Source organism: Pithys albifrons, chromosome 16, assembly GCF_047495875.1.
Source record: "Pithys albifrons albifrons isolate INPA30051 chromosome 16, PitAlb_v1, whole genome shotgun sequence".
NCBI lineage: Eukaryota > Metazoa > Chordata > Aves > Passeriformes > Thamnophilidae > Pithys > Pithys albifrons.
The window spans coordinates 79,881-201,776 of NC_092473.1; the positions used below are offsets into that span (position 1 = coordinate 79,881).

Here is a 121,896-nt window from a genome sequence, read left to right on the forward strand (position 1 = left end):
GTGCCACTCAACATCATCCACTCCCAGGGCAGGCCTCCAGCAAGTCTCCTTAGAGAGCCCAGTTCTGACCCTGAACATGGTGTATGCAGTACAGAGGAGACAAAGCAACACTAACAGCACTAAGATTATGCTGTCCCTAACATCAAAAGGAAGATCAATATCTTCCACGATTGTTGTAGCAGAGGTGAAAAGGTGGAAGTGACCATCTCCGCCTGTTTTTCCCTCAGGCTGGGTGCTATTTTTAATGAGGCCCCAGAGGTAACAACCCAAACCAGGACAGGCACACCAGACGGAATATACATTCACAATGAAATTCACTGCTTCTGATGTTATGACAACATAAACATAGTATATTAATAAAGCAATTTTGATCCTTCTCCCTGGTATTAAAGAGAGCATCAATATAGGCAAATGGTTCCCCATGTGTCGAAATATGAACAGGCCCAGATACACCATCCACATGAATACATCAAGCAACATGGTAGTCAGGGAGTTTCTGTATCCAAATACACAAAATGAAATTGTAATTCTGACTTCTCTCTCGTGCCTCACGTTGGGCGCCAAAAGATGTGCTGGTTTAAAGGTGAACCAGCAGGGGAAATGAACTCACCACGAAAGAGATTATAAGTCAGAGGCTAAAATTTAATAATAATATTACAAGAAATACACTGACACAAAGGAAAATTGCTTCCAACTCACAAAACCCAGCAGTACAATCCAGTGTCCTGGGACACAAACTCAAAGGGGTTTGTTTGCCCTTGTGCTGAGACCCCTGTGGTTCCCCCAAGTCCAGAGCAAAAGGAAAAGAAAAACCTGTTGGTGCAGGTGATGGCTGTAGTCTGGTCGAGAGTGACCGTCGTAGTCTGGTCAAGAGTGGTGATCTCCTCCTGTCGAGGTCCTGCTGCTCCTCTGGATCCGACGAGAGGTTCCCGAGGTCTTACCCACCACTTATGTACCCTCAGGGAGCACCCAGTCCCTCCGCGGGGACTCACACAATGGGTGATTAACTCTGGGAGTCATGGGGTATTGTTGAACCGTTGATGGCCCATTAGCAACCACCCCCCACCCCCCCCCCAGGCTGGGTGTCAAGGTGCCAATGACTCCCTGGGCAGCTGCTGCTAATGGTCCACTGTTCTTGGGAAATGAATAGAGAGGGTAGAATACACAGCTTTGATCACCCACACACAGTGTTAACTGGTCCCTCCTGCTGAACTGGGACCAAAAGCACAGCAGGAAAGGGGTTGGCAAGGGAAGACAAGGCAAAGCAAGGGAGCAGGAGGCAAGGCGAGTCATTAGAGGGGCTGGTAAGGCAAGGCAGCACAGGGCAGTTAATGGAAGGGTAGGGAGGAGCATACAAACCAAGGTAGGGCTAGTCAAAGCAAGGTGAGGCAAGGCAGGGGTAGGCAAGGCAAGACAGAGGAGATGATGGCAAGGTAAGGTAAGATACAGGTAGGCTAAGCAAGGAGAGGTAGGTGTAGGCAACACAAGGGCGTCAATGGAGGGGCAAGCAAGGAAAGGCTAGGGAAAGGAAGCTAGGCAAGGCATGGCCAGGAAGTTCTAGGCAAGGCATTGCCAGGAAGTTGTAGTCAAGGCAAGGCAGGTGTAGACAAGTGTCCTATTTTAAAGGAAACCAAAGTGTCCAGCAAAACTAGTTGAGGGGACTCCTCCCAATAACCTCTTCACTCCTTATTAAATTTAAAAGAACTTTAATGAGAAAATGTATAGAAGGATAACTGTTCTTAGCTATTGTATATATATAGATATGATACATAACTACAAACAGACCAGAGCAAACTACCCCAACCACACCACAACAACCCCAGAACAGGAGACAGTTTCTTCCTGGTGCAATTATATTTAGGAATAGCAGGTGGCACTTTCACACCCTGGCTGGCTATGAGGGCAGTTCTCAGTTTTTCCCACCAAAGTAGAAACAACAGGCAGGAAGAGGTGCTGGCCTTATGACTTACGTAGTAATGGCAGTCACAAAGGGCAGGATGGAACCTTTTCCGTGGGGAAGAGTAGACTCTCTCCTTTTCCTTTGTTCAAAGAAGGAAACACTGGGAGTCTGGGGTGTGGATGGTTCCCAGGAATCCTGATGCAGCTGAAGTTGGTCCCCAGGAAAAGCCTGCAGTGCATCCAGAAGCAGCCGTGACCCTCCTCTCTCTCTCTCTGAAGTTCAGGGTGCCCAAATTTGGAGGGAGAAAGGGGGGAGAGCAGAGCCAGAAGGAGCTCCCTCCAAGGTGCACTCACCAGCTCAGCAAATTGTGCCTTCTAGTCACAGCAGCTGCCCAAAACCAAGTGAATTCCAGCAGCAGGAGAAACCTCTCTCTCTCTCCCCTCACCTCCCCCCCACCATTAAGCTGGAATCCAGAGTTATCAGCCACACCTTTGTTCTCAGTCTTGGCCCTTCAGCTCCCAAAAGCTTTGTGTTGGTAGGCAGATAAAAATTCCCTGAAGGACCCCTCCCACCACCACTTTTTTACATTTTGAATATTTAACAAAGTAAGGCATGACAAGACAAAAAAGGGGGAAGGAAATGAAGGCAGAGGATGGGTACACAAATCAAGGGAGTTGTAGGAAGAGAGAGGAAAGAGAAGGGAGGGGCAGGAAAAATAAGACCAGGGAGAGGCAAGCAAGGCAACAGAAGCCAAATGAGGGCAAGTAAAGCAAGGAAAGACCAGGAAACAAAGGGGTAAAGTAAAAAATGTCGATGTTTTTGAGCTCCCAAATGTTCAGCGCGAGAGTCAAAGACGTGACCTTCATAGAAGTATTGTCAGTGCTCTGAACTTTTTTTACCAAAACACACACACTTATCACATACTTCTTGAGTCCACAAATAGTACAGGAATATTATTGGTTAATGGCTATGGTTTGCTTTCTTTACTACACAACTTGATTGGTACCTCTCTCTAAACTATGCCTCACTGTATCACTGTTTCTGCCTGCTTTTTTCAGCAGCTGCTGCATACCTGTATTGTTTACTGCTCTTCTTGAAGCAGGCTCAAGGATGCAGGGCCCCCATTTCCCTTTCCATAGGCTGGGTTGTGCACACAGGCTTCTAATAGCACACTGTGGCCTGTGCTATTAAAATATTCCTCAACAAATCCCCTTTTTTCTTTTTGCACAACCCAGGCCTGGTTATTTGTCTTCAACACTAGCCATTTCATACAACCTAAGGCACAGCTAAGCACAAGCAAGCAGATTAAAATAGTAGCTGAACACACAACACCTTGCTTAAGTATATCTTGTAGCCACCCGGTAATGCTCAACAATTTAAGCCAATCACTGAAGGGAGAAGTTGAAACTGTCAGTTGTTGAAAACTTTCTTGCAGTTCTTTAAAGCTCTTATGTATAGATTGGGAATAATCAGATAGGTTTATACAACATATTTTTTCAAAGTTTTTGCATTCATGGCTTTGAGCTAATAGCAGGAAGTTTATGGCTGCTTTATTTTGCAAAATTGCATTCTCAATGCTATTTACATGAGTGGTCAATTTTGAAAGAGTTTTTGGCGTTACGTTTAGGGGTTTTTGCTGTTTAACAAGCTAATTGATGACTATTTATTAAACATGTTTTAAATGGGTCTTTGGGTGTTGCTACAGAGAGACAGAATAAATTTTCTTTAGTTTTGTTAGCAATTAAAGCAATAGAACTAAAATAACTACAGTGTTTTGAAAACTGGATAACTATTAAATCTTATCTTTTTTAGCTAAAAATTAAATGTAGATGATGTTACTATTAGCTTTTTTATAAAGTCTTTTAGCTATCTTAAATTTGCATGAAAAGGCATTGAATGATCTGACAAATTCATGCAGCACATCTATCAAATTTTTCAAGACTAAGGCCTTGAGCTAAAAGGTGTGCTGAAAGCAAGGAAAATTAAAAGCAGCTCTAATTTGCAATAATGCATACTTAATAGTTTCTACATCAGTGGTAAGACAAGGCATTTAAATTCCTCAGGTAGTTCTTTGGTCTTTAAAGATGCATTTATCAGTCATTTCAGACATCAGAGAATAGATACACACACACTCTGTCATTCTGACAATTTATCTTTCTTTGTAATTGTGCCACAAAAATGACAATAGCACTTCAGCATGGGCCTTTAGGAGAAGGCTACTGCACTTGATAGAGGCAGCCCTTCAGCTTGGGCCTTTACCAGAAAGCTACTGTATCTAAAGTTAACTGCAGCACAACTGTCATCATCACAAAATTCACAAAAAAATTATAGGTCATTTTTAAAGCAATTTGTTTAGCTAACTTCATTTATTTTCTGTTGATCACTTGCTTTTTCACTTGCAGCTCTTTCACTTTTGCAACTTTATTTTTTTCCTGTGGTTAAATTCACTAGTGTTCTCCCCTGATTTTTAAATTTAATTATTTATTTTTTTCCCTTTTTTTTCTTTTATTACTGTTCTTACTGTTGTTTCCGCCTTTTTATTTTCAGAACTAGTAATTGAAATGCTGCTCTATTGGTAATATAGCAAGTTTAACTTTATATAGGAAAAGTACTAGTTAACAATACAGTCAAAGCTATAAATGTAACCTTATTTTAATGACTTAAACTTTTACTAAATTAACATTACTTTGGTAACTTAATTAACACCTTAACTTTTAACTTATTTTGCTTAACTTTTAACTTTTTAACAAACTAAAAACACTATTCTATTGTACTTAAAATCTTACTTTTTAAACAAATTTAAAATATTATTTTATTAGCTTAACAACTTAATTATCTTAAGAAAAGAAAAAACATTATTTTAACTGCTTAACATCATTATTTATAACAAATGAAAAAAATTTTTTGTTGGCATTGTCATTGATGCATCAAGAAAAACTTAAAAACTTTAACAGAAATATAACAACATTACACAACATTACTACTGTAAACTGGTTATGTTGCATTGAGTTTTATAAAAACAGATTTTAACACTCTTAAGTCTTGCAATTTTAGTGTTACTTGTGGTAAATACACATTTTTGTATTTAAAAGAACATATCTTAACTAATTTAATGTTTTATAACTAAAACTATTATCTGTTTTAATTCACTTTGGCACTTTAAAAAGAGCTTTGTTTTGAAAATCCTTAAAATTAACAGATGGAAACACATCAAGTACTATCAGGTGTTATGAATTTTGAATCTGAAGGATCAAATTAAAAGCTTTAATCAGTTAAATGTTCTGGTAACTGATCTTGATTCTGTCAGAGGAAAACTTCTTGTTCCTATCCATCACTGACCCCCACCTGTGGAGACAAAAACAAAAACCCTTCCCCAGACCATCAAATGCTTACAACACTTTATCTGAATTAACAAGGGAATTAGCTTAACAGATCTCCTTTAGGCTTCTGTGTTGCTGTCTGAATTGCTGGAGAAAGATGCTGCATTCTGTCTTGCAGAACTGTGATCTCAGGGCATCAGGTGTCTGTGTTCCGTTGTCTCAAAGGCAAACTTTGCTGATGGGTGTTAAAGTGAGTTCACTCAAGCTGCTTGCTTTCTGGTTAACTGACAGGCTTTCAGTCCTTCAGGGGTATGCTGGGGTAGAAATGTCCACATACAGTGTTCTGGTTCTTCTGTGTGGGAACAATCCCTGGATGTTTTCTGTCTGGGAGGCGAGGATCACATTTCTGCTGAGATGGAGTCATCGTTCCTATCTGGCAAGGAAATCCCTTTGGAATCATACACTGGATGGTTTATAAAGTGTCCTGGTTGTCGGGATAGGCCTTGATTTTATCAAACAGCAGGAGTACTATAAATGGTGGGTTGATAAAGACACCGAGGTCGGGGAGCCTGGACCTATTAATTCTGCAGTTTTACAACAGTTGTATAAAGATTCCAACGTTAATACCTCCTATATGAATGTTTCCCCTGTTTAAAGAATTGTTGTTAATATGGCTTCCCTATGTATCTTTCCTTTAGTCATTCCCTATCCAAGTTTTTCTTCCCATAATCCCTTAGGTTTTTTCCTGCCACTCTTCCCCTGATTGGTTCTGGTTTGCCGCAGGGCACCAGTTTCCCATATATGGTTATGTTTCCATCCCTGTTTCCCATTGGTCCTTTCCTTGTTCCTCCCCCCTCTGTTCGTGCTCAGACCAATGGGATACTTCGCCCTCCCCTTTCTCCTCCCTTTCTTCCAGAATAGTCCACCACTCCCTTTATAAGCTGGCACCTCCAATAAACTTTGCTTCTCCTGTGGACACCTGGTCTCGTGTGTGGTTCTTTGTGGAGCTGCGCCAGACTGGGTGCGGGAGGAGCCTTCCCTTGCTTAGAGAGGTCAGCTAAAAGAGCTGATTATCACTTGGTGGTTGCCAATACTGCGCTTCTCGGAGCAAAGACCGCGCTGCCCATTCCTGGAGCTCCCTCATCCACCGACACCTGGTAAGTTAAACTGCTTTTCCTAGTACAAAAGGCTATCAGTCAGAGCTGTTGAACCACTAGATAGCAAATGTAAAAGCCAAGTTGCTGAGCTTTTGTCCTGGTTCCCTTAGTGTCTGAGCAGTTAGTAGTGGGGTTCAGTTTTGGATACTGGCTCTTTGAAACTGAAAGGATGTGATTCTACATATATGTGGGAAGGAAGGTATGTTGTCTCCTTGTTGGCTGTGCAGTTTCTAGGAAGCAAAAGAGAAGTGAATTTTACCACTTTTTTTCTAGAACCTTTTCTAGTGGACCAGCTGCTGAACATTTTTAGTTTTATAACTTGAGTCGATGAGACCTAAGGTTGTGAGGGGATGTAGAACTGAGCATATAGACCTGTGATTGTTGTGTTGTTTATAAGCTGCAAGGGGAAAGTGAAGGCCAGAGCTGAGAATTTTGTTTCAGTACCTTTGTTTACAGGAGCAATTGCTAGATGTTTGAAGTTTTGAAGCCGGGCTCTGCAAGAGTGAAAGAATATGATGGTACATGCAGCTAAGCAAGAAACCGCCTAACTCCATGGGAGTGGGTTGTTTTTCAAAGAATGAGAGTTAAATGCAGATGCAGCTTGCTGAGCTGGTATCTTTTGTCACCAATATCCAGACCTCACACATTTAGTTTAGGCACAAGATCTCCACAAGTTTGAAAGAATGTGAGACTACATATAGTTTGAAAGGAGAGCTTGTAGTTCCAGTGCGCACGGTGGTGGTGGTGCTATCCTTCAAAGTGACTGTGAAACCAATTACCTGTATTCTACCCTTTTGTTTTCAGATTAAAATTATGGAGCTGGGCTCAGTGAGATTTAAAATGTAAGTGTGCATGCAGCCGAGAAAAGTGCAAAATGTCAATGAGTGTTGTGCAGTTTAAGGCTGCATGGGGAAAGTGATTTCTGGAGTTTTTTGTTGTGAGACTATTTTTTTAAGGCAGAAGAATCTGACTGTCTCTCTGCAAGACTGAAAGTAGAGGATGCAACATCCAGCTGAGAAGAAACTTCCACAGGCTCTTCACCTTCCATTTGAAACTATTACCATCAGAATCAGGGGTAAGATGAATTCCTGTTCCAGTGCAGAAACAATTGCTGAATTACCCCTTTTCTGCGCAGCTTTTCAAATACACACCACAGGATGGGTCTACACACATTCCTTCTCAGCCCTACGCACAATCACAAGTTTTCACTTTGGAAGCCTAGGGACAAAATTGGAAAAGTCCTGCATAAAGTTCATTCACAAACAGTGTCAGCAGAGAACAATCTTGTTTGCTTATCATGTCTGACCATGGCAAGTTACGCAGCCTCCGAAGTGCATCCCACACCCTTTAGCTATGTACTTCCCCCAAGCTCTAGGTACCATCCTAGTCTTTCACAGATCTGTTTCAAACCTTAAAATGTCCAGCAGCTGCTTCCATACAAAAAGTCCTAGAACAAAAATCCAGTGCTGGCCTTCCCCATGAAGCCAGGAAACTGTACCTAACAAACTAGTAGTTTGCACTTTCCTTCTGAATCATCTACACCATCACATTCTTTCAATGTCACACTGAGTCCACAGCTAAGTGAGCAGCTTCTGCCTTCTCTTTGAAGCTATAAATTGGCCAGGAAAAAAGCTTTTGCTGACCTTACCCCTTGCCTGTGAAAACTTGTATTCACAGTGCAATCCCTTTCCAACCCATTCAGTGTCTCAGCGTCAGGACAGAAGGAGTTACTAGGTTACCCCTTCTCCTAGCAGCCATTAAATTACACACAACATGTGGTTGCTATGCACCTTCCTTCTTGGGAATATTCTCATCACATTCTGTCACTCTCAGAGACCTGTTTCAAGCCTTCAAACATCCAGCAGCTGCTCCAATATAAAAGGTATTAGAGAAAAAGCCACTCGTGATACCCCCAGTGTGGACTTGCAAAAGAAGTCAAGACTAAATTAGCTAAACCAGTCAAAGAGCAGATTCCTTCCCATTCCAAATTATACGTATCAATAAGTTTTGTCACTCTTGCAGAATCCAGCTACACAAAAACATTTGGCAAAAAAAGAGCTCATAAAAGTGCCAGATGAGAAAATTCTTGCTGGCTCCACCTTCAACTGTACTCACTGAACTGCACCACATCCCGTGGTCTCTGCACTTCCCTTCTCAGCTCTCTGGACCATAATAATCTTTCAGTGTCACAGAGTCAGGATCCTAAACTGAACCCCACCAGTCACTGCTCAGACACTAAAAGGACTGAGACAAAAAGCTCAATAGCTTGGCTTTTACATTCCCCTTGTAGCGGTTCAGCAGCTCTGACTGATAGCCCTGTATACTAGGAAAAGCAGTCTAACTCACCAGGACACTCCATAAACACCTCAGTGTGTGAATCCATAAGTCCTTCGAACCCTAAATGTAGCTCTAAGACACGCCCTAAAACTCACTCTAACCCTAACGCTAATACTAACCCTAATGCTAAACCTCACCTTAACCCTAACCCTAACACCAACCCTAACCCACTCCAACCCTAAAACTAATCCACTCTAACCCTAACCACAACCTCAACCCCAACTCCAACCCTAACTCTAACCTTAACCATAATCCTAATGGTGCTCACTAACCCTAACCTATTTCTAGCCCTAACCCTAATCCAAACCCTAGCGTCTTTTTTTCATGAGTCTTGGAATAATTGTAATGATCATTTGCCGATTTCATTTTGTATTTGGCATATTTATGGTTTAGATTTATTTAATTCTCTTTGCTGTAGGTGGCATTGTAGTTGTAATAGTGGAATTGGTGTATTTGTTCGCTAGGTGGCACTGTTTTGTGCAATGTTGCTTAATTGTTATTTCAGTTTCCAGTAGATGACGCTGTGGGTGTAAATGTTCAATTGTATTTGTTCGCTATGTTGCAGTGTTGCTTGTAATGTTTTAAGTGTTATTTCATTATTTTTCCTGCAGTGTGGGTGTCATGGTGCAATTGCTGCATTTGATTGTTAGCTGGCAGTGTTGTCCATATTGCTGTTTTAACTGGTATTTCATTGCTTTTCTAGTGGCACTGTGTGTGCAATTGTGCAATTGGTGCATTTGTTCAATAGGTGGCAAGATTATTTGTAATGTTGTTTAATTGTGGTTTCATTGTGCTGTAGGTGGTACTGCTGATGCAAATCAGTTAATGACTTTGTATCTTTAACGTGTTGTTTATTTTCTGTGGATGTGTGGTATCAAATACATGCCCAGTAAGTACAGGTGATTTATTGCTGTATGTAATTAGTTATTTATTAGTGAGTTGATTCTGATATGTGAATGATTGCTGTACTTCATTGGGTATCAAATGGAGGTTGGTGCTGAAATTTTGAGTCCATCCCCCAAAACTGAATATGGATGAAGATTCCTCCCAGACAAAAGGGGCCAGGACAGGAAGGTCTTGCTGCCCATGGAGTGCCCTGGGTGGCCCATCGACTGCACCTGAGACCCTGAGGCTACAGGCTTGCTTTCCTGCCTCTGAGAGGTACCTTTCCTATCTATGAGCCTGTAGCCTCTGTATCTCAGGTGCAGATGAGTGGTTGCCCAAGACACTCCACGGGCAGCAAGACCTTTCTGTCCTGGCTCCTTTTGTCTGGGAGGAATCTTCATCCATATTCTGTTTTGGGAAGCAGACTCACAATTTGAGCACTTGGCTCCTGCAATGAAACAACAGCACTTTCCCCCAGGAAAGAAAGCCTGTAGCCTCGGGCAGGCACTTCTCACCCTCCCGGGCACTTGGGCATCATTGATGCCTCTCACCTTCACCCTCTTGTGCCTCCCCTGTCACAGCCATCAGCCACCTTGAACACCACAATCACCTTTGCATCCATGAGGCAGCACAGGGCATCCCAGGGATCTGATAGGGTGAGAAACAGCACGGCTGCGGCTCAGCCCCTGGCCAGGGCCTGCTTGGGAGCATTTCCCTGGACATGTGAGGAGGGGAGAGACTGGTGCGGCTACAGGGCCATCACTGGTCCCAGGGGGAGCATGGATACCTAACGTGGCTCCTCACTTCTGCTTGGCTCTGCTCAGTTCCAGCTGGCCCCTCTTGTTGGCATTTGGCTGTGTTCAGCTCAGTTTGGGTCAAATTGGTTCAGTTTGACTGGGCCCACCTACATGGTGACGCCCAGGAAGGGGCTCCAGGTCAAGTGCATCCCATCCCATCCCATCCCAATCCCAGCCCCATCCCATCCCAATCTGCATCTCATCCCAATCCCCAAGCCAGGTGTGTTGATATTGTGGTGGACAGAAGGACACAGGGCCACAGGTGTCACACACAAAGCTAATTTATTAATCTACAGGTCACACATAAAAAGGACTTCAATCTACAAGTTAGTCTATATAAAACCCAAATTCCCTCCCCTGGTCACTTCTTGTAGGTCCATGGCTGTGTCCATGCACTCTGCCACAGCTGCTAATTGGATGTCACACGCTCTCCACATAAAAGTTAGTTTCATGAGACATTATCAAAACACATCCCATTCCCACAGCCTGCTTTCTTCTCAGCTTCCCTCTTGTCTCTTATTGTTCCAGATATTCCACCAGTTTTTCTCACAGTTCTTTCTTATCTCTTTCTGCTCCATATTTCATCCAGATTGAAACCACCTGTAGTCTCAATCGCCACACAGGTGTCTGCTCCCTCAAGAAACCTGAGACTAACTGCATAACCCATTGGTAAATGGCTGGGGTTTTGTCTCTTCCACCCCAGGGAACCCCCAAGCCTCACAAACACCCACACTGCTCTAGCAGAAGGGTCTCTGGAAATGTGCTTTGTGCCTTTTCTGGGTGTGGAAACTGTTGTTCTCCAGGAGCAGTGGAGCTGGGGTAGTTCATTATCCTCAGGCAGGTGACTGTGGTGGGCTGAGCTGGGGAGGGTCCCCAAGCACCTTCTTGCCAAGTAACTGCATGAGTCAACAAGCACAGTCACCTCTGGGGCTTTTCTCACCTCCATTGAGAGTTCTGTGTCTATGCAGCACTGAGGGGAAGGGAAACGGTTCCCGCCTGCCTCCGGAGCCAAGGGAGCACTGCGAAAGAGATGTTTGCAGTCCAGAGGACAAGAGGCAAAAGACCTTTATTGCAAAATACGCGAGGCTTTTATGCGGTCCCGGGGGAAAGGTGCTAGAGCTGGGATGGATGGGGTAAGAACTCTGGACGGGGCAAAGAAATAGGTGCTCAGCCAGTGAATAGGAAAACAGAGGGACCAACGCCCAATAGAAATCCATGGTCTGGGGATAGACAGGGGCAGTAGCCAATAGGATTAGGACAGAGGCGGAAGCTGGCGGCAGCCATAGCCATGACGCCCTGACTCCTCAAGGCAGAGGCATCCTGGCACGAATGGTTCGTCCCGGAGCTGCGGGGGCGGCTCAGTGCAAGTTCTGGCTGCTGCCGCCACTCCGACAGTGCAGGGGAGAGGGGGGAGGCAGCCCACGGAGAAACAACGGCTGCCCCGGACTGGCGGGGTCCTGCCCAAGCATGTTCGTGTAGCTCCTGTTGCAGCGTGCAGGGGGCAGGTCTGGGACCGTCCCGGGCCTGGGGGTCCCCGAGGGGGGTCTCGCCCAGCCCGGGAAGAAACAATGCTGTGTTTAACGAGCTCCTGGTAGTGACTCGCTCAAGAGAACAAAAAGCCACCGAGGAACACAAGGAGAACTGGGGACGGGTGGACACAACACAGGGTGTTGAGGGGTTTCTTACAGAAAATGCCCATCTGAGCTACCCAGACTGTATCAGCCCTGTGAGACAGCTACCAGCTAAGAATAAACAAGGCCACAGCTGCTGTTGACTGGTAAAGGAGAAATCACTCCCCGGGAGTTCACAGCAACTCCCCAGAACTTTCCCATGAGAACTCCATGTTTCTCACAGAACTCTGGAGATTCACTTGGGAACAGTCAGGATGTTTTCATCAGAACACTGGATTTGTGAGATATGGACTATAACCAATTAGAATTGTAGTTTAATGGTGCGAGATTCAATTTAGCCAATTAGCACATAGCCTCAACCCTATATAAACCGTTTGCAGTGTGTTAATAAATGGCATTCTGCCATAAACCATAATGGCTTGTTGTGTGATGCCCTTCGATTCTCCGTGAAATTGTTTAACTGGCTGGCAACCCAGCAGCAAAGTGATAACGAGCAGGCAGAGGTGACACAAAGCTTTGTAACTAAAAACCTGATAAAGGTTAAACCACATAGTTTTAAAACTTCAACAAGTCTCTCATATGTATGCAACTTCTGAGGTTCAGGGTGCTTTTCCAGCGCTGTCCTCCTCGAGCTCCACAATCAAAGCCTGTTCTTTCCACACTTCATAGTCTGGTGTGTTTCCCACATGTGTCACCTCTCCAGCTTCCAGAGGGGCTGCAGCCAAATCTGTCCTGTCAGGAACTCCAAAGGTTTGGCTTAGTAAATACATTGGGAAATTTGGGGTTGAAGCACATAAACACGACTAGAAAATGCATGAGGGATGTGTGGCAAAGAAATCATTCAGATGCGTTATTTAACATAAATGAAAAATTGTGAAAACAGGAGATACATCCCCCACTGGGGCTTCTGCACAGTCATTTTGGATGGGAGGGATCTTTAGCTACAGATTATTGGGAAAGAGATGACTCGTGGGACTTTCCAGGTACCAGCTCCTATTGAAAAAAAGCCTTCTAATGTGGGAAATCACATACCTAAAACTCTGCAGAGGAAGAGTTTTTCCTGGGTGCAGCCCTGGGACTGGCAGAGAGCAAGGCTTGAGCTGGAGCAATCCTTGGGAGACATAATGGTCCAGTGTTGTGGCTGGAGGTCCAAATTCCTGCTTGCCCTCATCTTTCCTCCCCAAACACAGTTCACTGGCCATGAGCTCACCCTGACCTCCACCATCACCTCCACCATCAGTCAGCCTGATTTGATGAAGGGAAATATGTGTAATTACAGCTTTAGATGAAGTTTAATTAAAACCATGTGCTAGATAGAAATGCACACAGCCCTCCCATTCCCCTTCCTCGAGGGAAGGTTTTCTAACAGGACTTTCATGTGTTCTCACCACTGACTTCTGCTCACTCTGACCCCTTCCAAACCACCCCAGCACTGGGACATTTGGTCCAAAACCATACCACTAGACACAAAGCAGGCAGCAAACCTCATTATTCTATTTTTTATGGGATGTGCTCCTTCTTTTTCCCAGGCATTGCTGTTCTGCCCTGGGACTCACAGCCAAGTTACTTGCCCTGTGTCTCAGTGCTGCGATCCCACCCTGCCCACCTATCCTCAGGGGTTTCTTTGCTCAGTATCTCAGAATTAAGAGAATTTGCTTAAATGTCAGCAAAACTTTTATAGGGTTTACAAACTGATGTTTTTATAGAACCAAATGCAAAATAATGATTGATACCACCTGCCTGTGTGGAGCTAGAGCGGGGAGATCCCAGTGGTCCCACTGCCAGTGGCTCTGGCTCCTTGGGTGTGGACATGGCAGTCCTTGGTGGGATGGGATACACATCTTTGAAGATAAATTCCTAATTTCAGGAAGCTTCAGCACTGCCAGAAAAATGGCTTTGGAGAAAGGGGAGGTTATTCCTACCCTTTTATTCTGTTCTTTCAGTATACAACTTGAATTTACTCTGGAAATGTTTCCACACATAGCCCAGCAAGGGGCGTAGCTGCTGTGACTCCAGCCTCTTCCATCTGATATCCCCAGCATTCCTGGCTAGTACGGGTGAGCTTGTGGTTTTGCTTCAAGGGAATTCGCAGTAATTTGGATGTTGTTGAGGCTGGTTTTGTGGCTCCTGGAGAAAGTGTCTGTAGCTGCTGAAGTCTCGATGCATGAAGCATCTCACCAGGACAGAGCAGGCTGTCACTTCTGGGGGTCAGAGGGACTGAGGGCAACCACCACGCACTGCTGGTTTTCAGCTGATAACTCACATTGATTTGCATAGTTGTTAGCTCTGTGCTGACAGGAAGAAAGATCAGCAAGACCTACAGTGCAGGAAGGGGTGAGGAGAGAACAGAGAACGGAAAGAGAGAAAAACCACTGGGCAGGAACTGGCAGAGGGTGGTGGGGAACCCAGACTTACCTTCTGCAGTTGCTGCTCTAAGCATTGCCCCAACGACTGGGTACCATCAGTTCCATGTGTACCCCAGAGATCAGCAACTAGAGGGGCTTCCATCTTCTACCTTGAACTTGAGCATTCATCAAGGAGGAAGCAAAGTTCTGGGGATAAAGAGCTGAGCAGGGCATGTAGGGGCTACATCCTTCTGCTGCCATGAGGATACCCTCCTGCTCCCACATGGACCGGGGGAAGGTGGCACAAGGCCAAGGTAAGGTTTTGTGAGGGTTTTGAAGGGGTATGGGGAGAAGGGGAGGTGTCATTTCATTCTCTTGTGTGGGGACAAGAGCTCTCGATGCTAGACTTAGCATCCCTCAGCCCTTCCCCAGCCCACCACAGCAGGTCAGGTCCTTGGGTGAGCTGGTGCTCAAAGTGCCAACCACTGTCCCCTTATGCTGCCAATGAATCTGCTCATGAGCCCCTGCAGAGCTGATGCAGTCCAGGTGTTGTTGGCACCTGCTGTGACAGCTTCGGGCACAGCATGGTCCCGAGTTCTCAGCAGATTCCTAAAGCACAGAATAATGGATTTCTCTGAGGGAAGTGTCTGGAGAAAGATCTGAGAGGCCACTAGAGCAGAGAGGCATTAAATACCTGTTGTTTGCAGACAACTTCCTTCTGTGGCCATCTCAGAACTGTCCCTTCATCTCAGATCCTGTGTTGAGCTGCTTTGGTCATGTTGGACTACCAGGAGAGAAACTGCATGATTATTTAGAGCTAGAGATGAGCCAGGAGTTGCATCTTCTAGGTCTGTATTCTTTAGTGTTGATGTCAGGCAGTTTGAATGCTGGAACAGGATAGCACAGTGAAAAGCATAGCAGCTGTTTGAGAGACGATGGTCTGTGCTGGAGGGCAGGGACCTGCCAGCGTGGTGGTTGTGGCTCCCAAGCATTGATGGGTTTAGGGCAGGGACACTCTGCTAACAGGTGTGGTGGGATGTTGGGATGTGAGTTTGAAGGCTTCTGGAAGAACATACCAGTGTTACTGGATATCCTTAGATGGGGGATTTTGCCCCAGGCTGGGCTTTTGGACCACACCAGGAAAAAAAAAAGTGTTATTGCCAACTTCTTATCAAGAAAATCCCCCGTTTCCCTCCCTGGACCTTGCAGGTGCCATTCATCAATTTGGCTGGGCATCCTCCTCCCCTCCAGCCTCTTATCTTGGTGTCCTTGTGGACACAGGCAAGGCAGGGCAGACAGAAACCAATGCTGGATCACTACTCCTCCAGCTGCTGGTGGCACACTTGTCCCTACTTGATCCTGGCCAAATGGTAGCTACACACACAGGACTGAGGGCCATGAGTGCGGGATTGACATCTCAGGCACAGAGGAGTGTGACACTTCCTGAACATGACTCATGCCAGCACCCTTGGAATGAGATGGGTCACATCGTGTCATAGAGCCCGGTTTTGGTTGGCCCCTGCCCTTCAGACAGCTCTTGTGAGAGCTGATAAGATCCTTCACTCCTGTAGGATGCAGCCTCCGTCATCCCCATGTGGTCCTGGAGCTGGACCTGAAACTTTGCTACTGGAACCAGAAAAAAATGGCAGAACTGGCGTTATTTCTTCTGCTGCTTTGTCTTCAGCTGCTTTATTCTCCTGGTGAGATGCCTCTGCATGAGCTGACCCACGTTTTTGAAGTAGCAGTGGTGGACACCATCAAACATTCTCTGGTGTCAGAGCAGGTTTCCCCATCAAAGGGCTTTTTCTTGCCCACTATGTTTCAGAGAAAGGGCTGCAGGGAATAACCCTGCAGCAAACCCGCTTTCGTTCTGGCTGTGCTCTGGGCTGCATGCCAAAGATGAGAGACTTGGGAACTGCAAAGACTTAATTGAACTTTCCAGGCTGGTTAGGGACAAGAAGACATCAAAGGGTGAACATTTCGCTGTGAATTGCTCACTGAGCTCATTTAATTGATGGTGTCTTAATTGACCAGGCCACTGCATGGGGGCTGAAAAGTAAGAGCAGCTCTCAAAGCCCTGCTGCTCCCTCTGTGGAGAAAAGGGCTTTGCTGTGGGATCACCAACACTGCCAGAAGCATGTGGACCTCTGACACCTCTGACACCATGGCTGGGCAGCCAGGGAAGAGCAGAAGGACTTGGGTTTCATTCCTGGAGGGAAAAGCTATGAGCTCAAACCCAGCTCCAACAGCCCCTCCCACCTCTATGAGGACTTGTCCAGGAACCATCTGGGCAGGTGGGGATGGGCTGCTGCTTTGTCATCCAGCACCAATCTGTCACTTACTCCACTCTGTAGGATGGGCCACAAAGTGGTCTCAATGAAAGATGAGCCAGTGGGTCTGTGAGGTACTTGGGCCTGGGATATGCTGTGTCTGGTCCTCTCCTGAGACATCCACACAGCTGGGCTTGCAATTCTGGTGGGAGAAATAAACCTCAGCATGGATCCCCAGGCAGGAGGATGAACAGATGTTCCAGAAGATGTTCCTGACCTTGCATTATGAAGAGGTTGAATTTGACGAAAGGAAGTGAGCATTATCTGTACCTGTTGTGAAGGCTACACCAAAGCCCCCAGAGTACCCACATCTCCCTCAGGACTGGGTTTGAGAAAGGTAACACTGCCTGGGGGAAAAACCTCCTTGAAATGCCTCTGATCAGTCTGCACAGAGGTGTTCATGTGGATCTAAAGCATCCTAGGAGCTCTAGAATGGAGGGGAGGAAAGGATGCTTTTCCAGGACACAGGCCAGGGCACTGAAATACTGTGTGTGCATGACTGCTGTGATCAGACATCCCCTGGGGCTGGGTTCCTGCCTGGACACGGCCAGCACCTGAAGATGACTTTGGGGCTGGTGGAGAGGCCACAGCACACACCTGCTAAAATAGGTGAAGCTTGGAGCACTCTCAGCCATGGAGGCATTGCCCTCTCCAACTCTGCTGGAAGAACAACAGGACTCTGAGCAGATACAATTCTTAAAAATAAAATGCCAAGCCCTCAGTGTGGTATGGCAGCAGCTGAGGTGGGGGAGCAAGTAAATGGTCCTTCCCCATGTGATGATTCAAGAATGCTGATGAAAGTGGAGCAACTTCAGAGCTCTGCAACAGGATGTGGTGTGGGCCACCCTCAGCAAACCCTGACAGAGGCTGTGAACGTTAGCAAGGTGAGTTTGAAACCAAAACAGGCCCTTCATCACTCTGCCTGCTGCCCCACAATTTCCTCCACAACACAGAGAAGAAGAATGCACAAGCAGTTCAGAGCCCTGCTGTCCCTGTGGTGACAGTGGTGACACTCAGGTGCTCACCAGGTGATCCACAGGGGCATCATCACAGCAATTAATGCATCACTCTGCCCAAGAAAGGTTCTGGCAAAAGTGGTGGTGGTGAGGGCACTAAGTTTGTGTCATACGAGGTCTGGCAGAGATGCTGCAGCGGGACGGCCCCTGCCAGGGACTCTGGTCAGCCAAGTGCTGATGAATGGACCCTTGGTGCAACCACAGTCAGCACCACAATAGCTCCTGATGCTCTTCCTGTTCTTCCACCAGAGACATGGGTAAGGGTTGAGGAGCCCCAGGTGATGCTGTGAGCTGGCCAGCAGATGCAAGGTGGTCTATGGGACAGCCACATTCCTACCAACACAGCATTCCTTGCCTAGGCATCACCCATGTCACAGGAAGCCTCTGATGGAAGGTGAGTGGTGGCTGGGCAGCTGGAGATCCATCATCTCTGGGGAGTTTCAGACTCAAAAATGGGTGAAGGTGGGGTACCCAGATTGTGAGGGTTGACAGCAGTTCCTCATTCAAGGGCTTGGGGACTGCTCTGCTGACACAGGTGGAACAGCTGTCTCTGAAGAGAAATGATCTTGCTCAGACTTTTTTCTCTGTATGGACTTGGTTTCCCAGGAGGAAATGTCATTTCATGACTGTGTTCTTCAGTCTCTAACTCCAATTTCAATGACTGCTGCCTTGACCAAAAAGCTCCTAAGAAAAAAACCTGACATGGCTTTGGGATGGCATCATCCCAAGGAGGACTTGGGTAGGTTGCTCTGGAGGGCTCTAGTTTACCCTCTGCTACCTTCAGAGTCAGAAGGAGTATGCCACTGCTGCCCTTCCCTGTCCCCCCTCAGCAACATGCCCAGGGCTTGCCCAAGACCCAACTGTCCCACTCTCCTTTCCCTCAGAGGTTTGGATCAAGCGGTACCACAAGCAACTGGTGAGGTCCATCTAACTGCAGTTCCTGGAAGAGATCATCTTCCACCTGGAGAGGCTGGAGCTCCTGACAGTGGAGGAGGCTGGCCAGGTGCAGGAGCAGAGCTCCCTGCCCGAGCAGGTGAGGGCCATGGTGGACATCCTGACTGGCAAGGGCAGCTATGCCTCCAAGTCCCTGCAGACCTTCATTGAGACCACCAATTCTCAACTCCACCTCCACATCACCGTCTATGGTAGGAAGCCCACTGGGGACCCAGCAAGGTGATCTGCACACGTGGTCTGGCTGTGGGCACTGGCTGGAGCACCCCAAGATGTGCACAGAGCTGGGAAGCATTGGTGGCTCTGCTGGGAGCGTCCATGGAAGTGATGGTGCCATCACAGGGTCTTTGCTGGGGAAGGACACAGCTGAGGGTTAGAAGAGCTCTCTGCCAGGTCTGAGGGACCTTCCTCCAGGCCTCTCACTGCACTCAGCACACATCTCTGGGTAGCCCAAGGAGCCTTAAATGTCCCCAATGTCCAGATCATACCAGTCAGTCCCAACAGTTGGATTGGGAACAGGAGGTTGGCAGAGGATGGCTGGGCATCCCTAACCTTATCCACTACTGGCTGTCCTAACTTCAGGCTCTCTTTGCAACCCTCTTGCTAGGAGAGGTTTCCCTCACTTCTCTCCTGCTTGGAAGGCTCCAGCCTTGCCTGGTGTCCACTCTGAATCTCTTGCAGCACCATCTCCTGCTTGTCCAGTCTTTGCTGGAGGGTTTCATTCCACTGTACTGGAGCTGTGATACCTGAGCCAAGTCAGCAGGACAGGTCCAGAGGTGGTCACCAGCTTCAGCCAGTTCATGGTGGTAAGGCAGGACAGAGGTCAAGCCAGGAAGTCAGTCTAGAGGTCAGGAACAGGCCCCACGAGGGCAACCAGGTTCAGACAGGCCAGTGATCACCAGGCAAGGGCAGAGTGATGAGTGATCAAGGTCCAGATCAGAAAGGTCCACCACAGGCAAAGGCATAATGGTGCTGTGGCCAAGTGCTCCTACAACATAGCTTAGAGAGCAGCTGAAGACCCAGGTCTCAGTTTAAATGGACTCCTGGACTAATGGGTGAGTCTGATTAGGGCCATTTAAGCCTTTTAGTGCCCTCTGAGCGTTGGTGTTTACCTTCTTGCCCAGATGCAAGGGCTCCATGATGTTTCCCCTCTGCATGGGCATGGCAAATATGTGAAGCAGCTTCTCTCATTTGCTTTTGTGGTTATCATCCTCCTTCTCACCCCACTCTTTCCCTTCTCTGTGCAGAGCCCATGGTGCAGAAGCACCTGGAGAGTCTCCAAAGCTACTATGGGAATGGCTTGGAGACAGGTGTCCTGCAGCGACTCATCAACCTGCTACTGGTGGAAGGTTTGACTGATATCCAGCAGAAGGAGCATGACATCCTGCAGACTGAAACCACAAAAGGCCTACCAAATGCATCCAAAAGCATCCCTTTGGAGAAGCTCTTCCTGCCTCTCTCCAAGGTCAGCATCCCACCACGGAACTCTGTCACCATTGGAGTGGCTGGGATTGGCAAAAGCACACTGGTGAAGCTGTTTATCTACATGTGGGCAAAGGGGGAGATCAACCGGGACATTGTGTTTGTGCTGCCCCTCACCTTCCGGGAGCTCAACACCTACGAGAAGCTCTCTGCCGAGAGGCTCATCTGCTCAGCATTCCCTCACATCACTGAGCCAAATTGCATCTTGGCAGGAGCCGCCAGGACCCTGCTCATCCTCGATGGCTTGGATGAATTCAAGACTCCTTTGGATTTTTCCAATGCAGTGGTATGCACTGATCCCAAAAAGGAGATCCAAGTGGACAGCCTGATCACCAACATTATACGGGGCAACCTGCTGCAGGAGGCATCTGTCTGGGTCACATCGCGGCCAATGGCAGCCAGACAAATCCCCGCAGGGCTGGTTGACAGGATGACGGAAATACGAGGGTTTGGAGCTGCAGAGATGAAGGACTTCTTGGACCAGATGTTCTTTGACAACAGAGACCTGTCCAGCCAAGTCCTGCAGCACATCAGGGCTAACAGGTCATTATATGTCCTGTGCACTGTTCCTGGCTTCTGCCAGATATCTGGCTCCTCAATCGCTTATTACTTAAAAACCAGTGTGGATCAACCCCAAGAAACAATCATTGTCCCCAGGACCCTATCAGAAATCTATTCCTATTATTTTAAAATGGCTCTGGGTGGTAACTGTCTGGAAAAGCCAAGAGAAACCCTCAGGATTGAGCAGGCTGTGAACAACAGCAAGAAGATGGTGGGCAGCCTGGGCAGACTGGCCTTCTATGGGCTGCTCAGAAAGAAACACGTGTTTTATGAGCAAGACATGAAGGCATATGGCATCGACCTCTCCTTGCTGCAGAGCAGCCTGTGCACTCGATTGCTACTCAAGGAGGAGATGAAGACCTTTACAGCCTATTACTTCTCCCACTTAACCGTACAGGAGTTCTTGGCAGCTCTTTATTACTACACAGTGGCAAAGCGGGCAATATTTGACCTCTTCACAGAGAGTGGGATGTCCTGGCCCAAGCTGGGCTTCCTCAGCCACTTCAAGAGCACTGTGCAGAGGTCACTGCAGGCAGAGGACAGGCAGCTGGACATCTTCGTTCGTTTCCTCTCTGGACTCCTCTCCCCGCAAGTGAACAAGCTGCTCTCTGGGTGGCTCCTGGTTAAGGATGAGCACAACAGCTTCAGAAGCCAAGCAGCCACCTTCCTCCAGGGCTGCCTGAACACCGACTATGCCATCTCCTCACGCACAGTGAACATCATGCACTGCCTGTATGAAATCCAGCACATGGAGATCGCCAAGACTGTGGAAGAAGCAATGAAGAATGAGAGCTTGGCTGGGATGCTTACCCCTGTGAACTGCTCTGCCTTGGCTTATCTCCTGCAGGTCTCTGATGTCTGCGTGGAGGAGACAAACCTCTCCAACTGCCTCACCTACAACGTCTGCAAGAGTCTGCTCTCCCAGCTCCTCTTCTTACACAACCTCAGGTGAGTCCTGATGGGATTGCACTGGGAAACACAAGCCGGGTTGCCGGGCTGTAACTCATAGTCACAGAATGGTTGGGGTTGGATGGGGCCTTAAAGACCAGCTCATTCCAATCCCCCACCAACATTGTCCACCTGCAGAGAGCTGCCTTGGGGCTGACAGTGCATCAGCTCTGAGGTCCTTGAGTTTCTCCACCTGTGATGGGTAGATGTCATGGGAGAGTCGTCCTTTCTCCACTTTTTTCTCCAAACACTTGCTCTTTCCTTGTGTCTTCTCTAGGTTGGACAATAACCAGTTTAAGGACAATGTGATGGAGCTGCTGGGCAGTGTGCTGAGTGTGAAGGACTGCCAGATCCAGAAGCTCAGGTGGGACCTGGCCCAGGGCAAACAGAATGTCCTGGGAATGCAGCATGGGCCTGGAGGCACCTCAAAACCAGAGTGAGGGTCCTCCAGGAGTGTCTCTCCCACTGGCTCCCCAGGTGCCTGCTAACAAGGACAGCCCCACATGACCTCCTGCACACAGGCACAGCGACCTTCCCCCATTACCTCATGGTGGCTGGGCAGGTTGTTTTGCTCAGCCTTCCTGGAACTGCTGTCTCCTCACTGTTGCTAAAAAAATGAACAGAAATCCATGGGTTATCCCAACAAATTGCTTCCCGAGGTCACGGCAGTTTGCTGGACACCTGAGGCTCTGCATGGAGGATCTGATGTAGGGAGGGGACAGGCTCCTGACCCCCATGCAGGGAGATGCCTTGTCCCAGACAGATGGGTCCCCACTTTCCTCACCTTCCTGCCCTTGCTCTTGGCTACACAGAGTCCCCTGTGCTGCAATCTGAGCTCTATTTTCATGACACAGTTTAAGTCTAAAAAATCCCTTTCCACCCTGTCCTTGCAGTCCTCTGCCTCCACCTCAGAGAGCAGACCTTGGAGCACTCACCAAACGTTCCCCATAGCTTTCCTCTGCTCACACATCCCAGTTGCACCCTGGGATATGCCAAGGGCTGTCAAAATCTTTTTCTCCCACAGAAAAACACCCATTTTTTCTTTTTCTGGGCAGCTTGGCAGAAAATCAGATCAGCAACAAAGGAGCCAAAGCACTGGCCAGGTCACTGCTGGTGAACAGAAGCCTGACGGCACTGGAGTAAGTGTTCCCCCTGTACCAGCTCCTGCCATGCACGTGTTCCCCACTGGAAACTATTCCCACAGCCACAGTGGGGCTGGATCCCACCTGGCCTGACTGAGCTGGGAGAGTGTCCAGCCCCTAAAGCCACCACCACTCAGAGATCAACATAACTCTTGTGAGCTGCTGGCCTGATGTCCCACTGCAGCAGTGCCATGTGAAGACATCTGGCTTAAATGGCACATTCCACTGCTTTGTTAACCTTGGCTTTTCTGCCTGTCCTGCCCCAGCCTGCGGAGCAACTCCATCGGCCCCGCCGGAGCAAAAGCACTGGCTGATGCACTGAAAAAAAATCAAATCCTGCTCTCCCTGAAGTAAGTTGCAATTTCTGTAGCACCTCCAGGAGCAGATCCCCAGGACAAGCCTCCTTCCATCTCTCTCCTGTTCCACTGAGGTTTTCCCAACCTCCAAGGGCCAGCATGTGGGGAGACCCTGGTCATAACCTGGTTCTGTTACTGGGCAGTAGCACGAATGCAGGTGACTGAGAGGGTGACAAGGGCAAGCCCTGGGCCAGAGATGCTGGGATTCTCTTGCCTCTCAGCTTCAGTGGGTCCAGGTTAAGGTTGAGCCTGAGGCTGAAGCTGAGGTCCAGGTTGAGGTCCACCCCTCACATGGGAGCTCATGGAATGGTGTTGCATGGACAGAGGCATCTCCTGGGGGAGAGGAGCAATAGAGACTCTTGAACAGGGATGACTGGGGACCAGACCCTCTTCTCATGCCAGGGATGAGGGCAAGCAAATGCCAGGGCAGGTGGCCACTGCCTCACAGCCCTGCATAGCTTCTCACCCCACTGCAGAAGCATCTGTCCCCACCTTCACTCCTGACTTCCTGCAGCCTTCAGCACAACACTATCAAGGAGGATGGTGCCACCTTCCTGGCCGAGGCCCTGCTGACCAACAACAGGCTGGTGACCCTGCAGTGAGTGAAAAGGACCTGATGTCCCTCCTTCAACCACCCAGCATACCAAGGTGCCACCGATGGGGGCTTGGCACTTGACACTCACGGGTGTCTTCCTCACCTTTGCAGCCTGCAGAAAAATGCCATCGGAGCCCAGGGTGCCAGGAAAATCGCAGAGGCGCTGAAGCAGAACTGCAGCCTCAAGGAGCTGATGTAAGCACAGCACAAGGTCGAGGGGTGGTGATGCCAGCACCACATTTCCCAGGATCTGCAGGCAGGGGTGGCAGGAAGGGGGCTGGGCCATGAGACAAGCAGGATGGACACTGGTGGCTTTACCCAAGGCAGTTGGTGTGGATGGAGGAGGCAGGGCCTGCAGGACTGCCTTCAGAGTGACCCTGTGGAGATGCTCTCTGTATCTCCAGGGATGCAGGGAGACATTTAAAGAACAGAGAAGCTGTCTTCCCTCTTGCAGAGGCAAGCAGCAGGGCTCCAGGCCCTGTGGGAACATTAAAAGCTATTTCAGAGATATAACAGAGGTTGTGAATGAGATAGCAGCGAGTTCTTGCTCACTGCTGGAGCAGGAAGAGCCTGGGGGAGGTGATTCCATTGCTGGCAGCATGGTAACACCAGCTCTTTCTCTTCTCTTAGACTCTCCAGCAACTCGGTGGGAGACAACGGCTCTGTTGCCTTGGCCGAAGCCCTGAGGGTGAACCACAGTCTGCAAAGCCTTGAGTAAGTTCCCCCGCCATGCTTGGACTCCTGCTTGCCAGCAGAGCTCATCCTCCTCCCTCCAGCTATACCTCTCACCCCTCAGCCCCTGAGACTGCCCCAGACTCTCCTCATGTCTCTCCCAGTCCATGTGCCCTGGAGGAGCACAGGGCTGTGGATGCTCCATGCAGGCTGGAGCACCATGTGGCAACTCCAGCAAGAGCCAGGCTGGCCCTGCCTTTACCATGGTAGCACTGACCAAGATAATCCTCAACCCAGTGATGATTTTTTTTTCTGGTTTGGAGGATATTAGTAGCTTTGGGCCTTCTCTCTCTCAGAAGTGAAGGGAATTGAAGGAGGAAGGTACTGGGCTGGGAACTGGCAGAGTCAGGGTGGGATGGTGCAACCTTTGCTCTCCTTGGAAGCAGCAGCCAGACACCTCTTCTGCCTGGCTCCTGGTGACAAGAGTCTGTGTCTCCATCTGTCCCTGGCTTCCCACAGTGTGATAAGGACACCAAAAATGTCAGCTGAGCTGGCAACTGTGGTAACAGCCAGGTGGGGACAAGTCTGCCCCTAAGTACTGGCAAACCCCATCACCTCTGCTTGGTGGGGCAGTGCTGCCATGGTCAGCAGGAGATGCTGAACCTGCCCTGGCTGTTTCCAATGTTGGTCCTTCTGCCTTGGCTCCCCCCACCTCCTGTATCTGGGAGATGCCCATTTCTCATTGAAACAGGCACTTTTCACCCAAGCATGACCTCACAGCCTACTTGTGATGCCAAGACTGGCTTGTCCTCATACCATCCCTGTTTGTCTCAGTCTCCAGAGCAACTCCATCAGCAGCACAGGGGTCACGGCACTGACAGCAGCTCTCTGCTCCAACAAGGGACTCATCAGTCTCAAGTAAGTAACAGTCTCTTGAGCCACCCGGGCCAAAAGCTGTTACTGAGATGTGGAAACCTTCTGGCATTCTGGCTTGTGCCTGTTTTTTTCCACAAGTGCTCCAGGATGCTGAAAACAGCTTCTGTCCCTCCTCCAGCTCTGAGGATCTTCTCTCCATCATTAGATTTTTCCCCTTGGGACAGTATCTGTTTAGCCATGTCTTGGAATGAAATGATGGCAGCAGGGATGGGAGGCTGCGAAAAGGCCCTGATGGGCCACCAATATGCACAGGATACACAGGGAGTAAAGATGCAGGGAATGAAGGTGTTGATAAATGCAGGCAATGAAGATGCAGATGGGGATGCAGATGTTGATAAGGATGCAGGGAATTCACTGCAGATGTTGATGGAGATGCAAGTCAGACAGACTGCCATCCTCAAAATAGGTTATTTCAGTGGCAGAGCAGGGGGTGAAGGGGGCTGTGAGGGAGTAGCTGATGTCCTGCCTTTGCTGCTCCTCCCAGCCCTGTGTCTTCCCCCAGCCTTCGGGAGAACTCCATCAGCAAGGAGGGGGGCCCTGCCATCGCTCATGCCCTGCAGACCAACAGCACCCTCAGGAAGCTGGAGTAAGTCCAGTGGATCCCAGGAGGGCACCCAGATTGCTGCATGGAGTCCCTGGAGTTGTCCCAAGGCCTATGTGTGTGACTTGTGTCCTCTATCCCTGTCTCCAGCTTAGCAGCGAACCTGCTGTATGATGAAGGAGGCAAAGCCATCGCTTTAGCCATCAAAGAGAACCGGGCGCTCACATCCCTTCAGTGAGTTTCCCCCTGGATCAGGTCTGGTTTGAAGCCCCTTGTGTGGACACAGAGCAGGGACACTGCTCCTGGCCCTCAGCCCCTCCAGGCTGTGAAAGTGGCACCCCTGGGTTGCCCTCGGTGGGAGGTGTATTGTGCCAACCTGGATGGACCCATGGGGTCTTGCTCAGGGGTCACATCCCAGCCTCCATCATTCTGGATGGATGCAAAGGTGTATGGAGCCTGGAGGGATTAGGGCATGCTCGCAGCTCCAGGCTTCACCTCCCATTTTCTTCTGTTTGCAGCTTGCAGTGGAACTTCATCCAGGTAAACGCTTCCATGGCCCTGGCACAAGCACTACAGTCCAACAGCAGCCTGGCCAGCCTTGAGTAAGTGGACACAGGCAGATGGGTCCTGGACAGCACCTTCCTACTGGAGGGGCTCTTGAAGATCATCTTGTTCTACCCCCTGCCATGGGCAGGGACACCTCCCACTAGACCAGGTTGCTCCAAGCCCCATCCAACCTGGCCTTGGACACTTCCAGGGATGGGGCAGCCAAAGCTTCTCTGGGCAACCTGTGCCAGGGCCTCACCACCTCACAGCTAAGAATTTCTGCCCTCTGGTAGTGGGAAGCCATTCCCCTTTGTCCTGTCCCTCCAGGCTTTTGTCCAAAGTCCCTGTCCAGCTCTCTAAGAGCCCCTGTTAGGTACTTTGGGGCTGCTGTGTCCCCACTTCATGTGACTGTTCGGGGCTGCTCCAAGTGCCTGGTGGCCTGGTCCCACTCCAAGCCATTTGGGAATGCCAGGCACATTGTGCCCTGTGCTCGCGGTCCCTCCTCCTCCTTGGGGTGCCCAGGCCACGGGCAGATGCATTTGGGTGTCTCAGCTTGCAGGAAAATGCAGTCGGAGACGAGGGAATGGCCGCCCTCTCTGCCGCATTGAAGGTCAATACGACCCTGGCAGATCTCCAGTGAGTATCTAGGCTGTGGCAGAACCCTGGTGTCGCAGCCTCGTTAGTTTATCTAATTAGCACACCATGGCCACCTCACAATGTGTGCTGAAGAGTCCCTGTTCCCTTGCAGCCTGCAAGTGGCTTCGGTTGGTGTGGCTGGTGCCCAAGCCCTGGCAGAGGCCTTGATGGTGAACAAGAGCCTGCAGATCCTGGAGTAAGTGCTCAGTGGGGCCATCAAGTCCCCCATGGCTGTGACACTGATCCCTGAGGTGTCCGAGCCTCTGGTCCTTACCTCGGCATGACTTCCACTCTTGTGTCCTACCAGACTTAGTTTGCTCATCCCTTGGCTCCCTGGTGTGGGACCACCTCTTCCATCTCCTCCCACCTGGGATCATCCCAGGCTGTCCTTCCTTACCTTCTGCCTTTCTTCTCAGCTTGCGAGGAAACTCCATTGGTGTGGCAGGGGCCAAGGCAATGGCCAATGCACTGAAGGTGAACCGCAGCCTCCGCTGGCTCAAGTAAGTATTCCACTCCCTGGGGTGAGACAGGAAGAGCCTTTCCAGACCTTCCTGGAGGGAGCAGCAAGGGGATGGCCAGGCCAACAGTTCTCAGTGGGGCAAACCCCTGAGCAGGTGGCTTTTCCCAGTGTCCAAGCCATACCTTCCCTTCTGTGTCCCATCGGCCACATCTTCCTGGCTGGGGCTTTCTGACCCTCCTGCCTCCCTCAGCCTGCAGGAAAACTCCCTGGGCATGGATGGAGCTATCTGCATTGCCACTGCTCTGAAGGGCAACCATGGTCTCACCTATGTGAAGTAAGTGGCTGCTGTACTGGATGGGGCAGGGATGGGGGAGACCATGGGAACCATCCAGGGACTTTCCCCACCACTGGTACTGCCCATTCCTGGCAGTACCAGTGGCATCCCATATTGCTCCAGGTATGACAGCCACAGTGCCCACACAGCTCCAGATCCCCCAGCTCCTCTCCAGGGATGATCTGTGGCAAAGAACCACTTCAAAAGCCAAACAGTCTATACAGGGAAGAAGGGGCTCAGCCACTCCAACTCCCCAGGGGCTTTCTCCTGGCTGCCTTCAGGCTCTCAAATCTAGTCTCCTGGGAGTGGGTTCCAAGCAAGAGCTTCTGGATGAAGTGGGGATGGTGCAGGTGATGCTGGTGCGAAGCTGGGAAGCATCTCTTGTGCCCACCAAGGATCCTGGTTTAGCTCATATCCAAGCCTGAGTTTCTCTTGTCTTTGCTCCCAGCCTGCAGGGGAATCTTATCGGCCAATCAGGAGCCAAGATGATCTCCAACACCATCCAGATTAACTCCCCCAACTGCATCGTGGATGTGTGAGGGTGGCTGGCTGCAGTGCAGAGGGTGCCCAGTGGGTCCCTCTGGCCAGTGTGACTCTGCAGGGAGCTGCTTGGCCCCCATCTCAGGGAGGAAACCTGAGGCATAGAGAGCTCCTGAGCTCCCTGGTGTGGCCCAGGAGGACTGAGGGTGTCCGAATCAGCAGTGCAGGAGGGTCAAGACTTGCTGGTGTTGAAAGCTGAGGGATGTATGCCAATGTCCCTGTTCATCCAGGCTCTGGGGGAGCTTCAAGGAGTAAGTAAAATGCAAAAAGGAGGGAGAAAGGGCCAGACCCAACTCGGCAGACCTTTGTTTCATGGGTGATTTATCTTCGGGCGGCAGCAACCCCTCCTACGATCTCCATGGGGTTACAGTGCTGTGCTTGGACCCTGACTCAGAAACGGTGCATCCTGGAGCTGCTCTCTGTTCCAGCCTGAGTCACTGTGGGCAAATGCTGCAGCACCCCCGATGTGGCTCCAGGACTCTGCTTCCAGTGCCAGCTCTTATCTGTCTTCTGGCAAGCATCCAAGAAGAACTGGGTGAAACGCAGACAGGATTCAAAGCAACCCCTTCTCACGTGGTTACATACAGCCTGGTCCTGTAATCTCCTCTTGAAATCCCATATGGACACTTGAGGTTTGCTGATTCCTTGCTCAGATGAGAGCAATGCTGTGGACCTGGGCACTTGCAGCAGGATCCTGTGCTGTTGCTGTGCCATCAGTAACAGGTTGGTGCTGGCCAGATATGCCTGAAGGGTTTGGTAGAGTTGTTCTCTGTTGAAGGGACAGGCAACCCAAGGCATGAGCTGTCTAGCACACGTGTCTTGGTGCTACACCAGGACTGCCTTAGCTCGCTGCCCCTCAAGTTCAGGCTGGAGTTCTTGGGTTTCCTGCTGTTGCCATTAGTGACAAGTTCTGTGACCTTGGGATGTGTCTTCCCAATGTCCCACCTGCAGGTAAACATCTCCCCTAGCACATCACATTTTGGGCAGGCTGCTGAAAGCAGAGGTGACAGGTGATGCGTTTGTGTGTGTGACAGAGACCCAGTGACTCTCCAGAAGGTACCACGTTTGCAGGTGAACCATTAGCCAATATATGCAACTTCCCAGAGCCCACTCCATCCACTCCTCCTCCTCCCAATTCCACCCCAGCCAGAGCTGCACACTCAGGGCAGTGACTGCTGCAGGACCTTGGGGCTGATCCCAGAAATGCCACACTGAGCTGTGGATATGTACACACTTGGAAATAAACTGGTTTCTGGATGAGAAGATGCCTTGTGCAGCCTTCGTCTTGCATTGCATGACATATGGGGTGAGCTGTGCTCCACAGCCCAGGCTGCAGACCACGAGCCAAAAGCTCAGTTCACTGGCACAGGGGTGGCTGCTGATGGTGCTGCTACTCTGGCCTGGCACAAGAAGCTGCAACACAAACTGCAGCTTCGCTAATCCTGGCTGGTCATGCAGGAAGGCTAAGTGGCAGTGGTGTCTGAAGAGCGGCTCTGTGTCTGTGCGCACAAGCTATGAAGTCACATTTCTACTTGGGCCTATAATATAGAAAATAACACAGAAAACTCTGAAACTGCCAGACTGTGAGACTAGACCCAAGTCTTACAGGAAGTCGTTCTCATGGGTCAGATATATCACAGACTGGTTTGGGTTGGAAGGGACCTTGAAGATCATCTCATTCCACCCCCTGCCATGGGCAGGGACACCTCCCACTAGACCAGGTTGCTCCAAGTCCCATTCAGCCTGGCCTTGGACACTTCCAGGGATGGGGCAGCTAAAGCTTCTCTGGGCAACCTGTGTCAGGGCCTCACCACCCTCACAAGCTAAGAATTTCTTCACAATATCCCATCTAACCCTGGCCTCTGGCAGTGAGAAGCCATTCCCCCTTGTCCTGTCCCTCCAGGTCCTTGTCCAAAGTCCCTCTCAAGCTTTCATTAGGGACTGGAAGGGACTCTAAGGTCTCCCTTGATCCTTCTGGCCTCCAAGCTGAACAGCACACATGGAGGATCAGAGTGGATTCCCTGTATAACATGGAAAAACATTCTGAGCACAGGTCCTCAAATCAGGACATTCCCATCCCCCAGGAGAGAGATGTGATAAGCAAATACACCTTCACCTTGGCTGTCAGAGGACCACCCTAATGGCTCTGCAGTGAGTGTTTGCCATCTTTGGTATCTGCCTCCTTCAAAGTAGAGTGCAAAATGCCAATTAAGAAGTGCAAAAAAAGTGTCCAACCAGTCAGTTCAGCGTATCACTGCACCCACATATGCCCCATTACCACCCAAAAACTGGCTATATTTACCTGTCAGGTTTTGTCCCAGCTTGCCATGGCATTTCAAGCTCTGAGCTCTGCTGATGGGGCACTTCTTTGGGTGTGACAGTTCCACCCTTGGGGTCAGAGATGAAAAACCTCTTGATTTTTCAAGTAACTTGTGTATTCCTTCCTTCATTAATGGAGGGAATGGACATAAGTCTAGCCTTCAGATGGGGTAGAAAGCAAAGTACTTTGCTGGTGTAAAAATGTGGAGGACAGCAGCACAGTGAGGACCTTGACTGCCTTGATGAACACACACCCCAGTGAACTCTTCTAATCAAGCACTGATTCCTGTTCCTCTGAAGACAACTGTGATGCTAAAGAGGAGCTAAAAGAAAAGAGGCAACACCCAGACCAACCTGAATACACCTTCACTGATGGCATCAGCCCAACACACTGAACAAAAGCCCGGCTTTTGACCCATTTGAATGCCTAAATCTGAGTCTATCCTGGTAGCCCCAGTACAAATAAAGGGTTAATTTCATACAAATTTAGTTACAGCACATCTCTCAGGCTGCTCTCGGGACACTCAAGATTAGCCTACTGAAGTTTGAGACAATTCCCACTGACAGAGCTGAAATACTCTGTCGTATTTGAGAGCCCCTTCACTCGTTTCCCAGTTTTAACATCACTCTTTCAGTCTAATTGGAGCTGCTCTTTGCAGAGACAAGCCCTTGATCACGTGAAGGATATGTTTAGGATAAATAGATTTAAGCCAGATTTACAATCAATTGAAATGCATTCCCAGAGCAGCTTTTCATCCAGTTTTATTAAGCAAAAAAAATCTGTTTGGACATAATAAAATGCAGGGAAATCAGGCGCACGGTGCTCACCGGAGTGAGACTGCTGGCACTGCAGTGCATGAGAGCCAGTTTAAAGCAATTATGGAAATAACATCACATTACTGTGATTCCCATTATGGATAAACTGCTTATGCTTTGAGAGTCACAAGCCTGGCAATCCAAGTTTAATTTTAAAGTTTAATGAACATTATTTACCAACTCCTGAATTCATGCTGACATGTGCTTTTCAGATGGCAGGATATTTGCTCCTGGCTTGCATTCTCTCCAGAGTTTGTTTCAAGATGCCTCCTGCTACTGAAGGGTCAGAAGTCATTATCACTTTGCTCCAATGGCTCTGGCTTCTTTGCTCGATGAGTGGATTTGCTTGGGGAGATTTCCATGCTGTCATCTTCCAGATCATCCTCGTCGTCATCTTCACCCAGGTCAATCTCACTATCCCCCGAGTCCTCCTGAAGGAAAGGAAACAAAATGCCATATCCAGTTCAGCTCTCCCATGGCAAGGCCTCTTTGCCAGCCCAAAAGTAAGGGATGGCAGCACTGGCTCCCTCCCTGCACTCCCAATCAATTGCAAACTTCCTTCCCCACCTCTTGGAGCTAGCAAACATGAACTCAACTTCTGCTGGATCTGGGGTATTAAAGACCTGGCAGGGTATTTAACTTTAAAGCAACACCTATTGTGGGACCAAAGAACCAAGGTGAAATGCAAGAAAATTAACTGCAGAAGAGGAACCCACCTGTGTCTTGGTGGTGACCTTCTGTGGGCCTGGCCGTGCTGGGGCAGGTGTCCCCTTGGAGAACCAGAGCGGAAGAACAGGAGAGGCAGAGCAGGGAAAAAATGTACAAGAACATAAAAGAAACCAGAAAGTAACCAAGATAGGAGCAGGGGAGAAGGCAGCAAAGGCAGGCACAGCTCTGGCATAATGTGCCAAATCAGCAAGGGACAGGGGCTGGGCATACAGCTGCTGGTTCTTGGGCAGGCTGAAACCTGCCCTATTCCCAATCCTTTAACTCCATGAACTACTTTAGGGGTTCAAACCAGCCTCACCAGTCTTCTTCCCTGATCTCAGACACCTGTGAGGGTTCCTGAGTGAGTCTCTCAGCCCCTGGGCCTGCTGAGAGGCTGATTCCAAGGGCAGAGACTTGAGATAACTGAAGTGGCTGCAGCTGAGGCAATCAGAGATTGAAGGCCTGGGCTTTCCACACCTTGATATGCTGGGGCTGTACCAACAGGGAGAAAGCTATGAACAGAAAAGTATAAAAGGACAAGAAATCACAGAGGATGACTATTCTAATCTGCCAGGAACATGGTCAAGGACAACAAGGTGGCATCATCACCTACATTCAGGAATGGGTCTGAGTGCCAAGGGCGTAAATCATGTCCCAGGAGGCAATAACAGCCACACACAGTCTGGCAGGAGCGAAGAGCAGAGCAGGGATTGCAAGTTTCTCTCCACAGGCAAAGTGAGGATGCCCAGAGAAGCTGTGGCTGCCCCATCCCTGGAAGTGTTCCAGGCCAGGTTGGATGGGTTTTGGAGCAACCCAGCCTAGTGGAAGGTGTCCCTGCGCACGGCAGGGAGGTGGAATGACACAAGCTTTAAGATCCCTTCCAACCCAAACCAGTCTGGGATTCACAGAGATGTCTAAACTGCCCCCCTCAAGACAGGCAGCACTGGGGGGCTTGTCTGATGGACAGGGAGATAGAAAGGCTCCATAGATAGAAAGGCTCCATCCACACTGGGAATTAACAGCAGCACAGGTTCAAACCCAAGCCCACAGTTATCATAGTTCTACTGTTTCCTAGCACAGTTTTGGCCTGTGCCTGCGAGCACTCTTCAAAACAATATTCCATCATCATGTGGGAAACAGGACAGCCCCACTGCTCTTAGGATGTCAGCAGCTTTTTGGGAAGATGGGAAGAGCTTCCTGTATGGATGCAAACCACATCACAGCAGCTGGCTTCAGCTGCCTAGTGCAGATGTAAAAACTCAGGTGTGCCCCGAGACAAGAAAGGTTGCCCACAGATGTCAAAGGCTGGGCACAGACATAGAACAAGTGCCTCCTGTACAAACCTATGTGTGCCTTTTAGACTCTGTCTGCTTACCACATAAACCATAACCCGATGCAAAGCCAGGAGCCCTGGGACAGCAGGAATCCCAAGGGACAAACCCTGTCCCATCATCTGGATGACTGATGCTGCCAGTACAGGCCCTGGAGAGGGTCCAAGGCACATGTTTTTAGAGCATGTTTTTAGTCCATGTACCTAACTCCTGCTGCACTGCACTGATCCCACCTCCCAGCAATCTGCCCCCAGAGCTCACTAACAGCATTCCTGTAGCCTGTGTGCCACTAGTTCTGCACTGTAGGATGAGACTCCCAGAGCACAGGAAAAATAGGGAAATCTGTGTCTATGCTGTTGAGAGAGCACAGCCAGAGGAAAGAAGGAGAAAAGCAGGCCTGGGGAATGCGGATTCAGTAGGTAAAAAGGTGTTTCTCTAGCTGCAGAGAGGGCTGATGTAGGGTGATGGCCCTGATAAGGCCTGAGGGGTTGAGGGAAATGCCTCAGCACCCCTGGAGAGATGCTCCAAGCAGAGGACAAAGGGCTTTCAAACTGGTAAGATTAACAAAAGATGGAGTGCTAAAGACATAGCACGGCCTTCTTTTGCGATATCTTCAAGGGCCCACCTCACCTCAGGGCATCACCATCACCCTCCCAATAGATTGACTTAGCCACACAAACCACATGGAAGAAAAGAAAAGGTATAAAAAGTGTTTGGAGTTTAAACTCCAGCAGAGGTGAGGGAAATATGCCAGTGTCTCTGTGAGGGTAACTGCTGCAGCTCGTCCAGAACAATGTAGGGGTGAGGAGACCATGTGCTCTCTTAATTTTTTTCTAACTTTACTTTCTTAACTTTACTTTCTTCCTTTCTTACTTTGATTCTCACTTTATAAGCATTTCTTTTACTAAATGTGTTTTGCTACCTTAATACTAATAACAGTTACTTGCTTCACACTTTGCTACTTTATATTGGTTATTGCTTTTTGCTATTCTTACTTTTCTAAGACCAGCTCTGTTTTGCAACTACAGTAACTTGCTCCACTTTCAATGTGCAGTTTCTTTTTCAACATGTATGTTGATAAGAAGCAGCTCTGTTCTTTCCTTTTGCTTTGTGTTAGAGAGTGGTGTGCAAGATATTTTGTTGTCTTATGTTATTGAGAGAGTGTCTGGATAAGTGTTTTAGGTGGCTGTGTTTTTAGTTAGTAGTTCTTTGTTCCTAGTTTCTGTCTGTTGTGAAAATGGGATACATTGCTGTATTGTAACTTAAGTTTCGTGTGTTTGTCTCTGTAGAATGTGTTTGATGCTGGTTTCTTTTGGGGTCTTTTATAATCAATTAAATACAATCTTGCAGCTGAACGTTATCATGGGCAAAGCAGAACCCACAATAACTGTCACATATTTGTATTAATGTTATTTCGGGAGCTGTTGTGAGAAAAGTTCTTTTCTGGCTTAAGTGTGGCTTTGTATTAGAAGTCACAAAACCTTCCAACCTGTGGGCTGTCCGTTAGTTGACAGACACAAGGCTCTGATTCTCTAGAAGCGCTTATTGCTAATAATTTTCTCCCTCACTGAAGTGAAGCTTCACATCAGAGGTCAGAAGCCCTTCCATCCTGTGTGCTGTCAGTTAAAAGACAGACAGTGTTGGGTACATAAGGATCTGATTGTCTGGAAGCACAAATGGCTAATAAGGTTTAATTAATACAGTTAAGACTAGAAATCTTTGTATTTCTGTCTCCCTCCTCCCTTTCACATGACAGCTGGCATTCTAAAGCTCTGCTAGAGAAGCTCTACAGACATGTGGAATAGTAACTTACATCTTCCTCCGTGTCTCCACCTTGCATTGTTCCCACGACCCATGAGCCAGCTCTTCCTGCAGAAGCAAAGAGAAGGACCATAAAACCTTGCTCATGGTTACAGTAAGGGAAAAGGAAGGACAAAGCTCAAAGTTTACATTTTAGGGACAAGTCAAATGGCAGTGAGAGGATGAGATCCCAGTGCACATAAGGTTCCCCCCTTTGCTAGGCCTCAGAGCTCAGGAGATGGTAGAAGAGGGCTGTCTGCCAGTAGTTCCAGCCAGGCTGGTATTTCCAGAGCTACCTTACAACAGCTCTAACAGGACAAGAGGCAATGGACACATTAAGAAACAGGAAATTCTATCTGAACACAAGAAAGCACTTTGGTTTTTCATTGTGAGGGTGGTCAAACACTGGAACAAAGTTGTCTAGAGAAGTTGTGGAGTTATTAATGGAGATATTTAAAACCCAGTTGGATGTGGTCCTGGAAAATGACATCAAACATCCGGTTTGAGCAGAGGGGTTGGACTCCATGATCTTGAGAGGTCCCTTCCAACCCCAAAAAATCTGTGAATTGATATATTCCTTCCTCTGCTTTGGTACTTAGAGAACAAAAGCCTGTTTTTTCATGTCATAAACCTCCTGTCCTTTAGAAAGCTGCGATCCTTTCCAGTATTCCAGGAGGGACTGACATCTCTTACAGGAATTCCTGGCAGTGCCAAGGCAAACCTCAAAAATTTTCTGTTGAGAGCCGGATGTGTTAAGTCTGAAGGGAGAGGTGGAGATCTCAGGGTTCCAGGGAGATCACTGAAAAGGGAGACTATGCTTGTGCTTTGCTCTTTTGGCAATGCAGAGGCCCTAGAAAATGGGGAAGATGCTACCAAGGTCTCCTTTGCTAGGGAGGGACCCTGGAAGGTGTAGGGAAAGGGGAACTGCTGCATGTGGGCTGCCTGGGTGATAGCCCTGCTCCTGCAGTCCCCCTTCAACATTCATCAGATCCTATTTAGAGCCATTCTGTGATCATCCCATTTCACCATCTGTTTATCTCCTGTCATCACCAGCTTCCTCTATGCCAAATACAGATTTTTCCAATCAAGACAATCAAATCTTTACTGTTTTTAGCATGAAAAGAAAGCAGCTTTAAAATATATCCTGGCAAACCTCTTTTGTACCCTCCAAAGTACAAAAGATGACAGGTCCCTTTTGTCCCATGCAGATTGGTCTGAGTTAGTGGTAGGAAAAAGCTGCCTAAGTCATCCCTAACTCACCAAAAAACCTTTGTTGCATCAAGGCAGATAATTTAAAGGATTTTATGTCTTTAGATATAAAGCAGTGTCCTCTATCCATTGCATTGTTGATAATACAGGCAGTGGAGATGGAATTGTAAGATTTCTGGACAGAAGCTTTGGAGACTTTTGCTCTAATTAATGCAAGACTAAACTATACAAATTTGGAGATGACTACAAATGACATCATTAGACAACAACATAACACCATTTTTGCCCAGTCCTACAGATGGCTCCAAGAGTTTAACTGCAATTTTGTACCAGAAGGCTCAGCATAAAGCATAAAACTGGGAATTATTACCTCAAAAGGAGAAAGCTGCCTGAAGCTCCTGAAATAAGACAAAGATGAGAGAGATTCTGAAGATAAAAGAGAATCAAGTTACCATGTAAGAGGAGTTGATAGAATACCACACTTCAAAATGCCATGGGAAGAGCTTAGAGAATGCCCACAGAAGGTCTACAGGATGCTGCTCTTCCAGGACATCTTAAGGGCATCTAACTCCTTACACCTGGAGGAACATGAGAATCAGGTGCTGCCCAGACTTGGAGCCCTACATGGTTTAAGCTAGGAGCATCCCCCTGAGTAGGGACTGTGGGATCAGCAGGACTAGATCCTGCAGCACAACCCCTGGGAGACTCCCAGATGAGACCCCAGGATACAGAGGTGCTGGACCACAACCCTGGGACACTCCTTGGAGAGATTGTTGGTAGAGGGGCTGGGGTTTCACCTGTGCACTAAACTGTAAAGAGGAGAGAAAGCAGATTTTCCATGTTAACTTCCAGAATGTAAACCTCCAAGTTTCCATGTGTGGGAGCACGGACAGGTAGATGGCCATAGTGTGTTTCTGCATGCACTGGAGGGGAGGCAAAAAACAGGAGTCATGTGCATGGGGCAGGGAGAGCTGGGGAAGGTCTCACTTGATTTCCTGTGTTCAGCTCAACTGGGCTTGGCTCATTGTGAGCCTACTGCTGCATTGTTCTGGCCATGGAAATTCATGCAGCTTCGAAGCGGGTGGGAGCCTGTTGTGTTTACTTACAGATAATGTGAATCCAGGCAGGACAGGCTTTAAAAAGTGGTAATTGACAAAAGTTTTTGTAATAACCAGACTGTAATTCACTGCAGCTTTGGAGTCAAATCTAATCTCCGTGCATCCCCATGGCATCAGAGAGCAGAACATGCATCCGTGATTTGAAGCCCATAAGCATTTGCCATTTTCCCTCTGTGTGATATTTGCCATCGTACCAGCCTGCGCAGCTTCCTGCAGTGGAGCCACAGGACTGGAATGATTTCCAGCTTCTCACCCAGCAGTGGGTACATGTTAACCCTGTGTCGACAGCAAGAAGCAATGCCCAACCTGTAAGGTCCGGACAGGGAGGGGAGAGTGGATTTGCAGCTGAAACATTTTGCTTCTAGTCTGGAGATCTGCCGTCTCCAGTGCTTAGTGCAAATACACAGCATGAGCTCAGAGAAGACACCTCCCTCCCCTCTGCATCACATTCCCTCATGCCTGAACTTTCTGCTTGTTGTGTGCTTTGGGCACTGTGTTCTCTAATCATAGAACCATGGAATGCCCTGAGTTGGAAGGGACCCACAAGGACCACTGAGTCCACCTCCTGGCCCAGCACAGGACACCTCAACAGTCCCACCCTGTCTCTGAGAGTGTTGTCCAAACACTTCCTGAGCTCTGTCAGCCTTGGTGCTGTGCCCACTGCCCTGGGGAGCCAGTTGAGTGCCCGACCACCCTCTGGGGAAAGAACCTTTTCCTGATATCCAACCTAACCCTGCCCTGGCACAGCTCCAGCTGTTCCCTCATGTCCTGTTCCTGCTCACACAGAGCAGAGATCGAAGTTGCCCCTCCACTACCCCTCATGAGGAAAACTGCAGACCCTGATGAGGTCAGACCTCAGGCTCCTCTTCTTCAGACTGAACAAACTCCCTGAACTGCTCCTCAGATCCTTCCCCTCCAGACTTTTCCCCATCCTTATATCCCTCCTTTCCACACTCTCCAATAGCTTTAGATCCTTATGATATTGTGGTGCCCAGAACTGCCCCAGGACCTGACGTGAGGCTGCTCCAGGGCAGAGCAGAGCAGGACAATGGCCTCCCTTAGCACAAGGCTCTGATCTCAGCAACATTTTCAGGCACTGCCAAAATACAAGGGTTCTTTAAGCTCACCACAGCTGCTGCCCAGGGGAGCAGACCTAAATTTATGTCTTACACCTCCAAGAAAAGGAAATCCACTTGGACGTGAGGGACCTGTCTCCCACCATTTCAGACCTACAGCCTCTCCTCCTTCTCCACCAGGTCCAGTGTTGCAATGGTCCAGCTGAGAGTGCACAGCAACACCTCCTCCACTCCAGGGAGCATCTCCTGACATAAAACCTACAGCCACAGACAACTCTAAGATCAGATGCTAAGAAGGAAGAAGAAAACTCAATTTAAGATAAATTAATTTCTCTGCATTCCAAACACCCCTCTTTTTTGGTATTGCTAAACAAACTTGATTGCTGCCTTTCCCCAGCTACATAAGCCTGGTAATACTGCCCAACAGCTGCTTATCAGGGAACTAAAGTCTGCAAAGACTCTTATCTGGGGAACAGAAATCTGCAGCAATCCACACAGAAATGCAGGAAAATAAGCGTAGCTGCATCAGCATTCTCCCTCCCCCGTTAGTTTCCTCAGAATACTAACAATCAGATCCAGTGGCTCAAACACTGTTTTTCTCTCCCATTTGACCTGAAGAGGCAAGGAATAAGACCTGACTCCCAAAAATTTTTTTATATGGTTTACAATTAGGACTTGATTTGGTTTACTAGAAAAGTATATTCCCTCCAGGAGCACAGCCACAAGGACCCACATACACCACATGTATAAAGTCAGAATAAAAGTGCCCTTGGGGAAGTTCACATGGAAGGAGTTTATTTTTAAGTTTCAAAAGCAGTATCAGTTTGGTGGAGTTTTCTGAGATGCTCTGCACAGGTACACTTGTGAAATTTTTCCTCTTGATTTCATATATTACCTTCAAACTGCTGGAGAACCTGAACCCTGCTAATGCACAGCCAAGAACTTTCGTGTCAGACCCACCACCATGCCACCACCATGGAATATATGAAACCCAGACCCTTTCATCTCGCTTCCACAGAATTTGGATTATGGCAAACACATGCCAGGAGATGCCTGCAAACAACAACGTTCCTCAGGAGCTATTAGGAAGACAGCAGCTGGCCAGGGCAGAGGAGATTTTTCTGTTGCTGTGTACATTCTGATAACTTCCAAGAAATCAGAGAGGTATTTTCAGAGAGGCAAACAACATTCCTAAATCCCTGATGGACTGGAAAGGTAAGAACTCAGTGCCCAGCAGAGCCTGTGTCACAGCTGCTGTTCCTGACTCACCTCTGCCCACCTGATGCCATGTCATGCTGGGTCTACAGCTCTCCCTTCTGTGCAGACATCTAAATTTAATTTGGCCTCTGAAAGAGCACCTGGAAGCCTCACTGAGGGTGGGAACTGCATATTGCCGATGTTTTGGAGACTCAAGCTTTGCCACCCTGGCACTGCTGGGACACTGAGTATGTGGCAGAAGTTTACATGTGCAACACCCCTGTCAAATCCTCCCTGGGGGCACTTCAGCGTGGCATGACTCTGAACAAGACATTTTCTTCTGTTTTTTTCAAAAACACGAGCTCCAAGCACTCTACAGCAGCGAGGAGAACCTGATCCCTGTTTCTTAAGGGTTTCTGACAAGATTGTGGGAATGACTTGGGAAGGAAGACCGCATCCTGCACTAAGCTGTGTGCTGGTAAGAGGCAGCTGGTCCTGAGGATGAAGTTGAGAGTTTGGGGATGGGATCACACAGCATCTGAGTGATGCCCAGACAGCTGCAGTGGGTTTCAGAGTGGTTTTTTTTTAATCAAGACTCATTTCCACAACTAAGAAGAATGCAACATTTTGAGAAAACATGCAGACTTGTTACCATCTTGTGTTTGTAAAGATAAATGCACTTAACGTGTCTCTTGGACTCAGAGATGTAACTTCCTTTTGAAACCAGAGAGAAGGAAAAAACAGACCACCTGTTGAACATTCTCAACTGAATCCCTCCACTCTCCTGTGTATCAATCTCACACCTGTGATTTCTACACACCTGGAGGAGTTAAAAGGGAAGGAAAACATTCCAGAATTTCTGTGGTAGAAATCTGGACACAGCCACAAGCTGGAGCAGGAATTTCCAGTGAGACCAGGACTTTCCTGCTTTTCAGCTTGCCTGCTATATGGAGGGGGTTTGGAAACAAGACCATGTAGGCTCACCTGAGAAGATCTCTATGTCAAAGCTTCTATTTTCCCTCCAGAACTAAAAAGGGTGAAGGCCTCTGCAGCCTTCCCCCAGCATCCAGGGTACCAGAGGCATTCAGTGCCCTCACTGCCCAGCTGTCAGCACATCATTACCACACTGATCCCCCGGGGCAGGTCTGCCAAAGCAAGAGGCTCCGAGAGAGCTGCTCTCTCACTGTGTAAGTTTGGACTGATTACCTGCTGAAAAACAGAGTTTAATAAAGCTGTCTTCTTACAGTAAAGACCAAAAGGCTGAAGTTGTTCCTCTCTTGGTGGTGAAATGGTCTCTGTAGTCTGGACAGGTCAGAAACTCCCCTCAATACCAACATTATCAAAGGAAACAAAGAGTTAAAGCATTGGAATAATTGGTTTACAGGAGCTTAAAGACCCTCGCAGTGTGGAAAAGAGGGTGATTTATTACAGACAGGCACAGTTCTACAGTTCTGTAAGGGTGGACTATTCCAGCTTCATTCTATAGCATTGCCTTGTGTGTCAGCTGGTGTGTCCCAAACTGCCACCACTACCACTGCGAAGGGGAGAGATCCTCATGATGCCAAAATGCATTTCAGACTGGTCTAAGAGACTGGAATGATGGATCTGCACATATAATCACAACATCACTTCAAAATCTGCCACTTCTGATAGTATGTAAAGGAAAAAATCCACCTAGTTCAAGGGGAGACTAAACAGGTTCTTAGGAGAAAATAGATCTCTTGAGGTTTAGATTAAATTTGTGGAAGCCACATATGGCTCAGTAAATACTCATGGGGGTTGAAACAGATTGAGAGCAGGAGGGAACTTGAGGGAAGTTCCTAACGCTCTTCCCCAGACATTTTCTTTCAGCCAGTAGTGGAGAGAGAAGACCAGGCTGGATGGACCCTCTGCCTGATCCAGCACATCAGCTTCTGCATTCCCAGGACAAGGCTTTGCACTCTTTATTACCCTGATGTCCACCTCCTCTGCACATGAACTACCATCCTGCTGCAAACTACTCATTTATGGCTTGTTTCAGGCAAGAGGTTTCTCTGTACTGCAGATGGTTAAGATCTTCAATGTTCAAAGAACTTCTTTGGCTTTCTGACAAAACTAGAGTCTTAATCCAAGCACCATTATAAACTCAGTTGGACCTCAGACAAATACAATATAAAGGGGATGTGAAATTTTTATTCATATTGATAATGTTAAAATTAAAAGTAAGATCGTGTTGCATCCAGCTTTGGGGGTCCCAAGCACAGGTAGGACAGGAAACTGCTGGCAAGAGTCCAGAGGAAGGCATGGAGATGCCCCGAGGGCTGGAGCCAGGCTGGGAGAGCTGGGGGTGTTTATCTGGAAGAGAAGGCTTTGAGGAGACCTGAGAATCCCCTCCAGTGCCTAAAGGGGCTCCAGGAGAGCTGGAAAGGAACTTGAGACAAGGGCCTGGAGGGACAGGACACAGGGAATGGCTTCCCACTGCCAGAGAGCAGGGATAGATGGGATATTGGGAAGAAATTCTACCCTGTGAGGGTGGGGAGGCCCTGGCAAAGGTTGCCCAGAGAAACTGTGGCTGCCCCATCCCTGGTATTGTCCAAGGCCAGGTTGAATGGGGCTTGGAGCAACCTGAGCTAGGGGAAGGTGTTGGAGTTGGAACTGTATGAGTTTTAAGGTCCCTTCCAACCCAAACCAGTTTGTGATTCTGTGATAAATCAGTGTATTTTCTAAGTTAAAAAAGCAAATGATCAGTGACCCATGGATTTATTATAATAAGGACCATTAAAGGAGGAGACTTGCCTGTAATTGTGATACTGTGATAATAAAACAGTAGTTTCACAGGCTCAGTAAGGCAGCCTGTCCTCCCAGCCCCTCACACCCAGGCTCCCTCCTGATACAGAACCCTTCCTGGTTCCCTGAAGCTGACTTTGCTGTACTGTTGACCTAGCAGCACTAAACTCTACAAAGACAGAAGTTCCACAGCCCATTCCAACTGCCTTCTTCCCCTGCTTCTACCTGTTCCTCTCTGCACGTGGGGAAGAAGGGGTCGATTTTCTCTCTGTACCACAGCAAGTCTCCCCCAGCTAACACTCCATGGGAGACTAAGTCCTATAACTTCAAGTCTTTTAACTGACTAAAAGAATAAAACCAGGAGCAATATTGTCAAAGCTGCACTTCGTTTGAATTTTTGCTACATCTAGACAGAGCTGAAGAAAGGGCTCTTGAGGGTGAAAATGTGTTGGAAAATATGTTTTTACCCAATTATAGCAAAAGAAGGGCCTAAAAAGAGGGATTAGCTCTCCCCGAGAATCTTGCTTCTGAAATGGCAAACCACACTGCAGTACCTCCCCACCTAGTACAGAGAGGGAGAAAGCCTTATCATACACATAACCTGGAAATTAGAGATGTAGAACTGTATAACAGTACCTACAGAGACCACACACAGTGGACCCTTTCTCCTTAGTCTGAGAACAAACATGCCTCAGCAACACCACCATGCAAGAACACACACAGCTTCAAATGAAAGTGATTGAAATATCTTGAATTGAGTCCAGTAAAAAAGCAGTAATTAACAGAAATAATGTCCTTTCTATGCTGCCTTGATAATTAAGTGTCATCATCATGGCTAGGCTTCATGAACGAAGATTTGGGAAGGGCACTGCCCACGCTTGTTGCAACTGTGCTGGTGACTAAAAAGGCTGATACAGGGTAGGCAAATCCAGTCACAAAAGGCACAGCAGAACGTCTCTTTAGGTGACATTGGCAAGGAACGGTCCTTTCTGCGTTGTCTTTTCTCCTCAAGACTGACTCTGCGTGTGTTCTCAAAGGAAGCAGCAGCGTCGTGAATGGTGTGTCTCCATGAATCCCGATTGGAGGCCGGAGTGGACCATTGGTGGCAGTCAATATGGCCAAGGCTGAGCTGTTGTTTCAGGGAGTCCTTGTATCTCCTCTTCGGGGCTCCTCTCTTGCGGCAGCCGGTGGCGAATTCACCATAGAGCACAATCTTTGGGAGGCAGTGGGTGATCCTCCATCCTGGAGACGTGCCCTGCCCAGCACAGCTGCGTTCTCATCAGCATGGCCTCGATACTGCTGACCCCTGCCTGTTCAAGAACAGACACATTGGTCACGTAATCAGACCAGTGGATGTTTAGGACTGAACGGAGGTAGCGCTGATGGAAGCGTTCGAGGAGCTGCAGGTGGTGGCGATAGGTGACCCAGGATTCAGACCCATATAAGAGAGTAGACAGTACAATGGCTCTGTAGACACTAATCTTTGTACTTTTCTTCAGGTGTTTATTGGACCAGAGTCTTTTATGGAGTTTTCCGAAGGCTCTGTATGTCTTTGCTGGCCTGTTGTCTATCTCTTTGTCGATCTTACCATCTGAGGAAATGATACTTCCCAGATAGGTGAATTGCTGGACTGACTTAAGCTCTGAATTGCCTATGGTGATGCGAGGATTATGGAAGACTTCTTGAGGTGCAGGTTGGTAGAGAACCTCTGTCTTTTTCAGGCTGACTTCCAGCCCAAAAAGCTCAGCAGCCTCTGCAAAGCAGGATGTGAAGCGCTGCAGAGCTGCTTCTGTGTGAGCAACGAGGGCGGCATCATCAGCAAAAAGCAGCTCTGGACAAGGTGATTCAGGGTCTTGGTGTGGGCCTTCAGTCGCCTTAGGTTGAATGGGCTTCCATCGGTACGATATCGGATGGAGATGCCGTCTTCTTCATCGAGGTCTGCTGTGGCTCTTTGGAGCATCATGCTGAAGAAGATTGTGAATAGAGTTAGTGCAAGAACACAACCTTGTTTCACACCATTGGTTATTGGAAAGGGCTCAGAGAGTGCATCGCCATATCTGACTTGTCCATGCTGATCCCCATGTAGCAGGATGATCATTTTGAGCAATTTGGGGGCACATCCTAAATGTTCCAGGATCTGCCACAGGCCTTTTCTGCTCACAGTGTCAAAAGCTTTGGTGAGGTCAATGAAGGTTACATAGAGACCTTTGTTCTGTTCCCTACACTTCTCTTGCAGTTGTCTGAGAACAAACACCATGTCTGTGGTGCTTCTATTGGCTTTGAAACCACACTGGCTTTCAGGTAGAAGTTCTTCTGCAATAGTGGGTACTAATCTGTTCAGAAGTATTCTTGAAAGGATTTTCCCAGCAATGGAGAGCAAAGGAATACCTCGGTAATTTGAGCAGTCTGATTTTTCTCCTTTCTTGTACAGGGTGATGATGACTGCATCACGGAGATCTGGTGGTAGTTCACCTTGTTCCCAGCAACACACAACAAGCTCGTGGAATTTGGCATGGAGTGCTTGACCTCCATGCTTCCAGATTTCGGGTGGAATTCCATCAACCCCAGCTGCCTTGCCAGTTTTCACCTGTTATATGGCCTTAAGTGTCTCTCCCATAGTAGGGGCTGCATCCAATTCATTTTTCACCAGTTGTGTGATGTGCTGAATTGCTGAGTCTTGAACTACACGGTTGGCACTGAAGAGAGTCTGAAACTGCTCAGACCATCAGTTCAGGATGGAGGTTTTATCTGTGAGAAGCAGTTGACCATCTGCACTGAGTAGGGGTCTTTGAACCTGGTGTGTGGGTCGTACACTGCTTTTAGGGCCTCATAGAATCCTCTGTGGTACCCAAATCTGCGCATAGTTGTGTCTTTTCCGCTAGGTGGAGCCACCATTTGTTCTGGATGTCTCGAAGTTTCTGTTGGAGCTCACTGCATGCAAGACGAAAGGCGGCTTTTCTTACATGGCAAGATGGCTGAGCAAGGTGTGCTTGGTGAGCAGTTCTCTTCTTCTTCAACAATTCCTGAATCTCTTGATTGTTTTCGTCAAACCAGTCTTTGTTTTTCTTGGAGGAGAACCCTAGGGACTCTTCAGAGGTCTGCAGGATGCAACTTTTAATATGTTGCCAAAGTGCTTCAAGAGAGGGATCTATGGGATTATCTTTAAGTCTAGTTTGAAGATTTACCTGGAAGCTGTCTCTCACTGTGGCTGTTTGAAGATTGATGACTTGCAGCCTCCTCCTTGGAATGCCACCTCTCTTAGGTTTGGGCTTGAAGTGGAGGTTAAGTTTGCAATGCACAAGGCAATGGTCTGTTTGACATTCTGCACTCGGCATCACTCGAGTATGACGGACATCACTGACATTTCTCTGTTGTACTAAGATATAGTCAATGAGGTGCCAGTGCTTGGATCGAGGATGCATCCAGGTTGTCTTCAGGCTGTCTTTCTGTTGAAAGACAGTGTTGGTGATGGTGAGCTGCTGTTCTGCATAAAACTCTAGCAGGAGGCATCCGTTGTCGTTGCAGTTTCCAAGGCCATGCTTGCCCAGGACTCCTTTCCAAGCTTCAGAGTTCTTACCTACTCTGGCGTTGAAGTCACCAAGGATTATGATCTTATCATCTGCAGGAACGTTTTGGGTGAGGCGGCCCAGGTCTGTATAGAATTTGTCTTTTTCCACTGGTCAGCTTGGAGAGTTGGGGCATATACGCTAAAGAGAACAACATGTTGCTTGTTGTGTAGAGGAGGCGTAAGGACATGATGCAATCGGAGTGACCTGTCGGCAGATTTTCAAGTTTGGAGGCAATGGAGTTTTTAATCATGAAGCCAACTCCTGAAAGGTGTCTTTCGGTTTTGGGTTTGCCTGACCAGTAGAGTGTGTAGCCAGCACCATGTTCTTTAAGGCTGCCCCTTCCTCATGAAGACGAACTTCACTGAGAGCAGCAATGTCGATGTTGAGCCGTGACAGTTCATGGGCAATTAGAGCAGAACGACACTCAGGACGTCCACTATCCCCAGTATCAAGCATGGTTCTGATGTTCCAACATGTGAGTGTTAGTTTGAGCACACCTTTGCAGGCAGGTGTGTCCTTTGAAATCTCTTTGTTTTTGTTTGACCACATGGAAGATGCCGGTTGGCCGCGGTTATCCAACCGGGTGTGGAGATGAGCTTTGTTTAGGCCACCTTTGCTAGGCCCCTCTCCGTGTGGAGCAAGCAGTGCTGTCCTTAGAAAAGGCTGCTTGGTCATTCAGGATGCTGCCTCACGAGACTGTCATCTCCGGGGTCAAGTCTCCAATGACCCATATCCTGCCCCGCCTGCATGCAGGGTTGGGTCTGCACCTTCCAGCTGCTTCCTATCACCTGCCGTTTTCGACCCTCGCCTGTCGCTACAGGGCTTTGCAATGTGGGTGAACCCTTCAAGCCTGAGCAATGGATTTTTTAGGTGAGGCACAGAGTGCACAGAACTGGCCCCACCCTTTACTCCTGAGGTTCATCTGCCACGGCCGAGCAAGCTTGGACAGTGACAGTGAGTACCTCAGGACGTAGGTTTGGTCAGAGTATCCTTCTCTTAGATGGATGGCCTTACAGGGCTAAGCGAGCTCCATCTGCCCGGGTTTGGGGTTGGAGTTGTCCTTCTCCTAGGATGGTTGCCAGACGGCTGGCGAGCCCATCCTGCCCGTGGACACACTTTGTCTGACCCTTCAGCTGAGACCTGTCTGGCATGGGAGACCCTACCGGCGGCACAAACCACCTCCAGCATAGCTCTCAACCTCATGAGGACACACAAGCTTCTCCCCCGCGACAAGGGGGTGTCCCCAGAGAAGAATTAAGTGTATTTTCAATGCAAACTACCTGTGCTGAAAAACACAAACAGATTCTTGGTGTGTTTAATGACAAACTGCCAGAGAATGTTCAGCCCTGATCTTCTAAAGAAGCTGCTGCATCCGTATGTCTCCAGCACTTCCTTTAGTGAGAGTTATACAGTCAAACATATAGAACCACAGAGTTGTCTGGGCTGGAAAAGACCTCTGAGATAATCAATGTTACTCAGCACTGCCAAGGCCACCCCTAACCCATGTCCCCAAGTGCCACATCCAGATGGCTTTTAAATCCCTGCAAAAATGGGGACTTCACCACTGACTGGGCAGCCTGTTTCAATGTCTGCCCACCCTTTCCATAAAGAAATTTCCCCAATATCCACCTAAACCTCCTCTGGCACAACTTGAGGTGATTTGCCCTGGTCCTGTCCTTTGCTCCCTGGGAGCAGAGCCTCACCCCCACCTGGCTCCACGCTCCCGTTGTGGAGTTGTAGGAAGCAACAGCAAGTCAAGAGGATAATTATCTGCCAGAAGTAGTTTACTAAACACCAGGAAGAGACCCAGAGAAGCAGAGAAATCAATCCAAACAGCACAGCAGAGAAAACATCCCGTAGATTTGAACTGCTTGTTTTAAAGTCTGACAAGTACTTTTTGAGTCTCCATTAAGTATAATTAGTGATAACAAAGCTCTTCCTAGAAAAAATTCTATTTTGTGCTGGTTTAAAGGTAAACCGACAGGAGAAATTAACCCAATTCAAAAAAGATTATAAATCAGAGTTACAATTTAATACAAATACTACAACAAATGCAGTGATACAAAGAAAAATTGGTTTTAACCCACAAAAACCAGAGGTATAACCCAGCACCCTGGGGCACAAACAGAATGGTGTTCGTTGGCCCCTGTGCTGAGGCCACCGTGGTCCCCTGAGTGCAGAGTAAAAGGAAAGGAAAAACCTGTTTGTGAGGATGATGTCACAGTCTGGTCAAGAGTGGCAGTTGCAGTCCTGTTGTTCTGGTCCTCCTCTGGATCTGACAAGTGGTACCAGAAGTTCCCAACCCAAAGATTATATACCCTCAGGTTTAGGTGGGAATGCCCAGTACCTCCCCCAGGGCGGAGTTCCACAATGGGTGATCTAAACTCTGTCATAGGATGTTTTTCAAATCCTTGATGGCCCATGAGCAGACATGACCGCTCAGGCTGGGTGTGAAGGTGCTTATGCCTTCTTGGAGGGGAGTTATCACACCTGAGTCATTGTTGCAAAGATCCTGTCTCACAGGCTTCTCTAACACCCAGCTTGTAGCCTGAGGGGTCGGTGTGCCCTGGGCAGCTGCTGCCGCCAATGGTCCATTGTTAACAGTTCATTTAAAATGACATAGCAGGTGTAGAATACACAGTTTTGGTTACACCCACACTGTAATAAGCTGGTCTTGGCTGCTCTAACTAAGACACACTTGTAACAAAATCTACAGCTTCTGTAATAAAGCTTTGTACTCTTAAAACTGGTATTAAGAGCTGACTGACTGTAATCAGTACCCACATCACCTGGTTATGGTGTCCTCTGAGCTGCAGCTTAGCAGATAGTTACAGTCAGTTCCAAAGCTCTAAAACCTGTGTAAAACCTTTCCTTGAGCATTGGCAATGTAAAAATCCTTAGGGAATATTAGTGTTTCTAGCACTTATCAAGAATTTTCTATTTTTATGAAAAACAATGGAACGGAGGATAAAAATGCTTGAATTACATTGACTTGAGAATGTCAGTTTCTTTCTCTGGTCTCAGAGAGGGGAGAGCAGAATTTTACTTAGAAGAGCTCCACATATTTGCAGTTCCAGAGACTGCAATTCCACTCCACATGATGAACTAGGGTAGAAGCCAGACATCCTTTCCTGAAAGAAGCAGCTCAGGTGTGTTCCACCTGTGCCCATGTCAGTGCAGGTGCCTTTATGGACTCGTTGAAGGTCTCCTTTTGAAGAAGACTCTGCCAGAACAAGTGCCACAGCTAAAGAGAAATAAATGCTTTGCAATGAGAAATGGCACTGCTTTCCTAAGGCTTTGTATAAAGCTGCTTCAATACTTTCTAAGCCAATACTAAGGCAGAGTTTCTCTCACACAGTAATTTTTTATCTGAAGTTATTCAGATAATTCTAGCATATCCTTCTAAATAAAGGCAAGGAAGGGAGGGTTAAAGTACCTTGCAGCAGAGCTTCTGTGCTGGTGTGCTGCTTCATGATCTGCCCATCCAGTTCACTGTCAGATCTTTCATCCCCCTGAATGTCAACGTCGGAATCACTGTTATCTGGTTAAAACCAAAACCAGTTGATTAAAATCACTCAAATCAATTTCACAGAATTTAAATTTCACCTACAACTCAGAGCAGCAGTTGGACACAGGAGATACCAGCACTCACTACCTATGTTCAAGTGCAATATTAATTAAAAATGCAACTGCAGAGACCATTGGCTTTACTGAAGAGTACAGGGAAATAGCCAATATCCACATCCTAAGGAGAAATCCTTCTGCACGTTAAGTGCCAAAGCAGCGCACGCTATAAACAACTGCCCTGGGACAATCCCAGATTGTACCATAAATGTGCTGTTTAAATACCCTCTCTGCGTATGAATGTACAGTCAGAAGGTGCTATTCCAGCAACTAATTTAAAGATAAAACACTTGTGTGGGCTTATTAACACATCTGGTCTTTACTCGGACACAAGCAATATCAAAACCTGTCCCCTTGGGTTCTGCCTTTCATTTAATCATAGGTTCGAAAAGCACAGTGAAACATCCCCAAATAAATGAATGCAATTACAGCCAAAACCAAGATACCTGGAGAGACAGGAAAGCTTCCCAAGATGCTGCAACTTCTTCAAATATTTCCAGCATCTGCTTTTGTTTCTTTCTTCCTACACCAAGTAAAGCCTAATTTATTTAGTCCCCTAGTTCCAGTTCCCCAGTCACCAAACAGGAACCAGTGTAAAGGAATTGGACCAAATTGTCCTTCAGATGTTTCAAAAGATGACAAAAGTCTTCATCAGACACTTCAAGGGCCTGCAAGGACAAGGGCAGATTGTTCTGGAGGTCAGTCCTAGCTTGAGGTCCACATGCATGGCCAACTGAACTAATCCTCCTCAGAGCCTATTCTGCAAAAAACGGTGGGTGAAAAATTGGTGCAGAAATGCTGGGAAAAGTTTGGAGCAGGCTCGGCTCCATTGAAATCTCCTTCTATTCATGAGCTTCTTCCCTCTCTTCTTGCTCATGACAGCCTGCTTGTGCAAGCTCCTGGCTCACCAAGATCAGCTACTGCCACTTGTGATTTACTTCCCCCTTTAATGATTCAACCAACACACTAGACCCTCATCTCCTCTCATGGCTTGAACTGTCCTCACTCATGTGGAGATCACAGAATCATGGAATATCCCAAGTTGGAAGGGATCCCCAGGGATCATTGAGTCCATCCCCCGGCCATGCACAGACACTCCAACAATCCCACCCTGTCCCTCAGAGCATCATCCAAACACTCCTGGAGCTCTGGCAGCCTTGGGGCTGTGCCCACTGCCCTGGGGAGCCTGTTGAGTGCCCACCACCCTCTGGGGGAAGAACCTTTCCCTGATATCCAACCTGAACAACCTCCACTTCCCCTGACAAAGAGGAGTCCCTCCACACCAACTGATCCTACACCCCAGTGCTGATGGAGCTCATGGATTACCAGTGCCAGCACAAACCCAACAGGATCCCACGTGAGGACTCAGCACAGCAACATTTGCTACTGACTATTTAGAGAAAATAGGCAATTCTTTCCCAGGTACATTTAATTACACACGTCTGAGCTGAAAATGAAAATAACTACTTTAATTAGGGTTAGTAATGACCTGACACATCTTTGCAATATTTGATTATCGGACAATATACATATATTAGACATTTTTCCATCACCTTTTTCACTGCAATATTAAGTTAATGACAAAATAATAGTGGCAAGGGAAGTATTTGCTAGCCTGGTAAGATTACAAGGCTCCAGCAGTGTCAGCTACAATTTCTATTTGTGTTGCACTTTCTTCTCTGGCAAGTGAGGGAATCACTCACTGCTGTGTGATCTGGATGCTGCTTCTGTTTACCTGGCATTTAAGAATATGAGGTTTTTTCAGCCCTTGCACAGGCAAACTCCTCGGGAAGAGCCATGTGGAGCTTAAAAGATTTAGGTTCATGCTATGTATATGAAAGAATGAGTTTATTACACCTGTGATGGCTCTCACTGCTACTAAAGTGCTCTTATTATTTTGGGGGGATGGGGGGGGTTCTTCCTTCTTGTTTTTGGGGTGGTTTTCTGTGATCATTCCCCCGTCCCCCCTTTTTTTTTTTTTGGAAGTAATTTCTCCCATCCAGGTTTTGCCGCTTGTGCTCCTCCTAGGCAGCCCCACTGGACAGAGCTGAGGATGCTGTAGGGAGCCCTTACGGTTACTCTGCCAAACCATTTCAATTCCATGCAATTCCCATTGGCACTTTCTTCTTGCTGGCAGCTCTTGAGCATGAGCTGCCAGCTGAGCTGGGACTAATAGCTTCCCACTGTCAGAGGGCAGGGTTAGATGGGTCCAACCTGGCCTTGAACATTCCAGGGATGGGGCAGCCACAGCTTCCCTGGGCAACCTGTGCCAGCGCCTCAACATTCCCACAGGGAAGAATTTCCTCCTATATAAGCACTGAGTTGTGACTTTGAAACAAATCTTGTTGCAGATCTATGGCAAGAGTTTGGATTTTCCTTGGAACAGTCAGGCTGGAATCCTGAGGCACAGACCCCACAAAGCATCACTACAGTAAAGACATGCCAGGGGGTCAGGAAAGTGACAGTTGCAAACGCAAATTCAGCAACAGCAAAATTTCTGCTTTCTGCTCACTCTTGGAAAGACATCAAGCATTTTTTCACTTACAAAAAAAAATATATATTGATCTAATCCAGCCCAGTGGCTGCTATCACCAAGCCTGGCTCTGCCCATATAAAATTTGAGTTATCAGCTGAGCAGAATCATTCTGAGCCAAAATCCCAAGGACACAGAACCAGAGCATAGTGCTAAAAAATTAAATACACCAGATACATCAGACCAATCCAATGCTGTTGTGACTCATCCCAGCCAGAGCACTACATGCTTCACCATCCAAATCCCTCATTGTACATGCCCAGTGTGTCCCCTTTTCAACAAAATAATCTTGGCATTGATAAAAAGGTGACAATTCAGAAAGTTTCATTTAACAACATATACATTTTGATTTTGCCCTAGAAGAAGCCACAATCTCATCTATGTAATGCTGCATAACAGAATCTACAATTTCTGGGGAGACAAGGAACATTCCTTATGGAGAAATACAGATTTTTCTTAGGATCAACATAATGCAATGTAGATAATAAAACATGCTACCACAAAATGCCATGTGCTAGTATGGAGTGCAAAATCCACTCCAATGGACTGGCTTATGAGATTTATATGGCTTTAAAGGGGATTATTTTAATTTTCATGACAAGTTTATTATTATTCAGCAATCCACGTGCCCAAATTTAGGCCAAACTGGCAGCTTTCAGAAGCTTCAGGCTGTGGTTTTAAGAAGCTCTTGTATTTTTATTATGAAAGGGTAATCAGAAGAACAACTCTGTAAATTGTGTTTGGCCCATCTCCCCACTGCTATGATTCACTCTACTGCTCAGAGAATATTCTCAAAATAACAGCCAACCTGAGAGAGAATCTACTGGGATTTTAAGCCAGTCTTTCATTTCTGTTTCATAAGGGTGGGTTTCAGTCAACTCAATTAGTTTCCTTTAAAGCTGTCCAGGCACAAAAAGTACATCCTGGTTCCACTGCAAAGCACTCTGAAGTGGATTATTTGTTCCAAAGCATATATACTCCTTCCACAAAAAGTCAGAGCTGACACCTGGACAGATAATACGATATTTAAATTATTTAAATTTTGGTAATTTGCAAGGCTTGAGGGAAAACCAGCATGATTTAATAACTTAGCAGGGATTTCATTACAGATTTGGTAGTTTGCATCAATATCCAAGTAAACGTAACCAGCTGTAAAATAAGAAGCTACTGTGGTGAAGATAATGAGCACAGAGGACATTGTTTATTGATATGCTTTGGAATTAGATGTAAGTGCTGTTCAGCATGTTCAATTTGATAATGAAAATCACTGCTTTGAAAACACAGGCACTAGCTCTACAGCAATTCCTGGATTCAGCAGGATGTTTATCATTAGTGTTTTGCATAATAGCCACCTGTAAGATTTAATGCTATAGTTTTTGTTTATCTTTTAGTGTTACGCTAAGTACAAGCAGTAAAAGCTGGGCAAAATTTTTGAGTTTTGTCCGTTTTAAAAGGGGGGACTGTTGCCTATGGGGTTTGTGATATTTTCATTTTTATAGATTTTAGAAGTACTTGTAACTGTAGTAAAAAGGAAATTTAGTGTGTTAATATTTCCAGCAGCTTAAGTTCAATGTTTATATATGTCAACCTATGCCACATATCAGCAGCTCAAATTCTTTTAGTTGTTTAGACTCTCTTCAAGGCAGAAAGCTGAAGAATATCAGAAAAGCCTGCAGAACAAGACATAAACATGAGTCAACAACCTTGAGTCTAAGAACACTGGAAAAGCTCCAAGGGCCCTATGTGTGCTGAGGAAGAGGAAAATGATGAAGAGAGGGTCCACTGACCCCTAGGTCAAATCCTGACGAGGTGTGACCAGGGGCAGGATGGGGCTGGACCGAGAGATGTGTGAACGGGGGACTGGGTAGACAATATTATAAAACCCATGCAAATCAGTGTTCGGGGCACGCATCAATATGTATTCCTGTGGGCCCTAGGCCTGATATTAAAGGACTTTCACTTTTTATCTTATCCCACACTAACTTGGCTCAGAGTCCTGTTTTGGGGGTCTCTCACGGCATCAGTTTGGTATAACTAAACAGTTGTTTTATTTAGGTTCAGTAACCATAAAGTAGGTTTCTGGAGACATTTTCAAGAGTTACTTGATTTAGAATTTTGGTTTCCTTCTGAATTGCAGCCAAATCTTTATTGATTCTTTCAGTTTGGTCTACATAACAACAGTAACTAGTGTTGATGACTTTACACACTCCTCCCTGTGAGGCTAGTAAGAAATTGAGGGCAGGATGTTGATTTTGTTGAGAAAAATCAACTGGGCAACAGATCCAAAATAAAATCCAGTTAATAAATAGTGTGAAATAATGCAACAGGAAAAAACAATGAGGGTGGATTGGGATTTTAATGTGACTGAAGAGAGAAAGCTCAGTACTGACGCCAAAGGGTTTTTTTTGATTTTTCAATTTTCATATTTTGTAGATTTTAGGAACACAGTAAATGTAATGCTGTAGATTTTAGTGAATTAATATTTAGCAGCTTATAGTATAAAGTCCTTCTATCTCTACCCCTGCTCCAGAATAGGCAGCTGAGATCTGCCAGCTATTTAGTCTCTTTCTCAAGGTACCAGATCAAAGAATATCAGAGAGAACATAAACATGGAGCAGTGTGACCCGAAGCCCTGGAGAGCATCCAAAGAACCTTTGTGTGCTGAAGAAGAGGAGATGGATGAAGACAGAGGGTCCCAACGACCCCAGCCCCAATTCAGCAGGGGTGGGAACTGGGAGGGGACGGAGGTGGAACTGGACATGTGGACAGTAGAGATTGCATAGATTATATTATAAAAGCTATAGAACTTAGAGCTTGCACACACGTGCGTCGATGTATTCTTGGATGAGCGGGGTTGCTCATTAAAGTGCCTGCCCTTTATCTTATCTCCTACAAAACTTGGCTCGGAGTCTTTTTTATGGACTTTTACGGCAACAGTACCCATGTGAAAGCCTCAGTTCTACCAAATCCAGGCTCTTGTCCCACCAAACTCAAGAGCACTGGGCTCCAAATCAGCCTGAACACTCCTATACCCACAGCTCTGCAGTTTGAAGAGAATGATACAGAAATTTCAGGAGAGAACATCCTTTGTCCTTAGCATAAAAACTGAGATGTGTCATCTGATCTCTTAAGAAAAATTCATCCGGATACTGACAGCTACTAACTGAGGTCTGGAAAGCCTGGGTGTTCAGAACTGTGTACAGAAAAACTGGGCAGTAACAGCAACAGTGACCAAGAGATTGCAGAGGTAGGTCCAAGAGCACTTACTGACCTTGGTTGGTCATTTTATATCACAGAATCCCAGACTAGTTTTGGTTGGAAGGAACCTAAAAGCTCATCTCATTCCACCCACTGTCATGGGCACCAACACCTTCCACTAGACCAGGTTGCTCCAAGGCCCATCCAACCTGGTCTATTCCTTTTTAGTAAGAATGATTAACCACTGCTTGAAGAAGCAATAGGTCTCTGTCACTTGAAATAATTAACTCTTGATGACAAGCTCAATTTAAACTAAGATTTGCAGTCTTGGCATGGGAATAAGTAGTTACGTTATTTTTTGGCCCACTTTATGGACAGGTCATATTTGGGGACAATTAACTACTTCTAATGATCTTACAAGCCAAGAATCCATCTAAGTACTATTAAATTAGAACACGAATTTGCAATTATCTAACAAGCACAACACAAGACTCCTGTGGACCAATTCGAAGTGTGTTACAGGAAGATGGATGGTCTGAGCATCCCACAATGACAGTGCTGAGCATTAGCAATATCATCCAGGAATTACCCAGTGACCCACAGCCACACCCACAATTGCTGCAATGGGGCTTTCTGTTTATCTGCTGTCAGATTTTACAGCACTAATTCTGGAGTAGAAAGGATGGACCCAGGAGCATCAGTTAATCCTGTGGCTATTGCTGAAAAAGATTGAAGTAGTGCAGATTTCCAAATTCTATGGAACATGCATCTTTATCCGTTCTACACTCCAAGCAAAAGAATGCAAGGGTGGGCTGACTGGAGCAGCACGACAGAAAGTGGCAAAGTCAGTGAAAATTCAGTTAACAGTCAACATTTCTGCAAATTTAAATCAATCCTGGGCACAGCATTAGCCACAATAAATAAAGGAAATATTTTGAAAAATTCAGTGTTCATTTTTATATTTTCCAAACAAAGTATTTTACTTTAAAATATAGTTTATATATAAAAACCAGAAAGCTGAAGAGGGACTTTGCAGACAGGGGAATGGCTTTGTGACAGGGGAATGGCTTCCCACTGACAGAGGGCAAGGTCAGATGGGATACTGGGAAAAAATTCTTCTCTGTGAGGGTGGTGAGGCCCTGGCACAGGCTACCCAGAGAAGCTGTGGCTGCCCCATCCCTGGAAGTGTCCAAGGCCAGGTTGGATGGGGCTTGGAGTAACCTGGTCTAGTGGAAGGTGTCCCTGCCCTTTGCAGAGGGTGGGATGAGATGGGTTCTAAGGTCTCTCCAACCCAAACCATTCTGGGATTCTGTGATGCTATACTGCCTTTTAAATTGAACAGAAAAAAATACCTCTTAAAGAATGTGAGAAAATGCATGTTGAAATGTGTAAAAAAGTGAGAAAGACCTGTAAATGTAATAAGCTGATTTATCTGAAAAACTGTATTTCAGTCTAGAAACAGTCACACTTGCTCCTTTTTGCTCAACAAACATGTTTTTCTATCCTTGGGTGAACCTGAGAAAACATCTTGAAGTTCTGCTGTGGTCAGTGACTTTCCTTGACCTCTCCTCTCACACAATCCAGTATCAGAACATCCAGTACCCACACCTGATCTGGTTCTGTCACCAACCTTCAGTGTTCACCAAAGCAGTGTCTAATAAAATGTTTTAAAGAGTTATTTTGCCAGTAACCACAAAGAAATCAAGCCCTGAGTTTCAGGCTATTGGATTTGTTATTTGGCACCAGCCCTGGATGTGGCACAGGGGCAGCAGGTGTGTGAGACACCACATCCTGTATCAGTTTCTCTAAGAGCATCTTCTGTGAAGCAAAGATTAGAAAAATAACAGCAATTTCTTTATTGCTTGGCACAGAAGACATTTCTATATTGCTGCAAATACTCAACTGTGTATGCTTTCATCATGCAAATAATACTCAAAGCTTCATCTGTATTCAGAGTTCAAAATCTTTTGTCATTTTCATATTTTACATATAATTTATTGTTGGCATTTTTTTTCAGTGCAGTGGTTTTATGGAGATGCTCTGTCAGAAATAAAAGCTGCCTTGCAATGCATGTTCGCGAAAGAAAAAAAAGAACCAGACTGTTTATCAATTATCCTAAACATTTTTGCTAATTTCATGTGAGTACCATGACACATCCATGGACATTTATATATCTTTAACACAGACCTGCACAACTCAAACTCCATTCCACAGCTCTTCTTGCTGAGAAACATGGTTTAGGCTTCTCTGCTGTTAGTTCAGATTCAAACTCAATGGAGAGCTGTCCAGAATTCCTGCAACTTTACTGCACAGAGAAATGAACTGTTAATTTGGAACCCTTCCTACCAAATTAGCAGCAGATAAGGTCAGAGGATGCAGACAATATGAGCACTGCATCAATTACGCAGCTAGGCAAAGGTAAGGGTGCTCACAGGAGCAGGATGGATGCTGACTTTCATCAGTTAATGGCAACAAATTTATCACCAGATGCCAGCTCATGCTGTTAAAAGAGCCTTATTGTTTTGCAGCTCTAAGGGGCAAAGTGTAAGGAGGGAGAGAATCTTCTCTTTTTCTTACAGGAGATACTGACCTGTGTTACCCCTCTGTGTAGGAAATCAATGAATCTGCAAATGCAGCTCATTTTACCACCCTAAACCTTCCAGATTCAGCCAGAGAATCTCAGGATACTGGAAGACACCTGTTGTAGTTTTGAATTATTGTGTAAATTCTCTCCCCTGCCACTAACTGCCCATGCCAATAGTTAACAAAAAAAGTAATTAACTGCTGATCACTTGGGTGGGGGCAGGTTGGTCTCTTTTGTTCTTGGGGACTACACACAGTGGGGAGTTGGGTGTGTGTGGGGGGTGGAGGAGAAGCCGGCTCGCTGCTGCTGCTGCTGCCCCGGGACTGTTTCTGGTCGCTGCTGCTGCTGTTGCCCCGGGACTGTTTCTGGTCGCTGCTGCTGCTGCTGCCCCGGGACTGTTTCTGGTCGCTGATGCTGCTGCCTGCCCTGGGACTGTTTCTGGCTGATCGTGTTTTTGCTTCTTGGACAAGGAACACAGGGGGAAGAGACAGAGTTCATCTGAGAGCTCACCACTCGTCTGTATCGCTGGAGAGGGACTGGAAGCTCACTCCGCAGCCAGCCGAGCTGTGACACTGACACTGCCTAAGTATAACTTTCCTCCCGGAGGAAAACCTGCTGGGTTCTGTTGTTGTTTTGTTTGTTTTTCCTCTGTGGTGTTGGGGAAGCGGTTTGCTCTGGTCTGTTTATAGTTATACCTATACCTACATATATATATATATATATTTATAGCAGTTAGGGACAGTTACCCTTCTTGTATTAAAATTCCTTTTTCTTAAATTTGATAAAGAGTGGCGTGATTATTGTGGAGAAGGGCCCCCTCCTGCTTGTGGGTAAACACTTTGGTTTTTTCCCCTCAAACCAAGACAACACCAAACCAGCCTGCCACCTTCCACCAACCAAGCAGAGAAGAAGCTCATCCCTCTATCTCCAGAACCCATTGCACAAGCAAGACCAAGCCAGAGCACGGTCCATTTCAACTGTCCTGTGAAGAGGCACAATGTCTTTGTTGAGCTGAAGGACCACACAACAAAGTCATAAGTTTCTTAACAAACTGAAGATGGAAGAAAACTCAGAACAAAAGCACTTTGCTTTGTGTGGGGAGCATTACTCAAAAATATAAGTGGAATGATGCAGTATTTAGCAGAGTCTGTTGCAACAGGAGAAGAGGTGATGGTTTTAAACTGAAGGAAGGTTGATTTAGACAAGATATTGGGAAGAAATTCTTCCCTGTGAGGGGGGTGAGACACTGGCACAGGTTGCCCAGAAAAGCTGTGGCTGCCCCATTCCTGGAAGTGTTCCAGTCCAGTTGGATGGGCCTTGGGAAGGTGTCCCTGCCCATGGCAGGGGGTTGGAACGAAATGAGCTTTAAGGTCTCTTCCAACCCAAACCAGACTGTGATTTCAAGATTCCATGCAATAATTTCCCTTTCCAAAACTTATTTTAGAAAGATGTTTCTGATGGTTAAGAAAAGCCCTTTTTTAATATTCCCTGTGGCTGGCTCATTACAGGGCACATTCTATCTTAGCAGGAGGATGTAGCACTCAAAATTCAAACAGAGCTGAAAAAAGGTTTAAGTGCTCATGTCTGTAGCACTCTACACCATCTCCCCTCATGATCACTGTCCTCTTGATAACATCACTGTCAGATGAACCTGTAGGTCTCTTGGGAATTCTCTCCAGCAGAAATTCCATCCCGTTGCTTCCTATTTCTGCTGTGAATTGCACTATTAACCTTGGGAGAGGTTGGGTAGGCAAAGCTGCTCAACAACGCTGCACTGATTCTGCTACTCTTCCTTTGTTTCCTCTTGTGCAAAAATGTACTTTTCTTGTGACTAGGACCCGGGGATTAATACAATTCTGCTGTAAACATAACCCCAATAGGACACTGTGCCACTTTAAGACACCAACCTCTGCATTCTCTTACCAAAGCAAATCTCTTGGGTTTGAATTGCATAAAGGGCATCATTTAACTGAGAGAAGGAGAACAGGGTCTGGTCTAAGGGAAAAGCCCAGACTGGTACCTGGTTGTTACATGTGGTCTTAGGGAGCGTTACAGCTTTCCACCTTTATGCTCATGACTGGGAAACAGCCTCCAAAAGCCAAATTTACTGTCTCAGTTACACCTCTGCAAACTCTCACAGCCTGCACAGATAAAGGCAGGCTGGAGCTGATCAAGATGACTTGATTTTCCAAGGTTATGAGGCAGTCAATAAATGAGCCAGCTCTGCAAAACATGATCCTGGTGCTCTTATCATTAAAATACAGTTAAGTACTTGAATAAAATGCATTATTGTAATATTTTTAGGTCATTAAAAGTCTTAATCACATTCTTAGGTGGCAGTTAAATCACTCACTAAAAGGCAAAGTTCCTTTTATTTCAGAGATGCAAAACAACAGAATAGTTTTTCAAGTAAAATCTACAGACAAGGAGAAAGCAGGTCAGTAAATTTTCACTTTATACTTCACACTGCCAATTACAGAGGATTGATGTTTGCCTCCTCTTAAACTTATTGGCCTTGGAAACTGTCAGACAGAAGGACCTGAACTCTTCCACTCAAGTACATCCTGGAAACAATTCCGCATTCTTGTAATTTATATTACAAATCCTGTATTTCAGCTAAAACATCTTCACTTTTTATCTCATTTATGTGAGATCAAAGATGGTCAGAAATGAGTGACATTCCTCTTTGACGAACTTGCTCTGAAAATCTCAGTCACCAATAAACTGTGCAGCACAACTTTTATGTCTTTACTCAATTTCAGCCTTCGTAAACTCTACCTCTGATCCTGAGAATTAACTTCCCGTCTAGTTTCTCCCACTGTCGAATAAAAATGCACAGACTGCAATATTAAATTCACAGGGGCAACTAATGAGGAAGTTTTTGCTGATGTTTAGCTCAAAAAGAGCAAAATCTTGGTTGGGAACTTTCTAGAGAATCTCAAGTGTTTGTTATTCCCTTCTGTTATTCCTCACCTAGAATTGCAATTATTTAAGAGTAAGTTTGGAAAAAAAAGAAAAACCCCAAACTTCTTTGCTACTACCAGAGGTGAAGAAATACCACTTACTTCCACTCTCTAGCAAGTGCTGCTCCTCTTCCTTCAACCTGTTCTGCATAAGACGCAACATGTTTGCTGCTTCCTGCAAGAGGAAAAAACGACAGGGTTGAAAAAGTTGCCACACTCAAGTACCCAACTGGATGATCCCACAACAACAGTTACAGGCACTCACAGGTAGAATGAGACTAGAAAATGTCAGCAGTGAAAATGTATGATGTTAAAAAGGTGGTGTTTGAAACATGGGAGCTCCTACTTTGACTGTGAGTGTTGCAATATAAAGCATGTACCTGGGTCAAATAAAGCACTGAAACACAACCCTACACTCCCAGTAGGTGAAACATCACTTATTGCACAGAAAAAGAGTTAATTTGTCTTCATCCCACAGAAAATGACCACTGTTTCAGCAGGGAAGTGGCTTTCTTTGGAAAGCAGGCTTTGGGAGCTGATTTCAGCCAATACTCCATTAAACGCCAGAAGTGGTTTGTGAAATGACTGCAGCTTCCTAACATCCAAACCAGAGTGAATCCATACATTTCCAAGCATGCAAACAAAATTGGAGCAAATAACCCTTTCAAAAGCTGGAAAAGTACACCCATATATGATACCATTCTGTAGTATTTAGGTGCAAAGGAGAACCATTCAAATGAACCCTAATGACACTAGAACATCATAGAGTCAGAGACTGGTTTAGTTGGAAGAGTCCTTAAAAGGGCATCTATTCCAACCTGTGCCTGGGCAGACACACCTTCCACTAGCCCAGGTTGCTCCAAGCCCCATCCAACCTGACCTTGGACACCTTCAGGGCTGGGGCAGCCACAGCTTCTCTGAGCAGCCTGTGCCAGGGCCTGCCCACCCTCATTGTAAAACACTTGTTCCTTATATCTAATCCAAACCTCCCCTCTTTTAGTTTAAAACTGTCACTCCCTGCCCTATCACTACAGGCCCTACTAAAAATCTTTCTTACAGGCCCCCTTTAAGTGTTGAAAGGCTGAAAAATGTTACAAAAAAAGGACATGAAGACTTAAAAAACCCAAGTCTTGCACGGTCAACTCAGTAAGTAACTCAGCCAGAAGGGAAGAGGATGCTTGTGGCAGTGGGGCAGTGGCATTAAGACAGTGCTTCTCATTCCAGAATAATGGACCAGTAAGGAATGGTGGCTGGCTCTGCAGATAGTAACTGAAGAGACTAATTCTAATTTTCTGGTCTGCATGAACTTGCAGAACATCATAGACCAGGCAGGCTAAAGGGACTATTTGATTCCTGAACACTACAACAATAGCAGGCGTTTCCCTGAATTCATGAAGTTCTCCATCCAGTTAGGACCAAAACCTGGCGAAGATGCCAAGAGATTGAATTTTAGAAAGTAAGGTTCACTACTTCAATTGCAGCATTGAACAGAAAAAAGTATTTTAATGACATCTAGCTTGAATTTGAATAGAAAACTAAACATGATATAGTAGGTAAGATATGAATGCACAATACTGCACAGGTATCAAGAGCTGATTGAAGGTTCAGCTGCAAATTTTGCTAATTTTAGTCTCTTCAATTCCAGTCAGGCAAGGGAAAGCTAAGTAAGATTGAAGTAAGATTTTTCTGAGTCTTTGATTTTTCTGTGCAAAATACAATTAAAAACACCAATTGCTGTGATGTGATCACACTTCCACATTTGCAGTGCACTTGAGGAAAGGAAACGGGGGCTCAGAATATCCATGGGACAGAGGGAGGAAAGTCAGAAGAGCATCTGGAAGTGGTTGAATAGAGCACAACCTTTTTACACTTTCAGGTGGAAAAATGTTACTGTATGTCTGGCAATGGTACAGAAGCTGAAAAAGAAACCTCCAAGGCCCATCCAACACATGAGGAAGTTGCTGGGAACACAGGCCTGGAGACAGACTGGCATGAGACATCACAACTTGGCATAAATATCTGTCTTGGGGGTTGAAATTCCTGGAAAAGCCTACAGAGAAGATGTTTACAGGTGGTAAGGAGAAGTTGAGATGTCACCTGTACCTGGTGAAAAACCCAGCTTGGTGCCTCTCTCAAGGGAATAAACTCTGATACAAAGATCTGCTTCGGACAACCACACAAATTCTCTGTTCTACAAACCTTCCAATACTAATAGAGATAGCCATGGATGCTGGGAAGGCTGCCAATGAATCCTTGGGACCTAGGAATAACCCTGCAAAACTGAAGCAGGTGTGACAGTGTCCACGGCGATAAAGCTGAAAGGTCAGGATGACAAATCACACAGAATGAGACACTCAGCACAAATCACATCAGTCAATACACTACTGAAATCTCTAAACTGATGGAAAAATATTCTGCAGGGAGAAGCTAATTCCATCTGCAGGAACAAGGAAGGAAAAGGCACAAGCATGTCTTCTGTCCTAGTTGAGCCAGAGGGACCAGTTGACACTGTGTGTGGGTGATCAAAGCTGTGTATTCTACCCCCTCTATTCATTCCCCAAGGACAATGGGCCATGAGCAGCAGCTGCCCAGGGAGCCATTGGCACCTTCACACCCAGCCTGAGGGGGCGGAGCTTCTAAGGGGCCATCAACAGCTCAACACCCCCTGGCTCCCAGAGTTAATTACCCATTGTGTGAGTCCCCGCCCTGGGGGAGGGACTGGGTGCTCCCTGAGGGTACATAAGTGGTGGGTAAGAAGACTTTGGTAACTTCTCGTCGGATCCAGAGCAGCAGCAGGACCTCGACAGGAGGAGATCCCCGCTCTCACCCAGACCACAGCCCTCGCCTGCACCAACAGGTTTTCCACTTCCTTTTGCTCTGGACTGGGGGGAGCCACAGGGGTCTCAGCACAAGGGCAAACAAACCCCCTTGGGTTTGTGCCCCAAGACACTGGGTTATACTGCTGGGGTTTTGTGAGTTGAAAGCAATTTCCCTTTTGTGTCAGTGTTTCTATTTTATTATTAAATTTTAGGTCTGACTTATAATCTCTCTCGTGATGAGTTCATTTCCCCTGCTGGTTCACCTTTAAACCAGCACATCTTCATAAGCTGTAGATTTTGAATATTTAAAATAATCTACTGAGGAAACTGTTCTTTATGTTCTTTATAATTCCTTCATGAAGAAACAAATGGCACTGAGGACAGAAGAGTGTGGCCAAAGATTAAAGGAGAGGGAAGGTGTAAGCATGCTGAGGATGGTGTGGTTATGGCAAGTGGGCCAATAAAAGTTCCCACCTCCTTGATCCAGGCTGCTGACCATGATACAAGTGACCTTTCAAGGCCAGCTGGAGAGGGCTTGGAGCAACCTGGTCTAGTGGAAGGTGTCCCTTCCCATGGCAGGGGGTGGAATGAAATGAGCTTCAAGGTCCCTTCCAACCCAAACCATTCCACGATTCTATGACTGCATGATGTAGCAGCCACAGACCTGCACAGCTCAGTTCCACAGAGAAAAAGGGCAACCACTACCAGTGTTTCCTTTGGTCTCCGTAGACATGCCTATTCCAAGGCCTCCCTCTGCAACAGTGGATCACAACACTGCCTGATTAAGCCTCACAGTTGCTCTCTTCTTTCCCTACCTCTTCATCCCAGTCAGCCACAAGAATTAAAAGATGGTCAGTGATTTAAACCCATCCTGCCCCTGCCCCAGCAAACATTCCTAGTGCAGCCTCCCCACTGCTATGTCTTTGGGACAAATGGATATGCAGGCAATCAATCACCCATGTGAATCCTAGCCCCACTGGCTGCTGCAGCCTATACAGTGCATATAGCAAAGAAAGGAAAAAAGGGGACAAAAAGAAAAGGACATTTCCAAAATGTCATGGGAACAAAATCATAAACCCAGAAAACACATTTAGAATGTTCACAGACCAGTGAAATGATGGGCACAGATACAATCATTGCCTGTATTTTAATTCCAGGCAAAAATTAAGTCAGTTGAAGTTGGGAATTCTAGTTGAGACAAGCAATTCCTCTGCTCTGATTCCTGCTCCTTCCCTTCCATCCCTCCTGCTCTGGTGCAGCATTTATGCTGGGACTCAAAAGAAACCTGGTGAAAACTAATCCATCAAAACAAAATCAAGCCACGCAAATTCTCCACTCCAGCTCAGCATGTGCATACCCAAACTCCTGACTGGTATAAGGGAGGATGGGGCGCTGCAGTTGTGGGGAAAACGGCAGGGCTAAGGAGATGGGGCTTATGAACTTGAAATACAAGAGAAAGGAAGGCTAAAAGAATGTTTAATCATACAGATGAGCCCTTCGCCCCCTTTCCTCCAGCCTCTTCCTTATGCTGCTGCCAGCAGCTCAGGGACTAGATGGCAGGAAAAATGTTGATCTTCTGCAAGTTTAGGTTTCTGATGCAAAGTCAGTCAAAAGCCACTGTCAGCCCAAGGGAGCTGCTGAACCTGTACATCATCCCTTTCAATAGCAGCCCATTCCTCCATTGCTGCCAGGCTACACCTTGCAAAACCTTATCAAAAACTGCTACAACAAAAACTATTTTAAAAGGGCAGCCCCAAACCAGTCAGAAGCAGGACAGCATCAGTGAACCACTGGTTACTGTCCTTAAAAAGTGAGATCTTCAAAGAGGGGGTAAAAGGGATGGCAGATCAAATATCTAAAAAGTAAACAGAATTTATCACTTAATTTTTTGAAGGCTTTGAATGCCTGAAATCATCAAAGCTGCATTTTTGGCCCAACCAACTTCCACTTTCAATGCAGGCACACTTCCCACACATCACGCTATTTTAGCAGATGCGACTTACGTCACCTCAGCAAACCCAAGACTGTGATAGTCAGGGATGTTTTTCTGTTTCATGCTTGGCACTTCTGTGCAATCCAGGCCTTCTGAGATGTGAGGGGGGTGATGGACTGGAATGCTGCAGATGGTCTTCCAATACACAACATTGTACAAGGGTCCAGCACCACTGTCTGTGCAGCAACAGAATGACAGCTCCATGGAAAAAGAGACATGGCCTTGACCTTGTGTAGCTCCCACAGGGGAGGCACCTCCCACAGGTGCCTCAGGATGCTGGGATGAGCAGGAGCCAATATTTAAGTCCCCTGTTCAGCCTTTCCAGTACACTAACAGGACTGAAATGTAGCAGGGATATACTCTGTGGATCTTAGCCTACAAGTGAAATTTAACCAAAGTGGCGGCTTACACTGTGGAATCACAGTGGCAAATTAACTTAAGTACAAAATAACAGAAAATCTGAACCAACCTGCACCCTCAGACAGGATTCCCAGGCCTTCCAGGGTACTAGAGATTACTGGCAATGAAAATCCTGCTTTTAGGAAAAGACAGATCTCTGCTGAGATGGAAATTCTCCTCCTCTGCCTCACAGATTATGGAGCCTCCCCTAGGTATGAATCTGCCCAAAAGAGTAATCCGATCAATCCCTTTGCAAACAGCCAAGGGAAATAGGCAGCAAGGCAGGATTTGCTGCTGACAGAGGACATCAGAACAACCCCAGCTGCAAGGGATCTTTGGAAGTCCCAGCCCAACCTCCTGCTCCAAGCAGGAGCAGCAACAGGATCAGACCTAGCGCTCAGGGCTGGAGTTGGATCTTAAAGACCTCCAAGGGAGATACTGATCAGCCTGTCTGGGCAACCTGTTCCAGTGGATGACTATCCAATGGGGGAAAAAACCTTCCTTATATCAATTCAGAACTACTTTTTATTCCCAGTGATTTGCCCATGGCTTTTAGCATAAGGTTCAGATCTCCTTACTCACCAGTTCTGTCACAGGTCTCCATAGCAGGCCCTTGTCTAGTGACACATCAACAGGCCAGACTCATTCAATAGCAACAGGAAATACAGAGCCCTTTATGTTACATAAAAAGGCTCTTAAAACAAGTAAGTTTCCCCTGTGTTTACAAAGAACTGGGCTTTTTTCATCCCCCTTTCTGTTGTTACAGAAACGTTACCTGTCTCTGCAGCACACTGAATGTACTGACGACAAATGTCTGGCGTTTGTAGACTGGAATTTGAATGAGAAAATATAGATGTGCCTCAGTCTTCTTTAACTGGTAAAATAGATGACTGTTCGCCTAATAGTTGACTACGAAAGTCTTTGGAAAACAGCAATAAAACGAAACACATGTCAGAATGTTTTAATATGATATAACTTGTTTTTTACAGACAACTCAAACAGCAATGCTGAGTCCCAAAGTCCAAGGTTTGGGGTGGGTGAGACTGGCTGGAGTATTTTAGAGTCCAACACTCCCCAACTGAGAATACCCTCCAGCAGTAGATCCATCGACAACTTACTCTGCCACTGACTCAGGGCAAGTGATCCAGGATCTGGATAAGCCACGATTTCTTGACTGCCAGTCCTTTATCCCAGGCCTTGATGATATACCTGATGTTGCTGAGTATTTGTTTAAACGGTAACATCAAGGAGCTGAAATCATCGGATAGAAGACAACTCTGCCTCTGCAGATAGCAAAGCTTAAAACCAGTAATAATAAAAATGATGCATTATTTGATCATTTAAAATAGCTGAGAAGTTTTAAATTCACCTCTAAGTTTTCTTCAAAAAGGTGTGGGAAAACACCTGAATACAAAGAATTAGTGCCCTGCAGCCGGCTGGTAGACATGGTTACCACTAAGCAGGAAGAAAAGGGAAAGAACTAGGTGAAATAGGAAGGGGGTAAGTCTAAAAGCACAGGACAACAACTGGAGCTCACTGACTTTTGCATTTGGATGCAAGCATTTCAATTTTTGCCTAAGCTACCCCTTCCATTTTCAGACACCCTCCCAGTCTTAGAAATCTTCTGGACATCTCTATGTCTAATGTTTCAATCTTAGCAAGGGAAAACACGTTTTCCTTCTGGGTTTTTTTCCAGTGATTTTCTAGAGAACAGTGGTGTTCCTACTGCTCTTTGCCCCGTACACTTGGGGCAAATCAATCTGCTGCTAGATTGAAAGCCTCACCCTCACCTTGACTGTTAATCTGGGCTCCTGCTTTTGTTACAGAACAAAGCAGCTGAGATTAGCTCCTGCCACACTTACACAATGGCAGCTGTTTTTCATACAAGAGCATTGTCACTCATTCAGCAGGAGTGAAATACAAGGACAAGGAAAAACTGCGGAGAATGCGACAGCATTCCCAATGAGAGGAAACCTGCCAGGGACAACAAACAGGGAAGAGACTAAAGTTCATGGAAGCATGAGATAGCAACCTACCTGCAGTGTTCTTTAAGACCAGAGATGATGTTTCCTAGATGCTGAGCTACTGTTAAATATCTCACCCTAAATTCATGTCCAGTTTTAAGTTCTGAATTGGAATAGGTAGTTATGCTTGACTAAACATGACTGCAATGTACACTGTTTGTTCCTTTTTATTTTGTTGAGGAATGAAGACTGGGAGAGAGAGGTAAGATGCACCTGAATCAGTGGGGCAGAAGAACCTTTACCGTCAGGCTTGCTGATCTGTGAGGGGGGCTTCAAACAAGGTCTATCAGGGATTGATGATGATGACGGTGATGATTAGCCTGACAAGAAATGGGGCACTGTGAACACTGAAGGAGGGCACTGAAATGTTCCTTTTGAAGGTGGCACAAGTGGGATCCCCCATCTCAAGTGCCTGAACACAAGCTCTTCCATCACAGGAAACAAAGCAAGAGGAACTAGAATGTGCATAGCTGTGATCCCATTGGGATTACAGAATCTGGTGGCCAGCTCCCACATTTAGAGGTTGCCATCAATAGATACAGGCATCCTACAGAGAACAGGCTGGGAAGTGAGAAGGATGGGATGCTCCCTCTGCAACAGAGCAGCCTGAATGCCCTAAACATTCCTTTCTGAAGGGGAGGAGCCACTGGTTCTGGGTTTTTTTAATCACAGAATCCCAGAATGGTTTGGCATGGAAGAGACCTTAAAGCTCACAAACAAGATGATTTGTAAGATCCCTCCCAACCCAAACCATTCTGTGATGTGAGAAATACTCCCAAACCATTCAGAACCACAGGTCAGATCCAATGGAGCAGAACATCAAAGGAAATACAGCACTGAGCTCTGTGCTAAGGATTTATGTGACTGTCCATGGCAGAGCACAGCTTAAGAGGACTGTGGAGAGACACAAGGATGGGGAAGACACTGGCAGAGATTGCAACATAAGACAGTGGAGAACACAGGCCTTCAAATCACCTGCCAGCACTGACAAAAATATAAACAGAACTAACAAAAAAAAGAAGAAAGGGAAAGAAAGACCCAGACTAACATTTTTGCCCACAATTTTCCAATTGAAATCCTTCCATACGAGAAGTTTCAAGTCAGCAATAAACACACAAATTCCCAACTGCCTAAAATAACCAGACAGAGGATGGACTTCATCCTGTGAATCAAATGTGTTCTGTATTCATTACTACATAAAATGCAAATTTACCATAATGATAGCTCTCCATTTTTCCTATTTGCTTTTGTGGAAGACATGAATTATAACGACTCAATATTAGCTCATTAAACATTCCCTTCAAGGATTACATTTTTATTGTAGCACGTTCACAAGCGATATTCTTTGGATATGCAATTTACTTGAATTAGTGTATGATTCTGTAATGTAAACCTGAGGTCAGTTTGTAGTGTCTGAAGAAATCATCATCCAAATTAATACCGATTGGAAGTTGGTAGTCACAGTGGTGTCTTGCTCACCACCACAAGGAAGCCACTGCCACATTCCTGCTAGAATCTGACACTTGAATGATCCTCTCTTTGTCAGAGGCAGCACAAAGCCTCAAGACTTGAAGGGGGGGGGAGTGGGGATTATTCACGGAGAGTGTTTATCATATTGAAGAGCAGTTGTTCTTGGTGAACTTGATGGTTCCAGGAACTGATAATGGAATCTGCTGCCTTATATCTTGAGATCATTTAGTTCAATACAGCCCATGTTTCTTGCAGCAAAGAACCTCTTCAACAGGTGGCTGACGCACACTTCAGTTTATTTCTTATTTCTCACACAACTAAGTGTCAGCACCATCAAGCCTCTGTGTCTTGTTAGAGCCCGAGCACAGGAACTACAGATCTGTTTTAAACAATTTCTTCAGCTTGAAAACATTTGCTCTCCTAATTCCTGCTCACCAGCACAATACTCTAGTTACCAGAATTAACTGTGTGTGCTGGTTTAAAGGTAAACCAGCAGGAGAAACGAACCCAACACAAAAGAGATTGTATGTCAGAGACACAATTCAATAACAATATTACCACAGATGCAGTGGCACGAAGAGAAATTGGTTTTAACCCGCAAATCCCGAAGTATAACCCAGCACCCTGAGACACAAAAACAATGGTGTTTCTTAGCCCCTGTGCTGAGTCCCATGTGGTTCCCCCGAGTTCAAGGAGGAAATGAAAAACCTGTTGGTGCAGATGACAGTTGCAACTGGTGAAGAGTGGTGGTCGCCATCTGGTCAAGAGTGGCGGTCTCCTTCTGTCGAGGTTCTGGTCCTCCTCTAGATCTGATGGGTGGTTCCCCAGTCCCAAAACCCCCCGAGATTATATACCCTCAGGTTCAGGTGGGAATGCCCAATACTTCCCCCAGGGTGGAGAGTTCCACAGTGGGTGATCTGACTCTGTGAGTCAGGAGGTATTTTGGAATCGTTGATGGCCCATTAGCAGACTCGCCCCCTCAGGTGGGTGTAGAGGTGCTAATGACTTCCTGGAGGGCAGTTATCACAGCTCTTATCTCACAGGCTTCTTTCACACCCAGCTTACATCCTGAGGGATCGGGTGTCCTGGGCAGCTGCTGCAAATGGTCCATTCTTAACAGTTCATGAGAAATGACATAGAGGGTTTAGAATACACAGCTTTGGTCACACCCACACAGTGATAAACTAGTCCCGGCTTGCTGAACTAGGACACTGTGGTAAAACTATTTTAAAATATCTCATTGTAGTGGGTTAGAGAAGAAGGAAGGGCAGATGACTAATGATGCAGACCAATCTCTTTTGAATGGGGATGACAAGCACTGTTTCCAGGACTGTTCATGCACCAGGTTCTGATTCTCTAACACAAAAGGAGGAGTTAATTATCTTTGGGCCACCAGTGACTACAACACCCCCAGGTTTCACCTTACCCATCCTGCTTCTCTAGTCTCCATACCTCTGTGTTCTTCTTCACATAATAGCAGGGACAGAGGATAATTTCATTTCAGTTTTTACTCTGCACATTAAGAAACCGGAGCTGTTGGTTTAAATATTCTTGTGGCTGAGCAGGAAGAGAGATACAGGATGTACTGTCTAAAGTTTTCTCATTACAGGATGGCCACCAGTAGGTACTCGGAGGGAATACTGCACTGTCAAGGTGAGTTAGATTAACAGGTCAGGCTCTGATTGGCTCAGGTTTCCCCTCAGTCCTCTCAAAGGTGGAACAAAGCTTGAGAAGGAAACAGGCACACAGTTCTCCAGGTAAGCAAATGTAAAAAAAAGAGGGTCTTAAAATGCAGTAGCCTCCACTGGAAGCTTCCATTGATTTCAGGACTACATCACTGTCCTAGTTCAGCAGCTGGGGCCAGTTTATCACTGTGTGGGTGTGACCAAAACTGTGTGTTCTACACCTTCTCTGTGTATTCTACACCTTCTCTATAATTTCTCATGAACTGTTAACAATGGACCATTTGCAGCAGCTGCTCGGGGCACACCTGACCCCTCAGGATGTAAGCTGGGCATTAAAGAAGCCTGTGAGATAACAGCTGTGATAACTCCCCTCCAGGAAGTCGTTGGCACCTCCACACCCCCCTGAGGGGTCATGTTTGCTCATGGGCCATCAGCAATTCCAAAAATACCCCCTGACTCACAGAGTAAATCACCCATTGTGGAACTCCCCACCCTGGGGGAGGCACTGGGCATTCCCACCTGAACCTAAGGGTACATAATCCTGGGGTTTGGGGACTTCTGGGACCACTCGTTGGATGCAGAGGAGGACCAGAACAACAGGACTGCAACTACCACTCTTGACCAGATGGCGACCATCATCTGCATCAACAGGTTTTTTCCTTCCTTTTACTCTGCACTTCAGGGGAACCACATGGGTCTCAGCACAGGGGCCAACAAACACCAATCTGTTTGTGTCCCAGGGTGCTGGGTTATATTTCTGGGGTTTGTGGGTGAAAACCAATTTCTCTTTGTGTCACTGCATTGATTGTAATATTTGTATTAAATTGTAACTCTGACTTATAATCCCTTTTGTGTTGGGTTCCCTTTTCCTGTCAGTTTACCTTTAAACCAGCACAATCATGCTCAGGGTAGGCCCAAATGGGAATGGAACTGAACTTCTAGCAAAATAAAGATAACTCACGGCCCTGAGGCACAAAGCTGTATGGTCTGTCCTGGGATTTCTTACCTTTCTTTGCTCCTGATGTTTGACCCTGCTGCAATTCTTTTGAAACGCACAGCTTGGCCCAGTGGTTACTCCAACATCAGAATCCCCCCAAAGGATCCCAGCAATGTCCTGGAGTTCTCAAAGAAAGCAATGACCATGCACAGTACAGTAACTTCTACCGCCAGCCCACGCCAAGGTTCTGCTAGGGCAATTATCCCAGAGGTCACTGTTCACATGTGCACAATGTTTCATTTTCATATGTTTCACTAGAAATTGCTTTCACACAGGCAGAAAGCTGAGAATTATTTTACTGTTTAAAGACACAGCCCTTACTGTTCTGCACCTGATGAGATTGTGCACGTTTGTGCAAATCAAAATGCCAGTCTCACAGCTTCTCTTCTCCACCAAGTACTGGCAGTGGAGCATAAATCTCCTCATTTTCAGACATCATTTTAACATTACCTACTCATGTCATTTGGCGCAAAGCACCAAACATCAGTCCCAAATTTAGAGTTATTTTAGCTCTTTCTTTCAATCATCCCACTTAAATGTTTCTCAATGATTCAAATGTTTATCTCTGGTGAAGAAATATAAATTGACTGTTCAATTGGTGTTGCTGCAAGTGACCTGATTATGTCCTATTTTGAGGGAATTTCAAGTGGTTTCTGTTATGTAATTCAGACATCTGAAGTCTTTGTGAATATTCAAAAGGATAACGCAGGCTGGCAGGGAAGGCCAAAAGACCATAATATGATCAATACCCTTATTCATCTTCTTACCAAATGAAACTGGATAAAGAGAGTATGTAAAACTTAACAGCAGTACACTCAGAATGCACTGATGGTTTTTCTTCAGGAGTGGAGTGCACTGCACAAAAATGCAGTGAGACAAGTTAAAATTAGAGATCAGATCATTAGGTGAGTTTCTGTGTTGTAACTGCAAAACTCAGTAGATCCTCCCCCTGTGTTCCTTCCCCAGCTGCAGAGTATTTCATTTATAACAGAATTAGCATAGATTTACAACAGCAGCAAGAAAGAACTAGACCGAGTAGCCTATGCAGGGGGGTCATATTCAGCCACAGCACTAAGGAGGCATAAGAAACCTCTTTCCTTCCTCATGGGCTTCTGAGGTCAGAACATTGCTCAGAAAAACTTGTGTGATTAGGGTTTCAGTAATTTCTTATTTGATCTCTAGCTCTGTGATAACGTATATTCTAGTCTGTCAGACATGAACTCGAAGCTGTGAGTCAAATAATCTCAAGTCTGGGATCCTAAGTCAAGTTTATCACTCACCTGGCAGATCAGCTGTGAAGATATTCCTGAAAAATAGGTGGATCTTTGAGCACTGAGTGGATTGATCTGATTGAGATCAACTGAACTGATCTCCATTGTTTTCATTTCCCAGAAAGTTTTCCTATAGCTTTAATGGCAGACAGCATCAACAGAGCACCAGGAACAGGTAGGCACACCCCTGTCTAAGGGCATCCAGAGGCTCCTTTGGGAGCCTGCAGCCAGTTGCCATGGCATTGGTGGGGGACTGCAATTTTTTGCTTCAGTGAAATGAATGCACACAGCAACATTTCCATCTTCCCTGACATGCTCTCCACATGCCCTCCCACCTTCTCCGTATCTCCAGCTGTTTCTTTTAATGATCATCATTTCTCAGCCAATAATTTCTTTTGTCCATTTCTCCTACACTCCCCTGCCCCTGCTCTCTCTCTCTCTGTGCTTTCCCTTTCCCCTTCTCTAATTTTTTCCACATTTCTCCATTATGGGATTCATATGTCTCACTGCACCAATACAGTGATCCCTGTACACTGGACTAAAGGCCAAAATAGAAGCAATCAACAATTCACATGACTGTGCTTACTTTTACATCTGATACTCAACACAATTCAGCACAACTGGACTAGCAGTGCTCTCCTATAAAGGTGTTTAAACCAGTCATAACTCAAATGTACATTAGTTAGAAGATTAAAGACTGTAACCAACCGCTTTTCATATTAACCTTCTGCTGGCTATTTCAATAAAAAGCCTTCACGATGGGAATGCTGAATTCAGTATTTCAAGTGGGACAGCTCAGTGTAAAAAGCAGCAGAACAAAGGGGTATCTCAGACCGGAGCAGAACTCAGATATCACTATTACGTGCATATTCAGAAGCTCTGATATCAGACTCTGAAAGAATTTAATGAAGAGGGAGTTGCAAAGGGAAATTCAGAATACATTCTGTTTATTTGGCTTTTCCTTGTTTAGTCATAAAGCACTGCCTACTGAGAGCCATATCATGGAATAAATCATGGAGTGGTTTGGATTGGGAGGAACTTTAAAGTTCATCTCATTCCACCCCCTGCCATGGGCAGGGACACCTTCCATTAACCCAGGTTGCTCCAAGCCCCATCCAACCTGGCCTGGACACTTCCAGGGATGGGGCAGCCACAGCTTCTCTGGGCAACCTGTGCCAGGGCCTGCCCGCCCTCACAGGGAAGAATTTCTGCCTAATATCCATTCAAAATCTCTCCCCTTTCAATTTAAAGCCATTCTCCCTTGTTATATCACTACATAACCTTGCAAAATTTCATAATGATGAAAAGAAAAATAGTTTAAGCAATCGCAAACCAAAGATAACTATCAAGTGGCTCAGGACATCCTCATCCCTGCCTTCACCACCTGATGGTGTTCCTTAGTTGAAATTCCACAGCACCAGCATAAAAGCAGCCTGAAAACACCTCAGGAGAGAGAGCAGCTGAAGAAGAAAGTACTTCAGAGGCGTCCTCTGAGAAGCACGAGAAAGAATAAGCACATTCTCTCTAGGGAAAATGCAAATATTAAAGGATATTGCCAAGTTATTCTGGCATGACACAAACTAATTCCAAAAATACTTTTTTGAACTGCATTGGTCTGTGTTGTCCTTTAAAAGAGAGGCATTCATTTAAAACTCAGAGAGAATTCAATGTCCAAATCTGAAAACCCCTGAAAATTGTTTTCAGAACAGCCAAAGTTCTAACAGCTTTCATGCCTAAACATTCAAAACTATTTCATCTTAGAAACAGTAAAAATGAACCAAATGTGCTGAATCTTTTTACAAAGCAGAAAAATACATGCAAATCGTTGAGGTGACATGACACATAAATTCCTGACTCAGCACAGAACTGCAAGAAGTTGGATTAATTCCACAAAAGAACAGAAGCAGAATAAAAGAGGTGACTGAAAGTAAAAAAAGGTGAAGAAAACCACAAAGACAAAAGGTCCTTGTTTAAATTTCTCAGACCCAAGAATAAGTAGTGCATGACAGTTTGCCAAGAAGTGTGAGAAACTCACTCTAAAGAAGAGTCATGTGAGGATTTCTGCTATCTCCAGTTCATAATTAACAAATAATTTCGTATTTTTCATTGATTTGAAAGGGCTCCTACATCAGAGGTGCTCTGCAGGAATGAATTTCATCATTAATTAACTGCTTGGTTCACTTAACGCCTTAAAGTTTCTTTTAACACAGAGTTTCTTAGCTCAGTGCTTGGCAGCAGACTGCTGCCAATGGCTCTCCAAGCACCAGTCCTTATTACCAGGAGGCAAAAGAAACAGGAGGCTCAGGACACCTCCAGGAGCTACAAGGCTCTGCTCTCCATGTGACTGAACACCCACAGCATGAAAAACCAACCGTAAAAAATCCACACCAATCACACACCCCTGCAGTCTGGAGTGGCTCAATGTCACTTAATTAAAACTGTGTGCTTGGGTACAATCTTTAAATCATTTCTCTAATTAGGAAATGCACTCTGGCCCAGGGCATCAGCTGTGTGACAGCAGCAAAGTCCAAACCAGCTCCAAGTCCAACTGCAGGGGAGATTAATCTCATTATTCAGCAATAGTCTCTCCATCAGAAAAAACATTCCTCCTAAAAACTTGCACAAAGTCAAGGAGAGGGATCCAGGAATCAGTTCTCAGAGCAGCACAGGCAGTGTTAGATTAATCTAATTACATTGCTGTTGCTTTTTGCTGGCAAGCTATGTAGCAAAATACACAGAGATGATAAAAGAATTGCCTCACGCTCTTTCTGCAGAAGAAAATTAAGCTTTGTTTGGTGGAATAAAAGACAAATCAGGGTTGGGTGAAAAATCAACATAATTTTTAGTGTTTTCTGACGGGTGGAAGAACATGTATTAAAATAGATTAAATGTAATTATCTGCTTCATTACTTTTTCCTCTGATGATGCTGAAAATGGCACAAGATTGTAAACTTCAGGAAAACATTCAGCACAGTTTTGGAGCAAATTGTGGGGTTTTCTCAAGCATGTAATAAACAACCCATAGTTTTGCTTCACCAACACGTAGCTAAAGAAGTGAAGGACCACCTGAAAAGCAGATCACTACTGACAGAAGTGAGAGGCCTACCCTTGTGTTCCAGGCTGGCAACAGACTAATCCAAAGTGGTTTAAACAGAGCATTAGCTTTTAAAAATGAAAATAAAAGTCTCCTCACTGCTTTGGAAATGGCAGTGCATCAGGAAGTCTCTGGGTTTAGCTGGGACCCAGATTAGAACTACAGAATGATGGAATGGTTTGCGTTGGAAACTCACCCCATTCCACCCCCTGCCATGGGCAGGGACACCTTCCACTAGCCCAGGGATGGGGCAGCCACAGCTTCTCTGAGCAACCTGTGCCAGGGCCTCACCACCCTCACAGGGAAGAATTCCTTCCCTGTATTCCATCTAACCCTGCCCTCTGTCAGCAGGAAGCCGTTCCCCCTTGTCCTGTCCCTCTGTGCCCTTGTCCCAAGTCCCTCTCCAGTTCTCTTGGAGCCCATTTACGCACTGGAAGGGGCTCCAAGGTCTCCCCAGAGCCTTCGTCTTCAGGCTGAAATTCTTCATCCTCTTTCAGTTCTCAAGTCCTGGATTTTGATTTTGAGGACTAATATAATGACTTCAAGTAACAGTTTGGACTCCAGCACTCCTGCAAATCTGGCTGTAAGAGACACACACCACCTCCTCTTCTACCAAAGCAACAGCTTCTGCAGCAGAACAGTCATGGCTATCTGAGTAACTATGTTGCTGCTCACAAAAAGCTGGTCAGAGTTCCATCATTTATACATTATAGGTATTTTTAGGTACAAGTGGCAAAAGTGTGCAGGGAAAAAACACATCTTTTTGTCACATGCTTTTCCACTGTTTTTTTCTGTACTGTGCTGAAGTGCCATTCCCTGCTAATCCCAGTATATGAAAAGCCAAACCATATGGGTGGATTCCCAGGTGTCTCACAGAAAGAACAAGAAAGCAGAAAATAAAAAATGCTTTCCGTATTCTGAACATGGCACAGCCCTGAATGACAAAGGCTTTGTCTTATTATCTTTTAACAAAAATCCCCCAAAGAGCTGCCAATTCATTAACGAACTTCTACGCATGAATTTATAAGCAGTTTCAGGTAACTCCGTTCAAAGCATTTCTCCTCTAGCTATTAAGTCTCAATAGCATTTAAACAGAAGTAAAAAATCAGATCTTAGGCTTCATCTCAAGATTATGATTTAATTCAGGATATGGACAAGAACTAGAAGATTATAAAACAAGACACATGAAAATATCAAGCTGACTGCAGACATAAGGTTGAAAAACATCTCCAGAGCCAGTGCCTAAAAAAAGCAGGGTTAATAGGAAATTGGTTCACAGTGATTAAGAAGTTGTCAAATGCCCACGTTATCTTTGAAAAGACAAGTTATTTTATCCCTGAGGTAAATAATGCAGCAAAATACTTGAGGCTGCTCAAGAGGATACAACATGGCTTTCCCTGCATCTAAGAGGTGATGAAGGAAAGAGGGAGCATTGGCTGTTAACAACTGGTTAACTGGCTGCACTGCTGAGGCACCTCCAATCCTGGAGTTAGTTCTGGGCCCCTCACAAGAAGAAAGACATTGAGGGGCTGGAGTGTGTCCAGGGAAGGGAATGAACGGAGCTGGGAAGGGGCTGGAGCAGCAAGAGTACCCGAGGGAGCTGGGGGGGCTCAGCCTGGAGAAAAGGAGGCTCAGGGGGGACCTTCTCGCTCTCTGCAATCCCTGTCAGGAGGGAGAGCCAGGGGGTCGGGCTCTGCTCCAGGGAACAGGGACAGGAGGAGAGGGAACGGCCTCAAGTTGTGCCAGGGGAGGTTCAGGTTGGACTTCAGGAAGAACTTCTTCATGAAAAGGGTTGTTAAGCTGCCCAGAGAGGTGGCAGAGTCCCCATCCCTGGAGGTGCTTAAGGAACAACTGGACGTGGCACTCATTGCCCTGGACTGGGTGACAAGGTGATGATTGGTCAAAGGTTGGACTGGATGATCTTGAAGGTCTTTCTCAACCTAAATGATTCTGTGATTCTGAAACGCCAGATGTAGCACACCCACCACACCCACCAGCATCAAGGTCCAAGGGGAGATTGTTCACTGAAACAGGTTTTCAATGAAGAACAAAACATACACTGGGTAATGACTGTGAGAAGGATGAAAGGCCAGACAACAAAACATGAAGCTACAGGAAGCTGAAAGAAAGCCTGGCTGAAAGCATTGAACTCCAGTAAACACCCAAGAGAAGTCTGGAGCAAGACAAGATACAGATGCAAATCATCCATCTGGAGAATCCCACTGAACTGATACAACTCAGCAAGCTAACAGAAAACAGAATTTCTGCCAAACAAAACTGAACTCTATGTGGGAGGATCCCAGCATATCTTATCTCCTCACTGATGCTCTCTGCTGTTTTCATTGCTACTATGAGGAAATTGAAGAGCATTGTGATGAGAAACCCTTGTGTAACAGTTGTTGATAGACAATCTCTTAGCACATATATTGCACGTAGCAAAAGGAAGATTAGAAATGCTGAGAACATTCTTCATGTACAAAAAACATAAACTGAGAAAGAGTCAGGGGGTCAGAGACTGGGAAGGGGCATCACTACACTGGTTTCACTTCACTAACTCAGAAAATAAAGCTGTGCTGTCATGTTCAACCAAAAGCTGTCACACTCACTGGCCTGTCCATCACCTGCCAGTCACTCAGAGCTGACTCAACAAATAGTAATGTTGTCTTTGCAAAAGGGTATTGAAACATTTTCTGTTGCAAGGATGAGCACTACATTCCTGCTGAGCATTTCTGAGCTCTCTTACCTCAAACATCTCTTGCTCTGCCCGCTGGTGATCATCCAGGAGTTGTTCCATATAAGTCAGATTATGGAATTTTTCTAGGTAATTACTGTATTGTTTCTGCAGCTGCTCTTCAATCTTCTCATACTCATCCATAAAAGCAGGACTGGGGAGAACAAGAACAAGCTACTCAGTGAAACCTGCCTAGAGAAGTTGTGGCTGTCCCATCCCTGGAAGTGTCCAAGGCCAGGTGGGATGGTGCTTGAAGCAACCTGGTCTAGTGAAAGGTGTTTCTGCCCACGGCAGAGGGTGGAATGAGATGGGCTTTAGGGTTCCTTCCAACCCAAACCTGAGGGTTGAGTTGGAATCACCCAAGTTCTGTGATTCTATGATTCTATATATTTTGCCCTGTATATGCAGAATTCTGAAATACACTTTGAATTTTGCAGCTTCCTTTCCATGTCTGCTAAACCAGCCTCAAAGGCCCATTTGTTTTTAAGGTTTTACACCACTTCAGAGACCAAAAGCCTAAGACAAAACCCTGCACTAAACCAACATGCAGAAATTACATAAAGTAAAAGGAAAGCTATTGTGTACCCACTCCCATTACCTTTGACACAGGCACAAAGGCAGCATTTTGGCCCCCTCAGCAGGCAAATTTAAGTTCATTATGCTGTTTCACGACTCCAAAAAATTAGTGTGTAGCATGGCTGGTAAATCACATACTTTGCTGGGGACTTCCTTACTACAAAAGTGTCCTGCATCATTACGGGCGTAATTAGACTTGGGTGATGAGGCAATGATGTCCTTGGTACCATACAGCTAAACACTGCACCCTAAAGCCACTGCTCCTGCTTGATGCTTCACACCTACCCCATACATTTCCTCCAGTACTGATCAAGAGCTGTACATGAATCAACAGAATTCCTTTCACTGTTGATTTTTCAAATATTTCCCCTTTTTTTTATTTTAAGTCAGCTGATAGTATAAACCTGCAGTTTAATTAAGGGCAAGAAATCAGCCCAAACTGTGAACCTGAATACCTTGATACCTCCCCTATCTGAAGGGGCCTACAAAGAAGCCAGAAAGAAATTCTTCATCAGGAGCTGTAGTGATAGGACTAGGAATAACAGGTTCAAACTGAAAGAGGGGAAATTTAGGTTTGATATATGGAAGAAACTCTTCCCTGTGAGGGTGATGAGGCCCTTGCACAAGTTGCCAGAGAAGCTGTGGCAGCCTCAACCCTGGGAAGTGTCCAACGCCAGGCCGGACAAGGACGGAGCAACCTGATCCAGTGTAAAGAGTCCCTGCCCATGGCAGGGTGTGGGACTGGATGAGCTTTAAGGACTCTTCCAGCCCAAACCAGTCCGAGATTCTGTGATTCTAAAGATTTTATATCAGGCTGTTCCACTGCCCAGAGGAATGGATCCTAGCAAGGGGCACAGAATGAATTTTTAATTGGTGGTTAACGGTAAAAGAAGGCAGTTAAATGCCTCCCTGACAACCAATCCCATCAGATCTTGGAAGCTCAGCAGGGTCAGTTCCTGCTAGTACTTGGATGGCAGACCTCCTGGCAATACCAGGGGCTGTAGGTTCTAGCCCCGAGGACTTCACTGTCACAGTCCAAGCTCGCTCGGCCGTGGCAGATGGACCTTGGGACTTAAACGGTGGGGCCAGTTCTGCACAGGCTGTGCCTCACCTAAAACATCCACTGCGCAGGCTGGAAGGGCCACCCACGTGGGGAGAGCCCTGCCCAAATCTTCGTTCACAAAGCCAAGCCAAACAATGGTAGAAGCCTCTGGGAACTGAGGGATTGTTTGCACTAGTTCCAGTCTTTATGCTAAAACTCATTTATGAAATAGACAATCGTTTCATAATCTTTACCGAACACTTTTTAGAGTCTGTAGCCTCTTCTGGCTTCTTTCCAGTTCCACTTTTCGTTTTTCAATCTTGACTTCCAAATTGGCTTCGTCCAAAGCCACATTATTCAACATGTCTTTCACCTTTTCGACTTGTTCCTAAAAGAAAAGGATGGTGAAAACCATGGCTGGCACTGGAATAATTAGAGTTCTCTTTCAGATGCTGAACACTGTTCTTTATAATCTCATCTGTGTTTATTCAAACAGGCAATGGAAATTACAAAGTTCTTTGTGGCCAGGTTAACAAACTAACTGGACAGTTACAAATTTAAAATGCCTTATTTTTAAAAAGGAAGAGGGGAAAAAAACCCACAGCTTTAACTTTAATTTTCCTTCTTCCTGAAAAAGCAGTAAAAGATAGGTAGAAACGCATCTTTTGAAATCATTAAGGTCTTTTTGGAACTTATCTTAATGGAATAATTAAGGTCTTTTCCAAACATAATGATTCCACAATTCTAGCTGAATAAACACAGATGACAAATGCATGTTTCTTATTATTATTTTAGGAAATTTTATGTCTCCATATTTTTTTTTCTTTTCAAGATAGAGGTTGCTTTAATAAAGAACTTACTCTATCTGAATAACTTGACACTTTTCTAAATCTTGCTTTATCAGTTTTTTCAAAATATGGGAGGCATTCTGTACACTCACACAGGTGCCACAGTAGGGGGAAGTAGGAATATTCCAGTTTAGAAGGATGAGCTGAGTACAGTCAGTGTGCTCAGGCTTAGGAAACCATGAGCATCTTTTGAGAGGGAGAGAGGACTTCACTTGCTGAAATTCCAGCAGCAACTGTTGGTGCTGCTCAGCTCCAACAGATCATTTAATTAACTGGCCCAGAATTAATTAGCTGAGGTACGTGTTGTTGCTGTTTCACAGTATCATGCTACTAATCATGCTACTAATGCAGCTTTTAGCTCATCATTACTACTGCTAGAATTGAGAAATGCATAGTAACACCTTTACTATTCATAGAGACTGAGCAGGAGCAGAAACATATGGGAAGATTACCTGGAATATCTATTGATTATGCACTGGCTTTTTAAAGCTGGAAATCCACTCCTTGTAATCCCACATTTGGACTGGATGCAGTCTGCACTTAAATAACTGATAGCAATCACTAAAAGTTAATTAACCACCTTTCTCCCACAGTGCAGCTGAAGGGTCAGAAATTCAAGAACCCAAGCACTGAAGCAAGGACAGAGGTGCCATGACTGGGCCAGACAAAAGTTCCTCCAAAATGTCAACCACAATAATGCACTGGCAAAGCACTGATGAGCACAGTAATTAGCGCTGATTAGCTCTTCTCAGGCTTTAGCTCAGCTATCCTCTGGAAGACCAGCTTCCCAACTCCAGAGGTACCCAAACATTTTAAGCCACCAAGGTCACTTCTTGAAGCCCTGACTGCAGAGTTTATGCATCTTAGACAAACTGTGGGATTTAGATTTCTGTGCTGATTTAAGCTTTTTATCCCATCTGTTGAGCCTTTGAGGCAAAGCTCCTAAGAGAGGCAGGGAGTATGACTAAAATGTGTTTTCTCCCAAAAGAGAGGCCAAGTGCAGCTATTTGATGAAAGAATGTTTCTGCACATTGAACCAACAGTTATACAGTGTGACAGTGCAGCAGAGAGGATCTTAAGGTCATCTTCTAGGTCCTGCCCCTAGATTTGTTCACACTTTCTCCTGCAGATGTGATTTCTGCCAGCTCACAGCCACCCTCTGTGCTTCACCTCATTCCTTGTTGATAAAAAGAGCTACATTCTTCTTGAAGCAGAGATCTTATAATTTTACAATTAAAAAAATACCATTTTGCTTACCAGAACACTGTCAATTGCAATTTTCATCACCTTCTCAGCCTCATTTATCTCCAAAGGTCTGGCAATAGATTCTGTTCTTGCTTCCTATGAAATAAAAATACACCAATATATTTCAACACTGCACAAAGGAACTAATATATGCAGAGCTGAGTGTGATTAAGCAAAAATGATAGGATCATCTGCATAATAAATGGGGTAGGATTTAGTGTTTATTCACCAAAGCTGAGATGATTTAAAGAACAGGAGATGATGAAAAAGTCAGTTAAGTGAGACTGAGATTAATACATCTTTTCAAAACAAGGTTAAGTGTTACTGTCTGACTGAAAATGTTCTTGGAGGCAGATTTTTGCAATGGGGGACAGAGATTCTTTTACCTTTACAACACAACCCATGAAAACAGCAGTGAAGGTAGATGAGTACAGTGTCCCAGAAACTGTGGAGCAAGAAGGATTATGAAAGCACCAAACTCTGCCAGGCAGCTGGGACAGTGAGCCCCGAGTTTGCCAGAGCTCAAGGAGGATTTGAACAAAGCTCTCAAGCACATGGTAGGATTGTTGGTATGTTCTGTGCAGGGCCAGGAATTGGACTTGTGACCCTTGGGAGACCCTTCCAATTTGGGTTATCACCTGTGCCTCCTCTGCCCACGTGAAAATTGCATTCTGCAGATGTTTGGGCTTCTCCGGTTCTGACAAACAAGTGGTCCAAACTCCTCAAAACCCCCAGTAATCCTTGTTTAGATCCCAAAGGATGGAAAAAACCCTTTTCCATTCTCAGTAGTTTTGAGGACACAGGTGCTTAGGGGTTCACTTGTCTGAGGTCTTACCACTGCCTTCCTTACTTGGGAGGAGGAGACAGAATTTTGCAGCCCTAAGTCCTTAAAACCATCTTATGTTGGCAAAACATTTGGTAACAGGTGGATAAAGATGGAAAAAGCACCTCTCTAGAAAACACCTGACTAAGAACCTAAAAATCCTTTATATACATTGCAACAGACAAACCCAGCTGACTTTAGGGCAAATTCTGGAAGCAAATGCAACAACTTTGCTAAAACCATGCCAGACCCTCCAGATTGCACAAATAAGTATGAGCAGAGCCTGCTCCCTTCCCCACCAACTCAAGTCCAGGGAGTTGTAGGGTGAACCCAACATCAGAGCTCATCCAGCCAAAAAAAAAAAAAAAAACAAACCAAAACCAAACACCAAAACCAAAAAGGCAGCTTTCTTTTTCTACTGAGCTTAATTCCTCTGCTGGATCAGGTCTCTTGAGCCATCCACCCACAAGCTGCACAAAAGCTTTTTTTCTGGCACAAGAAGTAGAAATACTATGTTGGGGAGAATGACAGGAGTTACATCTGTTGGTGGCAGTGACAGCTTACACTGTCTAAAGTGCTTGTCAACATCCCTCTAGCCACAGAGAAATGCAAACTCCAAAGCAGAAAGTTAATTTGGATGAAAATAAGACACGAGGAGTCAGCGCGATACAAATTCCTGAATAATTCCATAGGTAGATGTTTTTGGAGGAAGATGGGCAAGAGTAATGTAGTTTAGGGCCTATTCTGGGAACAACAAACATTTGGAAGCTCAGAAAAATCCCTGTTTATTTGTGAGGCCTTTGCCAGGCCCAGCCTGGTGCAGACACTGCCCTGTCAACTGCACTTGGTTCTTACAGCAACAGTGAGATCTCTGCCACTATGCAACACACCACAGACTAAAGAGCAGGAGAAGGAAATTGTTTTCCTTCTCACTTGCAAAAAAGACAAAAGAAACAGCAAGGACTGTAGTTTTAAATTATAAACCATTCCCTCACCAATTTTCACTCAGTGAAACACTGAGTGAAACACATACACAGGGCCCTGCAGTGAGGAGTCGGGGCAGAGGACTGATGAATTTAGAGAAACTTCTGAAGATCTGCTCTTTTAAGTTATAATATATAATTTAGGAATAATTTATGCAAGTTTAATGTCTTTTCTTCTTCTGCCTTCGCTCTGCTTCCTGCACAGACCACAGTCTTCATGCAAAAATCTGTATCACTTTCTAGAACAAGGTTCTGTTCTTCAGTCCCACCTGCTTGGGAAAACCTGTCTGGGCAATGCAGAACAGTGGAAAGGCTGGAATTTGTACTTTCAGACTGTGCCATCAGGGTTAAACTGGAAAAACACGAGGTCTGGGCAATCAACCCACTCACACCCCAAGAGACAAAGTGGAGAATACTCTGGACACACAACTCACTCCTAAAACTCTGCCTTCAAATGTACATTTTCATTTCATTGTTACAAACAGCAGAATTAACCTGACTTTGATTCTTTGGAGTAGTAAGTTTAAGTGGAAAAATATTAAATATAATGGAAAAAATACTAATATATAATGGATATATAATGGAAAAATAAATGTATTTTGAGACTATCAAAGCTGTCCACAATTTTTTTCGTGGATGCTTGTCACAGCTTCCCTGGGTACCCCTCACTGGGCTATTTCTTGTTATCCTATGAACACTCTCAAAGAGGAAACTTATTTTTAACATCTCTGTGATAGTTTAGGCCTTAGTTTTAGTAGGCCTTAATTTTAAGAAGGCCTTCCTTTCAAGAAGGACCTTGCAACTGGCCATATAGAAAGGGATTACAAGGAAGGCAGCTTGCATTAACATGCCTGGATAAACACCCCACAAAGACTAGGAGAATATTGGGAAAAGCATTTATTCTCAAATACCAAAGCTCGTCAATCTAAACATTGTAAAGTCATGAGCAAATTAAATTAATCTAACACAACCCCTGTGACTTATCTCTGACTCCCTGCATAAGCAAATAAAACACTTTTTTTTTCAGCCCAACTCATCCTCAGTGCTTATCTCCTACCCAATGTAAAACACACAGACACTTCACAACTGGGATTTTTAAAGCCTGGCTTTACACAAAGGACTATCTGTTCGTTGATACAAATAGGCTTTACTTGAAGGTGAAACCAATTTTCTAAATTTGCCCAAACACCAGGTATTTCATTGCCACTGGCTGTCCTCACAATTCCTTGTACTCAAAAATAAGTGTGCAAATTAAAAATATGGCCTCATTCATCTAATGTACTCTTTGTAATTAGGTGTACTCATCAGAATACACATTATGATACTCCAGAGGTTCCCTTTAAATTAACCATTAAAAATAAGAGTTCTCAGGAGGGATGAAAAACACAGAAAAAAATATTAAAGTGACATCAGTATAGGACTAAGCCTGGTAATTCCAACAGGAGAAAGCCATGAAACCAGAGGTATTCATGAACAAGCTGATTGTTTATCACTTTGCAGACCTTCTGTTCCCAGTATCCAGAACACCCTGGTACAACTTTACCAGATAAACAGTAACTAAAAATCAGGGAAGCCATAAACTAATTGAAGAAAACACATGAAAGCACACAAGAGACACCATTTGCTGGTGGTGTTACTCTCCCTGGTTGGACTATTTGGTGCTGCATGAAAAGGCTGAGACTAATTCGTCAAGTTTTGAATCTCACTTTGGACAAACCTAATTGGCAGTATTAACAAATTATTGGTTGGTTTAGACTCAAAAATCTTCTTTGTAAATGAGAATTTGATTGCAAACAAAGATTTCTAATTAAAAAAATCAGCTGACTGCTACAACACAGCAGCACAGAGCCTGGCCTGACAGGACATTCCCACAGTACATGGAGAGTTCACACAGAAGCCAGTTCTGCCCAGATTGCACCACTTTGGGCATCAAAAGTGAAATTTCCTTAGAGCAAAACTGTACTGCAGCCATTTCAGGAAATAATACTAAAGCCTTCAAAACTTCATCTGTGTAAAGGATTTCCTCAGCTCAGGTCTCTGTCCCTGCTGAGTGGCAAACCCTGAGGTCACACACCAATGAGGGACAAGACCACAGCAGATTTTGGGAACAGAAGTCCCAAGGTTGTGTCCAGAGATACCAGATGAGCAGCCAGTCTTGTGGCAGAGGCCAGAAACTGAGGTCCTGCTGTCTGCTGCACCACCAGCCTGGCACAGGACCACAGGTCACCATGACAGTCACCACACTCAGGTAGGTGTCATAGCACAGCCTCCCTCTGTCAAAAGGTAACGAAGTAACTGGTTCATCTAACCAGGAATTTGACATCAGCCACAAAAAATCCATCCTGAAGGACACAAATACAGAGCCAGTGACCTTATCAAATACCCCAACAAACCCTCCTGCAGCTTCAGAGCCAGACATCCAGCTGGCTCAAACTGAAAAGGTAGGAAAGCAGGACTTGCTTTTCCTGACACTAAAGAATCGTTCCACAAGGCTCTGCAGCCTTAAGTTTTCTGGATGTGGAAACACAAGAACCTCTCTGCCCCTCCAGGATCCCTAGGGAATACATATCTTTTATTGGCTCCTTTTAGTGGGTGTATCCTGGGCTGCATCCAAAGCTCCAACAGTGCTGTGGCTGCCCCATCCCTGGAAGTGTCCAAGGTCAGGTTGGACAGGGCTTGGACCAACCTGGGCTAGTGGAAGGTGTCCCTGCCCATGGCAGGGGGTGGAACTGGATGAGCTTTAAGGTCCCTTCCAAACCAAACCAGTCTGTGACTCCGATGAATTTTTGACCACAGGTAAAATTCTTCTGTGCTTTCCAGGAGTTCTAAGCCTGATGAATGCAGAAGAGACACTGCCACTGTTCTGTTCAGCTTTAATCCAGAAAGCATTACAGCCTCTGCTCCCTGCAAACAGGTTTGGCAACTCCAGCTGTCCATGCAGGCCATAAACACTCCTTTTGAAGAGTTTATTATTCAGGGAGTTTACTAACACATACTGGGATCACATTTGGCTAATACAGAGAATGGATAACTAGGTATCATTGAACAGGAACATGAGAGACATTAAAAATAATCCAGAGCTTCTGAAGGAATCTGACTCTTCCCAAAACCCCATTTTCCCCCTCAAGAGTTCAAAAGTACCGATAATTGAGAATTTTGTCACTTCCAGGCTATCTGCTTGTTTTCATGCTCATCTCAGCAGTCCTCAAACGGAATCCAGAAACATTCCCCTACTCCCTAACGCAGAGTCTCAATCACAGTGTCCAAACTCCCTGCTATCCTGGTATGTAAAAACCATGTCACAAGAGACCTGAGAGAAATAATGAGACAAAGCAACAAACAGGAGTGTATTTTGCGAGAGCATCTTTCAGACCTCAAGGACACATAAAGACATCACGAAAAGGTGCATCAAAAGTGGTAGCAGGAACTGTCCCACAAAGAGAAAAGGTAAACTTTTCCTTCAGCAAACACTGACATACAGCTTGGGTTTCCATTCCCAGGAAAGTTCAACCAGTAGTGAGTGGAGTGGCTGTTGTTTCCATTGAATCACAGAATGGTTTTGGTTGGAAGGGAACTTAAAGCCCATCTCATTCCAACTGACACCTTCCACTAGACGAGATTCTGTTTCTAGCAACAGAATACCAGGTGGCTCACTTTGGGCAGACAAAAAGGCATTTTGAATGGCTAAAAATACCTAAAATCATTGTCCTTACATTTACATCATCACATTTTCCTCTTCTGTAATTAAAATTTTGATATGGCTACACTTTGTGCCTCATGGATAGCAATAATAAACAACCAAAACCTCACCAGATATTTAGAAGACAGTGTTCCGGATTTAGCCTAATTAAGTAGAACTTATTGCAGGCTCACACAGGTTTTGACAAATGGTGTGACATACAATACAGTTCAGATGGGATTTTCTTCCCTGCCAAACTAGAATGCCTTTTTGGAAGTCTACAACTGAGCTGTAAGAATTCAGATCTTCCAACTACCAATGCATTGACACAACTAGTCCCTAAACCACCAGGAGAAATGTTCTACCCATCAATTTACAGCTGATGCCATGTCTTCAAGCTAAATAATCCTGGGAAGTTCATACAAAATAATTTCTTATATAAAATACACCCACAGATGTTAAATCCACGTAGCACAAAACCACAGTTATGGACAAAGCAATCTGTAGGACAGTATTATTCCAACTCTCTGTTAGACCTGCAAGGGTTAATTTTTTGGCTTCCCACTTTCCAGCAAGCCCTTTTCCTCAAATTGATAGGTTAGGTTTGGGTTAGAAACAGGTCACTTCAAACAACTTGAAGTAAACCAGGTAATTCTCCAGAGTTCTGTCAACTTCAAGATACAAATTTCCACTAGAAATCCTCTCTGTGGCGATTTCATAACCAAAGCCCAGGAAATGAGAGAAATTCGTTTATCAGCCTCCCCCAGGCACTGTCTGGTACCCAGAAGTAACATTTGGCAGATGGAAAAATGTTTCCAACATTCCAAATAAAATGATTTTATCGTAGTTCAGTTCTGAAGTGCTTGGAATAATGCAGCCATGTCTCAAAGCACATCTCCCTGTGTGGGCGTCAAGCTGCTCTGTGAGGTGAAGGCAGGGAGGAAGGGCTCCTTTATCAAAAAGCTGGGAATAGAGATCCAAGTTAAATGTCCTCAGTGACAACTCTCTGTGCTGTAACTAACCCCATCTCTGTTCCACAGCCGGATCTAAATGCCTTTGGCTCTCCTAAGAGTTTAATTCCAACCTTTCTTGACCAAAGTCAGTCACAAGTCTCAGTGACTTCCATCAGTTTTGGAACAAGCTGTGACACCCATAAAAAACAACACTCGGAGCAATGCCCTGTTACTTACATCAAAATTAATCCTTCAGAGACTGGGAAACACTTTATCGGGCTGTTAAAAGCTTTAATCTACAAAATTCAGAAATTTTTCCATTTACACAAGCCAATACAGAGAACAGGTTGTTCAGGGTCACAGATGGAATGTGCCAGGAGGAGCATTAGAAAGCAAACCCGCTGCATTGCCTGTCTTCTGCACAAGCTAAATACCCTTAAAAAAAAGATTATTTTCATTTTTCTTCTGTTTTACAGGGCTTAGAGCTAATTAAAGGTAAATAAAATGCAAACATTAAGAAGGTTAGAAACCTTTCTGCCTGCCACCAGCACAAAGGCAGTTTTCTTCTGGAATTTTTCTGCTTCATTATTTTCCTGTGTCTAATAATTCAGCAAGTCTAAGCATGGTGGCTTCCTGAGAGCCTCCTGCTAATGTGGCCACAGGACCTCTGGCAGATGCAGAGTGGGAGGCACTGAAGGGTCAGGCAGGGGTTAGAAATAACCATGAATTTTTCCTTTTGGATGTCCAGCGTTGGATAACTCAGGAGCACTCATTCCTCAGCTAAGCACAACTGACCTTACAAGGCTCATTTCTGCTTTATTTGGAGCTAAGGAATGACTGGGATCACCTCATCACCCCTGCCTTCCCCCCAGAGATTAATCTGGCCATGTGCCCCATCTTACCGTTTTTTTAGGGTCTGAAGGACCACTGGCTTTTCCAACATCTTTGTCCATGTCCAGGATGGCAGCACTCAGCTGTGTAGGTCCCAAAACCCAATGGGAATCCATAGGGAAGCAGTGCTGCATTTTGCCCAAGTACTGACATGAATTCTGTTGCTGCTTTCCTTGATTTTGGGCTTGGTAGCCCCAACCACAGACTATTTTCAACTTCTACTTATTTTTTTCATTCATTTAGTATAGTGTAGGAATACAGAGAAAGAAATCCAAACAAAATTTCCCATCCCCACTTCAAATCCAAACCAACCTCCATCTTCCCCATTCAAACAAAAAACCTAGAAAACATGTTACAGAAAACTAGAACTCAACATGCCCAGTTACTCTTGCAAAGCTAGATGGACATATTCTGAACATTAGGGTTACACAGCAATGCAATGCAGAGAGAGTGCCCCTGGCATGAAAGGAAACAATGAAGACAAAGATGTATTTCTCCATACATGGAATTTGCTTTTCATGTAGGGATCTCACAGTGTGGTACTGAAACTCATTCATCAGCTCCACTACCCCCTACAAATCCTACCTGCAATTTCTGTGCTCCAAGACATCAACCAACAACACTGGAAATTGAAAATTACCTTCCAAATATAAGACTTAAATGCATTTTAAAATAAAAAACTCTGTGTCTCCAGCACTGCACTGCCACAGGACACCAATAACAGACACTGTGCTCATCCACAGCTGGGCTGGAAACACACAGCTCCCATGGAAATCAATAATTGTACTGTGATTTTCATCTGATGAGAAGATATAATTTTGGTGTTTACTTTGTTTTCCAAAAACACTTAACATCATAAGTCTAAATTCAGCAAAAAACCTGTAGGTTTTGTTTTCTCCTCTGTCTTTAATTAAATGTTCTTTTCTTACACTATGGAGTATCTTTGGAAGCTGTTTACATATACAGAAGAACTATCTATTCCTTCAGGGAATAATATATTTGCAAAGGAATCAGAAAGGCACTGAATCACATTTCCAAGAAAACAAATACAGCCTTAAACTCTTCCCCAAAAATATGCACATGCATTTACAGCACTATCTATCTCCAATACATCTAATAGAGCCATTCCCTTAAACTCTTCTCTAGCTGAAATTTGTTTTCATTCAGAAAGTAATTTATTGAAGTGTTTCATGAACTGGAGCAATGAAATTTATTTAATGTAAAAAGCTTTCATACACAGTTCCTATACAATTATGTGCAAAGACTCCAACAGAGAAGGTAAAGGTTGTGGCACAAATTAGGAGTCAACATTTCTAAAGGAAATAATGAGTTTTACTTCACTTTTCCCCAAAGATCTTTCCACAAAAACTGCTCAGACTATGAAAACAGACCCCAGACAACCCATTAGTGCCAAATGCTGGCAATTCCTTTATAGTTCCTGGAAATGGAAGCCATCTTCACTTAGGATAGAAATAAGATACATTAGCAGCCTGTGCAAGCCTAGGTAGGAAGAGCTTTCATTTAAATATTTATAAGTGAATGGATTGAAAAAAGAAAGGTGAGGTTAGGGGAACATAAACTCCCATATTTTCAAATTAATTTAAACATTACCACAGCTGTTGATACATTTTAGTCAATGCAACAGGTATCAGGAGATAAAATGGAATGAAAGAATAAACCATATTCTTCTACCCTCCTATAATAGTATAAAGCCTCTGCCAGTGTCATTTACTTCAAGCATTAATTAGCCATGCACTGTCAAAAGAAAATAACCAATGGAAATCAATAATCTGCACATTAAAAAAGAATAAAAGTAAACCTTAGATTAATGGCAACTAATTTCCTATCTACCAACAAAGCTCTAATTCTCAACACAAAGCCAGAACTAACTGCAATTCTCCTTCTGCCCACGTGGAACCACGTGGGCAGGGCAGGCAGAGGGTCTTCTAAGCATCTCAGCAACCCCGTGAAAGATCCAGGGAAGAGGTGGGAGATGTGGAAGGGCAATACCTTAACTGCCCTCAGCACTGGCTCTGTGACACGAATCCCAGACCCAACAGTGATGGAAGAAAACAGCAGCAATTGGCTCTAAGCCAATTGTGATGTGCAAATTTCATCCTTCAAGTGAAAGGCAGAGTTGGGGTCTTCTAATTAAAAGAGGAAACTAGAAAAATTTCACTGAAAAACTGGTTACTGCAGCATCATGGCTTTTAACCTGAAACCTGTTTGCTTTCCTGCAGGCTGAAGTCCCAAGTTTGTCACATGCTTATTGTACCAAACTTGACATTTAACACACCAGCCAAAAGTGGGTCCTTCGGGTTTCACAAATCACTGAAGAAGGTTGGAATTAGCCACAAACCATAAAGAATAGAGCATGAAAGCCTCTTCTGTTGCTCTCTGGAGGTTCTCACCATGCTGTCAGAGACACTTTGTGCCTTTGGAGATACACACAGAAGCAAAGGTCCTTTCCCAGGACAGGATTTCTTAAGGACAAGTTCCATCTGTCAAACCTTTTTGCAAAATACCTCAGCAGGATTAGTTGTTTCTGTCTTGTGCACTCAGTCATTGTGCCACAGGAAACGTGCTCGCTCCTCTAAGAAATACCATCCTTTTAGACATGGCACATTTAAACAGCCTTCCATTGAAGATTTGTTAATGAATCCAGTGAAAAGTGCCTGCACTTCAGGACTTCCTCATCTCCTGATTTTTCATCCCACACTGCACTTGGTGTGTCCCTTTTCTAAGGCCCAGTTCTAAAGTCAGTCTTCTAAAAGTCGTGATTTAAAGTGGCTAAACAATGCCCAATTTCAAACTAATGCTTCAGTAGTTTTTAAAAATGATGCTTTATACTGACCTGTATTTGACTTTGAGTGGAGTTGCAAGGACACCCTACCCAGAACAAAATGCATCAATGTTCCAAAGCAAATACTAACACATCAGTAGCATTTGTATGAAAATGAAAGAATTTAGAAAAGAATGCAAGATGAAAAGTAACTGATTAACAGTTTTGTGATAACTGTGCACAATGAGTTAAACTGGCCTATCACTTCTGTCTTTTGAAATATTACTGTCTTTCACACTGCTGCATTACCATGCTTATGTACAGATCCAGCAGCAATGTTCCATGGAGTATCTCCCCAGTGCATCACCCACCCTTTAAACACTTGTTCTCCATCAGACAAGGATCTGAGAGCATTAACTGTGGAGGCTCACAGTTTACAGCTCTTAAGGGCACACTTCCTGCAGCTCAGACTCTGCAAATCTGACCATTTCCAACACCATACAGGGTTTCCCTTCTTTAAATGTTCATTTTCAGAAAATTAATAACCTCCAGCATTGCAGGTAAGTGCACTGAAAACAGTAATTGCAAGATTTATTGGCAGTGTTTCAGGACACTTCCCTGACTTCATGCAATAGCTTGTGATTTCACAGCTAAACTGAAGCACATGTACCCTGCAGGCTGTACCCTGTGAGACCTTCAGCTACTGACATGGAATTAATGAGCCTTTCCCTTGAAAAAATTAGGGCACTGACCACTTATCTTCATGAATATATCCATCTCCACCATTACCATGTGCACATGAAGTCAGTGTTTTCAAACAGTTCGACAGAGAGTATTTCAGTTTCCTGCTAAAGAGAAAATGTGAAACTGTTCTCTCAGGCTTTCTGCAATCCAGGCATGAATGAGTGGGAAGGAAATGCAAACTGTCAGACCCATGCCTTCAAACTCACAGAATGTTCATATCAGATGCAACTACCAAGAACCACTGGTATTTTTTCCACCTTTTTCTTTGCAGCATCCAGTGAACCCAAGTTTTTCCACACTCTCCAGCATGTACTTACCCTTAGTTCCACTTCTTTGCCAAGTAAGTCATACAGAACTGCTCCTTTGGAGGTGATTTCAGAAGCAAGCTGTCTAGCTGCCTTCAAGTCAGCAATCTGGGAATACAGCAACAGCACTGAATAGCAAGATAATCCCCAGTATCACAAAAAAATCCACTACATTTATCATTTTAATATTAAAATTGCATAAGAGGTCAAAAAACTGCCGTAGAATTAAGGAAGTTGTGCCGTGGAATCAGAGTGAACCAGTCTCTTGGCTTTAAAATAGTGTAGATAAGGCACGCAGATACAGGTTTTGGGATGAAACATCAGCCACTTTAGGCCAAAACAAAACAAACCAACAAGTCACTCAGCCAGTTAGTTGGTTCCTGTGCTGCCCAGGACAAAGGGAAACATCACCTTTTCCATATGCAAAAGTACAAACTTTACATACCAAAAGGTCTGTGACCAGCATGTAGCATAAGTAATGAATATTGGTAATTTTTTTAGTATTATTTTTTTCAGAGACACACATCAGACTCACACAGAGGAAGAATCACTTGTGGGTCTGACATTTTCTCAAGAATCACAGGATCGTGGAATCATGGAATAGTTTGGGTTGGAAGGGACCTTAAAGCTCATCCAGTTCCACCCCCTACCACGGGCAGGGACACCTCCCACCAGCCCAGGTTGCTCCAAGCCCCATCCAACCTGGCCTTGGACACTTCCAGGGATGGGGCAGCCAAAGCTGCTCTGGGCAACCTGTGCCAGGACCTCACCATCCTCTGAGCAAAGAATTTCTTCCTAAAAAGCAGGCATGACACAGTATAGCTATAAAAGAATCAAAACCTATAAATATTAGAATACCAAGGAGGTGCTAAAGCTAACAAAAAGCAGTAACAGAAATTCCTTTTATTTAGCAAAGTGTTGGGCTGTTGTTTTATTAATACCTAGAGAGGGTGTTTTTTAAATATATAGAGATGGCATTTATTTTAAGGCCTTGAACAGTTTTCATGTCTGTTAGGGTAACATGAAGACTTCCCTTTCCTTCAATGCAAATGGGCTGAAAAATCAACTTTCAGCCTGTACTTTGCAAGCTTCCCTTGTTGCAACAAGGTTAGCAAGGAGAAAAGAGTCTTTATTCTGGCCTACTCCAATATTTCTATTTCAACAGCATTGGAAACCAAAGAGGATAAATTTTGTGCCATTGTTGCCTTGTATTATGCTTCTGGTTGAGAAGTCAGAGAGATTAAAACAAATCATAGAATTGCAAAACCTCAACTACTCAAAGTCTAAGTTAAAACCACACCTACTACCTTCCATGACATTCTCTACTGAAGTTTTAGCTAGAAGATGTGTTTTGTTTTTTCTTGCCCCAAACAAGAATACAAGTTTTCCTTACTTTTGAGCCAAGATCAAACTTGAACTTGCTGCAGTCTTCCTCACTGAGGTCTGCACGCTCCACTCCCTTGGTGTTCATGGCCCCATAAAGCACAGAGGTGACCTTCAGCAGCTCCTTCACAGCGTAACCATCTGCCTGGTACAATTTCTTAGTGTTGAGCTTGATGTGAGCTTTGGTAGCCTTTGGAAAGAAAGAATAAATTTGTAATTCACAAGAACAAAATCCTTATTTACCTCCTCACTCCAAAGCTCTTTTTAGGGTCATCATGCTTTGACATACAGAAATAAATCTGCCTGTTTGTACACACCAGTTTGCCTTATTATAATCCTGGTATCTCTAGAAGAAATTTTTCTGAAAACTGCACTTTCTGCATGTCAGAACATTTGCAGAAACAACTCAAACTATCCATTATTTCTTTCCTGCATGATGATCAGCAAAAACCCTGTGCACCACTTAAACTCAAATTAAGTGGAAAGTAAGTGCTGCCCAGGTCTTGTGATGATGCTGTAGAGAGGTAAATTTCAGCTTTAGTGAATTGCAAGAATAAGATCAATTATCCTAATTGAACTGTCTTCTCTTCCAGCAGCACCTTCAAAATATGTTATTGCTTCTTTCAATTTTTTCCCTGCTATGATATTAGTGATTTTATTTCCTTGTCTTCCATCTCTGAAGAGTACAGACAGACCAGTAAGATAAAAAACATTAAAAGTTATCATCTTATCTTTTTATACTTCAAAATAATAAAGGGGGAAAAGAGCATCTGTCACAGAAGGGACACAAATGTTACTCTTGAAATTTCTGACAGGTTTATAGTATAAATGAATAGTCACAAGGAGCCAACACCAAATTTCAGATTCAATTTTCAGGAAGTTTTCCTGATGGCGTAACTAAACAAGGCAGCAAAAAACCTGATCATCAGCTACAAATAAAAGAATTATGCTTCAAATGACACATTAAGCACAAAAATGACTTACCATCTTCTTTTTGGTATATTTTTAAGATTAAACTTGTGGTAAAATATTTATCCTGTGAGATAACCTACTCAGTGGCAGATTGAATCTCTCCCTGAGTCACCTGTGGCATTACACAGCTTTGGCATTACCACGTTACGGGAAGTAACTCACACTCCCCTCAGGCCCTGACAGAACAGGATCTTCAACCTGGGGTGAGAGACTCAAATATTACAATATTTGCTACAAGTCTTGCCCATGAGCTTCACCTTACCAGGTTCTGCACAGAGCTTCACTGAATAATGGACTGCAGAAAAACTTCATGACATTAAAGAGAGAAAGGACCAGATCTCAGACCATGGACTTGGCTCCCGCTTTTCAAAGGAAACAAAGCACATGGATGGTGGCCCATGATTCTCCACATGCATCTTGTCAACGTTTGTGACTTTGTGATTTTAACTTTTAATAAATGTTTTCCTCTTGCCGCTCTCAGCCCAGAATCTCAACCCAGCAGAGCAAACTGACTCTGTATCTGCTTCCAGAGACAGGACCCAAGGGAATGGCTAAAGCTGTGTCAGGGCAGGGTTAGGCTGCATATAATGAGCAGGTTCTTCCTCCAGAGGGTGGTGGGCACTGAACAGGTTCCTCAGGGCAGTGGGCATGGCCCCAAGGCTGCCAGAGCTCAAGGTTCCAACTCAGTATCTTCTGTAATTGTAAGATTCCTGAAAATTGAAATCCAAACTCCCAGAACAGGTTACTGATGTTGCACACCCCGAGTTGGGGGAATACAAGACTCACAGTACAAAAACACCTAATTGTTTTTGAAATTTTTGAGCAGAATGACCTCAAATGAGCCAACACACAAAGTGGAAAGCCAGGAATGTTCAACTCCCTTCCCTTTCAGGAGGAGAAATCTAAAATCTAATAGTAGAAATAACAAGTATTAAATTGACAGACTGTTAAATATCCCCTATGCAAACATGACTGATGCCCTAAATCATAAAGGATGCTGTTAAAGGCAGAAATTCTAATTTCAGATCCACTCTGAATTCAGCTTTCCCAAGAGAGAAAAATCAATGTTCAGAAGGAGGGGAAAAAAATGGGGTTTCACTCAAGCACTACTTAAAAAGAGGAAAAAATACAGTGGCACTGCTTACTCAAGAAGGTAACTTTTTTTAAAATTTGAACTACTCACCCTATTTTATATCAATTCTAGTTTTAAAGAATCACTAAAATTCCCCTCTATTTATGGTGAAGATCAGATTATCAAAAAGCAACAGAAAATATAAATATACAGAAAGGATGTCATCAACAGCCAGTTTTTTGCTTAACTTTACAAACTATTTTATTATTATCATAGAAGCAAATTTGGTCTGTGATGTCTGACTCTTGCAAAAAAATTTGGTACCTTTGTTTGCTAAGTATGTTTTCATAATGTATTTCTATGAGATGAACTCATCAGTGGCTTTTTGTTGCACTGCACTTCAAAGTTTCATCCAAGGGGGCTTGAGCAGGAGCCAGGTAAGGCAGCTGATGAAAAAACCACCTAAGACAACCCTGCAGACACTTTGGGAACTTTTGGGTCTGGAACAGAGACATGTGGCAAGTTCTCAAACTACCAGGAACACAGAGCAATACATAATTTGTGTGGAAAATGAACACCTCTTTAGGTCTTGTTCAGTAAAGGAGAGCAAAGCTCCAGTTGTATTCCATGATGATTAATCTATCCTGATACTCTCTTCTCAGACAAATCTGTCTCCATCAAATCTCACATCTGCCCACAAATGCACAAAGCTGTGAACTCCTGGGGAAGGTAACTGTGGATTCCACGGACAGGGAATTATTAAGGAAATGTCTAAAAGCTTTTCTCAACCTGAAAAAGATGAAAATCTACAATAACTCCCACAATAACTTATAAACTTAATTAACTGCAGCATGATTAAAGAAATTTCCATTAGCTTCATCTTCTGAACCATAATATGTAATTCTCCAAACCCCTTGGGATTTCTTATATTAAATCAGCTATTAAAAGGCAACTATATGCATAGCATTATTTCTGCTTCCATATTTGTCCCTTGTAAAACATGCTGATTTGGATTTTCCTACAGTTCCAAACAAAACAGATCTGTTCACAATATCTGATGGTGCTCCAGGGCTCAAAAGCACATTCTAATATATACAGAAATGTGCCATGCTCTGAATATAACAAAATTAGAATTCAAGGTACACAACCTTCACAAAAGAGAAGGGAAATATGGTTACAATGTAATCTTAATACATTTCAAAAAATTTTTAAGCACTATAATTAATCTTTGGTATTAGCATAAAGGGTTCCATTGCTTCCAGAGCCACCTGCAGCCCCAGTAAGCTCTTTACACATCATTAAAAATGTTATCTAAGTGTGTGATAACAGCAAAGGCTCACACTGCACCAAAATAACATGAATTATAGGAAGGACAATGTTATTTGACTCCACGAGACTAAAATTTTGATGACCCAATTCAGGTATGCTCATGCTCAGATTTGAGCTGAGCAAAACATGTACCTTGATCCATGAGAAAGCTCAGACAACATATACCAATAAATGATTCTATATCAGAATGCAAATATCAGAAGTTACGACCACTCAAGCACACAAAAGAATCAGGCACCCCAAAGTTAGCAATAAATATGACTGGATCTCGTCTAAAATCTTTGAAATGGCTTCAAAACATTTCCTACCTATAGCTGGATCTTCTATTATCTTTTTATAAGTAGCAAGGGATGAGTATTTTTTTAGCTCTGCAGGGAAACTGTCAGGGATTAAAAAAGAAAGCACTAAAAGCTGACATGGAACCAGGATTTCAGCTATTCATATTTTTAGGATTTCAGGCCAAGCACAGCCCTGGGCAGACCTACCATGAACTGAGCCACAGCCTTAATGAAGAAAACCCGGTCCTGTTCTGTCTCTACATCAGCAGGAATATCAGTCTGGGGTTCATATCTAGAGAAGGAAGGGGGTGTAGAGTCTGGTAAGAAATACATGTTCAACGTTAATGAGACTGGCCCATTGGTGAGGCAAAAATCAAACAAAAAAACCATGGAGAAGACTGGTAAGTAAATTTTTAGCTCCAGTTGCAGACTGGGGACCCTGGAATGCACACAGTGGGTTTGTGCACAAACTGTAAAAGCTTTAAAACCTGACATGCTTCACTCAGACATCATTTTGAACATGCTACTTTTACAAACAAAAATTACAAAAAAGCAAATTGAAAGATTGTAAAATGCTTTAAAAAGATCATGAAACTACTAGAAGTCATCAGCCTAAAGGAACAAGGGAGGAATAAAAGTAAATTCAGTAACTTGGATCCCCAGTGTAACAACGGCATTGTAAAGACTATTTAAGTAACTTAATGCAAGTAACTTTGAATGGCTCTATTTCCCTATTTCATTACACAGTATTCAGCAAATTTCTAACAGCTTGGTAATTAAACTTAATGGATACCAATTAGTAGTATGAATCCAGGCCAAAAAATAGCAATCAGGCAAAGGGGTCGCTATTGTGTTTTCAATTGCAATATTCTACCTCACAAGGAGCTTAAAAGTAACTAGTGGGAGCAAGAAAATAATGTATAATTTGATTAACACTTCAAGATTCAGAAATATTTAGTCGAAGTCTGTCAATGGGTTAAATGGATGTAAAACTACAAGTGGACACTAGCACATTAGAATGAAATAATTTTATTTCTTTTGGGCAGTTAATGCCTCCCTGCCATCGATCCCGTCGGATCTCGGAAGCTCAGCAGGGTCAGCCCCGGATTAGTACTTGGATGGGAGCCCTCCTGGGCAATGCCGGGGGCTGGAGGTTCCAGTCCTGAGGACTTCACTGGCACTGTCCAAGCTCGCTCGGCCGTGGCAGATGAACCTCAGGACTGAAACGGTGGGGCCAGTTCTGTGCAGGCTGAGCCTCACCCAAAATCCACTGCACAGGCTGGAAGGGCCCGTGGGGACAGCCCTGCCCAAATCCGTGTTCGAAGTTTGGCCGTACATACATTTCTTTTAAACATGTTATGTATGTGGGACAAACAATACTAGCCTGAAACAACAGCTGTAGCAACAAGGCAAGAACTGGTTGTATTTTGGGGTGTTCTCACTACAGATCACCCTGTTTGGGTACAAGGTCAGGCATTGGCAGGATTGGTGATGGAGTCCGGAGAAAATGCAGGAGAGCTACGGATACTTTTGGATAAGTGGCTCCCAGCTTCAGGGTGAAACCTGTGCCAGCAGAGAGTCACTGGATTTTCTACTCCAAACTCTATAATTAAACTAAAAACCTGCAAACCTGCTCTTCAGAGGAGTAGAGAAAACTGCAAACCTGGTCTTCAGAAGAGTAGAGCCTAAAGAATGACTAAATATCTTCGTACTTCGCACCAAATCATGAGCTCCAAACACACCCCACACATCCCAGCATCAGCCCTCAACATCTATTGGCCTCACCACCAACCTTTTCACCAGCCACAGAAGCACTTCTGACACAAGCATGAAGTTCGGGGTGTGGAAATTCTCCATGGATATGAGTCGGGGATACCCCAGCGCCCTCATCATCTCAGTAAAGTCTGAAAAACAAGTTAGAGGATTCCTTCTTAAAGTAGTATCACTTCAACAGAAAACACCCGTGTGTAAACGTGAGATTTTAACGAGATTCACTGGACTCAAACGCTGCTAAACTGCTCTCTTCACAAAACACACTTTAAGGGTCGGCCTGGGGGGAATCCCCCAGTGCAGGGCTGTGCTCCCCCCGCCCCCTGCACGGACCCTCCCGGGACAGGCACCGGCGGCCTCAGCCCCGCCGCTCGCCCGCCCGCCAGCAGCTCCGTGTGCGGCCCAGCGAAGCAGCGGGGCCCGCTCTGCTGCGGCCCCGGACGCCCCCGAGGCCCCTCTCGGCCCATCGCGCGGGTGCCGCGGCCCGGCCCGGCCCGGCCCCTCGGCCGCGCTCACTGCGGAGGTCGCGGAACGACATCGCCGGACCCGCGGCCGCCGCGTCTCTGTGGCAACGCGCTACGGCGGCGCGGCGGGGCCAAACCCCGCGGGAAGCGAGAAGTGCGGCGAGTCAGTCCCGGAATCACAGAACCCCAGAGTCGTTTAGGTGGAAAACATCTCTGATTTCAGCGAGTCGGAGCTACCACCCAACACCACTACATTGTGCCATGTCCAGTCTTTCCTTCAACACCTGCAGGGGCGGTGACTCCACCACCTCCCTGCGCAGGCTATTCCAATATCTAAACGCTCTTTCTCGGAAAAAATTCCTCCTAATGGCCAACTTAAAACTCCCCTGGCACCGCTTGAGACCGTTCCTTCTCCTCCTGTCCCTGCTCCCTGGAGCAGAGCCAGACCCCCCCGGCTCCCCGCTCCTGTCAGGGAGTTGCAGAGAGCGAGAAGGTCCCCCCTGAGCCTCCTTTTCTCCAGGCTGAGCCCCCGCAGCTCCCTCAGCCGCTCCTGCTGCTCCAGCGCCTTCTCTGGACACGCTCCAGTCCCTCAATGTCTTTCCTGAATTGAGGGGCCCAGGACTGGCCACAGCACTCCCTCGGCAGTTCCAGCACGGCGGGACAGGCACTGCCCCGCCCCTGCAGGCCCCGGCCTGCGCCCCGGGCCGGCTCTGCCGCGGGGCTCGGGGCACACCGGCCCGGCCCGGCGCTTTGGGCCGGGGCTTTGCGGGGAGAGGCTGCCGCGACAGCGCGGGGTGAGGCTGGGGCACCTCTGTGGCCATGGCTGTGCCCTCCGCGCTGGGCACTGTGTGACCGAGGGAGGGCAGGGCTGGGAGCTGTGCCCTGGGCTCGCAGAGGGGCCCAGCTGCTGTCCCGCAGAGGCACAGCCGCGTCCCTGCGGAGCCATCCGCACGGGCAGCCGGGCATCTGCCCCACCCGTGCTCTGCAGAGGAGGACAAGGATCTCCCCAAGTGCAGGAGCCCGGTATCTGTGCGGCAAAAGTCAAACAGAACAAGTTTGAATACGAAGCAGAATTTAACTGGCTCAGTTAAGGCTGTGAAATACTGATTTTCAGAAGGAGCTGAAAAAATTGCTGCAGGAAAGTTAACGAACAGCATCCAAGACGCACAGGAGTGTCTTTCCATTTGTCACACAGGCACCATAAACACAAACCACAAAATTCCTCACCCTGCTACATTGTTCAGCATATATTACCTCAGATGCCTGTGGTCAGGCCTCCGTGTCTCTCCTACATTGTCTGCTGTGATGACCAATGGGGCAAACACGGCTTTGCCATTGCCAGCAGTCCAGCTGAGTGCTGCTCTACATCATCCTTGACTCAGAACACTTCCAGTTCTTCTAAAGTAAAGTCAGTTCAGATGGATGCATGTATTCCTAAAAGAAGAAGGAAAATATTAAAATTGGAAATTTTCTATTGACTATTTCTTCAAATTATGATTTCTTCTATTGCTCTCTATATTATGCCAGGAAAGTGTAGCAAGGTGGGGGTCACTCTCTTCTCCCAGGAAACCAGAGAAAGAACAAGATGAAAAGCTCTTAAGCTCTGACAGGTAAGATTTAGGTTGAATATTAGCAGGAATTTCTTCCAGTAAGAATGGTGTCCCCAGGGATCCGTGTTGGGTCCTGCCATTGAAAACCAGGAAATAAACTCTCCCATCGGTTTGTTAGGGTAGAAAGATGACATTACTTTATTCAGCGCTGGAGAGACATGGGGATATGGGGATAGCTCCACAAAAAACATGTACATCACTTGTCAAAACTTTTAACCATTTCTACATTTTTGCAAATAAGGGTGTTCATTGGCTTAGGAGTTACGGAGTTCTCTTCAATCCTTTCTTCTGCTGCTCTGTCAGCTTGACCATTTCTGCCTCCTCCTGTAGCTGGAGCAAAGTCTCCAACTGCCCCTCAGCTCCTCTGTCAGCTCCTCACGGCCCCGCTCGGTCCCTCATGGTCCGGCCTCTTTTGGCCCCCCACGGCCCCGTTCGGCCCCTCACTGCTCAGCTCCTCACAGCCCCTCTGGCCCCTCATGGCCCTGCTTCTCTTGGCCTCTCTCAGCCCCTCTGGCTCCTCATGGCTCAAAGCTTTTGTGGTCCTCCATCCCCTCTCCAGTGGGCAAGAAGGCCAATGGCTCACCAGTAGTGTGGCCAGCAGGAGCAGGGCCATGATTCTGCCCCTGTACTGGGCACTGGTGAGGCCACAGCTCGAGTGCTGTGTCCAGTTCTGGGCCCTTCAATTCAGGTAGGACATTGAGGGGCTGGAGCAGGTCCAGAGAAGGGCAATGGAGCTGGGGAGGGCTCTGAAATGCATGTCCTGTGAGGAGCAGCTTAAGGAGCTGGGGTGGTTCAACTGGAGAAGAGAAGGCTCAGGGGTGCCTTTCTCACTGCCCCAACTCCCTGACAGGATGGTGGAGCCAGGTGGGGGTCAGCATCCTCTCCAGGCAATGGGCAATAGGACAAGGGGGCACAAGGACCTGCATGCCAGGGGATGTTTGTATTGGACATTAGGAGGGATTTTTTGACAGAAACAGTGATTAGATATTGAAATGGGCTCTGCGGGGAGGTGGTGGAGTCAGGGTCCTTGGAGGTGTTTAAGGAAAGACTAGACATGGCACTTAGTGCCATGGTCTGGGTGACATGATGCTGATGGGGCATAGCCTGGTCTCTGTTGATCTCAGAGATCTCTTCCAGCCTCATGGATTCTGTGATTCTGTGCCATCCTGGCCCTTGGGGACAGCACGGTGGTGGCTCAGAGGCTCCGTCCCTGCATTGCCTTGCCCATCTTCTGGGTGCCAGACAAGGGCTTGTGATATCACAGGCTTTGCGACAGTGCGGTGGTGGCTGAAAACTGTCTCCACGCTGTGCCCGTGCACAGAGCCCAGGCAGAACTCAGCTCGGAGTAACAGCCAGAGCCTGTGCAGAGGTGCCAGCTCTTCCCACAGCAGCAGCAGCACAATGCCCAGCCAAGGGCTCTTGTGGCTCCTGAGGCTCTCTGTGCTCCTGCTCTTGGCTGGCACACTGGACCCTTCCAACGGTCCTGCCGGGGACACAGTGCCATTGCTTCCCAAGGGCCTGGAGCAGCAGGACCCCTTGGGGGTCATGGAGGTGGGTTCCTGGAGCTGCTCAGCCTTGGAGCTGCTCGGCCCTGGATCTGCTGATAACAAGGGTTTTCCTTGGATGGCATATTGGTAAAAGAGTCGGGAGATGCCAGAGAGATGTGAGGCAGGGCTGTCAGGCCGGGGGCATTGGGAGCCGGGAGCCGCCAAGGCCTTGGGCCAACACGGTGTCGGGAAAGGACTGAGAGCCACCAGGGTGGAGGAAACCTGGGCGGGCCCCAAGGGTCCTGGGCCTCTTCTGTGCCAGCCCTTTGCCCAAGGCCCCTTGGCAGAGGTGAGGCTCAGCCCCTGGGCAGGATTCAGGCACAGGCTGGGCACCAAGGACACCAGGCAGAGGCAGCCTGAGCTCTCCTTCTTGCCCCGGGGCAGCGCAGCCAGGCCTGAGTCTCTCCAGGAGAGGCCAAACACAGGCAGAGAGGGCTCGGACCCCTGAAGCACCTCAGTCCCTTACATCTGACTCCCTGTGCTGTGTCTTCCAGGGAAAGGGCCACACAGTCTTGGCCTCTCCAGGGACATGCTGCCAGGGACATGATGGCTCAGAGGAATTGATCCAATTGCTGAAGGAGAACCATGACCTGATGGGGATGTGGCTGCACCTCTGCTCTCTGCACAGGCCATTGCTGAGAGAGAAGAGGACAAGGATAGGGGAGACTCAGAAGAGAAGGAGACTCCACTGCTCTCCTTGACTGTAGATCCCCAGCTCCAGCAGGGCCCTTCCCAGCAGAGCCCCATACTCACTGGCCCAAGGGAACCAGGCAGCTCATCTTCGTCTTGCTCCAGGCAACGGATCCTCAGTTCCTCAGCCATTGCCAAGGATCCCTCCACCTCTCCTTGCTGCAGTGGCCCTGGCACCTCCTCTTCCTCTAGTTCCCTGATCCATGTTTCAGCCAGTCCTGGCGCAGACTGTGGACCCCTCTGCCCTCAACCAGACCCAAGCCTGCTCTTTAGGCCCCCTCCCTTAAATTTCTTACAGAGTGTTCCCTAAAGTTTAGAGTTAGAGCCTTATGGTTGTTGTTAGAACTCCCCCTAGTTTATGGTAGGATGTTGCTTAAAGTTTAGAATTAGGACCCTATAGCTTGTTCACTGTATGTAATATACATCACAATTGAAGGTATACTTTATCAAAAACCAAAAAATAAAATTTTACATGCCACATATATAAACACACTTAGAAATGCGGCTTCTTTGTGTGAAGTGTTCTGTCTGTTTTGTTCAGTGCTTGCATGCTGCGAAGTGCGAGAAGAGAAGAAAATCAACCGATGTTGTCAAAGTAGATACATAAAGTAAGACAATTTAGGGTCCAACACTTTGCCAAGAGTCCCAGACTGTTTCCAGCTGAGATTAGTCCAGTTTGAAAATGGGACTGATCAGAGAAGCAGGCTCAGATCAAGGGGGTAAGAAGGTCTGAAGTGATACAGTGGTTACTGTAATCTTGTCTTCAAGGCATCTCTGCCAGGGACACATTGTCTATGTCACCCCAGAGGGTGCTTGCAGGCCCCAGAGGCAGGAGGAAAGGGGCAGGAGCATGCCTAGGGTGCTGCGAGAGACACCCAAAGCCCTCTGGGGCATAGGCAAGGGCTGCATTCACCCCCGCAAATGCATCCAGGGGCTGCCCTGGCATGTGGAAAGGCACAATGGGGGGGTCTGGGGCACCCCAAAAGGGGAGCAGTGCCCATGGGCTATGCTGGGGCCATGGTGGCCAGGTGGAGGCCCAAGGGGGGGGCCCCCCAGCCCATGGCAGTAGAGCCCAAGGCCCAGGCTGGAGGTGTGTGCAGGGTGGCAAGGGCAGCCTGGAAGTGCTGCTGGGGCTGGGGGGCATTGGCCCTGCCCTGGCACATCCTGTCCTGGCCCAGCCCTGGGCAGCCCAAAGCCCCTGGGTCTCAGGCCCCCTCCCCAGTGGAAGGCAGAGAGAGGGCTGAGATATCCTACAGCTCAGAGCCTCTGGCCTTGCCTGGACTTCCCAGCCCATGGGGCACTGGCAAAGGCCTCGGGACAAGGCCCCTGTAAGAAGTACTGAAGTGATCCCGTGGTTACTGTAATCTTGTCTTCAAGACATCTCTGCCAGGGACATGTTAAGACTACACCAACAAGGTCAATGTATTCTCAGCAGATGGAGCAGATGGGATTTAACCCAAGTCCAGAAAGCAAATGGACACATCCCACTGAATTTTCCAATTTAAAGGTCTTCTCCATGACGTTGTGTGTCAGATGTGCTCTTGGGAGCCATCCCAAGGAGCCCGTAAAATCACCTCCACTGTTCTGTATCTGTTTTATAACCAGGGATTTAGGCCTTGGATTACAGAGTGCAAACTGAACCAAGGGCACAAAAGAGGCCTTGTAGATATTTCTATAGCACTCCCTGCCTTCACAATTAGCAGGGCAAAGTGTGCTGAAGAAATCAAAATGAAAGTCCCTGGCATCCGAACAGGCACTTGTTTTCATAGTGGATTGAATACTGGAAGGTGAAGGGGGAAGCATTTCACAGTCCAAAGCCAGGGGAAAGTTCTTGGCAAGTATCACTGAAAGAAGCACTAGCATGAAGAAAAGGTGAGGATCTAAAACCTATTAGAAAAATGAAAAGGCACAAGAGCAAAATGGGGGGAAAGGGGCTCCAGGTGAGCTGTGTGCTGAAGGCCAGTGATGGAGGGTTTTGTGCCATGGGAGAAGAGGGCCAGGAACAGGAGCATGGCTCAGTCCCTGTCAGAGATTGAAATAGGTAATGGTTTAAACATTGCAAGATCATTAAAAGACTTTTGTCCCCTCTAGCAAACTGAAAAGAAGCAGCTGCTCACCCAGGAAAGCCTTCCACTGCCTGAATATTTGTCCTGTGAAAGGATTGTCAGATCCGGTAAGTGGATGCTCATTGTCCAGCTGTCCCAGGTGCGGAAGGGTATGCATATGTTCTAGTTTAAAGGAAACCAAGACTAGAGGAGGGGACAACTCCTCCATAACCACTTCACTCTTTATTAAATTTAAAAGAACTTTAATTAGAAAATGTATATAAGAAGGATAACTGTTCTTAACTACTATAGATATAGATATAGATATAGATATAGATATAGATATAAAGAGACCTGTCGGGGTAGACCAAGAATTCCTCAAGTGACAACAATATTATAATATTATAATATTGATGAATAATATCAATATTACAATATTGATGAAGACATTGAGGTTGGAGAGCCTGGACCCGTTGATTCTACTATTTTACAGAAGATTTATAAGGACTTTAATGCGTTTACCCCATATATTGACATGTCCCCTGTTTAATATGGTGTTGTCACCAAGTCTACCCATTATATTTTCCCTATAGTTATCTGCATCCGAGTTCTTCCCATAAACCCCTAGGACTCTTTCCCACCAACCCTAATTGGTTGTTTGGTGCAATGCACCACAGTTCCATGTATAGTTGCAATTATACCCTGTTTGCCCATTGGTCCGTTTTTCAATTCCCTATTTGCATACCTCTGGATCAATGGAATGCTTGACCCCTCCCAATTTCCTAGAATGTTCTACCCACACTCTATATAAGTCTTGTGCTCTTCAATAAATTGGCTTCTTCTGTGGACTCCTGCCTTCGTGTGGTCGTCTCTCCGGGGAATGAGCACCGGGGCGGGAGCGGAAGAAGCTTTCCCAGCTTCAAGGGGATCAGAGCTAAAAGAGCTGCATCACATGTGAGCTGTATCACTGGCCCCTTGGAGCATTACACCCTGCTTCAAAGTCTCAGAGCAGTGCTCCATCCACCGATAGAGACCAGAGCAAACGACTTCCCCAGCACCAAAACAACTCAAAACGGTAGTTTCCTCCTGGTGCAATTATACTTATGGACAGCTGGTGGCAGTGTCACACCTCAGCTGTGCAAGGTAAGATCTCAGTCTTTTCCCAGAGAGGCAGAGATAAGAGGCAATATGACTCACATGGGGAGGAGAAGCTTCCTTCCTTCTGATCATGGCTGAAGTAGAGACAGGACGCTGCCGCTTTTCTGCTGAGTTAGGCCCCAGCACCGCTGCTTGCCACTATGTTATCTTAGGAAAGTAAAATGTTTATTCTTAGTTTTCTCTCTGCTTAGGTCTGTCCCTTGGGAAGTTGAGCTCTCTTGGGTGATTTGTAGCTGGAATAGTGAGATTTGTGTTTGGAGAGGTTCAGTTTTCTGTTGGGTGGGCATCCAAGAAGTCCAGCATCTTTGCCTTGGAAATTTTAATGCCATTCTGTTTGAGCTCTGTCTGTGGATCTCCAGCTCAAGTGGCTCACAGAAGGGAGGCCCTGGCCCATAGAAGGCTGTGGTGGGGGAGGTTTAGGTTGGACACTAGGAGGAATTTCTTCACAGAAGGGTGATTAGATATTGGAATAGGCTGCCCAGGGTGGTGGTGGTGGTGGAGTCACCCAGAAGGTGCTTGCACGACCCTGGCCCACCAGAGAAAGGGCAGGAGCATCCCTAGGGTTCTCCAAGAGACACACTGTTGTAGTTTTGGATATTAAACAAATTCTCTCCCTGCCACTCCCAAACCCCATGCCATTAGTTAACAAAAGAAGTGGCTAACCGCTCTGAATTCCTGCTTGATTGTTTTGGGTTGGGGCGGACTGGGGGAAGGTGTGGCGGGGGAAATGGGTTGCCCTGGTTCTTTTAGTTTTTTTGGGGGCCATCCTCTCTGAGCGCGTTTGCTGGGTGCTGTTCGCCGGAGGGAGGCCGTTCTCCTGCTCATCGTTGCTGCTGGTGGCGTTTCTTCTTCTTGCTCTTGCTGTCCTTCTGGTTCGGCGTCGCGGGCCTGGCCACCACCCCGGCTCCACCACCGCCCACGGTGTTGCAAACTGCTCGTCCCCGCTGCAGCAGCGACCAGAGAGAGAAGGAGAGACTTCCACCTGTGGAAGAAAGACTCTGAATCACCTGCCAGCTTCTTTGGCGTTCGTCTCTCCACGTGGGTGGTTTGGCGAGAGGTGAGTGGCTGCCGGCTGCTTTTGCATAGGAGGAAAACTGCACCACCTCACTGCCAGCTGAGGCGCAGCAGCAACCCCCGCTGTCTGCAAATATTGTTGCACCAGATAAGCCAGAGAGACGAGAACTCAGTTTCACCTAGACGGTTTGGGGTTTTTTTTCTTCTCTTTGTGAGTACCGGGTAGTTGTTTGGTTTTTTGTCTTGGTTTTATATATGTATATATATGTATATATGTGTATGTGTGTGTATATATATATATATATATATATATATATATATATATATCTCGATATATATGTACATATATATATCTGTGGAGAGAGAGAGGGGGAGAGAGAGAGGGAATGAGTACTTAAGTTCCTTTTTCTCAAATTTAAGGAGTGGTGTGGTCACTGAGGAGGAATCCTCCCCTCTGGTTTTGGTAAACAGTTTGGTTTTCCCTCAAACTAAGACACACACAGAAGCGCTGCTGTTGCTGGTGGGCAGAAATACCCACAGAAATCAGTATCTCAAGATGAACCAACATGGCTTTTTGTGACCTCTCAGGTCTTACCCACAACTGATGCTGACGGATCCTGTCAGCAGCTCCATAACGTCTTCAAGGTTCTCACTGTCCTGACTTTGCCCCTACAGACAAACCCACAGCAGTTTTCATGGTGCTGCCCCAAGTAGCTTGACAACTTCTGTGCTGGCAGTGGTGATGTCAAATGGACAAAGGAACAGGACCTGTGACCACAAGGCTCTGCAGAAACACTGAATGGAGCACCTGCAGCTCTTCCTGGCAGGGTCATCAGTATCTCAGGATGAAACAGGCTGAAAATAATCTCGATGTCAGGCTGATCTATGGATGTCTCAGGACATTTTCAGATCAATCCACAGTTTTTCAGTTCTAATTGCTCAAGCATATGAGACACACAGATGTGCCCATCCACATGATTGAAAAAGAAATCAAAAGCAAGGAAACAGCAATAAATCCTGAAAGAACAAATACTGAAATTAAGTAGTTATATTAGAAAATAGAAAATGCAATTAGAGACTGGGTTTCTTCTGCTGGAAAACCATGAGACAGCAAACTTTGAATAATTAATTAGTTCAAGACTGTGTAAGCCCTCAAAAAACTTGTTCAGAGGGATCAAAGAAGGAAGAAAACACTTCCCTGCTCTGCTGCTGAGTTGTGTTTACTGGCAGGTGGGATGAAATATGTGGAAATCCAAAGCTGTAAAAGAAATGAAATAAATTAAAGAGCTGAGGTAAACACTGCACTGGCATTTTATAATATATAAATATTAACTAGCTTTATAATGTTAGACAGCACAAATGTGGAAGTGGGGTGGATGTAGCTTTGAACTAAACAGGGACCCAAAGAGGAGCAACCTGCAGCTGTATAACCAGGGCAGGAGCTCAGACCACATCCATGAACAATAAACCTTTCTCCCTTCCCCCTTCCCATCTCTAGTAACCCCCACCTGAAGGAAAAGGCACCTCTACTTCTTTCTTAGACACATGAACTACCTTCCACAGAAACAGCCTCCCATTCCACTTCCCACACTTGAGAGATGGAGTTTTATCCCCCATGTCACCACCACGTAAGTGGAAATTGTGTTGGAGAGGAATAAAAAATGGAAATTTTAGTGCAAGTTTTTGTGGCAGTGGGTGAGCCATCAGCTGACACTGCAGGCTTTGGGTACAGGTGGTCATATCCTCCCTGCACATCAGCAGTGCCTTTTCTCCATCCAAACCTTGACTTTAATTTAGATGAAATTTCACTTCTTTAGGGCTGCAGAAAGCCACAACTGCTTCCTGGGGTCCTCGTAGAGGGGTAGGAGGAACCCGGCTAGGGATGGTAACACCCTCCAAGGATGTGTAGACATCCAACAGCACCAACTGCCCCTCAAGCTGGTTTCTAGCAGGAGGCAGTGACCCCACTTTGCAGCCTGAGCTGCTGGTGTGTTTCAGTCTGCTTAAAAATTGCAGAAAGAACTTTAGATTCAAATATTTTCCTGAACAAAATTAAAACTCCCACAAGTTAGATGTTTATACCAAAACCTGATTTTTTTATCAATTGCTAAGAGATGCAGAGAGAGAAGAAATAAATAGTTGGGAAAATGCTATGATTTCTTTTAGAAGCAAAGAAAAGCTTACCAGGAAAAGCTACATTTTGCTGAGATATCGTGGAAGGGAAAGCAGTTTCTGTCTCTCTTTTTTCTTTTCTATGTCTTTCTCGTGCTTGTGATGGTTATCTTGGTGGGGAGGGGTGGGGGCGAGGTCTGCCAGAATGCAGCTTTTGGAATGCAGCTGGGATGGGTAACTTTGTCTCACAGGATGAACTGTTTCCAGGATTTGTAGGGCTGAGCAAAGCAGGTCCTGATGTAGCAGTGCTTTCTGGCCTTTAAAAATTATGATAAAAGTAACTCCCACATGTCGCATGGGGAATCTCGGCTTTCCCCAGGCTGGCAGAGCTTCAGTCCCGACAGCAGCAGGCAGAGAGAGGAGGTGAGGAAAAGGGAAGTTGGGAGAGATTCTTGGTTATGGTAACCAGTTTTCTCTCTTTCCTTTTCCCTCCCCCTGAATTTCCAAGGTGTCTTTTCTGAGTTTTTATAGTGTTCAAAAAGGTTTGTACATGGTTTTTAGCATGTAGCTCTAGTTCTTCATAGTACCAGGAAACTGTATGGCAGGAAAGCTTTAGCAGGAAGCTCTGGTAAGAGCTACTAGCAGGATGTTTGTGAGAGCTTTCTGGAAGGATGTGAGAGCTTTCTGGCAGAATGCTGACAGAAAATTTTTTTGGTTTTGACAGAAAAACTGGAGAAACATTATTTATTGTGTTTCCATATTATCTGTGTGTCATATGGTGATGAAGAATTCACAGCCCCTGTGGTGAATGGCTTTGCTCTGAAACACTCCTGGGTATGACAGAATCAACAGTTGGTATTCCTAGAATCACAGAATTGTTAACGTTTGGAAAAGCCTCCAAAGATCATCAAGTCCAACCGTTCCCCCACGTGCCACATCCACATGTCTTTTAAATCCCTCCAGGGATGGGGTCTCCACCACTGCCCTGAGCAGCCTATTCCAATCCTGACCCCACTTTCTGTGAAGAAATTTTCCTAATATCTGACTGTGTCAGGAATTAAAACTGTTGGCATTTTGATTTGTGTTTTTGCCAATGCCACCTGTGAAAAGATTTATCCTTTTCCTGCCAAGTTCTAGGGAACAAAAGCTGATAGAGTGAAGGCTTCATCCTTGAAGACAGACTTTGCATAAACTAAAGTTACTTGAATCTCTCCTATTTGTTGACAGTCTTCGGAGGAGAGCTGAGGAGGGGAGAGCAAGGAGGAAGAGTGAGAGAGCAGCAGGGTCTGTGACCTCTTCCTCACCTCCCCAGGCAGATGTGTCCAGTATGCTCAATAAAAGGTGAGAGGGCTTGTGCTCTTGGTGTTGGTGGTTCTTTTCCCAAAAAGACAGTAGGGACACCTGCTGTCTGCCAATGCTTAGAAGGTGTAGCCCCTGCCTTCGGGGGAGTGTTCTGAGTTGGTAAGACAACCTTACGTAACTCTTTGGTGACTGGAGTGCTTACATGTTTGGGCTTAATGCTTTAGTCTTCCTCCTTCTCTCTCCCTTCTCTTTGGGTTCCCACTATTCGGTCACTCCTGTTAATAAAGACACTGTTTTCTGAACTCTCTGCGATGCTCAGCCTTACTTTTCCAGCAACTGTAGAACCCACCCTGTGTCTTGGGTTGAGCTGGCAAAATGCCAACTGCCCAATAACAGTCAGCTTCCCTCCTTCTTGCTGAGAAAAGGGAGAAAGGAAAAAAAACTTAAGTTTATACTTAAACTAACTATATATTTATACAGAAAAGAGAAAATTAAGAGAAAACTACAATATAACACACACCTACACAAGTTAGAAATAACAAGAAATAACTTCCCACTTCCCAGTAAACACAAATTCTACCACTTTAACTACAAATCATTCTAGAGAAGTCAATTCCCCAGAGACAGACTTAAGCAGAGAGAAAAACTAAGAACAAACATTTTACTTCCCTAAGATAACATGATGGTAAGCCAGTGCTCTGGGCTTGGGCCTCCCCATCCCTCCTGGGATGGCACAGTGTGTTTTGCTGGGACCACAGCTGTGAAGCAACTGACCAAGCCATTCCCACACCAGCTCTTACCCCTTTGAGATGATGTCGTAATATGGTATGGAATACAATACTATTGGCTAGAAGAAGTCAGCTGTTAGCTAGCTCAGCCCAGCTCAAGTCAGACGACAGCCTCAGGCCTACCCTGAAATTTAAAGCTTAAATTTAGGCCTACCTAGGTAAACCCATAACACCCTGTTACACCAACCTAAAAACTCCTTTGGCACAACTTGAGGCTGATTCCTCTTGCCCTGTCATTTTTTACCTGGTAGAAGAGACAAGCCCCACCTGGCTCCACCCTCCCATCAGGGAGTTAAACACCTCATGGAACATAATGTCCTCTGCATGTTTCCTATGCTGTACGTACATCCCTTGGGGGCTCCCTGTGTCACTTTAGGGCTGACAAGCTCTCTGTATGTTGCAAAGTGTTGCGAGGCAAACCCTTCCACACATAGGCTGTTGGCATGGTCCTATTTATAGCCTCCACTCTGGTTTCAGGGCTCTGCCAACCCGTTTTAGCCCCTTTGGCTCCCATCTGTCCCCAAATACACCACTGAAGTCATCCTTTGGCTTACGAACATCCATTAATGAAAGATTTCACGGAGAAACCAGTGACCTGAGCATCACTGCCATGCCATGGGGTCCCTTTGGGCTGCTGCAAGCATCATTAGCATAAAGTGCTGGGAGAGCAGGGGAAGTTCTGTAGAGGGATTTCTTACAGAAAATGGCCATGTGAGCGATCCAGACTGCACGAACTCTGTGAGATTGAAGCAGCTACCAGCAGAGAATAAACAAAGGCACAGCTGCTGCTTAGTGGTAAAGAAGCAATCATTCCCCAGGAGTTCACACAGCAACTCCCCAGACTTTCACACAAGAACTCTTGAAAGTTTCTCACAGGACTCTTAAGATTCACCTGGGAATCATTAGGATGTTTTATCAAAACACTAGACTTGTAAGATATGGAATATAACCAATAAGAAATGTTGCTTTGTGGTGTGAGAATTACTATAGCCAATTAGCTGTAGCTTTGACTCTATATAAAATGCTTATAGTGTATCAATAAATGACATTTTACCTAAAACCACATTGGTTTGTCATGTGGTGTCCTTTGATCCTTGACATTATTGTCGCATTATCTGACACCCAAACAGGGACCTAAGTTATCTGAGGTTCCTGTAAAATGGGAAACAGTTTTTAGTGATGCAGGAAAAAAATCTCGTAAAGCTGTTAGTGCTTGGCAAACTGCTGATGGCCAGTGGCATGAGAACATAATAGAAGGTCAGCCTCGAGACTCTTTACAGACTCTAGAACTTAAAACTGTAGTGTGGACTTTTCAAACTTGGCATCACAAACTGGTGAATATTGTGTCAGACTCATTGTATGTTGTAGGAGTCATATTACAACTTGAACGAGCTAAGAGAGGTGAAAAACGTAACATTATAAGAGCTTTTGTTACATCTGTTACAATTGTTAAATCAAAGAACTGAATCTTATTTTATTACCCATTTGCATAGCCACTTAATGACAGATGGTCTTGCAATAGGAAACAACAGGGCTGATCCATTAGTAGCCCCAGCATGGACTGGCCCTCATGTGGACAGTTTTACCCAGGCAAGGCAATCTCATACCTTTTCCCATCAGTCTGCAAAAATATTAGCACGACCATTTCACATTTCCTTACATGATGTTTAAGGGATTGTAATGTCTTGTCCTGATTGTGAGAAGTTAGATCTTGGCCTTGGAGTGGGAGTTAATCCCAAAGGACTACAGTCCTTAGAATTATGGCAAATGGATGTAACACACTTTTCAGAATTTGGTCATTTAAGATACGTCCATGTTTGTATTGATACCTTTTCGATGGCTATATGTGCTACTGCACAAACAGGAGAAACAACACAACATGTTATCAAACATCTTTACATGTGTTTTGATATCTTAGGATTTCCTCGCTCTCTCAAGACAGATAGTCATCCAGCATACAGTTTGTGCTGGTTTAAAGGTAAACTGGCAGAAGAAATGGACCCACCACAAGAGAGATTGTAAGTCAGAGCTACAATTTAATGAAAGATATTACAATAAATACACTGACACACAAGGGAAATTGCTTTCAACTCACAAAATCCCAGCAGCATAACCCAGTGTCCTGGGGCACAAACCCAAAGGGGTTTGTTTGCCCTTATGCTGAGGAAAAGGAAGTGAAAAAACCTGTGATGGCCGTAGTCTGGTTGAGAGTGGTGATCTGCTCCTGTCGAGGTCCTGCTGCTCCTCTGGATCCAACAAGTGGTTTCCCAAGTCTTCTTACCCCCCCGCTTATGTACCCTCAGGGAGCACCCAGTCCCTCCCCCAGGGTGGGGACTCACACAATGGGTGATTAACTCTGGGAGCCAGGGGGTGTTGTTGAACTGTTGATGGCCCATGAGCAGCCACGCCCCCTCAGGCTTGGTGGAATGTGATAATGGCTCCCTGCTAGTGGTCCATTGTTCTTGGGAAATTAATAGAGAGGGTAGAATACACAGCTTTGATCACCCACACACAGTGATAACTGGTCCCACCTGCTGAACTAGGACACAGTTCCAAACGATTTTCTGATTTTTGTAATCTATGGGGCATTCAGCACACTACAGGTACACCCCACAACCCCACAGGTCAGCCAATTATTGAATGTGCACACCATACTCTAAAAGACCTGTTGTTAAAACAAAAGCAGGGAGAGCAAGGTATTATGCCTGCTGAGCAACTTCATAAAGCCTTATATGTGTTAAACTATTTGTGATTAACAGGGAACAGAGTAGAACCTCCAGTGTTAGTTCATGGTAAATGCTTGACTTCAGATTTAACAATTCAATAAAAGATTTTAGTACAGTTTAAAAATCCCTAGACAGGGCAATGGGAGGAACCAGCAGAAGTTAAACTTACTGGTTGAAGATATTGTTACAAATAAGTTTAAGATATTGGTTGTAGCAGTAGTTATGCTAAGGTTTGTGTAGTAGTGCTAGGCCTGGGTAGGGTAACTTGGAACTGTAGTGGGGTAATAGAAATGGTTAGGAATGTACTGAGAACAGAAGAAACAATAATCAAAAGAATTAGTGAAGTATATAGAACATGAGGTAGAGGACAAACTGTTGCTTAGAGATAAGATTAGAATCAGCATATGCAAGGAGTCTGCAGATGGTCTGGTGGTGGGGGTTTTTAGTTAACCAGTATCCTGTGTTAAGACAAGCATGGTAAATTTATAGCTTTTGAAGAAATCAGTAATTGTGCATGTGTAAGCTATGTAACTGATTTATGGGTGAGGTTGTATGTATTTGGGCACGTAGATGGTTGTAAGAAAAGTATGAAAGCTGTACCTGAAAAATGGCTCAGTGGAATCCTGGCTTAGGACAATAGTCCCCAGGTCCCCAGGTGAAGTGCTATTTGTGATGAGGAACCTGAGGAAATCTGAAGGTCTGGGGAGGGAAAATATCCAGGAATGTCACAAGCCCTGTAATTACATTGCTGAGCAGCTCTCCCTGTTAATGGGCTGGCATTAGAAAAGAGCTTGTACCCAGGATAAGCCACAGCCCATGTATCAAGCAGAAGGGGTAATAAATCAACAACTGCCCTTTAATAACTCAGCAGACAATCAAGAAAAGCTACTTAAGGTGAAAAAACACCCTCAAGCAAGTAGATTTCCAGATCCATCTCAGTCTGTGTCTGACAAGTCAAAAGAAATTTGGTTCTCACTTATATACAGTGAAAAATAAGATTATATTCCTTGCCTCCATTAGCTCTCTGCAAAGCAAAGAACCATGTGATCTACCAAGTGCCAGCACTAAATGCTGATTTCCCAGAATCTGCCTAATTTCTGAATGACAATTTCAGACGACACAGCACAGCTTGGTTTATAGCCAACACAGCTCTCCCAGCATCCCTGGGAGAAGAAAGTCCAACACATCTTCATTATAAGGCAAAAGGATCAAAAAAATCATTGTTTTCTCATTGAAGATACTGAGTTGGAAAGGACCCATATGGATCATGAGATGGTTTGGTGTGTTTTACACCAAGATTTTGGTTCCTGGTCTACCTGGAGGGAAAGGTACAGAGAACAAACAGTCAAAGTGACAAGGACAAAGAGTCAAAGCAGGCTTGGAAGGACACTGTAACAGTAACCCAATTTTGCCCTTTTTGATAAGAATCGCCAAGAAAATGTTGCTGTCCTGGCTGAGGATTACAAGCCCTGCACAGCACAAGGGTGAATCAAGCCCTCCTGGCAAGGTTCTCTTCTCCAGGCTCTAATCTTGGCAGAGGTCTCTTATTTCACTAATTACAATCACAGAATCATTAAGGTTGAAAAACCCCTCTGTTCCAGGGTGGATACAAAGGGATTCCAGGCTGTAACCAGACACCATTTAAAATTCAAGCAAACAGTATTTTATCACAGAGAAATAGCACACAAAAGACAAAACTGAGAAAAGGAAAGACACAAACCCCAAGACAACTCCCACTCACTCACGAGTTACTTACAGTTACTTTACATACTGACCCCAAGGTGCTGCTGCATCTTTGGCCTTTGGGGCTCAAACACACTCAGCAGGCATCTCTGAGGGAGGAACATTGTCCTGGGTGCCAGCACACCACACACACACACCGGCACACAACCCCCTCCAGCAGGGACTATCTGGTTTTCTTACCCTCCGTCTGTGACATCTGTCTGGGCATATGTGACCAGCACATGCAGATGGAGGCCTGCCAGGCCACAAAACAGTTTTCAGTGTACACAAGATGTTTTTCCTTCAAGGCCGAAGTCCCAGTTATAAGTTTTGTTTCTCAATAACTTGGCAGGTGGCAAGGTCAGACACAGACCAAAAATAATAGCATCTCATCACACCCAAATACATCCTCTAAGATCATCGACTCCAACCATTCCCCCAGCACTGCCAAGGTCACCACTAAACCATGTCCCCAAGTGCCATGTCCACCTCATGAAAATGTATAGGCTTAAGTACAATGCAAGAGGATTTTCCCCCACCGTTAAGTGTTTTACATCCACAATAATTGAATGTAATCTGCATTTGGGCACAGCCATCAAAACCAGGGACAGAAATGAGCTCTTCCAGGATTATCCCTAATACTATCTATCTTTGGAGATACCACCCTTGCCTCGTTTTCACCTCTCGGGAGAGTCTTGAATAAACAGACCTTGGGGCCAAGTCAGTCTGGGAATTTTATGTCCCTGTGCTGGCAGAAACGTGTGATCTCAGAAGCAGAATTAAGTGTTGCTCTATTAAAAGGTGAGGGTAGCGTGTTTGTGTTCAAAACACCTAAAAATAGCTTTGTGACAAGGAAATGTTTGAAGTGGAAACGATGGAGGGGCTTCAGGCAGGGGCTGGTGAGCAAGAGGGGGTGGGAGATCACAAGGGTGGAGGGGCAGTGGACAGTGCAGGTAGGTGTGTGACAGTGCCCAGGGAGGGGACAACATTGCTGTGTCCTTCCCTGGAGCTCCCAGCAAAGCCAAAGGGATCCTTAAATCCAGCTGCATCTCCTGATGGGAATCCAGCCAGAGCAACTCAGGGACAATGACAAGGAGATCAACAGGGTCACATGTCACCTGGAAATAACCCCTTCCTTGTAACCAGCATTTTCTCTTGTAAAACTGCTCTCAACTGTGAAATTGAGTCAAGAGGAGGCCTGGATGAATTCAGCATCACTCCCAGCAGCTCCCTGGTCCTCAGCTGTGCCACCTGCCTCTGTCTGGAGACCTTATAACCTTCAAGCAAAAGCTATTCCACTGCAGTTATTAGGGAATTTGAGGAATTATTTCCTCCCCCTAGTTCAGTAATGAGTACCTCTGGCTCCCTGAGCAGGAAATGAATTGTTTTCATTGCAAGCTGGGTGCCTCCATTGGTTGTTAAGCTGTTGGAAAATCTCTGGTCACATCAGAAAAACACTCCTGATGAGAATGTCTGTGCATCTTTATGAGCAGAGCTGACAAGTACAGCCAAAAACTGTTGAGGAATATTTTAATAGCACAGGCCACAGTGTGTTATTAGAAGCCTGTGTGCACAACCCAGCCTATGGAGAGGGAAACAGGGCCCCTGCATCCTTGAGCCTGCTTCAAGAAGCAGCAGCTACTAAAGAAAGCAGGCAGAAACAGTGATATAGAGGGACATGGTTTAGAAAGAAGTACCAATCAAGTTGTGTTGTAAAGCAAGCAAACCCTAGCTATTAGCCAATAATATTCCTGCACTATTCGTGTATTCAGAAGTATGTGATAAAGTGTGTGTGTTTTGGTAAATAAAGTTTAGAGCACTGACGATACTTCTGTGAAGGGGACATCTTTGACTCTCGCCCCGAACTCTTGGGCTCAAAAATTGGTATTTTCACTTTAAGAAACCTCTGTTTACTGGAGCTCCAGAAAATACATCACACTGCCAGCAAACCCAGGACCCCGCTCCAAATTTCATTAACTAAAAGAGAAGTGAGTATTTGTCAAAACCTAGCCCAAAACCTATCACAGGAAGACGGGTATAGGAAACACACCAAATTATGAAGAGTGGAAAGAATGGGTTTTAATTGTGGATCTCAGAGACAGCACCGGGGAAGCACCTTGAACTACTAAAAGACTTGTTGCTGAAGTTTTAAAATTGTAGTTTTACTTGTAATAGGGTTTTTTTAGTTGCAAAGTTTATGTATCACCTCCCTGGTTCTGTTACCTCTTCTCTGCTGGGCTGTTACAGCCACCACACAATGTCCATTGTATCTCTCCAGATGACTCATCCCCATTAAACTGGTTTGTCTCATCCACGGCCACGCAACCTCCCCCCACACAGGAAACCCCAGGGATCAGAAAGCCCCCATACACACCCCCCGCTCTCGGCCCTGCCAGTCCAAGCTGGAAAGCCGCATAGGTGGGATCCCTGAGCCTCGTGGCCAGAGCAGCATGGCCAGGGCTGCGGCCAGCCCCGCCCCTGTCCCAATTCCATTGGTTACCGCCCCTGTCTATCCCCAATCCCTGGTTTTCTATTGGTTGTTACCCTTTGTTTCTCCTACTGGCTAGCCAGGGTATCTAAGACTCTTCCCTTTCCTGAGTTTTCATCCAATCCAGTCCCGGATCTGGCACCTTCTCCCAGAGATCATATAAAACCTCTGGTATTTCCTAATTATCTGTTTTTATGCCTGAACTCCCTGACTGGTCACGTTGGCTGCCTTCTCTGTGCCCCCTTGGATCCAGAGGCAGGCAGAGACCTCTCCCTTCCTTCCACTGCTGCATAGGTGGGTTCCAGGGCAGGAAGGCTGCAGAGCAGAAGTTGGGTGATGCCAGCCTGCACCTCAACAGTAGATGAGTTTGATAAAAGCCCATCCCTACACACAGGTGCTCTGCTCTGTGCAGTACCCTCATATGAGCCCCTGGAGCTGGTGATGCCCAGCAGAAGGAGCTCAGGTTCTTTGAGAGCTAAAAACCTCTGTTCTTTGGAGAAGACCAAAGCTGCTGAGGCAGAAGGTGTGTGGTCCAAACTGCTATTCCCAGAGAGCTTCCCTGCAACAGCAGGAACAGGAGTGGGTGTGGAAGGAGCAATAACCAGGGACTATACAGCCTTTTTACTGACTAATTGGCCTTTTATTTAGAAGAAAAGTCACCCACAAGCAGCTCTGGCTGCCCCAAAAATCCAGTGGGTGTTTTCAGCCCAGCTCGTGGCATCTATTGATACCTTTAGCTATAACCCAAACCCTCATGTTTTTGTGAGGATTTTGTACACACAGAAAAAAACGGATTCCAGGAAGAATCCAGAACTACAGGGTATGATGAGGCACTGGCACAGG

General features: G+C 45.7%; 2 protein-coding genes across 12 annotated transcripts; one reads left to right on the forward strand and one right to left on the reverse strand.

The window, feature by feature from the left end:
- Positions 1-14,343: 14,343 nt before the first annotated feature.
- NLRC3 (NLR family CARD domain containing 3) lies at positions 14,344-29,668 on the forward strand. 6 transcript variants are annotated; one of them, XM_071571412.1, is made up of 20 exons: positions 14,344-14,686; positions 17,968-18,112; positions 18,325-18,457; positions 18,603-18,751; positions 19,917-21,660; positions 21,938-22,024; positions 22,716-22,799; positions 23,069-23,152; positions 23,673-23,756; positions 23,865-23,948; positions 24,384-24,467; positions 25,260-25,343; positions 25,864-25,947; positions 26,053-26,136; positions 26,421-26,504; positions 27,001-27,084; positions 27,197-27,280; positions 27,501-27,584; positions 27,795-27,878; positions 28,327-29,668. In XM_071571412.1, exons 3-20 carry the CDS (start codon positions 18,432-18,434, stop codon positions 28,415-28,417), a joined length of 3,189 nt encoding a protein of 1,062 aa, XP_071427513.1. In that variant the 5' UTR covers positions 14,344-14,686; positions 17,968-18,112; positions 18,325-18,431; the 3' UTR covers positions 28,418-29,668. The 6 variants fall into 6 exon arrangements, with proteins under 6 accessions (XP_071427513.1, XP_071427514.1, XP_071427515.1 ...); XM_071571410.1 differs by having other exon boundaries at positions 14,645-14,686; positions 17,970-18,112; positions 25,846-25,947; XM_071571413.1 differs by lacking the exon at positions 27,001-27,084 and having other exon boundaries at positions 25,846-25,947.
- Positions 29,669-31,482: 1,814 nt separating this feature from the next.
- On the reverse strand, positions 31,483-102,508 carry CLUAP1 (clusterin associated protein 1). Of its 6 annotated transcripts, none has more exons than XM_071571392.1 (13): positions 101,904-102,508; positions 101,410-101,521; positions 99,825-99,909; positions 95,977-96,156; positions 94,596-94,691; positions 83,436-83,519; positions 81,585-81,718; positions 79,725-79,866; positions 61,332-61,404; positions 49,764-49,868; positions 35,406-35,461; positions 32,270-32,323; positions 31,483-31,984 (listed from the first exon to the last, which is right to left on the reverse strand). In XM_071571392.1, the coding sequence occupies exons 1-13, from the start codon at positions 101,923-101,925 to the stop codon at positions 31,838-31,840; spliced, it is 1,290 nt and encodes a 429-aa protein (XP_071427493.1). In that variant the 5' UTR covers positions 101,926-102,508; the 3' UTR covers positions 31,483-31,837. The 6 variants fall into 6 exon arrangements, with proteins under 6 accessions (XP_071427493.1, XP_071427494.1, XP_071427496.1 ...); XM_071571393.1 differs by lacking the exon at positions 101,904-102,508 and adding an exon at positions 101,721-101,891; XM_071571395.1 differs by lacking the exon at positions 49,764-49,868.
- Positions 102,509-121,896: the final 19,388 nt, after the last annotated feature.

Bases quoted from the DNA above. Each gene is read 5' to 3' on its own strand.
- NLRC3 (XM_071571411.1), top strand. From the start codon at position 18,432: ATGGCATCATCCCAAGGAGGACTTGG. The intron at 24,468-25,259 runs GTAAGTTCCCCC...TGTTTGTCTCAG, and splicing joins CACAGTCTGCAAAGCCTTGA to TCTCCAGAGCAACTCCATCA. The intron at 27,281-27,500 runs GTAAGTGCTCAG...CTTTCTTCTCAG, and splicing joins AAGAGCCTGCAGATCCTGGA to CTTGCGAGGAAACTCCATTG.
- CLUAP1 (XM_071571392.1), bottom strand. From the start codon at position 101,925: ATGTCGTTCCGCGACCTCCGCA. The intron at 99,910-101,409 runs GTTGGTGGTGAG...TTCCTTCTCTAG, and splicing joins CTTCTGTGGCTGGTGAAAAG to ATATGAACCCCAGACTGATA. The intron at 32,324-35,405 runs GTAAGTTACTAT...TGGTTCTCCAAG, and splicing joins GTGGAGACACGGAGGAAGAT to GGGACACCTGCCCCAGCACG.